Source organism: Saccostrea echinata, unplaced genomic scaffold (assembly GCF_033153115.1).
Source record: "Saccostrea echinata isolate AGI-Se365-2 ecotype Australia unplaced genomic scaffold, CSIRO_AGI_Sech_v1 ptg000016l, whole genome shotgun sequence".
NCBI lineage: Eukaryota > Metazoa > Mollusca > Bivalvia > Ostreida > Ostreidae > Saccostrea > Saccostrea echinata.
Window position 1 is genome coordinate 21,203,645 of NW_026889765.1, and position 144,179 is coordinate 21,347,823.

General features: G+C 33.0%; 2 protein-coding genes and 1 long non-coding RNA gene across 3 annotated transcripts; 1 reads left to right on the plus strand and 2 right to left on the minus strand.

Annotated features, from left to right (window-relative positions):
• Positions 1 to 5,878: 5,878 nt before the first annotated feature.
• Positions 5,879 to 6,718, minus strand: LOC133188215 (tripartite motif-containing protein 2-like). Its single transcript, XM_061323591.1, has one exon. The coding sequence runs from the start codon at positions 6,716 to 6,718 to the stop codon at positions 5,879 to 5,881; it is 840 nt and encodes a 279-aa protein (XP_061179575.1).
• A 6,694-nt stretch (positions 6,719 to 13,412) lies between these two features.
• Positions 13,413 to 60,245, plus strand: LOC133188548 (potassium voltage-gated channel subfamily H member 6-like). The gene is made up of 18 exons (XM_061324018.1): positions 13,413 to 13,702; positions 29,220 to 29,450; positions 33,111 to 33,254; positions 39,627 to 39,914; positions 42,662 to 42,879; positions 50,325 to 50,417; positions 50,614 to 50,952; positions 51,265 to 51,661; positions 52,084 to 52,283; positions 52,698 to 52,785; positions 53,455 to 53,619; positions 54,017 to 54,210; positions 55,272 to 55,374; positions 55,845 to 56,102; positions 56,317 to 56,426; positions 56,982 to 57,178; positions 57,662 to 57,875; positions 58,285 to 60,245. Exons 1-18 carry the CDS (start codon positions 13,627 to 13,629, stop codon positions 58,822 to 58,824), a joined length of 3,855 nt encoding a protein of 1,284 aa, XP_061180002.1. The 5' UTR covers positions 13,413 to 13,626; the 3' UTR covers positions 58,825 to 60,245.
• A 6,434-nt stretch (positions 60,246 to 66,679) lies between these two features.
• On the minus strand, positions 66,680 to 67,619 carry LOC133189003 (uncharacterized). The gene is made up of 3 exons (XR_009721377.1): positions 67,570 to 67,619; positions 67,195 to 67,268; positions 66,680 to 66,782 (listed from the first exon to the last, which is right to left on the minus strand). It is a non-coding gene; the product is annotated as an uncharacterized LOC133189003 (long non-coding RNA).
• Between the last annotated feature and the right edge of the window lie 76,560 nt (positions 67,620 to 144,179).

The window sequence follows — 144,179 nt, forward strand, 5'->3', positions numbered from 1 at the left end:
TTTGAAAAATCTTCTTTATTCATGTCAATCTAGCAATCGAACTTTTTGCCTGATTAAATGGATGCTTAACCCCCTCATATAAAAGGAATTTATGTGATCTGCCAGGGGGACATAACTCAGAATAAGACGGTATTCGTTATAGTATTTTGAGAAAATTCTTGTGCTTTTGAAATTCTTATTTAAACATGGAAAGGCAAGCTGTATGCATAATGACAATAAGCTGAGTCTTTATCCAAAAGTGTTTTCTTATAAGATCTTATAACGCCTTTCTACTTCGCATTTTTGGTTTTTTTCTTTAAAAAGGCATTATTACGTCATTTCAAAAGACATTGTTACACCTTTTTTGCGCGTTATATATATAAAACACCTTTCATTTTATCTTTCAAAATGAATAATCATTAATTACTAGCCATTTGTCATAATGCAGGCTTTAATTTTAATCAACTACTTTACAACTTTTATATTCTTATGATCGCATCAACTTTGAAAATAAACTAAATGATATATAATTTATATATTCTTGACAATCCATAAATGTATATATTATTTAAGAAATTATAATATATTAACGCATATATTGCAGAACAAAATACCAACATTTTTTTTAAAAATTCGTTTAGATATATATAACACTCTTTCTTGCATTGTCATGGCCGTAGGAACCGGGGAGGGGGGGGGGGGGGAGGCCGTGCCCCCCCCCCCCCAATAATTTTGACGACATATAGAACATTATAGAAAACATAACTACTATATGCTTGTGCCCCCTCAATTATAACGTCTGATGACTTTTTTTTTGCTTGACAAGGAATTTTGGTAGTTGATAGTGCCCCCTCCCACTGAAAATGTATGGTTGTGTCCCCTCAAAGTGAAATTGCTTCCTACGGACCTGATTGTTATCTAATCAAATGACCTCTTCGTTATAAATATATTCAACGATTTCTTGATAATAAAGACTTAGCAAAGGGGAGTAATTGAATCTTAAACCACCTTTTGGTTGGTTAGTCTAATTTAGATTTTGAATCTAATCTCGTATTTTGAATTTCGAACGAGCCTTTTTGGCTTTCGTACTAATGAGTATTCTTTAAATGACATCACAGTCAGCTGACGTTACTTATTTTTCCTTCAATAAAAAAATATACCCCTTACTTTTGTAATCAACCCTTGTTGATTATATAGGTAGGGGTATATTTTTTTATTACAGCGGATTTTTTTTTTTTTTACAGCGGATTACATCTCTGACTATTCATACAAATACTATGCGTTACTTTTTAAGGAATGTTGATATGATGCTGTGTGTGAACTACAAACTTGGGCACGATAATTCTCAAGTACCTACTAGTGTAACCTAGTGTAACTACGGAAATCTTCATATAAAGATTTATGTACATTTAACTCAATAAATACAAACTTTATAAAACCTTACAGGTAGAGTCGGCAAAATACCATCACCTCACAAAAAGTTACCAAGAGGGTCTCTGAGCCTCTGTACCCCCCCCCCCCGTTTTTTTTTTAACTTTATACATTGCAATTGGCATAATTTTTGCGATTTTAAGACAGACATCGTTCCTCTAGATCTAAGATGAGACTGCAAGTAGATTAAAAATAATCATGTACCAAATCATGGATATTTTTTCAATAAGCCGTATCTGAGCTAAAAAAAAAATTATGATATGAGATTGAGTGTAGATATACATGTACATGTACACGATATAATGTTATTTACGTACAAATTTAAAATTTCACCGATTTTGAACTCAAAAACCTCACGATTCTATAATCAAATTGACCTGAAATGTGTCATTTAAATTTAAATGTGAAGTCGGTAAATAAATCGTTTATTGTTTTAATTTTGAGACATCTTTGAAACGCGGTTGATTTAAATTGTGTAATTGACAGAAAAGTCCTATCTATACATAAAGTAATAGATAAAAAAGAAAGATATTTTTAATTTTGGTAATTTGAACTTAGTCAAAGATACGCCATATATGACTTTAAATAAACTTTAATGACCCTAGCTTACCATAATGTTTAAAATAGAAGTAGATGAACAGTTACTTGATAGAGAGGAGGTAACCCTTCAGAAAAAAAAATCTTCTTGCACACCATTCGACATTTTCACCAAAAAGAACATTTTGTACATCAATAGGGAGACAATTAGAGAGACCAGAGGTCACATATAGTTTATACAATTGCCAAGACCAGAGGTCCTCTTATATAAAACATAATTAGGCAGACAATGTAGAGGTCACGTAAAGTTGTGAATGAATACGGAGACCAGAGGTCTCCATATATTGTACATTACAGTGTTATAGGGTGACCAAATATCACAAAAAGTTTATATGGATGCAGAGATCAGGCTTCTACGATACTAGACTCTGTTTAACTAAAAGACAACGCAAAAACAAAATAAAGGCAATAATTATGGAAATAAGCTTCTGAACATTTAACCATATGAAGAAAAATTACTTCTTTTTACTCCATAATTTCTCATATCTTACATAAACAAAGATTGCAACAGTTCTTTTATATCATAACAAAAATAAAGATTATGAAATATGTGGAGATAACGAACAGTATTCGAGCTCAAAAATACATTAAACATTACAAAATAGGAGCGGAGCAAATATGGACCTCCTAAATATCAGAGGTGGGATCAGGTGCCATGGAGGAGTGAGTATCCCATGCCGACCGGTCACACCCGCCGTGTGCTCCTTATCATGTTCGGGAAAAAACGGGAAAATCCGTGGACAACTCAGTGTGTGAATAATGGGCTAACATTCAGTTTGAAAAAAAAGTCAGTCAGCATTTGACTTAATTGCCAACAAGGTCATTGTATCGACCATAGAACTTACGAAATGATAACTTTAAACGAGACTACTGATATTCTTGCTTCATCAACTTCTTTGTCAATAACTTACCTCGTTTTAAAAATTGTTCAGAACATGCTCTTCGGTATTGCATCAACTGAGAGATATCATTAAGGAGACCAGAGATCAACTTAAAAAGTACATTAATAGGGAAACAAGATGTTCAATATAAAGTAATCTCTGGTCGCCCTATTCATGTACAATATACAATATTAGGTGATCTCTGGTCTCCCTAATTATGTACAAAATAAGGTGTCCACTGGTCTCCCTATTGATGTACAATATAAGGTGACCTCTGGTCTCCCTTATTATGTACAATATACAGTGTCCTCTGGTCTACCTATTGATGTACAATATAAGGTGACCTCTGGTCCCCCTAACTATGTACAACATAAGGTGACCTCTGGTCTCCCTATTGATGTACAAAATAAGTTACCTCTGGTCTCCATAATTATGTACAATATACAGTGTCCTCTGGTCTCCTTATTAATGTACAATATAAGGTGACCTCTGGTCCCCCTAATTATGTACAATATAAGGTGACCTCTGGTCTCCCTATCGATGTACAAAATAAGTTACTGCTGGTCTCCCTAAATCTTAACAATATAAGGTATCCTCTGGTCTCCGTATTTATGTACAATATAAGGTGACCTCTAGTCTCCCTATTGATGTACAATATAAGGTGAACTCTAGTCTCCCTATTGATGTATATAATAAGGTGACCTCTTGTCTCCCTCTTGATGTACAATATACAATATAAGGTGACCTCTTGTCTCCCTATTGATGTACAATATAAGGTGACCTCTGGTCACTCTTATTATTTCCAATATAGGGTGTCCTCTGGTCTCCCTTATTATGTACAATATACGGTGACCTCTGGTCTTCCAATTGATGAACAATATAAGTAACCTTTGGTCTCCCTATTAATTACAATATAAGGTGTCCTATGGTCTCTATATTGATGTACAAAATAAGTGACCTGTGGTCACCCTCTTGATATACAATATAAGGTGACCTCTGGTCTCCCTATTGATGTACAATATAAGGTGACCTCTGGTCTCCCTATTGATATACAATATAAGGTGGTCTGTGGTCTCCCAAATTATGTAAAATATAAGGTGACCACTGGTCTCCCTATTGATGTTCAAAATGAGTTACCTCTGGTTTCCCTATTGATGTATAAAATAAGTGACCTCTGGTCTCCCTAATTCTGTACAATATAAGGTGTCCTCTGGTCTCCCTATTGATGTACATAATAAGTGACCTCTGGTCTCCCCTTTCATGTATAATATAAGGTGACCTCTGGTCTCCATATTGATGTACCATATACAACATAAGGTGATCTTTGGTCTCCCTAATTATGTACAATATAAGATGACCCCTGGTCTCCCTATTGATATACAATAAATGGTGATCTCTGGTCTCCCTAATAATGTAAACTATAAGTCGAATACTGGTCTCCCTATTGATGTACAATATAAGGAGTCCTTTGATCTCCGTATTGATGTACATTATAAGGTAACCTCTGGTCTCCCTAATTATGTACAATATAAGGTGTCTTATTGTTTCCGTATTGATGTACAATATAAGATGGCCTCTGGTCTCCGTTTTGATGTTCAATAGAAGGTGACCTCTGGTCTCCCTAATTATGTATAATATAAGGTTACCACTGGTCTCCCTATTGATGTACTATAAAAGGTGACCTCTGGTCTCTCTATTGATGTACAATATAAGGTGGCCTCTGGTCTCCGTTTTGATGTGCAATAGAAGGTGACCTCTGGTCTCTCTATTGATGTACAATATAAGGTGGCCTCTGGTCTCCGTTTTGATGTGCAATAGAAGGTGACCTCTGGTCTCCCTATTGATGTACAATATAAGGTGACCTCTAGTCTCCATTTTGATATGAAACATTAGTTTACCACTGGTCTCCACATTGGTGGTATCTGGTGACTGTTTTGCACACTCTTGTCTCCTTATTGACATACAATACCTGATGACCTCCGGTCTCCGCATTGACATGACACATTATTTTATCATTCCATATGCAAGATATTGCTCAAAGCAAGCTTGTGACAATAAATTTGATGTGACCAGGGATGGTCCCTCCCATGCATCTGATCCTATCTCAGGAATTTAGGAATCTGTGTTTTATACTTTGTTTTCAAATTCCTTTGTTAATAGGATTTTTTAGATCAATCTCTGTTTGGTATCTCAACCTTTTTATTTGAATTTGTAGTTGAAAATCAGTTAATTTGAAAACAAATTCAGGATATTAAAACTAAATTTGGACTTAATTTTATTCTCATTTAAAGTTCTTAAAGTCTGTGGATTTTCCTTTTTCTATTGGAACAGATGTAAAATAGGATAAATTATAGAGTGAAAGAAATATTTTCATTCTTTTTGCCTTTATTTTTTTTTCGTTGTCTTTTAGTTAAGCAGAGTTAAGTATCGTAGATGACTGATGATAATACTGAACCATTGACCTAAATTGAACACTTTAGGTCTATGACTGAACGAATGAAGAAAAAGTCTCAATTTCCCTATGTGCAATTTTTAACACGGTAACAAAGACATTGGTTCTCAAACTGCTGATAATAACACATGTATTGTTTGATAAAGTTAACCAGTGAAACATTTGTGAAGGGGGGGGGGGGGGTCCGACACCGAGCCTTAATTATGACATCAACTTGTTGTCATGTTTTAATGTTTAAAACAATACCTTCAGGTCTCTGTTAATCTATTAGAAAGATCTATATAAAGTTATTAATATAATTGTATTGGAGTAAGACAGAGAAAACTGTTTTTTTAAATAATTAATCAAAATATAGGGTGACCTAGGGTCACCATATTGATACAGATGAATTTACTTTTGTGCCTTTAATGCCTGAAGAGTTCATATAATGTTTTATTACTACGCAAAATGACGAACTATTTGCGGGTGACCCGATGTCCTAGTTGAGCGTACGTTTTATCCTCCTGCGAAAGATTCTAATGTTTGAAGATAGGTAACACTACTTCTGTAAATGTTTATAAACGGATAAATTATTTCCGGATTGTGATCCAATAATCAACAAGTTGTTTTCGGTGTCATACGCAAGTCCGTATGGAATCAAATTCAAGCCGGTTTCTGCCGGCTCTAACAACAGTGCAAGGAATTTCCCGTCTTTGTCGATGATTTGTACTGACCCAGTTGTAGCACAATTAACGATGATGTTAGAAAGAGCATCCGTGCAGACTGCCCTTGCAAGCAAACGTCTGTAACGGAAAGGTGGTCCTCTGTAAGAAAATCTAAAATCTCCGTCACGTGTCATTGCAACTATGGCCGTCTTAATGTCAGAAATGATGACATCACCGTTCTTATTTTCTGTGATATAATGAGGGATACCAAATAGGGGTTTGTTTTTGGAGTCTTGCTGTTTAAAGACAGTGAGTTCTTTTCCAGCACTGTTGAATCGCGAGACCTTCGAATTCAGAGTACCCGCTGTCTTCATCCCTACCAACAGATCGCCATTGGATGGAGAGTTGTAGATACACCATGGAGTTAACGGCTCTTTAATACTAAACAGTACCGTCTTACTTTTGCCATCGCTTGACAGACGGCATATGTTGTTTCCAATGTCTAGATAAAGAAGGTCTCCGGATGATGTCACGGTGTGGATCCCGTGGCCTTTGTTGCTGACGTCAGAGATTGTGTGAAGCAAGGTACCTGATTGGTCAGCCAAAACAAGCTTTGAAAAATCATCGCTGACCCAGAGCCGATCTGATGAGAGAATCGTGATGTGGGACGAGTACTTGATTCCAGGCACTGGAATAGACTTTTCCAACACGACTTCCGGTAATAGTTTCAACATTGCGTTTCTTGGACAAAGGTATACAAGATTCTTTTTGACCAGGGAAATCACCTTGCAACAGAGTGTTCATATGCGTGCCAGTATATTAAAGTTGCCTAGAACCAAAATCTACAAAAACCAAAATTAGAAAGTGATCATTGTCACTGGTCATTTTGTTAAAAAAAAACATTCTGATTCTGTACACAAATTCTCTAGGTTGATATCAAAAAGTTGCTTGAGTTTCTCATTGTCAATATCAATATAGTTTTTGGAGACCAGATCTTCCATCAATCTGTTGGAATTTCTATGGGTCTAATTGTGAGCCGTTATAAGCACACCTATATTTGGTATTCACATGAAGCAGAATTTATACAGACACATTTACATGTAAAGAAGGTCTCATGCTGTGGCCTTCAATTCGACATTGAGATGACGTTTTAACATTTAACAGTATTCTTTTTCATTCCTGCGACCATGACCAGGGACACAAGGTGGGTGTGACCGGTCGAGAGGGGATGCTTACTCCTTTATGGCACTTAATCCAACCTCTGTTTTCAGAGGTCCGTGTTTGCCCTGCTCACAATATGTATTACACTTCTGTGAATGATTATTCGTTATCTTCACATGTCAATGTGTTTGACATGACACATGTATTTAAAATCTGGTTAATGCTACTTTCATATTTTTCGGTTTTAAATTTTCTAAGACTTAGTTCTCCAATTTTCAAGAATTTGTCTAGTGCAAATGTAAGTTATGCCAATAATTTTGTGTTAAGAGTAATGACTCTGAAGTGCTAGTATTGCTGCCTTAACAAGTTTCCTCACAAAAAAAAAAAAAAAAAAAAAAAAAAAAATTAATGTACCTTACCAGACATTTGTGCAAGATACCAAGGAATGTTATTTCCTTAATATAAACCCATTGGAAATCACTAGTATTTCCAATATCATAATTTTTTGGTGTCTTTATCTACTTAGACATTTTGAAAACAGTTTAAAAATTACAAAATAATGATAATTATGATTAATTTGTTGTATACTGTGAAGAGATACAAAACAGATATTCGAGCACCGTGTCGTCAGACCCAAGTTCATAATAATTTAAAGTTACACGGAATGAAAGCAATGCACTTCAATGTAAGTGTGAATTCGTTATAAGAGTCTTCACTGTTATCATGCTTTACTGTGTGTTTAGATTTTCTAATTCCTCACCTCCAAGTTTTCCCCATGTTCTAATATATACATGTACATGTAGGAACATTTATTTTTTGTTTTTGTTTTTGTTTTTTTATTTATTTTTTATCTACTAGAATCTATGCAATTCCTGTTCTCCTCAATTTCCATTTCTAGTTCAATTGCTACTTAGACTATTTTTAGATTTATTTACACGACATGTCATTACTAATGTCTAATATAGGACATATTGTAATTTTTTTGAGGTTTGTATTCTATATACATGTATAAATTTTGCAACGGGTTCGTAAGACTGAAAATTCAACTGGAAAAAAATTAATCATATGCAAAAGTTAATTTGCATGTAGATTGGATGGATGTAAATTTTGCATTAGGAGTAAATACATCTATCTTGCCCCCCCCCCCCCCCCCCCATTCGCGTTTACAAAACATGCACTTAGGTGCAAATTTGTGTAAAAGTACGTAAAATTTCCTTACCATGTGTAAATGGGCGATTGTGAACAGGGCTTTTAATTCAATTTATTTATTGATTCACCAAACATGTTGGCATACAAACATGTTACATACAAAATGAAAAAATACAGTGTGTTTTCAGATTACTAAAGTACATACTAAAGTACATTAATAACATATTCAAAAAGTATACCAACGCCATTCCATGAAATTAAAACCGATGGAACTGTACATGTAGTACTTGTGTATCCTGATGTTAAAACAATTTTTGGTAGAATTAAACAGAAAATATTCTGTTCATAAAAATCAAAACTTTTATAGTCCCTACCAAGCTTACTTCACCTCACTTAAATCAGACCTCTAAGAATGGATTACGTGGCATTTGTTTAAGAGTTGCATTCTAAAAGTATAACTGACAGACAGATAGACAGGCAAATGAAATGTTCCAAATACGGAAGTTCTATTTCCTTGACCAGAAGAGTTAACAAAATACATTTTGAAACAACTTTATGTGGACTTATTTAAAATATTATATTTAAAAGACTCCGAGCTTACTGTCTTAAATTCTTGTTATATTTAGTCTGTCGCGTCAAATGGAAATAGTTATTGATTTTGCTGACAAAGGCTACCACGGTATTAGATTACAGTTTGATTGTTTCCGTTTATGATATATATATATATCTATGAGCTGAGAGGGAGAGAGACAGAGAGAGTATCGCATTAACTCAAATGTTTATGACAAATAATTAGGTATCCATTGTACAAGCATACATTGTATTAATATCAGTCAAAATGCGTTACTCTTTCTAATCCTCCGGCAAATTTCAGGAGTGTGGGCGACGCCCCCTCCCCCGTCAACAAACCTTGATGAGTGAAGTGAAGTATCCTTCATTGAATCTTCTTGCTGTCTCGTTTCAGGAAACAGATTATGTTCGTCAGTAACTAACAAACACATTTTAGCAAGAGTTATCCCGCTTGCACCTTGTACATTTATATAAATAAACTCGTGTAGGTCGATTAAAGTGACAGATCTAGACCATCTAGTTTTAAAATTCATAGGCGTCGGAACCAGGGGGTGAGGTGGAGGGGGGGGGGGGCTTAGCCCCCCTCCCCACTTTTTTTGCAAAGATAGCCATAATATAGGCATTGAAAATTGGGGCTTACCTTTTTTGTTGGGTTAGCCCCCCCCCCCCCGACTTTCAATTTGCTTCCGACGCCTATGAAATTCAAGTACATGTACAATGGATAAGGTGGGTATGCAGTTAATATTGCAAGATCCAAATGTTTCATTATATATTATTCAATTTGATGTGGGCAATGCAGTAGGGAAATGATTATGCATGTTTAACAACTATTAATTTCTTGCTTTATAGATCTTTTTTTTTTTTTAAATCTTGTTTAATAGTATAATACATTGCCACAAGCGATGCTAATATTTAATCGATAAGCATTTGTTTTATCCGGGGAAGGGATACAGTGATAAGCAAAAAATTCTCCGGTTAATTTGATTAAATAATTTCTGCATGAAAGATTTCATATCAAAAATATTTTCGATGTTAGTTATGAATCAGCTTCCTCTGTTAATTATTCTGTACGAAAGGTCATGTCTAATTTGTGTGTGTGTGTGTATATATATATATATATATATATATATATATATATATATATATATATATATATATATATATATATATATATATATATATATATATATATATATATATATATATATATATGCTTTTTTCCAGAGTTTTGTACTTTTCGATGTTAGATATACAATCATGTAAAGTGTAAATTTGCCCTTCTGCGCGTGTATTATAGAAATGGGTGTTTTAAATTGTATGGCGCATTGGTCATTTTTCCATTGTAGTTAATTACCCATGTTTGAAAATTATGTGACATTTACAGGCATTCAAGTTACTAGATTGTATAGTCTTCATTTAATTTAGATATATCAACGACGTATTATTAATTAACAATAGTTATTTCCATTCATAAGTCGACACAATATATCCCAGTGAGCTTGAAATAAAAGATACCACGTCGCACAGAGTCTGGCACATCTGTTTCATACATGTATATGGATATTTTACCAGAAATAGACGTTAATGGGAATCTAACAACCAAGCTTTATGATAAACGCAATAACTTTAACTTTGCGATCGTCAACTTCCCTTACATGTACTTATGCTGAGTTATGTAGCAATATATACCCTTGTCACCTGCACATGTGGTGTACATCGATACGCAAGAGCATGCTCTACGTATGAACAATTTCTAAAACGAGGTACACTGTAAGTTATTGACAAACAAATTGATGAAACAAGAATATCAGCAGTCTTTAAGTCATCATTTCGTAAGTTCTATGGTCGATACAATGACCTTGTAAGCAAATACAATCTATCATTATAAGTTAGTGATGGGAAATTGGAATTTTTTTTCATAATCGATATCGGAATAATCGGATGCACTATAATCGATCAATAATCGATCGAATTCTAATAAAAAAAAATTGTTCATTTTTGAATGAAAAATAATTGGGTAAAAATTCTGAGTGATTTTTAGAATACATTTTTGATATATTTTGTATCATTGGATTCATTTATTAGATAATTATTTAGGATTTAGTTAAATTCAAAGAAGAATGAATCAAAAATCAAATAATTTGCTTTTAACTAATATTTCAAGTAATCGATTATCAAAATTATAATCGATTATCTATAATCGAGGACCATTTCGATTAGATAATCGATTTAATCGATTAATCGGTACATCACTATTATAAGTCAAATGCTGACTATGTTTTTCATACTGATTGTTAGGCCATTATTTACACATTGAATTGTCGACGGATTTTTCCGTAATTTCCCGATCATGACAAGGAGCACACGGCGGGTGTGACTGGTTGGCAGGGGATGCTCACTCCTGCGTGGCACCTGTTCCCACCTTTATGTATTTGAAGGTCTGTGTTTGCTCTGCTCCCGATTTGTATTGTTTTAATGGATTTTGAGCTTGAATACTGTTCGTTATCTCCATATTTCACATAGTGAAATACTCTTAAATATCCAAATACTCTGGAATATCCAAAGTCAGTTTCAGAAAATAAAGTTGCTTTCGCGACCCCTTGAACATTGGATAGAAGAATTTTAAAGAAATGTATTGATTTTTTTAATTTCATTTTTTAGGATATTATATCGGATATACATTACACTCAGGCCATTAAAAAATCAAACATTTACATCTTGTTAGAGGGGATACTTTCCCAAAAATAGATTCAAGCACCTTTGATTTACCCTCAGAATATGATCTACTTAACGGATTTGATTATTTACTGGGGGGGGGGGGGTAGGCACACTTCTCTTAACTAATTGCCTTCCTTATAAATGTACATGCATGAATATTCCTCTCCGCATAATTTGATCCGTATACGCATGATGTTTCTGGGGTATTTACATTAAGTTTTTTTTTGGTTGTTGCTGCTTTACAATGGAAATTTTGATAACTCTAAAAAATTTCAAGGGGGTTTGTGACGTAATCAGGTTTTTTTTTTTTTTTTTTTTTTTTTTTTTTTTTTTTTGGTGCGTGGTTAAGTACGTGTATCAGACGTGCATTCTATCAACAGCTGTATATACATGTGCGTACCAAGTACGCAATTACATGTACTTTTACGTTGTAAAAAAAGTCTATTAAAAAAAAGACTTATAGATGTCGTGGCAATATATACATCTCATTCTTATAATTTACATACAGTAATGTGGTGATTAATTGTTAAAACATGTAATACATGTACATACGATATCTACAACTTAGCGATGATTATCAGTTAATACAGTATTTAAAAAAAAAAAAAAAAGATGTGAGATTCCAAACATGAGAATACGTGCATAACACACTAAAATGAATTTAGAAAATATACAAGCGGAACTTTAGCTTACGACTATTTTTTATAACATTTTACATATATTGTGACAATATTGTATATATAGGATATATATAAAGCACAAAACTCGATCGTTGGATGAAAAAATAATCAACACATCAGAAAAAACGCTTTTATACTGAATTATTAATTATTCAAGTTGAAAATTCACCAGCTTGCAGGGTTTAAACCCACCACTTTCTTCCCACCAGGAATCCCAACAGGGCTTCGTCATAGACTCACACTGAGAGCCTCATTGCAACCCACCAAATAATGAAAAAAAAAAAAACATTGTCTTATTTACTTTCACATCGAACACCCCCTATATAGCTCCGCCCTGTTGCATATGGGATTTATTTCACGACACAGGAGTCAAATGACAGATTTTTTTTCGCGAGTGTGGAGAACGAATGAAAATAAAAGAAAACCCTGTTTTACTGGTGAAATAAATTCACCAAAAAAAAAAAAAAAAAAAAAAAAAAGACATTGAATTTCATTCTATGAAATAGATGTCTTCTTGTTGAAATTCAAAACAAATTAATATATGTCCGTAAACTGACGCAAAAGATAAAGAACTAATGACTCTGCATGAATAATTATACATCTTTCATTAACTCTGAAACGTAAAATTCTTAATTTCACAATATAATACATGTAACTCTGAAAAAAAAAAATAGTGGGGGTTCCGGACACCCCGACTGCCCTTGTCTGTAAAAATATCAATTTTATACAATATATATATTTAGATCACTGAAAATGTAATTATGTACATGTGCACTTACGGGGCGCTCTGACATTATTGAAAAGTGTAAATTCTAAAATAAGTTGAAGATTGTGTTACATGTACCATGTTTTGACACAGAAACTAACAGTGGCATAATAGAGAGAGAGAGAGAGAGAGAGAGAGAGAGAGAGGAGCCGCATGCTGTACACAGAAGAGCTGGTGTTCGTTCATCGATCGGAAGTCGCTCTATGGAGATCGATATCTCCCTTTACAAAACAAACTTATTCTGCTACAGAGTCTGGTGTAGAAACACGATAGTTCACCATAGTTAGGGGGGAAATAACCTCACAGGCCGCGTGCAACCCAGGCTTCTGATTCCCTCCAAAGGATCTATATACACAGGCGCAACCCACCCCCGCCCGGGAAGTGTGTAATGTGAAATCCTCTCGTGGAGAATTTTTTAGTGCATTTTTATTGGTCGATTTACATTTAGTAAACACATCAACTCGTGAACAGAAACTATCAGCACCTTCTGTTTGTAACACATTTCTGAGTCATTGAGAATGGGATAAAAACGCGATTTTTTTTCTCTTTGTTTTTTGTGGTGACGATTGTGGTGTGTGGTTTCAAGGACAATTAGAAAATGCCTGTGCGGAGAGGTCATGTGGCCCCACCGAACATCTTCATTGACACGATAATCCGGAAATTTGATGGTCAAAGTAAGTTACGGTTTAGTAGTTTAGACTTACCATTCACGTTTCAGGCGGGAAGAAGTGTCACTTGTATTGTCACGAGTGACGAGGGCACATGTGACGTTTGGAAACCACCAGAATTGTGTGTGGTATGAGCATCGCTTTTTACGTTGTATACATTCCGGTATTTATTCATTACTTACGTTCAAAATGCAGGTACGGTACATTTTAAAATTTTATAGGAGTGGATCTTTGAGTATTTAAAATACAACGTCGGCGATATATAACATAATAAATAACATTTAAATATTCTATTTATTTGTCTGTTTAGATGAGTATAGAAATTGAAAGTTGACAATCTGTTATTACGTAATATATCAGACTCTAGACATAATTAATGTCGCCGTATCGGATCCAATGTTATCAAGAAAGGTTTTTTTTTCTTTCCCCGATTTTTTTTTAATAACCTTTTTTGATATCACAATTTATAATGGGCTGGCAGATTTTAGAAGTTATCATTCTGGCCTTGATAATAACATTAGATAATGAAAAAGTCCTTAATTGGGAAGAAAAAAATGACAATGCTAATGTTGGACAAAGACATAAAAATGTTGCTGATATATTGTCCTCAACTGGGAACAAAATAATCTGTCCTTATCTACCCCCCCCCCTCCCCTACACATACACACACAGAACTCAGTGGCGGATTTAAGGGGGGGGGGCGCACCCGGCGCGCCCCCCCCCCCCCAAAACTGTCAAAGTTAGCGTAAATCATAGTTTCACCAAGAAAATGTAAAAATGTGTACTTGGTAGACCTCATTTTTACCCTACAAAATGTCTAGAATCCAGGAGCTTCCGGGGGCTTCGCCCCCTGGGCCCCCACCAGGGCTTCACCCTGGACCCACTGGGGGCCTCAAGACGGCCCCCAGACCCCCTGCCTACTTTCTGCGCCCCCCCTAACTTCAATTCCTGGATCCGCGCCTGGAACTTCTGGACTTGGGCATTTTTTTCTTTTAGCTTGAAGAAGAAAATGAATAATCTGTCCCTCATAATATTGGAATTACATAGTCTGTCCTAAAATGGCATGAAAATAAAATATCTGACACCCCAAAAATTATAGGCAGGCCCCCCCCCCAAAAAAAAAATTGTCATCCCCTTAGAGAGTAAGACTGGGATATTTCTTAAATGGACTGAAAACGTTCCAATAAGAATTTGAAAGATTGAAGAAACATCTGCTCCATTAGAAACAAATATATGATATATATACTGTACATGTATATTCACCAAATGCTAGCAATGAAAAATTGTTCATGTAATTCCTCCATACATAATAAATACAATGTATGAAAATATATATGGAAATTTAATTTTAATTTTTAAAAAAATGTATCATTGAACAGTGAATACATACTCTGATTAAACTCTATATATAAAATACATTTGTACAGCATGATATTTTTTTGCCAAGGAGAAGAAATTTATGTACAAGTATAAAAGTCAATAGGCTATATATAATAAGATGAAACACATCTTAGAGAGAAAGTTTGGGAGTTGATCCCTTTTGACATTTCCTCTCGGAGATAAGAGGCTAATTAAATCTTTGCAATGTATATTTATCCTATATATATGTTCAGATATCAGCCTTATTATTTCTGGTTTTTCATCTCATTGTATTTTCTCATGTTATAGATAATTCCCCTACATCGCTTCATTAAATCGCAAGTGCCTTGGGGTATGGTAGTAAATTGGTATTTATAATGATACAGGGTTATTTGGGTGGCTGATGTATTGTTTGGCTGTATGAAGGTCAGAGAAGGGGAAATATTTAAGGTTCTTCGATACTCTGATAAGAGAGGTAACTCTTAATGACATCAATGTCCATTTATTCCTTTATGAATTTTTCAAGTTGAAGTCTGTCTTTTTTGTCCAATTTTGCCCTGCAAACAAATATACTATTGTTTGTGTTTTACTTAAATATATACATTTCTATTGGAAAATATCATAAGAATTGAAGAAACATTTTATATGAGTAAAAAAGAGAGTTTATGAACCTTAAATATTTATTGTATATCTGTTGAAAATTGAGATAAATAGTCATGTGCACATTTTCTGTTTTTGGGGTGCAAAGATGAAATAGTTGTGTCTATGAAGTTGATGTGAAATTTGATTCAGTTAAGGTGAGATAATCAGGTGCATATGAGAAGTCTATCGAAAGTAAGTGAATATAGTCATGTGCAGATGTTGTCTATTGGAAGTAGAAGTGAAATTTATATCTATATTTGTAAGTAAAGGGGAACTATAGTCATGTTGTGGAAGTAGAAATGAAATAGTCATTTTATATCTATATTTGAAAGTTAAAGTGAAATAGTCATGCACACATGTTGTCTATTGGAAGTAGAGGTGAAATAGTCATTTTTTGTCTATGAAAAATAAGGGGAAATAAGTCAACGTGTACGTTTTGTCTATTGAAAGTAGAAAATTGAAATAAACTCATTCCTTGACATTTCACATGTTTAAATATAGAATCTTAATTGAACAAGGAACACTGCATAACCGTACAAAAGGTTTTGGGGCTGGGGGGGGGGGGGGGGGGGGAATGGATGGAACCGGGTAGGAGACTGAACCAGATGGGACCATGCAGGGTCCATAGGGTGTTTGAAGAAAGAAGATATGTTTCAAACAGAAATTTTACACAATGGTGTTTTTTTCTGGTCAGACAAAGTAAAGATCACTGCATACAACATGTACAATTTACCCATTGCTCTCAGTGGGTGATTATAGTTAATATAGAGGTCAAGAAGAGGAACCTATATTGTATATTTCTTGTCTGCTGAAAGATTTCCCATATTTTCCCTCTGAATCAGAATATATCTTAACTTTATCACGGAAGTATGTTGCTTTGATTTTTTTGGGGGGGGGGGGGGGGGGCATTTTAACCTTGCAAATACTTGGGCTCATAGTGTCCTATATGGTAAACTTCCTCACAATTTATTAGTTATTGATATGTCATTTCCAAGCCTATGTATTGGACTAAATACTAAGTAAATTCAGATTTTTGATCTGAAAAGTAGGTTTTTTTTTAATTTTTCAAGGTTTTTGATAAAAGTTTGTATGTATCATCTGTCCTTGATTGCAGAAAAATATGATGCTATTTCACAAATTTTGTAATTGTAACATGATACATGTATATGACTTTTCCAAAACAATTTATATGTCAAGTTTTTCAAGGTCTTTTTTGATTAAAAAGTAACCATCAAAGTCAAACATTACTGGAGCTTTGTGTACCAAACAAAAATGTTATTGGCTTATAAAGGAGAAAATTCTGATTTTGAACTAAATTATCAGCTAAAGATCAGTAATGAAGTGAAAATATATGATATAAATGTAACTATTATGTAGTCTTTAAATGTATTTTTTGATGCAGGTAGATCAATTTGAGAAAGTATATGGAATAGAACCAATTGTTGTTCATCTAGAGCATTAAACTATAGTTATATGTCAATGAGTGCTAGAGGGATTAATTCAAAAGTCTGGTAATTTGTTTATAATGCCTCATTTTAAGGACATTACAGCACAAGTAAAAATTGATTGGAGACATTATTTCCATTATTATGAAACGAAAAGGAGGGAAAAAAATCCAAATTTGATTTGTGCTCTTCATTTTAGTAATTTAAAGACATTTATTAACACTGTAGAACCACATCATAAGTGTTTAAATATTGAATCCTTCTACCGTTGTTATTAGCAAGGAAAAATTTGAAAATGATATTTTCACAATTATTATGGATAATTTTTTTTTTCAAGTTAGGAAATCTTGGAAAGGCCCAGATTAATTGATAATATTAATCAAGGGTGATATATGTATATCTGTCGCGCCTTATATTTTAATTGGTTCTAAGAAGAAATAAGTATAATTTATAAGAAAGAGATTGATTCATTGTCGTAGTTTTACTTCCGTTACAAGATTATATCACTCTTATGAGATGGCACTGCTTGCCTGTGAATTCCGGCTTTGAATTTTAAGACCTTTACTCAGAAGTCAGGGCCATATGTTCGATTTAAATTTTTCATAATTTCTGTTGTAATAATTTAATACTACAAGGTTGGAGCTAAATTTTTTCCAGGTTGACTAGACTTAAGTTCCCCAGACATTTCATCCAGAAGGTGATTCGCATGCAGATTATTAGTGTCCAATTGCTTACCAAGACTCTACAGTACTGCATACAAATTGGCCCACTAGAAACTTGATTCAAGGTCACAGCAATGAAGATTTACCAAGGGGACATCTTTGGCTACTGAATTAGTTTAAGTCAAGGGAAGAGAAGATACACTTGGGACAAAGATTTCACATAAGGATCTGTTTTGAACTTGGGCAAAAATCACCTATTACATATGTAATTATCCAAATTAAGGCACACTATGGGTGAATCTTATAAAACCAGATTCAGGTCAAAGCTAAGTGATGATATATAACCTCTGATCAAGGATATTACAGAAAGATTTGATTTGTATTTGACTTTTTAAATATTTCCCTTGTTCCTCCAAGCAATTTAGTGTTTGTTCTTGTTTTAGGGTACATTACTGAACATTGTGGTTTTACCTAAAGCCACTGTGAGGGCCAGAGGGAGAGAGGGTATAATTCCATTAAATCCATTTAACTAAAATCAGATTATATGGGGTGGGGTTGGGGGGTAATTAAGTACATGGAAGTACTCTGTGGGTGAAGTTTGAACCAGATTGGGCCAGAGGGAGAAATTAAGGGATTAAAGGTGTAATCCATTCAGGTTATTGAATACCAGATTATCCAGGGAAAAGGGGGGGGGGGGGGTTATACTTGAAGAGGGAGTGAAATCTACAGGACACAGGTCTGTAGAGAAGAGCCAAATGAATTTATTGTTTATATTGAATGGCTTTGTTTGATTGGTGTATGTGGTTTGATGAAAGTTAAGGGTGATTTGTGACTGATATATATGTATGTATTAAGTAGAGAATGAAACTGGTATATAATGTGTTGAACATTAAGGCGACTTAGGGTGTTGTAGGGATGTGTATATCTGTACATGTAGTTTATATTAAATCTGTTTCTTGAATAAATTAGACTTATTTTAGCATGTATATAACATCTAGGGGAGCTGTGGGTTGTACAGGTATAACAAATCTTATGACAGTTGTCTAGAATCTATCCTTTACCTATATATAGTCACACAATACTTACTCTTTATAGGATAGTTTCTTTTTGCTAACCAATCTGGGAAAGAAATAGATGCAAAGAACCCCTAAACGTTGAAAAATGTGTCATATATTGTTTCCTCAGCCAAGTGCTTGCAGTTGTAAATTTTATAATATTTTATAATATTACAAAACCAAAAAAAAAAACTCCTAAATATACACTGGTTTCATGCATTTGTCAGCAACATGAGAAACCCCAATGTAACAGCTGGAAACTGTGTGTGATCTATCTTGGTAATTCTATAATGATGCCATGTCTCTTTATGGACATGTTATTTCGAAGAATCAACCAGAATTAACATTTATTCTTTTAGTGAATTCCTGGTAACAATCAGTTGAGCTCTATGCCGATCTATGTTTTAGAGTAGTCTCCACTCTCCACAAAGCAAGTGTGACTAAACTTTATCAGATCTGGGTGTGATTGTAATATCAGAATATGAAGCATATGACCTTACAAAACTTCTTGAAGGTGGGGTCCAATTGAGAGAGAGAGAGAAAGAGAAGGAAGGAGAGATAACAGCTAGATCAGGAGGATGGAGAATCGGTGTGCATTTAAAAGCTGAATTTGTTGGGCCAACTTTAAAAGGATTTTGTTTCCCTTTTTTGACTTAGGATGAAAATTGGGTTGGTAGGTTGGTGAGAATTTTTTTTCTTTCAGAAAGTTTCAATTTTGATGCTGAAATTTCAAAATATTTTTTTCCAGAAACTGAATGCATAAAAAAAATAATTGCTTCCTAGAAGATAAAGAAAAGTTTTGAGTTGGGCTATTTTTATCCTGTCGGTCAGGAGTCTCAGAGCAACCAAACAATTTTTTAAAGACGGCCTTGTCAAATCATTTAAGGGGAACTGATCATAAATTCATATAGGTACATGTATAAGATTTTATGTAGGATATGAGTCAGGTCAAGAATTACAGAGAACTATTAAGAGTGTTGTAATCATTCTTTCAATAGCAAATATAAAAGAAATTTAAAAATATCAAATAAAGTCATGTAAGATATATCTTGAAGTTTTTACTTTGCCCCATCAAGTCGATGATATCAAGGTTTGACTGTATGTGTGCCAATTGGCTAAATAATGAAAAAGACTTGTGCTTTTAGGTCACAGGATCATGATTAATTGTTTGGAGTAAATTCATAAGTATTTGTGCCCCTGAACATCAAGAAGAGGCATTCGTTTCCAACATATTATAACTACAGTCAAACCTCATTATCTGAAACTCTGTGAGACCGAGAAAAAACCTTGAGATATCCGCGCGAGGGTCTGAGAAATCATGGGTTAAATACTTCATATACAAATAGGTGGTTAGGACTTCTCAATCACTTCGACATATCCATGGTATTTAAGATATATATATCTGTGTTCGAGATAACTGAAGTTCAACTGTAATTTGTGTTGGTTTGAGACTTATTTTTTTGAAAAACATTGACTGATAAAGACTAGTGGTCAGAGATGCAGCATATATCATTGCAATATAGAATAGCTCATCTTTTAATACGAAACTTAATCACAGTAGGTATATACCATGATAAATGTTTAGTGTATCATTTCAAATTCTATTTGTTATTTCTTGTGTGGATTTCTATCATTCTATCAATCATTCAGAAATGAAAGAAGGTGTAGTGTGTGGGAAAGATGAATGAATTTGTTTATGCAGGGGTTTTTCAATTATTGTCCGTAACTGCCATAAACTTTAGTCAGATAATTTGGGTCCAACGACCTGCAGACTGGTGTAATGATCAAAACATGGTATGAAAAATTGGCAATCGGTTTCCATTGACAGAGGTTTTTCATGATTATCTATATAATGTGTACAGTCAGGTTGTTAACTGGGATTATGACAAATTGGAAGGAAAGTCCTCTTATCTACAAAATAAACAAAAGAGATATCGGGATAAACGTATATATGCAGAGATTAAATTGTGTAAATGCTAGTTTGTATTCAGAAATGTTTGATTGATTGCTGGCCATAATGCCAGTATCATTGACAGGACCAGGGCCTGATTGTCATTAAAGGACCTGCACTTTAACTCCAAAGTGCGAAGTGCTTGACACATGCACAACCTATTTTATATCTACTTAGTTTTGTCGCAGGCGGGTCTTAAACCAACGACCTTCTGATTACAAAGTGATCTACTGTGCTGTATCGAGTGAGTTAATTACTGTAATCATGGTAATATTTGAAACTTAAGATTTAACTTGGATTGAAAATTTGTTGCTTTGATCTCTCTGGTTCAAGCTGGCAACATTGAATTAAAGGTACAAATCTTTCTGCTAGGGTACGACTAGATCATGTAAATCTTTTGGGTTACTGGTACAACTGTGTAAAATGCCCTTTGTCATTTTGATCATTGCAGTCCAATTTTATGAAGTGTAGAAATATAATTCCTGTATCTTCCACTCAATCCAGTACTGTAAACATGTAAAAAGAGGAATGAGAAATATTACCTTAATTTAAATTTTGAAGGTTTAAAATGTTTCAGATTATACAAATTTGACTCCCCTTTGGAGCAATGTACATTGACAGGTAATATTATACATTACAGTGTACTTTTCTCATTTTTCCAATTTTAAGATATTCTTAATTTAAAATCATATAGTACACGTACCATCAGATGTTCTTAGACATATTTAAATCAGCATTCATTACCAGGAGTGTCTTAAATAGATATCGACATGATCAAATGATGAAAATCCTTGTGTTTGTTTTAAGGAAAATTTAACAAATTCATACTTTTAGTTGGCATTTCCTAGATAATTGATCAGCTACTGAGGAAGTGTGTAGCATAACAAAACATAATAAAATCTCACAAAAAGTGCATGCGTCAATTACTGGAACTGTTAGAATAAGAAAATATTAATTTAAAAGTTTAAAAAAAAATTGGTTGCGTATGTCCGTTATTAATAAGCGATAATTTTCATCATTAACTATAGTAACAACTATGAAGAAAAAAAATAAGAGTTCCTGCAGTTATAATATATTCTATTCACTGGTTAATTTATTGATTTTTTTAACAGCCAATTAAAAAAAAAAACCAAACCCAAAACACCATAAAATTCATTGAGTCTCAAGCAGTTATAATATATTCTACCTATTGGTTAATCATGTTAATTGATTATTAAATAATTGTCTTGTTTTTTTTTTTTTTAATAAATCTTGGTTAATAAATTTGCCGTCATCAGTTATTCAGTAATAACTGTATTTTTAGATAAAAAAAATGTTTACCAGCTGTTAACAAGCAGGTAGTTTGTACGTGGCCTTTGACATTTAAATTAATTTTGAGCAATTTGATGAGTACACAAACTCTTTGCAAAACAATTGGTATGTTTTAAGAAAATTCTTAGCCCAATGTTTGTCGACGGTTGAGTTGTGTGTAATATTTATGGATGATTCAGTGCTTATAGTTTTCAGTACATAAATTCCAGAGCAAGGTCTTTGTGTCCATGTACATACAATACAGCCACTCAATAACGAACTAAACAAAGACAGAGTTACTTTTTCACATCATAAATAAATAGACTTTTCCACTTCGAATTAATTTACTTAACACAAAGGAAAATAAATGTCTGCACATAAGTTTATTAGTTGTGTAAATAGTTAGGGCAATAATTTTCTTGTGTATACGCCACTGTCGTTGGGTAAATTAACAGCTGGTGAAACATAAAGTCATTACCAAGGATCTAGATCTTTTTTTCTTTCTTTATTTTTGAGACCGTCAATTATAAAATTTTCTTATTTCATATTAGTTTTCTTATGGAGTCGTTTTGAATGAACCAGTAAAATTATTTATCAATTAATGTTCAACCATAGACATTGTTTAAACTTTTCTCTATTATGCACTATCAGAATTTTAAACAGTGGAGTTTGTTCGATATTGAATTTGCTTTTTCAATTATTTTTAGTTTTTTTTTTAACTATTGTAATTTCTTATGAATGTTTATATACATGTATATATTACTTTATATGCAACTTATAACAAAGAAAGTTACAGGAATTTTTTATTTTTAATTTTTATAATAAATTGTATTATTATACTTCTGGTAAAATGTTTTCTATATAAAGTTAAAAAGGTAAAATTATTAGGATATCTTTTATAGTCTGAAAATTTCCACGCATAGCAAAGCCCGGGTAACAGTTTTTGCTACCCACACCCTCGGAAAATTTTCGTGCAATTTTTGCAGCCAATTTTGATTTCCTGTAATCAATCTATCTATAGACTTATGATGTCATTCTGACTTCAGTAGCATTGTGACGTCATCAGGATTTCAGCTCATTTTAGCAGTGGTATCTTATTCCAAATAATTGTTCAAAACTTTTATAATTATTTTTCTTTCATGTTTTCCTATGGAACTGTTGTATCAGGTAAATCCAACCCTCAGAAATATTATGATACACATCAGTATAATAAAACGCTTATCCACTGGCTGTGAGTAGGAATTAAAGCTGAGACTTTCATCAAACCCTTGACAGGAACTATTCCCCTTGGGCAAGCCCTCGGAAAATAGTTTCCTGTCGCGGGTTTGATAAAAGAGCTATCCCACTCACAGCCAGTGGATATGTGTATACTATATATTATATTTTTTCATGTATGGTTTTGATAGTTCAGGTTCTTTAATTCAGAATAATTCCATAATATTCCCAAAACTGAATTGTGTTACTTTTAGTTTTTCTTCTGATGTCGCTTAGTAAAAATTATTTTGCACAAGAATATTTCTAAATAATTAGATAAATCTTACGCAAAAGGAAATTATCCAGGTCAAATTGAAATTCCAACTTTTATAAGAATTGAAAAAGTTTTTTTCTCTCTCACATTTTCAATGTCTTTGTCCTCCTTTCAATTATAAGAAATTTCCTCTTTAAGTATATTGTACCAGTATATATACAGTGATTTCCCTTTATTTCAAAGTAAAGGGTTAGAGATTAATTTTAACAGGCTTTTGGTAATCTCTGTGGACCTTACAACAATTAAATTTAGATTTATTAGTAATTTCAAAGTGGCATTTTTTATCAATTGAAGCGGTCAATTTGGCCGGTAGCCGGTTCTTAGGGAAAACAGTGATATATAAATGTTTGGTTGCTGGCACAAGTCTAGCAGTGACGATAGTGCGAGCAGTGATCATGGTGATCGAGGCTATTAACATGAAAAATCTAAACTTTGTTAACATTAGGATCCTAAAGCATTGAAGCCTGAATTGCTCTACACAGGCTGTTAACAAAAATAGCTAGCGAAATTGGCTTTTATTAATATCCTACTGGAATTTGGAGTGGTTTCCATGGAAACTGATTGAATTTGGTGTGATTAATTATTGTTTGAATGCTCGAGTCCCCTGCATACAAACGACCCTAAATTAATTTGCAGAGGCTGAAGGGTTGCAGTTTCTGCCTCGCGGTATCCCCTTTAGAGTTTTGCAAAGTGAATTTAACAATCAGCCAAACAGTTTATTAGCTCTAAATATTGTTGAAAATAAGTTTTTCGTGCTGAATGGCTTATAATTATAAGGTGGGTTGGGGGAGTTTAATTGACTGTAAAGAAACAAACATACAGTGCATGATGAACGCTGCTTATAATGAATTCACAATTTTCATTTTCTGAAATTATATATCATGAAATTAATGGATATAACAAATTTTAATGTTGAAATATTAGTCCCTAGCAGTTTGCTATGATAAGTTTATTTTACTATAGTATTAGTGGGCTTTAAAACAAATATACACATGCACAAATTATACCAAAACCAATGAAAAACAAAAACTGCTACAAGCAAACGAGAGGTATTTGTGAAAAGACTGATGCCACTGGTTGGCAGCTAAATCATGGACAAAATTAAAGTTTTTAAAATCTTGCCATAGCATTGTAACTTTTTAGAAGTTATAGTCAAGTTAAAAATTTTCAAAGTAAGTCAAACTCCAAGGTCTTAATTGAGGTCAAAAAATATATATGTTGATACCCAAAGAAAGGTCTTGTCAAAAGGAATATACATGTGAAATGTGAAAGCTATCAGATGGTGCCTGCAGCTGGCTTCAACTTTTCAAAAATTTTGGCCAAGGTTAATTTTTTTGAAAAGTAGGTCAAATGTCAAGGTCGAGAGATAAAAAAAAATCTTGGTATCCAAAGAAAGGTCTTGTTACAAATGAAATATGAAAACCCAGGCCTGGCTTCAACTGTTTGAAAGTATGGCCAAGCTTGATTTTTCAAAAGTTAAGATCAAACTCAAAGGTCAAGAGGTAAAAAAGAAATGTTAGTACATGTACTTAAGAACGGTCCTTGTTGTCACATAGAATTATAAACATGTGAAATACAGAAGTCCTAGCACTATCCATTCAGAAGTTATGGCCAAGGTTAGAGTTCTTCAAATCTCATGATGTCAAAAATGTTGGTACCCAAAGAAAGGTATTTTCACAATTAGGATTACACAAAATGTTATGTGAAATTATGAAAACCATTACACCAACTGTACAAAAGTTACGGTTAAAGTTAAAATTTGGTTGAAGTTTTTAAAAGGTAGGTCATACTCCAAGATCAAGAGGTCAAATATGTTGGTACCCAAAGAAAGGTGTTGTCACAAGGAATACATCTAAGCATGCACTAAAAAGTTATGGCCAAAGTTAAAGTTTAATTAGCAGACAAACAGATAGATAGATGGACAGATCAAAAACTTATGCCTTTGGATCTTTGAATAAAGGGGGGGGGGATAATAATATTTCTAAGAAGTATTAAGGTTAAGGAATATCTAAATATTCCAAATTAAATATTACCCATTAATTAGTTGAAATATTTGATGAAATTGCATGATCATGTTGCAGTCTGCCATCTGGATTTAATTGTAACTTATAATTCTTTCAACATGTTCAAGAAAAATTGATTTTTCTAGAATGCATACAAGTCGTAAATTAAAAGTGGGAGTTTTTTTTAAGTCTTACGTAGTTGGAAGGATTTAATTGTTTTGTAGATAAGCCCCCATATATTCTGACCTGCTAAAAGACATTTAATTTCCTAAGTAATGTAAGATTCCTTTAGAGTAAGCAAATCTCATAAGGAAAAAACATGCTAAAATCATGAAAATAATAAAACTAATTTTTATTATACATGATGGAATAGTTCTGGAGAATAGTGTCTTTGATGTTTGCAATAAATGTAGTAGAATGCTTATAACAGTAGAACTTATTGGTATATTGATCTGGGTAAATGTACTGGGAATGAGTTGTAATCCAATCCACCTTTTCGTTATATGTATTTTTACCTCAATAATTATATAGAATCCTTGAATATACCAGCTAGCCCATCAAGTTCAAGATAACAAGGTTAGACTGTATATCAATTAGATATTAATGGACCACAACTGTTTGATCTGACACTAATTTGTCTGAACTCCTGTCTGTCCATAATGAGTATATGTCAGAACTTTATCATTTTATCTGTCTGTCATGAGCTTTTAACTCTCAGATTATCTCTAACTGGGTGGTTGTCAGTTCTTATAATTATTTCCATAGGACAGTCACTTACATGTAGGGGCCCCTAAAACAAATAGTCACGTCAAGCTCCATGTAGCCAGGCCATTTTCTTTCAATTCCTATAATACTGAGGAGTGACAAACTTTAAGCTGATCACTATAGTTATACTATATATCTAAAGTTATACAGTTAAACTCCATTATAAAGAACTCACTTAAAAGGAAATGGTTATAATGATCGAACTATTCACAAATCTGGCATAAAATTTTTCACTATACGAGTCTTTATAATACACAGATCGATTTATAAACTAAGAATCTTAGAAGGAATTAAGCCAAATCTGAGGTTATACCAATGACTTCTTTATAACCAAGTTATACTGTACTTAGTATTAAATAATCTATTTTAATTAAAGGCAGTATTTTTTCCCTTGATGATTCATTGAACATGAATTTGCACCACAATGTTTAAAATTATTCCTTAATTTTGTTTTAATATGGAAATGTCTAAAAATGTAAAACTTTAAATACATTTTCTCTCTTTGTGCCTTATTATATTGAGATTAGAATAAGACTTTGGGTGACAGTTCTGGACTCTGTAAATGGAAAACAGCATTGTGTTTAATTAACATGTACATGTAGTTTAATGAAGAAAATTTGAGTCATGCAATTCATGATGCACCCAAATGTTACATGCAAGTTTTTTTTTCAGTTAAATTGAGAATCTTGAATCTGATATTAATAAACTACAGTAAAAGAAATATCAATATGCTGCATCTTATGAGCTCCAATTTTGTTTAATGCAGAGATTTTTTTTAACAAATAATTTTGTACTGATCGATCAATACAGAAAAATATTTCATCTGTGCATGTCTAATTGACATAATGTTTGAGCAGACTGGGGAGAAAATGAAACATTTCTGTGTACTTAGATGAAGCATTTCCATGGAAATCATTTATTATATCACAATAAATCTGCATGTTTCTGGCCATGAATTGGACAGTATAAAGGAACTTCAGTCCATCAATGCCTATCAATCAAAGTTAGTCTGTTTCATATCTGCCAGGGTCTAAGAGAGTGTTTGTCTCAAGAGGGCTAAAGTTACTGTTTTTTGACAGCATTCAAACACTTGAATGAGACAGATTTATGGCAAATTGCTTCTGATGATTATCTTGTAGTTTGAATATATTGATTAAATGTAATGTTATATCATTTTGGAACACATCATCAGTTCTGCTAAAAGCTACACATCTAAAGATTTTGTTAAGGATCAATGCCATTTTCTAAATTCCAGATCAACTATTTACTTAACTTTTTTTTATAATAACAGAAAAAAAATAATAATTGTAAGCTAGGGCACATGGTCAACAAGGGTTTTCCTCAATTAGTGTAAAGATTAAATGCAATTACAGATGTAAAGAATTTTAAGTACATAAAAGTTTTAACCACATTCTACAATATTCAATTATATGAAAACAAAATCCATGTACTGTACTATGTGCTCCAGTAAGTATCAAGCTATATGGCACTGTGAAAATTGAAAAGGAGCTAGGGGAAATTGTTATTTGTTCCATGACTTGCATAAATTAAGTTTATATATCTTAAAGCTGCATGCACACATTAATTCATGAAAAGGAAGAGAGTTATCTTTATCCTCCATATATCTCTCCTCTAGATTGTACTTCTCCAGCCCCCGTATAAGCTTTATTGGGATGATGAATTTTATTTAATATCTATACAAATGTATATAAGGGAGTGCATTTGTTTGGGAATGTTTGTTATGGTGTGTAAATTAAAACTATAGGCAAAAGAATCTACAAATTTATGTGAATTTCCAACAGCATTAGAATAAAAGTAAATGTTCTAATTATAGTTTTAGTTAAAATAATGTAATGGGCCAAATTCAAACAAACTTGCCACAAAGCATCTTTGGATGAAAGGAATTCAAGTTTGTTCAAATGAAGGGCCACATCCTCTTTCCATGGGAGATGATTTAGAATAAGTGAAAATTTTATGGCATATGCAGCACAATGAACATCAAAGTTTTACATACTAGGAATATATTGGAAAAATTAATCTTTAAAAATCTTTTCAAGAACAACAAAGTCATAATTAATCTTATTTATATGGAAGCAACCTCAAGTAGTGTAGATTCATGTTCAAATCCTGACTCCCAGGGGTACTCAGGGTAGTGCAATAAATGTTCATTGTGTTACATAGAATTAATATATATAGAAAAAGATTTTAATTACATGTATTATATCTTTTTCATGCCTCTCTGTGGGCCCTTTATTGGAAATAAACTGTCTGGTTTTTTATTTTCTACTTTTAAACGTCCATCTGTTGTAGAGATGTACTCTGTTTTTGTTTCAAATGATTCACCTTGTGTCTGCATGTAGTATTTTCCAACTTAAATTTAATCTCTTGAAAACAAATTATACCTTTTGAGGCATTTCAGTTTTCTTTCAGGCCAAAATATTTCCGCAGTGAGCTAGGATATAAGGTTTGTTTGAAAATATATATCAGAGTTATGACTACTGGTGTTCGCCACTTTTCCTGTTGTAAATAGTAAAGAGAACAAAAAACCAAAAGTCTAATGATTGTTTTTTTAATTCCAGAAAAAATGTAAATATGAACCAAATCGTAATTTAAAGCTGTTGAATTGAAAATTGAATAGATTGTTGTGCATCATGGTTCAGGTGCACTGCAATTAATCATTACAGCTCTATATACTGGGGTAATTAAAATAAGACATCTACAGTATATAAAATAGTAACACAAAATGGAGTTCTTCATTCTTTAATAATATTCCCTGGCTCTAAGTACGAGTTAATTTTAATAAGATTGACTTTTATTTTCCAGACAGGAAGTTTGTGATTGCCAATGCCCAGATTGAGACTTATCCCATCATCTTCTGTAATGATGGATTCTGTGAACTCACGGGTTATTCCCGAGCAGAGGTCATGCAGAAATCTTGCTTGTGCGAGTTTCTACATGGACCCACAACAAGCACATACTCGATACTACAGATGAAGGATGCCCTACGTGGGACAGAAGAAAAGCAGGTGGAAGTTATGTACACCCGCAAGGATGGTAAGAGTATTCTACCTTAAAATGAAGCTCATATATATTTCCTCAGGTGTAAACTTGCAGTGTATTAATTTTTATGTCGAGGATATTTAAGATGGGATATTGAGATATTTGATCTTTGACACTTCATCTGTCATCCTCTCCTTAGTGAGCATGTGCATCACTGTAACCTAAAAATAAGTCATTACTATTCAAAACATACATATAATTGGATAAAGTCATATAATATATAAAAGTTAAAAGCAAGGATCATTGTACAAAGGATGAGGTACAAAAAATGTCAAATTTGGCCCCTCATCTGTTGTAAAAGTGAAAGACTCTGAATAGATAGTTTCTAATTATGAACCTGAAATATGACACCGAGATGAAAACCAGCATTGCTTTAGATAACTATAGCATTATGAAGAGCCAGTCTCAAGAAGGTGTACAATTTTCCAAATTGTCCAAATTAAAACCCTCATTTCTGATAAATTTTCCTAAAAATGTAAATATAGTTTTCTTAACTCTAAAATGAGCATCTTAACTATTATTAAAAATTTGCAACTGAGTGCTGAACTAAATACTGCATTTAGTAACTATACTCAGACATGCACACTTTTCTCAGTGTACAGATTGATTAGATCATAGAAGGTCTATGATTAGATATTGGAATTTACACCAACTCCATAGTTCCTGGACGTAAGAAATCCAAGACATGTTTCTTTGTCATGAAAATCATTGATTGTTTCTTTGAACTTAAATATTTTCCTGTCCCGTCACTAAGGAGATAATCATATAATGGACTGCTTGACACATCTGGACATCACTTGACATATAGAGATATTCACTGTACACGGTCCCAGGAGTAAATTGAATATTGTGTTAAGTATTACGTGTCTGAATTCTTATGGTCATTTTCACCTCTCTCTGTCGCATTCAATAGAGCAGACTGACTGTGCAGCTCCAAGATAGAAAACTATTTCCAATATTTAGTCAACAGAGTTTTGGCTACAAATAAATTCAATAACATAGAATTCATCTTCTTCACAATGTCAATAGTTTTGTCAGTGTGATTTCACTGTATCAAGAATATGTGATTATATACCTCCACATATGAGTGGAGATATGCCGTTCCTCCACATCAATTCCTCCACAATAGTGGAAGTGTGCAGTACTGCCACATACAGTGTAAGAGTGGAATTAAATAAGTCAACCACAAAACCTTGACATTCCTGAGATGAAAAATTCTCTGTATGTGTCTGCAGAAACTTTAATCTTGGTCATAATTCTTAAACGGTTGGGATTACATTTTACATGTGTATTCCTTTTGACAAGACCTAGTTTTGCGGTACCAACATTTTCTCATGACCTTGGAGTTTGACCTACCTTTGAAAGACTTTAACCTTGCATGGATATAATTTCTGAATGACTGGAAAGGGCTTTTACTTTTCACATGCATGTGTTTTCCTTTTGACAAGACCTTTATATGGGTAGTGACACATTTGACATTTTGACCTTGGAATTTGGCCTACTTTAGAAAAAATTTAACCTTGGCCATGTGCTGTCATAGTGGGGGCATAGGTGTTTCACAAATACATCTTGTTCATTTATATGTAGTTCTCTTGGACGAGACTCAATATTAAAGTTGAACTCGTCAGACAGTACATCAGACAAGCTGTCACCCATTACCAGTACCAAGATTCCAAACACATAGATTTCCAATGTCAGTCAGACAAAAGATCAACTTCAGTTGAATTGAAGACCGTCTGACATTTAATGCTTTCTTTATCATCTTTCTGACAGGGAATTCTCTGGCTTAGTGTCATAAAGCAGTGTATAAATACCCTAGTGACATGACATTTATGTAGAGATGTTCACAGTTTTTGGAGAAAAAGGTGGATTAGTTCATAAGATACAGAGGCAGTTAAGAGGGACTGGGGAACTAGTTCTTTATAGTTGTTTGTTTGATTTAAAATAGAAGATAGAAATCAAGATAGTGTGATCAAAGAAGAAAAGGGCAATATTGAGTTATAGAAAAGTCAAAAGTCAAGGTCTCATTAACTGGACTTGTACATACAGATGTAATTAAAATACATCTGCTAGATTGAGACATATTATTGATGAAAAGTGTTTGATAATTAAGATTAAAATTAAGTTCTGGTTTAAGATTAATTACATGTTCCTTAGAAAAAAATTGCACTGTTGGTTTATTTAAACAATAATAACAATTGAAAACAAAAATCGCTATGTAATCTGCTTAGATCAAATCTTTGATATATACATAAAACAGTGCAATTACATGTTGTATATATGTCCGGCACTCCATGACAAAATGATCTTTCTTCTGAAGTCTTTTATAGGCATTGGGAAAAAAGCAGTAGTATAAATTATGAATTTTAGTAATATTGTGTCAATTCTAGGGATCGAGATTTGCTGTCTGCTATCAAAAAGAAAGATGCTATAATATACGTGATTGAATTTATGAGAATAATTATGATCATGCATATAGCTATAAATGCCATTATGAATGACAATATCTACAGCCTTTGGATGAGGAAAAATAAGGTTCAAATTGACAACTTAAGAAATAATTTTTTTTTATTTCAAAAAATAAAATTTTATGACAAAATGTTTAGCTGATCCTCAGAAAATGAATCATTGCCATCAATCAGTTGATGGTGATAAGAAATGAAGCTAGCAATCAATTTCTTAGTACCGTTTATGAGGAAAACCGTAAATTTCCCGCTGATCAGCTGATAGTTTCCCCGAGATTGACAATTTAGTTGAGGAGATAGTTTAATCTGTGTACATCAAAAAGTTGTTGCACTTTTAATTTGCTGGCTCTATCAATCAATATGGCATTAAAATCGGAGCTGATAATGCATCTGATTTTTTCGTTGTCTTAATGTTTCAGCTGATCTGATGAACATAATGTTTTTGCTGTCAATCACTCAGAATTTAGGTGTTGGCTTTGTGGGATCAATATTATACATTTTTTATGATGTCTTAAGAATAAGCTTTTATTTCGTAACTTTTTTATGCCCTGGGCCACCATGAATGTGGCTGGGGCAGTAATGTTTGTCAAGTCCGTCTACTGTCCTTCCATCCTTTGTCCTTCTGTCACATTTTGTTCAAACTTCCGCGGGTTTAAATCCCACTGTGGGACGTAGAGATTGGTCCTTCGGATGAGACCGTATAAACCGAGGTCCCGTGTCGCAGTAGGTGCTGGCATGAAAAAGATTCCACACTGCTCAATGGCCGTAAGTGTCGAGTATAGGACAAAATTTGCAGCTCTCCACTGGCAAGTGGTGGCGTCTCCATATGAGTGAAAAATTCTCGAGAGGGACATTAAACAACATACAAACAAAAAAAAAAAAAAAATTACCGTCCGGATAAACAAGTCATTTTTTTTATGAACTATTATGTTTTGTAGTTGAAATCGACAGTCCAGATGCGGAACGCAAATTTCCGGATTAATGAGACAAAATATCGTGGAAAACATAGGTTCCCCAAAAATATTGTCCGGATGGTGAAGCGTCCGGATAAATGGCGTCAGGACTATAAACATGGCGCCACTGTATATTAAAATACCTACATATATACAAACACTTGTATGAAGAGTTGATATTTCATACTTTAGTTAATACTGTTTAATGCTTTAATCACTTTTCTTCTTTTCTGTAGGTAGCCTGTTCCTATGCAGTGTTCTCATCGCCCCTGTCAAAAACGAGCAGGGAGAAATCATTATGTTCATCATTAACTACGAAGACATAACAGATGCTCCCCTGAAGAATGAAATCGCCAAAAATTTCAAAAACAGCAACATGAGTAAGTAAGACATGGAATGACATAGGAATAACATTTAATCAACCTTTGCATTCATGAACACATTCTCTTATTCTATTAAAACCTGATCGAGTTGGGAGAAACATGAAGTCATAGACATTTTTGGACGAATCTATGGGACTCATTACAAATAAGAGTTGTCGAAAATGTATGCTTTGAAAATGATGAACATGATTGATGATCAATTGTTTATTGTCATAACATCTGGGGAGGGGATCAATTCTTCAGAAAGTTATTTTCAGCTCACCTGAGCTCACCTGAGACAATATTAAATATAGCTCAGAGAGAACACAGAATTTCTTTGCCACAAGTTGGAAAGCACACAGTGTGGTGTTTGATATGCCATGTGTACAGTGTAACATATTTGAAATATTGAAATACACAACGGGGCAAACTGTGTTGCACTTGCAGCATCCACTGTCACTGTGGCCCTTTTCACAGAAAGTTTGACAACTAATTAAGATAAAGATTTACCCATTCTCCAACAGGTATGTAAGATGTAGTAGGTCACAAAAAATCATATTTTTCTAACTTCCAGATTTCGATGGGGGGCCTGCTCCCCCCCCCCCCCCCCCCCCCCCCCCCCCATTTTGTGACCAAAATTATACATAAGATTAATAAATCAATTTTTTGGCATGGGACATTGCATTAATTACATGTAAAATATAGATAAAATAAGTCAAAAAACTGTTTTAAAAAACTCTTAAAACCTGAGAGCTTCTGGCCTGAGGCTTTAATTGCATGACCTACATTAGAAAAACATTGTTTGGTTTTAGTTAAATACTGTAAATTACTTTTTAATCATGAGAACTTTATTTTCCCAAAATTACATGAGACTGTCTGTCTGCAGAGACATGTATATCATTTTCGCATGTATTTATTGAAGATTATATAATTACAGACCTGTTTACTCTAACGATTTTGCTGTATTTTGTCCGGATTTTGAGTTCAAAATATGTCTCACGTTTTGGCATTATGAAAATACGGAAATCGGAAATCCGTTCGTTTGGATTTTAGCAGTTAGTTTTCGTTATGATCTGTCTCAGTTTGACGCTTATCGCTAAAAAAGAGAAATATTTCAAACACTTCAGTGATGTCGGGTTGCCAAAACACAGTGGTTTAAAAGAAATGACAGAAATGATAATCAGAAAATGTAGTCGTTCTCTAGTAATGTATGTAAATTTGGTGGAAAGTGAAATCTTACTGGCAAATGCCAAATCTCACGGACAAATCTAATAAAAAATACTGAGAGACAACAATATGGGTAAACAGGTCTGTAATTATATATCATAATTTATTAAAACCAATTTGAAATTATAACTATCTCGTCAGTCAGTCAAATTTTGTAATCTAGTGTAAGATTTTAAAGGAAAAATTAAATAACTAGCATGTTTAATCTGTATGATTGTTAGCCATTTATGTATATAGGCAATCTACTTTAAATATTTTAATATCATAATTTTGTAGTGAAGAGGAAATATGGATCGATTGGTATTAAAACTATCTAGGAATGCTCAAAGAATTTTTATTTGAACCCTGATTTTAGATTAAAATTTGTCAGTATTTAAATATATAGACAATGTAGCACTTAAGAAATTTCTAACACTCTGGTTTGGAACAGATCATAACCCAATCAGTCTGCTATGGTGTGTTACAGTTAGCACATCCTTTAATAATTAGTATAATAATAGACTTGTGAGGTGAGAAAGTGGAAATATTTGACTTTTTGACACATGTGAGTGTTATAGCCTATGGGCCTCCTATGATCTGGAAATCATCCATGTCTTCTTTGTAAAAGTTAATTTAAAAAAAGTAATAGGATGATCGAGTCCTGTTGTTATGTACTTGGCAGAGCACAGTGCACTTCACAAGAATTTTCATGCATATCCTGCTGTTCTTTTCAACATTAAAATTTGTTCAAACCATTGTGACTTTCTGTAAGACAAACCTGAGGTTACAGTTTTTATGCATTTAACATGTTTATCGCAGTCTACCAGTCTCCTATGTTGATAATAGCTCTAAGGAAGTCTGTTATGATTTGAAAATATTTTTTGTTGTTGTTTGATTAATTAATTGAATATATATTTTGAAAATTATGGAGTTACTGATTAAAGATTATAGGATTTTATGGTAGTTCCTATAGGTGAATGTCAGTAACATAGATTCTGCAGTTACTTTAACCTTCACAAAATATATATGTTAGCTGTTAAGGTCTGCTCAGAGCCTGGGTAATCGTGGCAGAGCTTAGCATTTCTTTGTGTTTATAAAGAACTACAGCTGTTTTTAAACACATCCTGATTCTATGTCGGAGAAAAAAAAAATCTACACAGAAAGCTGTGAATATTAAACGGAATCCCCTGCATGATTACACACTCCGCATGTTTATATATATATTGACGGCAGCCAGGAAGTATACCCTAACACAATAAATGAAGTGTGAATATTTCAGCGGGAGTCGTAGAACAGGTGCTTTATTATACTGTCTGAGGAAGCGCTGGTACTAAATCTCCTGGTCTGGCGATGTGTCAAACTTTGGACAGATACTAATGTTATGTTTGAGATTTCATTTTGTTTTTTCACTCCCTCCCACAGACAAGGTTGCATTGAGTTTTCTTCTGTCCCTCTGTTAAAATTCCATGCATTTCAAAAAAATGGAAAGTTTTGTCACTGTGAACTTCAGAAATTAAATGCTTTTATTCAGTGTAGATAATATGCAGAAAAGCATAATGATACATTATAATTTTGCTTGCTAGTTGATGGAAGACAACTGCAGGACTCGCTGAGTCTCCCAGCAATGGGGAGTTGACTTAATTTATAATGTTTTAATGCTGCATTTTCTTTTGCAAACAACTTTATTTATCTATCGCTTCAATACCCAGTGTTTATAGGTATGTTATAACCATCAACTGGATTGATTTATGACATTGGTTAAAGGTCATTTCATCAAGGTCATGTACAGTCATGAGATAATATATTGAATCATCACATATGTTGTGTTGAAGTTTAAATATTGCTTTATCCCTTACTGAAGTTGAAATCTAATTTGCTAAATCTATTGTTCCTATATAATGACCTAAAAAAGGGCATGTCTTGATCCAGACTCCTTGCATTGTCTTTTAAAAACTCGATCTTTGGGAGAGGGGGGAAGGGTGCAATTTTGGAAACATCCCAGCACAAATGCATTTCTTTATGTATTGTGAGGATTAAACCTCAAATTTTGGTTCCCTTGAATTAAGTTTCAATTTTGTATCAGGGTGATTGAAAATAAAGAATGTGTTTGAAGAGTTTTCAATCCCCATGCCCCCTTTATAGCCTAGAAAACATATCTAGTTTACAAATCTCAGAATGATTACTATTTCAAGCAACAAAATGATACAGTTGAACTTCCGTATCTCGAAAACAAATATCTCAAATACCATGGATATGTCAAAGTGATTGTCCTTACCACATTTTACCCTCGATATCTCGAACCATTGAGATATATCGAAGTTTTTTCTCAGTCCCATTGAGTTCGAGATAACAAGGTTTGACTGTATAAACATTTTTAGACAAATTGAACTTTAATTCCTTGCATAAAAAAACCTCAATGTTAATACAAGTTCCATTGCTGTTCACAATGAATTGAGACTTAGATCAGCTTGTTTTATATCGGCTTTAATATCTCCAAATTAACTCCTTTATATTGAAATATGTCCCAATACTTGATATCGCGATTACTTAACTTAATGGAACTCTTTCACGGTGAAGGTAGGAAACGTCTTTTAGCTGGGAGCAATGTGCTGTTGCATACAACACGAGATCAAGCATTGTGGATTTTTAAAGGACAGATGAGAAAGAAGTCCTGGTGAAATATCTTGCAGAACATTCGCTGAACCACGCTAATAAATTTCATGAGAACCTAGTCCAAATGTGCTTCATTTTTATTTTTCACTAAGCCGACTTTTCTAATTAAATCATCCATTTCTTTCTGATTAATAGTTACTTTTGGAAGCTGATAAAATAAAACTCTAAACATTCCAATTAGACAACCTACTATTTGAAGTTCAACCCTTTGCAGTACATTGTACTTTCGGCATACTAATGGTTCGAATCATTCTATTGTCACTAGCGTAAGTACTTCATGCCCCAAAAATCTCGTGAGATTTAGAGTTTCCTCGACTTCGCCGCAAAAGAGTGGCATTAAGTTAGATAACTGTGAGGTAATTGCAATACTAAGTATTGGTTTATATCAGAGATACCAAAAGTGTGACTACATGTACTCCCCACCCCTTCCCATTTAATATATGTCTAGATTTTAGATGATGCCTGAGTCTGCCCATTCAATATTGCCTCTGGCATTTATGATACATCAGGAAACATAATCATGTATATTAGACACACTAATGATATTTTATTATCATCATCACTCTGTCATAAAAAAAGCGTTATTACTACTTGATGTCAAGCTCGTTTTCTTTGCCTCAAAATTCAGAAGATTTTATAGGAAATTAATAAAGTCTGTATTATGATTAATATCACGAATACAGGAAATATATTTTTTTTTATATATGGGCTTCGCAGTGTTTTGTTCAGCCTGGGTGCTCGTGTAGCAATTAAGTGATCAGTCTGTCCGACTGTGCTTGTCCATAGATGGCGTTTCATTTTTCTTTCTTTCGATTGACTGACAATCCACTGTAGGGACATTAATGGATTTTTTTTTTTATTAATTACTGGGAGAACCTGTAATTAACTTTTATTAATTGAGATGTCATAATATACAGTTATTGACTGGGTATGAGGGCAGCATATGATTTGTTGGACCTGAAGGTGAAAATGTTGCCCGAGGCCGCAGGCCAAGGGCAACATTTTCACCTTCAGATCCAACAAATCATATGTTGCCCAAATCCCAGTCTATAACTGTTTTGTTATACCCTTCACTTAGATAGAACACTAAAATTAAAACCTTTAAATAGATTTACTCATATGTTTAACAAATTCTTGGTAAGTTATATTTTGGCTTTTTAAATAAAAATGACAACAAAGAATGAAAAAAAAAAATCATTAAATTATTTTAACACAGAAATTATTTATCAGAAAGCATTATTTTTCCCATGACGCCAACTTTCAAATATCTTGAAACTTCGGCTATTTCCGTGTTGCCGATATTGAACGACGACTAATTACTTGTGACGTAGCAGTGACGTTGCAGTCTAACAATTCTTATGTTGGACTGACAGACCGGTCAACAATGACATTGTTAGACCGATGAAAAAACATTTACTTTTTTTGGACTTTTTATTTGTAATAAATATAAAGAAAGATATTTATAAGGGTATAACAATGTTATTTATAGTTTGATAGGCGCTTTAAGATTGAGACTAAATTCTTCACCTGAAATTGTTATGGAAAAATAGTGATTTAGCCGCGAGTCAGGTTTAAGTAAACTAAAAAAATGTTTTAGGTCGATTGATCTTAAAATATTTTTTTAAATGTTTAGACAAAATATTCAATTTAACATATTTGCAGAAGTGATAAATGATATATCATACAAATTGAAGTCAATTAATAAATAAAATTCTAAATCAGAGATTAGATATCATTTATATACATGTATTCCCCATAAATCTGTAGGGTTCTTTGACTTGTAAATTTGGGATTTAAAATAATCAAATATCATCTTTTCATATAATAAGATAGATTATAGAGGAGTCAGAAATCAGAAAAAAAGACAGCTACATTTCCAATATTTCACAAAGATCTGTGTTTGTTTCAGGAACGATAATGATATGGGCATTAACACACGGAGAGCTGAAATCATGAAAGAATTAAGAAATCAATTGTATAGTTGGCAAAAGTACAAATTGTTTAACCCTTTGTGGATCACAGTGATGAGAAAGAGGCAAGGTGTTTGATATAATAGGCTGTTTATACTAATTAAACTCAACCTTGCCTTGCTTAAAGTGTCAATTCAATTAAAAGCTCATGATACCAAGAATTTCTGCCTTAAATATATTTTATGTTCCTTTCAGAGATCAATGACTTGGGGCAGGCAATGTGTTTGTTCTGTTTGTTTATCTGCTGTACATGTATGTCTCTTTGTTTTAGAATTAACTCTTAGATAATACCTTAAGTTTATGAAATATTAATCCAAAATCATATATTGTAAAGTTGATGCTCAAGGTCATTTTCAGCATCCTGTCAGGTCAAAGTGATAAGGTCAAAGTCAAAAATCAAAAAAGGACATTTTCACCATCAAAGATCACGATAAAATATTTCACATAAACTCATCTTGTTACGATAATAACTCTAATTCCAATTTTGAGTTTTATTTTACTATGTTTTAATGTACATGTTTTGTGATTCTTTCATTGACAGGTCGACATCGAAGTTTTAAGCTCCGCCTCCCCTCAATTCGCCGGGACATCAATTGTAAAACTAAGTGCATCAGTCTACGGTCCCAGGACCCGGAGGATCCAGACCGTGATGATTCACCCACCCAACTCCCTGTTCCCCGGGGCTCTCTTCCTCCAAACTCCCCTCCCGCACATATCCGGAATGTTGAGAGGGAGATCCAGGATAAGACTGGGATCCCCAGGCGGGCGTCGTCAATGGAGACACTAGATAAACAAGGAGTTCCCAAGGCAGACTCCCACAATTCAATGGGTAGGTTTCCCAGGATTCCTTGTAATAATTTCAGTGATATAAACATTTTAGGTTTGTCATTATTTCATCGGAAAGATATATATCACACTGTCTCGCATTTGATGTCATCAAGAACAGTCTGCACATTGTATATATATGTTTTTCAAAAAACATCTAAAAATATTTTTCTGTGCAAGGGAGAGTGTCCCTTGATTAAGCTGTCCTGTTGTACATATACAGATATTAGGTTCTTGTATTGTACAGATCCCATTTAGATGTATGGTAAAACATATTGTGAAGATCAGTAACATTTTAGTTATTTTTGTAGACGTCAGTATGCAAGATGCCTTGATTTTTATTTTGTATATGTAGATGTCCAGCTGAGAACATGCAGCACGGTAGTGGGAGTTGATGTGTATATATAGTGCTCCAGTTATTGAATGTTGTAGCCTGTGGTAGAAAAAATGTGTAACAGTGGCTGTTGTTTCAAAATATTCAAGATTTTAATTTTTTTTTCTCACATATACATGTACATACTTTTGGGGTGATGTGGGAGGGGGTGGGGGTGGGGAGTTAATAGATCATACGTTTTATCCCACTAGCATCACAACACTTTTGGGATGATGTGGGAGGGGGTGGGGGTGGGGAGTTAATAGATCATATGTTTTATCCCACTAGCATCACAACACTTTTGGGGTGATGTGGGAGGGGATGGGGGTGGGGAGTTAATAGATCATATGTTTTATCCCACTAGCATCGCAACACTTTTGGGGTGATGTGGGAGGGGGTAGGGGTGGGAAGTTAATAGATCATATTTTTTATCCCACTTGCATCGAAACATGCACAAAGTGAAATCAAATTTGAAATTAATTCAGAAGAATTGAAATGGTTTCAGTTTTTAACTAAAAACTGCCTGGGGCTGTAATTATAGACTGAGCATTTATGTACTTGATTATGGTATATAGTGTTAATGATCTCTGAGTCAACAACTGTTTTACTTAGAAACAACAACTACGCATGGGATTCTGCTTGTTTGAAATTTTCTATTTTTTCTTTCGCAGCTAATTTTAAACATTTGTGTAGGCTGCTTTGGTGGAATAAAAATTAGCTGACATTTTAAAACTAACAAATGCTTCAATCCTTTCTTCAAGTGTAAAAGAGTCTTCAGGTTTTTTTTTCTTCCCCTTTTCATGCTAGAAGAAAAAGCAATGTTCATGCAGACAAAAAAAGAAATTCATCCTGGAGGCATATATGATGGAAATTATAAAAACTAAGGATTCCTATTCTTCAAGATTTGACAACAAAATCATTTATAGCAGCATTTGTGTATAGGGATCAATTAGTTCTCTTGTCAATTTAGAAAAAATTTTCTTGCAGATGGGTTACGGAGAAAACATCGCCGCCAACGGGCAAATACAATAGGGTCATGTGAGTAAGGAAGGCCCGTCTGTCCCCCCGTTTGGCTTTTATTTCTATACAACCCCTCCCAATGCAGTATAACTGGAGAATTGCAGAGAAATTCATTTTATTAGGCCTCAGCATTTCCAGCATTTACATGTACAATCAATCTTCAAAGGTTACAATTTGAAAACCTACTTCTTAGTCTATTTTATCTATTGATGTTTAATGTGAACTCTTATAATAAAATAGAATTGATTAGAGTTGGCATGAATTTGATTAAAGAGAGATAACTCATGATCAACTCATGCCAAAGCTTGATGTAAACACAAGTTACCTTCCTTCTCACACTTGAAGATCAATGCATATTTTAGTAATTCTTTCAAATAATTTTCTCTCTTATATGTTATCAAGCATTAATATGCTACATAATGAAGCCTTCAATTCAAATTATACAAATATGATAGTAATAAATGACACTAATGTGACAGACATCAAAAAAAGTCTTAAAATTAAGTTATTTTTCACCAATTTTGAAATGATATTCTCTGTAATTCTCCCATCTTTATCTCTACCCCCACATACTAATACAATACATATAACCAATAGACTTAAAACCAGCTAGCTTTAAGTTACTTACATCTCCTTAACAATGTACTTACTAAAAGTCACCACTGAAGACTAAAAGTTTGTAGGTCTTTCAGCTCAGTTGAATGTTATGCAGCATTTGAATAACCTTCAAGGAATGAATTGATTGATTACTAAATAGGGTTAATTTTACACCTGATACAGTTCAAACTTGGATGTTCTTGTAAAAAAAAAAAAAAAAAAAAAACTTAACAAAAAGTATTTTTTTTAAAAAGTCTTAAATTGTTATCAGAACATTAAAATACCTCATTGAACATATTTTATTGTTGCTAGGTTTGAGTGTATACATATAACCTTTAATTATGAATAGAGGGTCAGATTTTCTTTGCTTTTTGTGTACATTTTTAATTTGAAACTGAAAAGTACAAACATGAGAAAATCGATACAGGTATAGTATCACTGTTAAACATTTATAGCCTCAAATTGCATGAAAAAAAAGAAGGGATAAAAAAAAATCCCCGTCCAGGTCGTTCAAAAGCAATTGTTTTATTCATTAAAAAAAAATCATAAGGTAAAACAATCTTTGAAAAAATTCTAAATTAGTTTTAAAAAAATGGATTATTTAAGATTATTATTTTCTGTATAGCTCTAAAATCATTGAATACATGAAGTGACTGATGACTGCGTGGCAGATGTTTTTATAGAATCCCAGAGTTATGGGGACTGCATGAAGAGAATAATTTGTTTCAATCCTAAAATTCATACTGGAGTTTCTTTTTCAGGGGGGATGGGGAATCTGTTCAGAGCCAATGTGATCAACCAAGCATCCAGCGATTCGCAGCTCGCCAAACATCGCACAAAGTTCACAGACAGCATGAACGACCTGGACGGGGATTTACACACAGACAAGGAGGGGGGACCAACCAAAGACAATCGGGGACCAATCTTCCTGTCTAATGTTGCCAACATGAAGCATAACGTGTCTGAGAAAGTAGCACAGGTCAGTGTTTTGGAGATATACTAAGAGATACATGTACACCAGGGCAGATGTAGAGATCGATGTTTACTATTACAGAACAGAGCTTTAGAATCATATTGTTGATGAAATTGTGTGCTTTTATATTCGTGGTTCCCTTTTTACATCCTCTTGAGAATATCTAATCAAACGTCACAACTGAAGAACTTGCGTTAGCAGTGCATGGTTTGTGAGTGTCTAGGAATTCTCTTGGTCAATCTTTTGGTTTGTCACCCTTCTCCAGGTCTCCTCTTTGGGACAATTTCAGTAACATTTATTATGTAAGAATATTTAACATTGAATTATTTCAAGTTTTTATTATACATCACATGCAGTCTTACTACAATTTTCACACCTGGAACAATAGACATTATCTTATTGACAGGGTTCGAGGGCAACATGCGTTTTGTCAGATCCAAGAACCAAACTGTAATTGCCTGAGGCTTTTAGGCCGAAGGCAAACAGTTTGGTTTGAGGGGATAACAAAATGCATTTTGCCAAAGAACAAAGAGTTTACTTAATAGCTGATCCCACCCACAGTGTGACATAAGCAGTCCAATATCTCATTGACAGGTCCAATATCTCACTTTGTGGTCAAACATCGATTTTTTTATGACCGCTTATTAAAACATTAGAAATGTTAGACTTTTTTTAGTAAAGATTTATATAGAAACCAAATTTTTAAAGGTATAACAAAGGTTTTTTACTGACACCAAATAACTTAATACACTTCAAGACCAAGCTTCGTGGTTGGGTTACTGTATGTCATTATGTGCATAGTTATTAAAACTATCATTGTCAGTGATTAATCATGGACACAATGTCAAGCTGGGTGCATTACCGCTACATTTTCAAAATAGTCACCATACTGCTAAATACTCATTATCCCTACAAAATATTATACGTTACTGGTACATTTATAATTTATATCTTACCATGTGTTACTGTAACAATGCTTTTTCCATTAGCCAGTGCCAGGTACAGCTGTATGCATGTAAAAGTTGAAAGTCTTATTTTTTGGAAATTTGTAACCATGCATCAATTATTAAGCCTGCATCAGTGCGATTTGTAACAAATTTCTTGTTGGAAACTAGTCATTCAACTGACTCTATATAAATTATAATATAATTGTACTTTGGGCGTCTAAAGGCTGATTGAAGTAATATATAGAATATTAATTGTAATCTATATGCTTCGACTACATGGTGAGTGAAGTACATTTGAACTTTGGTATCTTGAACACTGATATCTTGAATACCATGGATATGTTGAAGTGATTTGGAAGTCCCAACCACATAATCCTTTAGTATTTTCCCCTAGACATCTCGAATCCTTGGATATCAGAGTTTTTCTCAGTCCCATAGAGTTTGAGATATCAAGGTTTGACTGTATATTGAATAGAAATCATGTTCTGTGGAATGCTTATAGTTAAAGGTTTGTCATGTAGCTGTGACGAGTTGTAAAGTCAATCTTCCTATTGATAAAATGAAGCTGTAATGCACACCTGAAATTGAGGTGAAAAGTAGCAATTATAATGAGTTGTAATTTTTTGCATTGTACCGTTAATTTGTTCCAGATCCATCAAACTCATTAAACAATGAAGACGTTGCACCTGAGGTGCCAAACAGTCATTAAAATTGTCATATAATGCTCAGGCCAACTTTAAAATAATCTTTGCCCTCTCCCGACTCGGGATGAAAAAATTGGGTCGGAAGGTAGGTGGGAAGTTTTTTTTCCAGAAAATTTCAATGTCAGTGCTCAGTTTTTGGAATCTTTTATTGCCAAACAGTCATTAAAATGTACAGAATTAGGGAAAAAAAGGAACTCTCTACTTTCCATCTGGTTGACTTGTTAATCTACTTTGGCAAAATCAAAATCAAACTCCACAGAGTTTTAATTGATTGATGATTTAGGATTTTACCTGTTGTCATTGATACTTCAGCTAGAATGATATTCTACCCAATAATACAACAAATAAAATTTTATTGATCACAATTTAATCCTTGTCTTTGATCTGAGTACTAGTACATCTAATTATAAAAGGAAACAACCAGAAATCTTAATTTACTAATGTTTCATTACAAAATTCAAATACACAGGGAAGTCATATAATGCTCAGGCCAACTTTAAAATAATCTTTGCCCTCTCCCGACTCGGGATGAAAAAATTGGGTCGGAAGGTAGGTGGGAAGTTTTTTTTCCAGAAAATTTCAATGTCAGTGCTCAGTTTTTGGAATCTTTTATTCCTGAATGAATAAAAAAGAATTATTGTTCCTGGAGGTTAAAAAAAGTTTTGAGTTAGGCCATTTTTAGGCAGTCGGTTGGGAGAGGGCAAACAAACAATTTTTAAAGATGGCCTCAGGTAGTGTGTTTTCTGTGGAATTCTTTGCTTTTTTTGAGCACTATCTGGAAACTGCTTTTCTTGAGCATGCAGTTTGAGAAATATCAGGAAACTGTTGACTGAATATTTATCTACTTCTAAAAACAAATCATCCCTAATGTCCAAAAGACTTTTTGTTTGTGACTTATACTCATGAGAAAAGATGACTCACAGTCTTCATAGATGAAGAGTTTTTGATTATGGAAAAATGAACTTAACATTAAGGGCACCCCAAAGCAGAGCATCCCCTCACAAGAGCACATTGAACCCAATATAAATTATTACTTCTGTTACACACAGATTCACTCACCCACACGCTCACCCACACACAAGCGCTTTACTATATCCCCTCCTTCGTCATTGCAAGGGAAAACAGTACTCATCATTTATTATGATTGGAAACTACTCAGTCACCTGACTTGCTGCAGACAGGTTAATATACATCTGGATGGTATTAATAAACTATCATAGGCGTTTACAAAATTGGACCAGTCAAGATTAAATATTTATAATTATTTGATTAAAATAAAAAAATACACATACACTGGAGTTGTTATGAAATTGATAGAAACAGAAAGAGTTTAATATCTCATTTGAAACATGTACTAACTTAAGTATGTTGTTAAACTCCCTCCTTCACCATTTGATTTGTTCTTTAGCTTGGCTCAGCTCCATGCAATTTATCTCTCGGTACTCATGAAAAGTTTACCGGCATATACTTGGTCAATGCAAGAGTGAGCTTTAAGAATTACAAATTTTATTTTATGAACCCTGCAGCTTCAGTCAAATTTACCATCAGCAGTTTGTGCAAGAGGGTCTGAAAATCAACTGATGTCCCATAATTTTGCAAACTGAAACATGAAATAATTGGCTTATTTGTGTCAGCTACTTTTTTTCCCCCAAATAAATCGTTAGTTATATATTTATACGATAATGATCGAAGCTCTAAAAAGGCAAATTATAGAGCCAGCCTGATATTTCTGATTAGAAAAAAATTCTCTAGAAAAATTTCAAACTCAGTATTGGCACAACCAATTAAATACTAGCTGTCACATTCCATCTTCTATGGTTAACACGAATTTAATTTTTATTTAAGTGTTTTAAAATTATCAGGTATTAACTTACAAATATTTCAGAACAGGTGCACATGCACTTTAAAAATCCTGTTTATTTTTTTCTTTTTCTTTAAAATAAGACAGCAGCACTGCATGTTTATTTTCTCTCAGTAAGAAATTTTTTTTATTTGATTTTAACAAGCAGGTGATGAGGGGTATAAAGTTTTTAAGATAATGCTCTTTTTGTGTTCGCTGCTATGTTACATGATGTGTTACGACCAAGTGCCGAGAAGTTCTTCTGAACTTCATGCTAAATGACTGCTCCAGGGATTCTTATAAGTCTGAAATTGCTTCAGAATATATATTTCAAAGTTAATTGTTTTTTCAAGAATATCTTCTCTTTTTTTTTTTCCTTTTCTTCTTTTGAGATTTGCTTGAATTCTGCATTGGGATAAATTTTCTGTGGCATGTTCTTGCGGAAATTATCAATGTTTTTTGGAAAAATGGAGAAGACAAGGATAAGTTTGATTTTATCTGACATTTTCACTGTGGATATATGTTCAATCGAGATTTCAACAGAATTCATGTCATAAGAATTTAATCAAAACTTCATTACATCATGGATATATAAATTAAGAGAGAATCAGCAATTTCCTTCATGCTATAGGATCTTGAACTTCAGTTTATCAAATGTGCATTATCGAAGTGTTAGTATTGGGAGATTAAATATCATCTTTTAAATTAAACTCTAATAGATAGAAACCCTGATGGAATTGTTTTGACAGCTTTCGCTCAGATCACAGACAGTATGTGCTAAGGATATATGGAAAAAAGGATCTGAGTATATAGTTTGAACTACAATCAGTTCATTAGAAGTCTTATTTAAATTATTTCTAGTGAATGAATGACTTAAGGAGCAGTTGCTGAATCATATTTTCTCGCTTTTTTTCTGTGAAATGTACGTTTTTAAAGATGATTTTAACCTACCTAGTCTACTTAATCACTGTGACTTACCAATGGATGATGAATCAGCTAACAAAAGTAGGAAATTTTATTTTATTGATATAATTATATGTAATACCAAATTGCTTTGATTTCTTTGTTCTTGAGTGAAATAGGATATATATTTCAAGATAAAAAGATCTCTACACGTAAATCTCCAAGGAATCTGAATATCAAAACTGGGGGATTTGATTTGGAAGTGATGTAATTTAATTATTTGATTCTTATCTGTGCATATTTGTCTATTTTCTATTCAAAAATTATTTGAGAGCTAGGGTATTTAATGGTTTAATCCCCAGAAGATTTTGGAGTTAGTTGGAATATCCATAATGATTGAGGTTTATATATATATATATATATATATATATATATATATATATATATATATATATATATATATATATATATATATATATATATATATATATATATATATATATTTTTTTTTTTTTTTTTTTTTTTTTTTTTTCTCAGAGTGAAAGACATGCATGAAAGCTTAAAATAGAACTTTGTTAAGATTATTTGATTTATGAAAGATGTAATTAATGCAAAGTTAATTGAAAGACCAATGATATCTGTGTACTGCACAAGAAAAAAAAATCTTTTTTCTTTATATCGAAAGAACTGTTGGACAATATTTGGGTGCACATGTTTAAAAGAAAAAAAAAATCAAGTAAAATGTGTTTTGCAAGTGAATTAAAGGTCAATTAAGTTCCAAATATGCATGTCAATTTCTTGAGTTTTTTGTCTATTAAGACAGACAGCCATTGACGGGACTATATATGGAAATTAACATGGAATACTTTGTGTCTTTCTGCTCTCTAATTTACATTTACATTTTTAATTCACAAATAATTATAAAAATAAGGAATCATTGTGTAGTTTGTTGGGTATGCCTTGGGCATTAATGACAGTTGAAACATATGGAATAATTTACGCATAAGGAGCTTTAATTGTTGTTATGCAAGTAATCCTCCATTTCCAACTATCAATAATATTATCCTGGCACATTCAACAAACTAGAAAGTCAGATTCCTTAGATAACCATGCCAGTAGAATCCTAGGTTATACCTTCATAACCATATGACATCACATATGACCTCTGAACTTTTTCTTTGTATCCTTATGCAGTTGCCATTACAATGGAGGGTGTACTGGCTTATGCAATTTGTTAGGAAGATAGATGGAGGCCAGAGTGGGGGGAAAGATGATAGAAAAAAATTTGTTTGATCATAATTTCTATGAAATATATATGCTTATTTTCTGCACATGATAAGTTGATTGACCTATAGGTAATTACATGATTGTATAACCTTTCATTTACCCTTTAGACGATTCTAGTCACTTATCGGTCATGACGGATACATTGTATATCACAGAAAAATCAATAACTATAACCATATGATCCTTGACAAAAGGATTTTTTGTAAATAATGCAAAAGGTATTGAACATGTTCAATGCAGAGGGTTCATAAAAAAAATTTTACAGCCGGTGCTGCTACCCTAAATTTTAGAACAATTAATATTTATCTATCAAAATTTCACATGGTCATATCTTAGCTGTCAACTACATGTAATAGTGTGCGAACAATACATGTACCTTTATCTGTAGTTTTAATCAAAAAAAGTGTATGTATAAGTAGTGATTTTATTTTTTTTGTGAGTGTATTAAAATGATATACATGTTGGAGTATGCAATCATACTCGTTTGCTCATACAATTTATCACAATCTCCTAAATATTGGTAATTCCCCTCATACTACACCAAAAATTGTTTCTAATCTTATGGATACACCTGGCCATTAAATTTTATTAAAACTTATAAAGAAAATTGCAAGAGTAATAATAGTATGTATGTGGTACATAATGACTTCAGTTGATGGAATCTATGAAAACTATCGATGCACAAAGAAAAATAAATTTGATAACACCTCTTTTGCTGTATATCTTTTAATCATACCAGGAGCTCGATACCAAAAATCAAAATCAACTGCAGCAATCAAACGAGAGTGCACTTAGTCTAGTCCGTAAGTTAAGTGACAACCCTGTCAAAAGAATGAGTGAAGCAGTGACCTATCTCAGGGGACGAAAACCAGCGGTATACACCACCATGTGTGATTGTAGATCAGTTGAAGTGGCTCTATATCTTTGGACACCACATTTTTCTTCTAGCAGTGCTAGACTATATATATATAATTATCTTATATCTTCAGAATTGGTTGCCTTAAAACTTAGGAGATTGATCTCAATTTTTTTTATGAAGATATAATCAGCATTTCAATTGCTTTCTAGTTTACTCTTCTTATATTTTTGGTATTTTATCTTGAAATATATTTTTTAAGTTAAGTTTTTTGGAGAATATGTCAACATCTTTCATCACTATGATGAGCAGCATATCACTTGCTTTGTATCTATATATAGCTCAACCTTCTTACTGTCTTGTGATTTGCTAAATTCAGACTATTTAATGAAATAACATAATTAACTTTAAATTATGTCTAAGGTAGAAATGCCATATTCATACATAATATAATTAGTTCATCTCAGTAAATGTCTTTATACTCTTAGTTGATCCTTAGTTAATCATGTTTAAAAAAAAAAAATGCAGGTTTGAAGTTTTGTTAATTGCACGTTTGTGCCAGTTCTAGATTTTCTGATTCTACTGAAAGAGTGCCTGGTATTTTTTCCCCCTAAAATCTAATGGGAATATTAAAAAAGATTAATTGTACTAGAGAATTGGTTAACATCTAGTAAATAATTATTTCTTTTTTATCATTATTAAACCATTTCAGATTCCAGTCTAAATTAACTTTTTATTTCTAAATACTTTGTTTTGTCCCCTCAATTTCTTTGTGATGCATCAATCACTGCAATTTCTAGCAGGTTAAATTTTTATAGGTATACATATACGTATTAATCAGGTAAATCAAAATTGTGATTGGTCCATCTGTGTTCTCTAATTAGTTTACATATCTGTCAATGATATTTTACCAGGTTCTCTCCCTTGGAGCGGATGTGTTACCCGAATACAAGCTTCAGTCACCTAAAATACACAAATTCACCATCCTACACTATTCCCCATTCAAGGTAAGTGAATAAAATCTATACAATTCTACTTTTCAATTAAATTAAAGACCTCAATAATTTATATGGAAATGTATTCCTTAAAATTTTCACCACTTATATTCTCTAGAGACTGTTTTTTGATTGGAGAATTCTATTTGACAAAGTATAATTCTGTTTTTGATTTGATGTGATTGAATAACCATGTTCTTTTTGTTAGGCTGTATGGGATTGGATAATCCTTCTCCTTGTCATCTACACTGCAATATTTACCCCCTATGCTGCTGCATTTGTCCTCAGTGAGGAGAAAAAGAAACCCTCGAATCAAAGCATTCAGAGCCGATACAGTGACCCCCTGACCATCATAGACCTTATAGTGGACATCATGTTCATTGTGGACATTCTGATCAACTTCCGCACAACATACGTCAACAAAAATGACGAGGTGGTCAGCGACCCAGGAAAAATCATGGTGCACTACTTCAAAGGGTGGTTTCTCATCGATGTGGTGGCAGCCATCCCATTTGATCTCCTGTTGTTTGGGTCCGAGACTGATGAGGCAAGCCTTTTATTGAAAAAAAATGGCATTTTACACATTTTCCCCTAAGATAATAGCTAGAACATTCGTATTCCTTAATTTTCCGAGCATCTTTGTAAAACCTCATAGACCCCCCCCCCTTTCAGCCTTTGAATATAAGGTCTCTTTCATGTTATTTTACCACATGAAAAATTTCACAGTAATGATATTTCTTAGTGATGCCAAGTTTCTATTTCCCATTGACTAATCAAAAAATATTATTAATTATTTTGAACTTTCTTTAGACCTAATTATAAGTCTGATATAATCAAGGTAAAATTTCTCTCATTTCAGACTACAACACTGATAGGACTCCTAAAAACAGCTCGTTTATTACGACTGGTCAGGGTGGCCCGGAAGCTTGATCGCTACTCGGAATACGGTGCTGCCGTATTGATGCTCCTCATGCTGGTCTTTGCGTTGATTGCTCATTGGTTAGCATGCATATGGTACGCGATTGGTAACATGGAGCGCCCAATGTTAGGGGACCTGAAGATTGGCTGGCTAGATGAACTTGCCCGTCAGACTCACCAGAAGTACGTAAACGGTACCGGAGGGCCCACCATCAAGTCTAAGTACGTGACGGCACTGTACTTTACGTTCAGTAGTCTGACTAGTGTGGGATTTGGGAATGTGTCACCGAACACAAACTCCGAGAAAATATTCTCCATCCTCATCATGTTGATCGGGTGTAAGTGCAGGAGTTGTATTCAAATATTAATTTTGGAATTTTTCTTATATTTACAAAGCATGAAGTATCTTTCAAAGAAGTACGATCCTTAATTAATGTAACTTGGATAAATCATTACAGAAAAACCTGTCTAATTTATTGGGTATGACAAGATTCCCCAGACATTGTGTCTGTTAAAATAATGTAATTGTGGAAACTGATGATGGGAAAACATTCACGAAATCTTTTCAAAGAGCAATTAATGTTAATACTAGTACAAAGTTTCAACTCACCATATATTTCTAAAATACTAAAAAAAAAGTTATAATGTTAAGGGAACAGATTAATGAATAAAAGGTTGCTGGTTTGGGATTTTAATTGACCTTATTTTGAAGCTCTAATGTATGCCACTATATTTGGTAATGTTTTGCCTTATTTTGCAGCTCTAATGTATGCTAGTATATTTGGTAATGTTTCCGCCATCATCCAAAGATTGTACTCCGGAACATCCAGATACCATGTCCATATGTTACGGATCAAGGAATTTATCCGGTTCCATCAGGTTCCGAATCCGCTCCGACAGAGACTGGAAGAGTATTTCCAGCATTCCTGGTCCTATACGAATGGGATAGACATGAATATGGTAATAAGACGTGAATGTGATAATTAGACATGAATATGGTAATTAGACATGAATATGGTAATTATTGTGCTAGTAAGTAACACTTTATCAGGCAGTTGTGTTTGTTTATGGAAGCCATGAAAGGCAATTTAATTTATTAAATATTTGAATGTTTTAAAAACATAGACATTTTTAAATGAGGTAGCATAAACAAATCATGAGAAGAAATTTTGTCGTAAATGTTCCCATATGTCGTAGCAGTTATGATGCACTATGTATTTAAACAGTGAAACTTTTGGATTTTGCATTAATAAACTATGAAACTTGCTAACTTCATAGACTTGTCCTACTAAAACTTAGTGAATGTGTACATGACAAATATATGCTTTTTGAGCCATATTTAAAGTTCTGAAAACATATGATCTTACTTTCCAGGTATTGAAGAGTTTTCCCGAGTGTCTTCAGGCAGATATCTGTTTACATCTAAATAAAAACCTTATCAATAACTGTCCAGCATTCAAAGGTAAGAAAAACTGGTGCAGACATTGGAACTGAATCAATACTTAAGAAATTAATGAACCAGGTCAGTTTCAAATATGAGCAAATAAAATTTAATGTGTTATACAACGTAAGTGGAGATAACTCAGTTTTCTTCATCTGATTCAGTTAAATCTGTTGAGTCTGTAATGTAATCAAGTTTGCAAAATATACAGTAAAACACCCTTATAGCGAACATGCTTATAATGAATTGAAATTTGCAGCAAAGTGAATTTCATTCTATGTGCCTTAAAAATAATATTGTGAACTTAAGGATAATATAAAAATTAAATTACGTTATAACAAAGCAAAATTGTCCATCCCTGGAACTTTGTTTTAAGTGTGTTTTACTGTATGTCTGTTTTAATACATTCATTCGGAAAATATTTAATTAGCAAAGCCTTACTGTCATTGGAACAGACGTGTTAATAGAAGCTTTCATTTCAATGTGCCAACAACATAGTGTAACATCTCGTATGAACACCCTCTAAATTCATGTGGAAAAGTTTTCCTAATTTGTGGTTATTTTACAGGGGCCAATCCAGGCCGCCTGAGAGCCTTGTCTATGAAGTTCTGTCTGTCATTTTACAGTGGCTAGTCCCGGCTGCCTGAGAGCCTTGTCTATGAAGTTTTGTCTGTTACATGTATTTTACAGGGGCCAGCCCTGGCTGCTTGAGAGCCTTGTCTATGAAGTTTAAGACGACACATGTCCCCCCAGGTGATACCCTAGTTCACCGCGGTGATGTGCTGACAGCTCTCTATTTTGTGTCCAGGGGCTCCATCGAGATCCTCAGGGACGACATTGTTGTTGCTATTTTAGGTAACACTCTTAAAAACAATCAGCTTCAGTTGATTAAATTAATTTATATTTTCATACTTGCTTTGTAACTTGGATGTTGCAGGACATGAGCATATTTAGAGAATTCAAAATTGATTGGAAATGTAATTCATGCCTGTATTATATTTTATTCAATCATGAATTATCTTCAGAAGTTTTTGAATTTATAAGTAAAACACCAATAAACAATTATAATATTTTGTTAGTGGTCAAGAATAAGCTATTGTGTACAAACCAACAAATTAGTGCATGAAAAGTGCCAAAAATAATACAAATTTAAACACTATTTTAGTAATTCATTTGCATTCAACTTGATAGTATGTTTTTAATCTGAGTTGATCAGAATATTATCTCGGTGATGAAAACCCTGTTGTTTTAGGTAAAGATGACATTTTTGGTGAGAACCTCTGTCGTTATGAGACAGTGGGTAAGTCCAGCTGTAATGTCCGAGCTCTGACCTACTGTGACCTCCACAAGATTCACCGTGACGACCTCCTAGAAATTCTGGACATGTATCCAGAGTTCACCGAACACTTTGTCAGAAATCTAGAAGTCACCTTTGACCTCCGTGATGTAAGTTTACCATTGGATTTTATTTTAATTTGTTGCCCCCTTGCAGCTGATGTAGAAATAGGCTTGTGAGTATGTACATGCAACCATGCTTGCATGTGTTGCCCCCATGACACTTAGGGGTCAAGATGTAGAGAGTACTCTTTGACCTTTCTGTTTTGTATTTATGACATAGACATTGTGACCTTGAAACTAAGCCTATTGATTGCAGGGTCAAAAAGTCAAAGGTCAAGGTCAGAGACAGTAAAAGGTGTAAACTTGACTTAGAACATAATTTGATGAGTACCACATTATATTTCAGTCTCATAGTTGTTGTAAAGATAGGTGGTGATGCCAGGGTTAAAAAGGCAACTACTTGTGTACAGGTGTAAACTAAATTATGGCTTTCATTGAAATTATACTTTTTGACCTTAATCTCATACTTGTTTTAGAAATGTAAAGTGGTAGGATGAAGAAGCCTTTTGGACACGATTTATTACAAAAGAGTATGTCACAATGTTTCAGTACATGTATCATACTTGCAGTATAATGTTAACACATGGGACTTGAGGAAGAAGCTTTATATTATTTCTAAAGTCAAAAAGGCAATTAATTTTAACACCAGATCAGTTTGATATATTAGATAATGTGCTCTTTGAATTTTGTGCAACCTGTGATGCTCTTTTTATGAATAATCTTTTTTTGAAATATCGGCACCATAAATGTGAAAAACAAATATACCTGTATATATACGGATTCAGAATTTCCACTCAGAAACCTTTTATATACATTGTTAATTTTGGACAAAACAGTTAAACCATGGTGCAGTATGTCTTCTATGGCAGGACTTGCTCAAACACTTCAAGGTTATCAAAGGTTGAAGATTTTTATACTGAGATCCAAATATCAAAGAACATGTTCAGAACTTCTGACTGGCTTCTACATATAGATATCCTCTGCATTCAACTTATCAAATTTTAAAATATTGAGGGCTTATTATGACCTCCTATTCTGTTGCAAGACTTCTATGAATTTTGTCAGTATATAAATGTGATTGCTTGTATATAAATAATCTTTTCTGGAAGGTTGAGTTGGATCAGTGGCGAGAAGAGACAGACATGGGGAGGGGGAATGCCCTGAGGAGGAGGAAAAATATACGATCCTACCACTCTGATACGGGGAGTGCAGGTGAAGAATACAACAGCTTTGATTTGATGAGAAAATCTAAATAAGTGTAAATGATTAGATGAGTTCATATAAAACATTCAGGGATGTATAAATACAGCAAGCATGCTTGTCTAGCTGTCAATCTTTCACTATCTATAGCTTTGATATGATAAGCAGTCCTATTTATGTTTGACCAAAAAAAAAAAAAAAGACTGATTTAGCCAATGGACTGCCTTTGATCATGTCAAACTCTGAACCCCTGAGAGCTATATCCAGGTGTGTGTGGAAAATTTTAAGAAGATAAGGAAACAATGAAACTTATATGATAGGTTTGATGTTCATTCAATTTTCCATTATTCTGTCACTAAGTCTTCCCATGAAACAGACTATGTGAAATTAAATCAAATATCATGCAATAGTTTGTAAGGTGGTGACTTAAAATATAACATTGTATAAGTATTCAAATATAACAAGTTTAATTTTCCTAACAGGTCAGGATGACATTTCACATGAATACAAATTCCAACCATCAAGAACAAGGCGTCTTCGTCGTGACAAACTTAGTGAAGATGGTCCAACAGTGTCCATGTCATTCGAAGATTCTTCTGATGAAGAGATCCGAGAAAGTGGGGCAGGGATCCTGGAGTTTTCTCCAGCTAAGGCGGGTATGGATGTGACACCTGCAACATTTTCTGAATTTAATAGAAAAGAGGACAAGAAGCAGACGTCGGGGTTCTCCTCCATCGCAGGTCAGTGTTTCTGTAAATCTACCTTTACAAGATTTGTGTTTTTAACTTTTGTACAGGTTTGCATATACATTTATGAAAAGATCTGAACAGGTTTGCACAAGAGACTTTTCTTCATTTTGGAAATATGGATTTGTATGCTTAAGTGAATGTGACTGGTACTTTCAATTATATCACAAAATATGCAAGCATTACCATTTACATATTATTTTCATAGGAGCGTTTGCCAATGTCAATAACCTTGTCAGTGCAGTGACAGGTCGCTGTGATGGTGGGAAGTCAAGTGACCCTGACATGACCCCTTTACTTGAGGAACATAAAGCTCAGGTAAGCAACTAATTGTAGAAATGTGACCCAGCCTGACATGACCCCTCTAGCAGAGGTTAAGTAACAGATTGTAGAAAGGTGGTCTTGACATGACCCCTCTAGTGGAGGAACATAAAGCTCAGGTGAGTAACTGATTGTGGAAAGATGAGCCTGACATGACCCCTCTAGTGGAGGAGCATAAAGCTCATGTGAGTAACTGATTGTGGAAAGATGACCCTGACATGATCTCTCTAGTGGAGGCACACAAGACTCAGGTGAGTAACTGATTGTGGAAACATAAAACTAAGATGAGTAACTGATTGTGGAAAGATGACCTTGATATGACCCCTCTAGTTAAGGAACATAAAACTCAGGTGAGTATCTGTTTGTGGAAAGGTAACCTATCTAGTTGCAGAACAAAAATAAAATTTTTTTTTTCAACAGCAATTTTAGAGAGAAATATTATTTTAAGAACATTTTCCCTGGAAAGAATATTATTCTTCATATTATGTAGAAAAAATACTTGCTAATAGCCACATTTATACAATGAAATAAAACAAATCTAATTTTTTTCAGCCAAAAAGACTATCGAGTTCCAGTGTGCCAAAGTCTACGTCATCCATGACAATTCCCGTATCGAGTCCCTCCCCCGTGTCTGATGACCTCCATCAGTCGGGGGATAATGGGACACTCATTCCACAACCGTCTTTCAGTCACTACCAGCAATCCCAGCACTCCCAGGAAATGGAGAGAAGAATGGAGGATCTTGCTAGGTAAGACTCGGGTGGGGTGGGGGGGGGGGGAGCGGGGACAGTTTGCTGAAAAGGGGACAAAACATCTAGGTGAGACAGGAAATGATCAATTAACATTTATTTTAAGGAAAATTGAAAGAAAACAAAGTAAGCAAGAGGCCCATGGGCCACATTGCTCACCTGAACATTATTTGGAAGAGAAAAAACCCCCCAGAAATCAGTTCAATATTAAAAAGTATATAAAAAAACTTTAAATATATATTAAGTGGTCTAGCTCCCCCCCCCCTTTTTTTTTTAATCAGAAAAGCTTACTTGAGCCTTCAGCTCAGGTGAGCTTAAAAGGGGGAGTTCAGAGAGAAACAGAATGTTTGAATATTAATCTTCTGTGTGTACTGAATGAAACTGACCTCTATCTAATTCTTTTATCTCTGGTATTCATTTTAATATACTCTACTGTGTCGACAACATCAATTTAAGTGACTTCAATTTTGCTTAATTTAACAGACAGCTGACGAGGTTGGAGAACAAAATGAACTCGGACATCTCCATGATTCTTCAAATTCTACAGTCCCACAATGGGGATCATGGTTACCATGGTGATGGGACCACCACCCCGCTGTCTGACAACCCACCCCCAAACTACAGTCACGTTAACAGTCCGTCAGAGTCCGAGGAAAAATTTACGCACGGTGCCATGTTCCAAAGACAAGAAAGAGTGGTAGGCTTTTCAGACTTTTATATATTGTTGGAATATAGTATTTTTTAACCATGCTTACATTAAAATTTCATTAAACTTGGTTAAAAAGAAAGTTTTTGTAAACTTTGTTCACAGTGCCATGTTCCCATGATGAGAGAGTGGTCTTTTTTTTTCCCTTCATTTCCATATTGTAGGAGTATAGTTATTTCATAGACCTGCATTTCATTGATTTTTATTTTTATTAAAAGAGAAAATTACTATAAGAAAACTTATTTATTTAAAAATCATTCCAGTACTACTTTACCTGAATTCAAATAAGCAGCATTTTAAATAACTTTAATTTTATTAGACTAAAATACTATTTTAAGATAGGTCTTAATTGATCACAATATTTTATTTTACATTGCTATTTTAATTTTGGTCAATATAGACAGAAACAGAGGAGGAATCACCATGGGAACGACGCTTGGAGGAAGTGTCCCCAGGGTCAGGTCACGAGGCTTCCATAACAACATCAGTGGAACCCCCAGAAGGAGTCACCTCCAATCAGAAAAGAGGACGCAAACAGAATCTTCCCACAGCTGAAAAATACCAAAAGGTCTACCCTCCTAGCGAGGGGAGAGCACCATTAGTGGAGGAGGAGGTTTCTCTTTTAGGACCAGAGTTATCTGCCCCTGTAGTGGAGGAAGAGTTATCTTCCCTGGCCCAGGAGAGAGCTGAACGTGACAGACTCAGTATTGTTCTTAGTGATAGTTGTGAGGATGACGTAGCAGTGTCAAGTGTTAAAGAGTCAGAGGAACAACATTTAGTCCCAGGAAAGAATCTGGGAAGTGACACTCAAGAGGGGGAGTCCATCGGCAGAAGGCCGAACACGTCTGGTGGCGATTACCTGTATTCTGACTTCTCACCTCAAACCAGAAGGAGGCTGGGGATTCCCCTTGATATAGACCCCAAGCAAACTTTTGTATAAACATTAATTCCTTCAACATTTAGTGGCCAAAAGAATACCAAGTACTTAGTCTTTTTTTTTTTTTTGTAAAGTATGTGAGAAAGATTCAGTGTAAATGGATGAACATTGGTGAATCTGCATGATGGAAAATTTGATTTCATAAACTGTTGACCATTTAGACTGTGATTGAGATGTTATTGGGAGGATGCAAATCTTGTGATAACTATGTGAGTGAGAATAAAACTTGTGTGTAGAAGTTCAATAGATTTCAATTAACATACAGTTCAAAACACAGGAATGAACAGTCACAGCCATGATAGAATCTATATACATTACCTAGATTGGTAGTTGTATCACACTGAAATTCTGTGTTTATAATTAAACATTGAGAAATTCCATTGAGCTTGAGGATGCCTTTGAGTAGAACAAAAGTAGAAATGCACAGTGTCATCAGTTTTAATTTCACTTGAGATAGAGACTTAAGTAAGTCTCAATTGTCTGAACAAAGTGCAGGATACATTGTATGTATGTATTTATATAATGGCTTTAACTTTTAATTTTTTTCTCCCAATTTTACACAGAAATGCACAAAATAATGTATTCTTACTACTTTACATCACATCTTTGATTAAAAAAAATCAGGTATCTTTGTGTTACCACAGGAGTTATAAGGGTGGGGTCACAATAGGGGTTCATAATTTGGCTTATGGTTTATGAAAAAAAATCTAAAAAATTAAAGCTACAGAACTGTAAGGTTATGCTTGTATCTTAAATGTATTGCAGATAAGTTCATAGGGCCACAAAAATTAAAATGCTTTGTACAGAAAAATCACAGAATTTGTCAAAGTGATGCCAGTTCACAATCTGTAAATGTTAGGGGTGATTAAGAAATGTGTAAGTATTACTGAAATAGCAGTGTAACTCAGGTGAGCATTGTAATTCATAGGTTTCTCGATCATACACCAGTAGGTGGAAGGGTAAACACAGTTATTTTGCTGATTTAATATAAATTGCCAAAAAAATACCACATATAGAAATGTTTAAGCTGAAAGTGTAAAGTTCTGTATGCTTATGGGAGTACATGTATCAAGTACATGTACTGAATGAAAAGTGGTTGATTTACTTTAGTGTGTGTCAATATATTGTTGAAATAAACTCATATTTAGGCTGTGATGACATAACTGCAATCATTCTACATGTAGTTGTTCAGTAACATTTTAATTTGATTTCTTTTTTTACAAAACCATTATTATAATTTCAAAGTAGTGCACATAAGTCTGGAGAGAATTGGTGACAATTTTGATGTTCCTCTCAGAAATCCGGACCCCAAGTCATTCCCCAAGAAAAAATTGTATATGATGTACTTAATATCATGTTAATTATATATATATATCTATAGTGATCATTTAGAACTTATTATTAAAAAAAGTGTTATACTGCAATCTTGTTGTGTTCTATATTTTATATTCATCATCAGTTATGATAATGCCCGGCCACTCTACATATTTATCTTGGCACTGACTGTCAACACTGTTATTTCAAAGGAATTGGATGAAATTTAGATGTGATTTATTGTAACAGTAGCTTAAATCAGTTTAACTGTATGAAACTATTCTTAATTTTGGAGGCTTTTATGATGTAACAGGAAGGGGGAATACAGTGGACCAGACCAGTATTCAAACCTGGGTCACCTAAGCTTTAGACAGATCTTCAAGCTGAGCTGTCTGGCCACCGGCAGTCAAGCCTGCCTGACTGCCATATTTCTCCCTTAAATGTCAGAGCTCTGTCACCAATGATGCCAATTAACCCAGATTCTTTTGTCCCTGGCAGAACTTTCATCTGCAAATCCATGGTTGATGTACGCCTGTCCCCTTTGAAAGTTGATTTTAATATCCAACATGTACATGTAAAGGCAAAGAGCAGTGCGTTGTCTTGTGCTGATAAAAGAATAAATTACTTGGACACTTACATGTACTTAAAGTGATGTAAATACATTCCAGTAAATACATGTATATCTCTTGTTACAGCATATATATGACTAATATAAAAATACTAGCCTATAGATGTTACACATGTAAAGCTGAACACGATTGGTAAAAGGCAGAAATCTATGTTTGTCCGCCATATTACTCTGCTTTTTCCATTAGCTGTACAGCCCCTATAAAAGCCATTCACTTGGTCTTGGTTCAGTGTAATCAGTTTTCAGCAATGTGGATGGACGTATTCTACATAGCTATTGTAAAACTCTCGGTAGCGACAAAAGCAACTGCTTCTACGACAAAAGAAAAAGTTTCCAAAGAAACATCAGTTGCACAAGTCGGTGCAGTACAAACAAACATAAATATATGTAAACTGCAATAAAATGTAAACAATTTAAAGGTAATGTAAGATAACCAACACGAACACGTGTCCATTCAGGTACCCGTGACAAGAAAGTAGTCAGGTGTAACAAATGCGAAGAATATACTCCAGTGGTGTTGATATCGAAGATAAGAAACTAATATGGCGTATGCCTTTTTACGAGTCGTGTTCAGCTTTAAATAAGACCTATGATTTTTTTTTTTAAAAATTGTTATCCACTTCAGTCAAAACCAATGCAACACGCCACGATGATATCGAACTTTGCTCTTACTCACGGCTGGACGTATTTTAAAATTTAACTTCAAATGTGATAGATGTACATGTACGAAACATCATTTTCAACACTTAAAAAAGTAAATTAATAAAATGATAAAATGATTGACCATATTGTAACACGCCGACACATTTTAATGGCACTTGACGCACGCACATTTATGATGTGAGACACTCGCTGTGCTTACATTTCAACACAAGGACTTTCATCTCTTTTTCCAGTCCTTTCAAGCTGATGGAGACGTTAATTTTGCATAGAGAAATAGTGTACGTTTTGCTAATTTGCATAGAGGCCATTTTGTTTTCAATATCGTATATTTCTTTCAATGCATTATATACCAAAAAAAAAAAAAAAAAAAAAAAAAACATAGATTAAAAAAATATGAATTCGGAATAATTTCTTCCTCTTTTGTTTCTATCTTTAAATGTCTATGCCTCGGAATGCATTTTTTTTTTTATGGAAAATGATGGAAAGTTGATGGTTTGTGGCAACGCACTTTGAATAAAAAACGCCTTTTGATTTTTTTAGGTCACCTGAGTCACTCAGATGACCTATTGCTATCCGTTTTTGTCTGTCGTCGTGCGTTAACTTTTGAACATATTCAACTTCTTCTCTAGAACCGCTCAACCAATTTCAACCAATTTTGGCATATAGCATCTTTGGGTGAAGAGGAACAAAAATTTTGAATTTCATGGTCCCTGTCCCCCTGGGGTCCCAGGGGTGGGGCTAAAACCACCAAAATTGATGCAATCTTTAAAAAATCTTCTTTACTCCTGCACATCAAGCAGTCAAACTGTTGGCATGATGATTGTAATAAGCGTTGGGCCCTCTTCCTAAATTGTGAAATTCATGGCCCCATGGTCAGGGGTTCTGGTGCTAGGGCGGGGCTATATAGATCATATAGTGAAAATGCATTACTAAGTATTTCTTTGAAAATCCTCTCCTCTTCTCCTGGGTATCATTTAAACAAAGTGCATGGTTATGACAAGCAATGATACCTTTTCCAAAATTGTGAAACACATGGCCCCTAGGTCAGGGGTCTGGTGTTAGGATGGGGTTCTATTGATTATATAGTGAAAATTGAAAATCTTCTTCTATGCTCCTGGGTATTATTTAAACAAACTAAGTGCATGGTGTTGGTGCACAAGGATGCATTTTCCAAAAATGTTAAATTCGTGGCCTCTGGGTCGGGGGTTCTGGTGTTAGGGCGGGGCTCTATTGATTATATAGTGAAAAAGCATTAATTCTTTGAAAGTTTTCTTTTCTGCTCCTGGATATTATATAAACAAACTAAGTGTATGTTTATGATAAGCATTGATGCCTTATCCAAAATTGTGAATTTCATGGCCCCTGGGTCTGGGGTTCTGGTGTTAGGGCGGGGCTCTATTGATTATATAGTGAAAATGCATTATTTCTTTGAAAATCTTCTCCTCTTCTCCTGGGTATTATTTAAACAAACTAAGTGCATGGTTATGACAAGCAATGATGCCTTTTCCAAAATTGTGAAATTCATGGCCCCTGAGTCAGGGGTCTGGTGTTAGGGTGGGGCTCTATTGATTATATAGTGAAAATTGAAAATCTTCTAGCTTCTCTGCTCCTGGGTATTATTTAAACTAACTAAGTGCATGGTAATGGTGCACAAGGATGCTTTTTCCAAAAATGTGAAATTCATGACCTCTGGGTCGGGGGTTCTGGTGTTAGAGCGGGGCTTTATTGATTATATAGTGAAAAAGCATTAATTCTTTGAAAATCTTCTTCTCTGCTCCTGGGTATTATTTAAACAAACTAAGTGCATGGTTATGACAAGCAATGATACCTTTTCCAAAATTGTGAAATTCATGGCCCCTGGGTCAGGGGTCTGGTGTTAGGATGGGGCTCTATTGATTATATAGTGAAAATTGAAAATCTTCTTCTATGCTCCTGGGTATTATTTAAACAAACTAAGTGCATGGTGTTGGTGCACAAGGATGCTTTTTCCAAAAATGTTAAATTCGTGGCCTCAGGGTCGGGGGTTCTGGTGTTAGGGCGGGGCTATATTGATTATACAGGGAAAAAGCATTAATTCTTTGAAAATCTTCTTCTCTGCTCCTAGATATTATATAAACAAACTAAGTGCATGATAATGATGCACAATGATGCTTTTTTCCAAAAATGTGAAATTCATGGCCTCTGGGTCTGGGGTTCTGGTGTTAGGGCGGGGCTCTATTGATTATATTGTGAAAATGCATTAATTCTTTGAAAATCTTCTTCTCTGCTCCTGGTTATAAAGTAAACTGTGTTGTTATGATGAACACAAGTGCTTCTTCATGAATCATGGCCTCTAAGTCAGATGTTCTAGTGTAAGGGTGGGATTCTATTGATAATACATGTATAGTGAAAATGCATTAATTCTGTTAAATAATGCTATCTGCTCCTTAGTGTTGAGCAGAAAAACAAAGTGCATAGTTATGATGAACAATTGTGCTTCTTCCACAATTTCTAAAACTTGTGGTCTCCAGGTTTTGGTGTTTCTCGGGGGGGGGGGGGGGGGAGGTATATTTATTAATAAATTGAAAATGTGTTAATTCTTTGAAAATCTTCAACTAAGTGCATAGTTATGATGATGAGGGTACCTTTACCAAATTTATGAATTTCATGACCCTGGGACATGGGGTTTAGTGTAGGGTAGGGGTGTGTTGAATCTGTAGTGAAAATGCATTATTTCTTTGAAAATCTTCTCTGCTCCTTGGCATATCGAAGGCAAACAGAATTAAAGTTTTAATAAGCAAAGATATTTTTGCCAGATTTTTGAACATCAGGACCATTTGGTCAAGTGTTCTGGTCCTAGTCAGGGCTCTATTAATTTGTATTCAACTGAGAGAAGTTATTTCCCTTTGCCATCAGCTTTTGATAATTAATCACTGTAAATAATGTATTTGAAAGTTAATAGAATAAGAGAATTATGCAAAAAATTTTATTGAGTAATACAAAAAGTACTTTCATAGTTTTAATGATCAGGTAGACTTGTAAATAATAAATAAATAAAAATGAGACAAAAATAACTTATTAAATGTTCTTCAAAGACCGAGAGAGGCCAATATGAGAGGTCACAATGTGGGGTTAAAAGTAGTACAGAGGAACTAATAGTTTGTTAATAGTCTGTTTGGTGATAGTGCTAAATGGGGGATAAATTAGAATTTAATGTATGAGTTGTTACTGAATACTAGACTAATTATTTTATTGATTCTGATCATCCTGTTTCTTTTGCTTTTGGGCAACAAAGCTTCATCTATCAGTTTATTTTATACTCTATGGATCCTCTAAATTGTTGCATTATACTCAGGTGATCGTTAAGAACCTCGGGCCTTTTGTTTTTTCAAAGGATGTTAAAATTGGGACAAAATCAACACACTTTGAACAAAATTTTCAAAGTGCGTTAAATTTTGGATAAAATCAACGTACTTTTTTTTCAAAATGCATTAAGAGTGTACATCAATATTTTTTTTTACTATGGAGACACTTAATGCACTTTGAAAAAATATGTATGAAACAAAAATTTTCTACTTAGATTTAAGTAAAAAACAGTATTATTTCATTAAATTTTCAAAAAACTGATGAATTGATCTACCATCGAGATCGAGTAGAAGACAGGTAGAAAGTCCCTCAACCCAACTCTTTCTCTTTCCTACCCAAATATATGTATTTACATAACTTGTATGATATTGATATACTTTCTCTCAATAAATCTGAGTTAACGTAAAATAGATGAAAATAATAGAGATAAGCTTTAATGAAAAAACAAACAAACACACACAAAAAACGTACACTACCATGTTAGCTAAATGCCCCTTTGGTTGTCTATTTAATATTCCTCCGAGCTGCACAACCTTTCTTCATAATGAATCCACAATGATTCCCCAGATAAATAGCATTTACAGGGTAATTAAAACATTCACGTTGACACGTCTTGTCTTTTCATGAAAGCAAATTACAGATTTAGAAGTAATCTGACTGCATAACTTTTGTTAATAAGATTTTTTTTTGAGAAAAAGTTATGTGACCGAGGTAAAAAATTCAGTAGAGTGAGTAATGTGGCCAAGATTTATTTTTCTTACTATCAAATGAATGAGTCAACCATTGTTTCATATATGTTAACAATAGATGAATATGATAGATTGATAGATGAGAGAGAGAGAGAGAGAGAGAGAGAGAGAGAGAGAGAGAGAGAGAGAGTTTGTTTTCAAGGTATGGAAAAATTATAATTGCTCCCTTTTCCCTATCATGACAAGGAACACACGGTGGGTGACCGGTCTGCAGGAGATGCTCACTCCTCCATGGCACCTGATCCCACCTCTAAATTCTGAGGTCCGTGTTTGCTCTGCTCTAAATTTGTATCGTTTCATTGGACTTTCGAGATTGAATACTGTTCGTTATCTTCATATTTCATTTGGACTTTGCACTGCTTTATACCTATGCATACAGATTCTCTTGCCTCGTTATACAGAAAAAGTAAAACATCTCTAATGTCAATTTTATTCTTTTATGACAACCCCACTTTCAAATTTGAGACAAGTTATGATAATCATGAATATTGTAGAAATTGATATTTTTAAAATTTGCCTGGTTTTCTAATAGAACCACTGTTAAATATATGTAAGTTTTAAAGAGGAAATGAGCTAACTTTGTGACGTTTTGGAAGAAAGCTACATGTAGCTATCACGGCAAATACATGTAGACCTAGTAAGTTCTATGCTCAAGAGAGCGAAATATATCCCAGGATTCCAGAAACTGAACTCTATTAGCAGTGTTAGAAATAATCAATTGATTATGATATGCAATATTTCCAAAGATGCAGAAGATATTGAGTTTTTAGCCTGATTGAAAAGGGAAATATCTCTTTTGTTCTTCATATTCTTTACTTATATGTTGTACAGCATAGTATTTTGTATGTTTAGAATTCTTAAAAAGGTAAATTTATAAGATTGTCTATATGAGTGTCGCCAGATATATAATTGCTGGTTCTAGGCACCTGATCCAACCTTTGGAAGTTTTATGCCCTGTTCACAGATTTGTATTGTTTGTAGATTTTTTTTTTAGATCGATCACCGTTCGTTATCTTTCAAGTATTAAGTGAAATTGGATTGAATAGTTACAGCATATACACTTTCATTGGCATTGTAGTCATAAATTTATTTTAAAAAATCAGGAATAGCAAAGACAAAGTCACACGTAACTTGTGTCTTTTCGTTTTTTGGCATCTAGTAAGCCAAGCAATCGACATGGGTTTTGTCTCCTTATACACTCCAAAATAGGTATCCATCCTGTCTTCCTTCTTTGGACAACATCAGGCTTCCATAAAGGTTTTCTGACAGTGAAAAAATGCTTTCAGTTTATTCTCAGCCTAGCATATACGTGAAGGGATGCGATTTACCTCAAAATAGAACATTTTTGTCCCATTGAATCAAATGCTAGTAAGAGTATTTGAAAATAAATTTGTGGCCCATATCTGGAACAAGGGAATTTAATATTATTATAGAGCAACAGTACTCATTTGCGATAAAAAATTCAGACTAATATGTTCATGGCAATGGGCAAGAATTTGATCGATATCCTTGACTATTTTCTTTTATATATCATCAGGAACTTATATATATATATATATATATATATATATATATATATATATATATATATATATATATATATATATATATATATATATATATATGACAATATAAAAATGATTGAAGGATAAAAATTTACTGTGAATTCCTTACTTCCGTCTGCATTTGCGAAAAGGAGCGCCTTGCGAATGGTAATGTAAGGTACTCTATTAACGGAGCATTTTTTTCTACAAACATAAAAATAAACAAAACTCAAAAAGACTTAACTATGAAAAACTTAAGACATTCCTGAATAAAGAAGAAGTAATATCAAGGATTTTAAATTAGTCATTTTTTCCTCATTAAATGAGCTTAATGAAAAAAAAAATCAAAGTTCAATCTTAAATGTTTGATCCAAATTTTATTTAATTTACTAAAACAAACACACACACATATACACCTCTCACACACGCAGAGAGAGAGAGAGAGAGAGAGAGAGAGAGAGAGAGAGAGAGAGAGAGAGAGAGCATGGACGATTTTAATATCTACCTGACGGATATGAACCTTCTGCCACATTTATTTGTCCTTGTGTCAGTTGAAGTAGCATACAGACCTTACATGGAAACCAAATACATAAGGTAAAGTAAAAATGTCATGAACAGGTGTTACATGTACATGTAGCAGTTGTGATTTATTTCCTATGAGTTACACACCAAGAATTAGTCATTACTAATTCAAATTAAGTATTCATTTTTTTCTTTAAAGAAAAGATATTGATCAATTTTCACTCGGTTGTGACATATGGTTTTTAATCCCTGTTATAATGCAATGTATACAATAAACTCAATTTTGGATTGGTGATTTTAAAAAAAAAGCGAAAACACAAGTTTATGTGAAGGAAAGGAGAATTTCATAGCGCATTTGTAGAAACACATATTTAATTAAATTAATGCGAAGGCGTTTATTGAAGAAATAATATTGTGATTATTCTGAATCTGAAATTTTTTTTTATACTAGGTCTTTGTGAAAGTAGTTTGAGGGAGCGAAAAAAAATGAGCAAACAAACATGGAATAAAGCGAAATGGAAATACCAACGAATGAACGACAGAGAAGGGAAACTTGAGGATTAGCAAATAATAAAATGTACAGCAAACTGTTTGAAAACAGGTAAGAACGCTATTAAAGTATGTAATAGGACAGTATATTATAAGAGTACAATCAATATGCAAATGGCGAGCAAGTACACAACATTATGAAAATAGTACTTAGTTAAAGTAAAGATTATTTTTTAATTCTGAAAATCAGAAAAGTCTCATATATTTTAATCATCCCTTTTATCTATGAAATGAGAAACGTGTATCTTGAATTTTTGCGGTGGTTACATGTAATCGTTATTAATACTTTGGCAAGCTTATAAAGGAATAAATCTTTTTTAACATTTCCGTTGACTTTTTTCTCGATGAATATCTTGGAATAAAAAAAATGATGTTTTTTAATGCTGTATATCTATTAAGAAAGACTCTGCTTTTCAAAAAAAAGAATATGCCCACCGGAGGTCGCCACAGAAAAAAAAAAAAGAAAAAAAAAAGAGTTCAAAACCGGACTTGAAACGTAATTTTTTAACCTCCGAAATAGGAGGGGTGATCAAAAAGTTCGCGAACTAATTGAATTACTTCCATACAGGAAATAAAATGAGGTTTCAGTGTTCATCCTCTCCGATTTTAATGCACATCTGCCATTGTTCTGCCCATGCGCGAATCACGTGATACAGGCGGTCACGTGACATGCTCCGCAGCGTTCTGTTCACTGAAGCTAAAAGATTTTTCCGAGTCTTATATTTCTTACCATGCAGAATATTTTCATTAACAAGAACAGTCCATATGTGAGAAATTGCCAATTCTCAGCAATAGGATGGGTGGATAAGGATATCCCTTCCCAGAAAGAGCATTGTGACCATCACAACCCAACTCCTATGTCTCCGGAGTGTCTTTAATCAAATGTGGTTAAAATATGGCCGCCTTCTTATTTTCATATCTCATATGTTTAAAGTCTAAAGTAAACGATATATATTTTAGGGATTTGATAATTATATTATTGTTAAGATATTTAACTATATTTCAAATTGTAACTTGGCGATCTTTCGTTATAAATTGCTCAGTTAAGGACACATCTTTTCCCCGGCTTGCTTTCGCTTGGTATCAGAACAAACATCATTTTTAACCATCTCCCTGCCTTCACTAAAACAATCAATCCAATAAATGATTGAACTTCTGGAAACTAAGTCGTTTGTCTTCATAAACCCTGTACAAATCATCATATTCTACTGCAAAGGAACTTCCAAGATATACGTTAAACTTTACAGCCGTTCGTTGCTCGAGTACGACTGGGTCAACCATTTTTTGTCACAAGTCACCTATATATTGACGTCATTTTCACATTGTGACGTCACAAACACGGAGCAAAACATTATATAAAATCTGCTATTTATAGAATATGGGTATGACTATATGTGTGCCAAATTTCATTCTGATCTCAATTGTGGTTTATTAAATATAGAGATAGTTCGCGAACTTTCTGATCACCCCTCGTATGGCTGAAATATTGCTGATTCTGCGCTAAACAATAACAATCAATCAACCAATCTTCTTTTAAAATCCTAATATTACATCCAAGACATAAGCATCTATCTTTTTTTCATTTATCCTGGAAGTCGGGTTGAAATAAATATTTCATAGTAAAATTATTTTTTTCCCAATTTGCATTTTGCTGATATTATGAAAGGTATCATTGTTATACGATCAATTTTAAGCACACAAGTTATTTTAAAATAGATTTTAAAGTTATATCGCGTAGTATTTTTATAACAGAAAAATAAACAGTTACGTGTAAGATGAAGGAAAAAGTAGATGATAAAAGTTACTTACACTTAAAAAAATGTATAGGTATCGCATCGTGTCCCCTTGTCTTGAAAACAGTTCATGAAACGCCACGTGTTCGATTACTCACTACATACCACATGCTCTAAAATAGAAATAGGATACCATTACATAATGTTTGCAAAATTTATAAAATAGAATGATTGTAAATAAAATGGATGACGTTAGATGTTTATAAAAAGAATGCACGCTGTCAGTAAGTGATGTGATGTTTCCAATTATATAACTCCTGTTTTTTGATATTGCTCAGTATATTTCTAAAATAGCATTTTATAATAAAATAGTCCTTAGAACACATTCAACATATGGGCAATTTGTCCAGTTTGAAGTACACAAGAATAGAGGTAGTTTTTTTAAGTGGACATTTGAAACTGTTTTACCGTATAGTTTAATTTATACATAGTACATGTACTTGTCCTACAATTGACTAGAATCTGATTCTACACACAAGTATTCTGAAGTTGATATTAAAAGGATGCTGGAGTTTCTCATTGACAGCATTTATGTAGTCTATGGAGACCAGGTCTTTCAACAAACTGTTGGAATTCCGATGGGCACTAACTGTACTTATTTATTAGATGACCTGTTCTTATATTCTTTTGAAGAATTCATTAAAAAACTACTACATGAGAAAAAGAAAACACTTACTGTGGCCTTAAACACGACATTTAGATATATCGACGATGTATTATTAATTAACAAGAGTTACTTCAATTCATATGTCCATTCGATATATCCCAGTGAACTTGAAATAAAACGCACCACATAGTCTGCCACATCTGTTTCATAATTTGAATGATTTACTGACTATAGACGATAAGGACCGACTAACAACTAAATTGTATGACAAACGAATTCAGCTTTTCCATCGTCAACTTTCCTTATTTATGTAGAAATGTCCCGCTATCACCTGCATATGGTGTTTATATCTCCCAACTCGATACTCAAGATCATGCCCCGCTTACGATCAATTTTGAAACCGAAGCAGGCTACTGACAGAAAAGTTGATATTACAGGGATTTCAACAGCCTAGTTTAAAGTCAGCATTTCTTAAAATCTAGAGTCGTTATAAATATCTTGTTAGCAAATATATCCTATCATTTGGTCGTATTTTGGCTGACTTGTTTCATGCCAATTGTTAGGCCTTTGTTTTAATGCTAAATTTGACTAGTGTTCTGAGAATGTTCGTCTACCTTATAAATACATAGGGCTCACGGTGGATGTGACCAGTTAGGAGATGCTTATTCAGTCATGGCACCTGATCCCACCTCTGGAATTTCCCCCCAGGGGTCCGCGTTTTATGCCCTCTTCACATATTTGTATTGTTTGAGGATTTTTTGAGATCGATCACTGTTCCTTACCTTCACCATTTTCATAAATAAAAGTAGATCTTAACTACACATAAACATTCATTGTTTATACTATAGGTGTACAAATGTTTTGATTTACATCGAGATGCAAATTCTGTTTGGTCGATGCGCTGATTGGTCAACGTATAATCTTAATTATAACAGCTCTATTAGGTAAAGTGAACCACTGCGTTCGGTTTCTGGGTGGGCTTCTTAAATTGCGCTTCGCTATCGGTGTTCTCTCTGGGTCGTCCAGGGTTGCATGACTGTAAAAACCAAATTATGGTGTCAGTTTATTTCAAATATTTCATTTTTCCACTTTTAAACAATTTCAAAAGTATAACTTGCGAGTTTTTAAATTCAGTCCATCTTAACTAAAGTTAACTTAAGCCTTCGAAGACAAAGATAGCAAATACTGGATGTGCCTTATAAATAATCCGCTGACAAAGGCAGTACAAAGATATAAAAATTAATAAGGCAGGGTGACTTTTAACTGATTTGCACTGAAAAAAAATACAGTAATAGAGTACCAATACATTCAAAATATGTCAATATGGAAATATATTTAATGAGTGATGTCTTCGTATAAGCGTTTTTAATTGTAAGACAGGTACATGTACTATGTATAAATTCAACTATACGGTAAAAAAAGTTTCAAATGTCCACTTAAAAAAACTACCTCTATTCTTGTCTACTTCAAACTGGACAAAATGTCCATATGTTGTACGTGTTCCAAGGACTATTTTGTCATAAAATGGTAGTTTAGAAATATGCTAAGCAATATCAAAAAATGAAGTTAACATTTGGAACATCACACCACTTTCTGACAACGTGCATTGTTTTAATAAACATCTAACGTCGTCCGTTTTATTTACACTCATTCTCTTTTATACACTTTGCAAACACTGTGTAATAATATCCTATTTCTATGTTAGAGCATGTGGTATATAGAGAGTCATCGTACACGTGGCTTTTCATGAACTGTTTTCAAGCCTAGAGGACACGATGCGATGCGATACCTATACATTTTTTTTTTTTTTACATATCTTACACGTAACTGTTTATTTTCCTGTTATGAAAATGCTATAAGATATAACTTTAAAATCAATTTTAAATTTTTTTTGTGTGCCTTAAAACTGATTGTCTAACAATAATACCTTTCATAATATTAGCAAAATGCAAATTGGAAAAAAAAATCATTTTACTATAAAATATTATTCATTTCAACCAGACTTCCAGAATAATTGAAAAAAAAAAGATATGTCTTGCATGTAGTATTATCATTTGAATAGTAGATTGATTGATTGTTATAGTTTAACGCAGAGTCAGCAGTATTTCAGCCGTATAATTCAGCGGTAAAAAATTACTTTTCGTGTCCGGTTTTGAACTTTTTTGAACTTTTTTTTGTTTCTGTGGTGGCCTCCAGTGAGCCCATTCTTTTTTCGAAAACCAGAGACCTTCTTAATAGTTATAGAGAATTCAAAAACACATTATTTTATTCGAAAATGTTAAAAGAGAGAAAAGAAAAGAAATCAACAAAAATGTAAAAAAAGATTTATTCCTATACAAGTTTCTCAAAGTACTAATAAAAACGTTCTCACAATCAACCACCACACAAATTCAAGATACACGTTTCTCATTTCATAGATATAAAAGATGATTAAAATATATGAGACTTTTCTGATTTTCAGAATTAAAAAAATAATCTTTACTTTAACTCAGTACTATTTTCAAAATGCTGTGTACTTTCTCGCCATTTGCATAATATTTACATTTGCTGTATTTTTCTACTAAGCCAACTGTGAAATTGATTTGAAAGCCATTTTTTGTGTATACTCACGCGTAGAAATATACACGGAGAAACTCGCGCTAAAGTGACGTCACAATGAGGCTACAGAGACGTTAATAAATATACTTATATATGCTAGGCAGAGAATAAAGTGAAAATATTTTTTCACTGTCAGAAAATCTTTATGGAAGCCTGATTTTGCCCAAGGAAGGAATAATGGATGGACATCTAATTTTGAGTGTATGAGGGGAGGAAAACCATGTCGAGTGCATGGCGTACTGATTCCCCATGAGGAAGAGTTGTTAACTTTGTCTTTGCTATATTACTACAATGTCATTGAATTTGTGTATGCTGTAACTATTTAATCAAATTTGTACTTGAAAGATAACGAACGGTGAGCAATCTAAAATAATCTACAAACAATACAATTCTGTTAAAATTGAGTTTTAGACTTCCAGAGGTGGGATCAAGTGCCTAGAACCAGCAATTATGATTATATCTAACGACACATATAGACAATCCTATAAATTTAACTTTTTATGACTTCTAGGCATACAAAATATTATGCGTTACAATATATAAGCAATGAATATGAAGAACAAAAGACAAATATATTTCTGTCTTCAATCAAGCTAAAAACTTACTACATTGTACCTTCTGCATCTTTGGAAATATTGGCTATTATAATCAGTTGATTATTTCTAACATACGAAAATAGAAATTCAGTTTCTGGTATACTGGGATATATTTCGCTCTCTTGAGCATAGAACTTACTAGGTCTACATGTATTTGTCGTGAAAGCTACATGTAGCTTTCTTCCAGAACGTCACAAAGTTATATTTAACAGTGGTTCTATGAGAAAAACAGGCATATTCTAAAAATATCAATTTCTGCTGTATTCATATTTGTTATAATTTGTCTCAAATTTGAAAGTGGGGTTGTCATAAAAGAATAAAATTGATATTAGAGATGTTTTACTTTGTCTGTGTTCCGAGGACAGGGTATCTTTCTGCATATTAGACATAAGGCAGTTTGAAGTCCAAAGGACGTGGCCCGATTTCTTTCAGTAAAAACGGAGTTCACTGATGTATTATACAGTTATAGTTCATGCATTGCTTTACTTCGTAATTTATCCTAACCCTGAAGTTTTTATTCTGAGATGAGATGTTGTCATGGCAACCAATCAAATACGGCATGTATATGGTCTGGGGAAAGTTTTTTTCAATGCAAAAGCAAATTTCAATTATGATAGGGATTGGACACTTAATTTTAATTTTTAAAAATAGTTCAAAAATGCGGACTTTTGAAGACTACATGACCGGAATGTCAACTTTGGGTTTGAGCTAAAACAATACTAACAGTCATTCTACAAAAACATACGCGGTATCCAATTAAAAAAAGATTATGTAACAGAGTTAAAAGTGGCTATGTGTTGTAAATAGTGAGGCCACGCTCCTACTAGCACTAGCTAGTGGGTTAACCCTTTAGCTCAGTCGCTAGATCGTTGGATTTTAAATGAGGGTTGTAGATTCGAGCCACAGTGTGGACAATCCTAGCTAATCGGTCATAATTAAGTCGCTTTCAAATTCACCGTTGTAATATCTTAACTATAAATTTAAAGATCGATTTCAGCTCTAAGACTTTATATAAACACATGTTTTTTTTTTAAATATTTACCGATATATATGCATATATATGCAGTTCAAGTTTTGATATAAACACAATGTAATATTGAAAAACGTATTCCACTGCAAATCTTAATGTCGATTCATTCATTACAAATTTCAAGATTAAATTTTCAGCCGTATAAGCGTTCCGAATATATTGCAATGAATATTATAAAAAAAGGGGTTTTTTTCTACATAAAAAGAAACAAAACCACTTCTCGCAAAGAAATTTATGGATCTTCTTTCATACAAAATCATAATATGTCGCTGAAAATCAATTAACTTCCGTAACGATTTTGTTTTAAATTTCACGCACATAATGCAGATTTCAAAAAGAACTGAAGCTTATCTAAAAGTAACCATGGAACCTAATACCATTGATTCTAGTTGCGATTTTAGACCATTACATTTTTGACACAATAAAATGAATACGACAAAACAGTTGTCTCTCTTAAAAATTTAACTTCTGAACGGTAATTTAGGAAAATTGTTGCATTAAAGGTCTAAAAAAAATTACAATTTTGGGAGCGAAATGCTTCATACTTTCGTTTAATGTCATAAAACAAACGTTAATTTTAACTTTTGCAACTGGATTTTGAGCTTGTACACACATGTACCTAGTATATTTACTATTTTGAAAATCGCATAGAACTGGTTGTTTGCTGTTGCTTTATTTCGTAATTCGAAATTATTTCAATGCGCACTTCATCTTTTTCGAAAGTAAAAAGAGAGAAAGATAAATTTTAATTAACAAAGTTCCCTAGCATGATAATCTTGCTCCTAGTACTTTGATTGGTAAGGAATTTGTCTCAAAGAAAAAGAAATCAATTTCAGATCAAAAAGACATGTATGCGTTTTTCGTTGAACTTCTAAGAACTTTGTAGACGCATGTATTTTTCTAATTTTAACCTGTTACGTGGCAAACAGCTGATGTAAGTGACGTCGCTTTGGCCCATCCTAGCAGTAAACGTATATATACAAATACAAACAGCGGAAATTCCAAAGCTGTCAAAAACTGTAAAACGTGATATTGAGATTATTAGGTCTTCGTTTTCTAGATATCTTATTGGACAGAGCTTTTAAGAGGGCCAACATTTAAGGAACCCCGATCTTTCAACTGGTGTCAAAATTTCATAAACATTATGAATTCTGTGGAAGCTAGATTACGCCAAGCGATTATTTGGCTAGACATGAAAAAGAAGACCTTGACTCTTTGTCAGAATGGATAAATGTATCAGATGTATGTTAAAATGTCGCATTAAGCGATTAAGGGGCAACATGAAAACCGACTATCCTTCTGTGTTCAGTAAAGAGAATTAGAAAGACGACACGATCAATTTTCTGGTCCCGGCTGATAAAGCAGGTAACAACATTGTCTTCGTTTTCAATTGTTTTTAATTGTATTTTAGAGGAACTGGAATTTAATTCAACTTATATCCATAGCTCCCTTTCTAAGAAGGAAAATCTTCAAAATCATACGTCAGTTTTGAAATTTTTTAATATTCCCAACAACCAAAATTAATTTGAATTTCCATATTTATGTTGGATTCCGAAACTTCATCAGAAAAAAAAAGAAAAAAAATGAGTAGGTCTTATAATTATTATGGGAAATATTAATTTTAGTACACATTATACCATTGACTTTGTAATTTTGGAATTGAGTTAGTGTTAGTATACGAATACTAAAAAGGAAAGCAATTCAAGTGTCTGAGTGCAAACAGTGATTATATTACGTCCAAAATATCATCGAACGCGATATGGAGCGCCTCTCATTACTGCAAGGTATGGAAAATTTCCGTTACTGAAAAAAAGAAAAGAAAACCTATTAAATTCTCTCATTTGACGTTTACAGGTACATTCAAGATTAATTATTAAATAAACCAATAAAAATGTTTTTCCTTTAGCATGGGCCTTTCTTTTTTACTTGATTGGTTACATAGGTGATTCTGCCATTGAATTATGTAGGTCAGAGAAATTTTATCGCCATAACATATATGAATTGACATTGCGGCCCTCATAAATAACTTTTTTTTCAGATTTAAAGACATTCACTTCAATGGATAATATATATATATATATATATATATATATATATATATATATATATATATATATATATATATATATATATATATATATATATATATATATATATATCATTGCACTGTGTAAGAAAGGAATTGTTTGTTCAAAAATCCAGTGTTGTAACATATAAAGTATTTTTTTTTTATAATAAAAAACATTCAGAAGCTTCTTTTCAGAATTTCCATTGTGTATTCACATTTCTTTAAAATTTAATAACATAAATTTTATTAAATCACATGGAATGAAAGTTCACACTTAAACAAAATAAGTATTTTTACATATGATAATGTGCTCATTTTAAATTTCTTGAAGATAGTATAACGAAGATTGGCTTAGTGCACGAACTTTCCGAATAACCCTGGTATATTTCTCAAATATTTTTTATAATGCTGAGATGACGAAATAGTCCTTAAGACATTAGGATAACTACTTTCATCTAATACATGGTCATCATAACGAAACTTTGTTTGTAACTATTGGTTATCTGTAATTGTTTTATACTTTAGTACACAAGATAAAAAAAAAAAACCTTCCTTTAAGTTTGGCTCAAAGATAGCTCATGGATTCTAAAAGGAAGCTTAAAGATAGCTTTGAATAATTTTAAGCAACCTTAAATTGTTAGTGTTTGCCGAAAATTATCTATCTGAAGCTGACTTTGCAACACTAGGGTTGCCTGTACTACCAACTTTAAGAGGATCTGCTGAAAAAAAAAATCGACGACAAAGGATTTCTTCCTATAAATTCATTTTATGTGAGTTAGTTAATGTTTTAATTTTGAAAAACTTCACTCAGAAATTAATCCGATTATGCCTTTCCCTAAATTGAATCGGCATTATATACTAGTTATCCATGACATTACGTTCCCACCTATACAAGCAATATTTTTGTCCCCCGCTTTCACTGAAAGTGGGGGATATTAATTTGGGTTTGTCTGTCCGTCCGTCCATCTGTCCGTCCGTCTGTATTTCTGTCTGTCTGTAACGCTTTCGTTTCCGCGCGATATCTCGAGAATCCTTTGAGCTTTTGCAATGAAATTTTACATAACAACTACCTGTGGCCTATGGAAGACCTTTTTTGATTTTGAGGTCAAAAGGTCAGAGTTCAGTTCAAGGTCGTAAATTTATACATTCCGTCTGTGTGTAACACTTTTGTTTCCGGGCGATATCTCAACAAGCTTTTGAGCTTTAGCAATGAAATTTTATACCATAACTCCCTAGGGCCTCTCTCACTCCTCTCAAAGTGTCCCGCCCCGTTTTTTAAATTATTATTTACATGTATTGTATTAAAAGTCGCATGGCACTATTTTTAGCACAGGGGCTTGTGGAGAGTTATTACGTATAATACAGGTTGTCGGCGGACTTTATATTCTTATTACATTTATTAGTACTATTTAGTAAAGGCAAAACTAGACACCATGTATTGATTAAAATTTTGACAATATCAAACGTCAATATAAACATTATATGTGAGTTAATATTTGCATTTTATTTGCTCTATATTCAAGTGCCTCCGTGGTATAGTGGTATGTTGTTCGCTAAGCAAGCGAGAGGCCCGAGTTCAATTCCCGGACGATTTTTTTTTAAATTTCTTTTTTTTTTTGTTTGATTTACTAAATGATACTATTCAACATGTGAAATGAAAAAATTATGATGTCTGGCGTGTACAAACTCATAAAATCATTATTACAGTGTGATAAATATTCTGTACATTAAAAATAATCTTCTACATGTATATTAAAAAATAAGCGATGAAATCTTTATATCCATATTGGCATTTTTTTTAAAATTTGCTTCAATATACATGTATACATTTAATAATTCTACAAATACAAGGGGCAGTGTGACCTCCCTCCCTCCCCCCCCCCCCCCCCGAACTGCGCGTGCTCTTTTTTTTCCCTAAGCGGGGGACACAAAATCTCTGAATTAGCTTGTTATTTCCCATTTCTTTACAACTGTATGTCTATGTTTCTTCTCCCAGAATAACAGTGCAGTATTCTTTTGAAAGGCGACAGACAGGTCCCTCTGACCGCCGTCTTAACAAATTTTATAATCTCCGAGTGCACAATATGACACAGACTACTTGTTTTTTAATCTATAGCAACAATTATATATGATCTGTTCTTTATAGCTAGTCTTTGATATGATGGCCGAAGCAATGTCTAGATTTATATTGAAATTAGTATTTTTCGTATACCTTACTACAATATTAATATCATATCAATTCAATTTTAATGTACCTATTTACTTTTCATATAAATTTTTAGAAGTTAGTTATGCAAAAGATTGAATGAGAACTGTGAATTCCTTACTTCCATTTATACCTTTGAAAATAGGATCGCCTTGTAAGTGGTACTGGAAGATACCCTTGCAACTGGTTACTTCTTTCTATAAACATACAAATAAACGAATGAGGTTTCCAAAACTCAAAAAGACTTACATCCACACACACACACACAAAGACACCCTATACACCCATTCAGAGAGAGAGAGAGAGAGAGAGAGAGAGAGAGAGAGAGAGTTTATGAGTGATTTATATAATTATTTACTTGACGGAACTGCACTTTCTTCAACATCTCTTTGCCTCCCGTGTATCAGTTGCAGTAGCATGAAAACCTTACGAGGAAACCAAATACAAAGTAAAGTTAAAATGTTTTGAGCAGGCGCAACCAATTGCGATTGGATCGAAAACATTATAGCAAACAATAGTTTACTCCAGTTAAATTATGCAGTATAGTTTAAGTACGTTTTTATTTATACATTGACATGCTTATCAAGAAATAGATCCTTTTCAATTTTGTGTTTTTTCCTCCAAGAACATTTTGGAATAAAATGTGAAGAGAGCTTTTTGATGTTGCATCTAATAATAATAAGATCTCTGGCTTTTTTTTTTTAAATAAGTGGGCTCTCTGGGATCCAGAGAAACCCAAAAACTGTTAAAATCAGATATGGAACGTACCGCCGAAATATAGCTGAAATATTTCCAAATCGATGTTATACAAAAAAATCAATCAATCAATCTTATAATAAGATAGAAATACTAAAGACAATGCATAAACATGTATCTCTTTTTCATTTATCCTGGAAGTCGGGTTGAAATGAATAACACCTTTATAGTAAAATGAATAATTTCTAATTTGCGTTTTGCTGACAAAATAAAACCTATCAATTTTATTCAATTAATTTTAAGGCACAAATATTTTAAAATGAGATTTTAAAGTTATCAAGTATGTATTTATATATCAGAAAAATAAACCGTAACATGAAGGGAAAAGTAGACAAGACAGGTTACTTACACAGAAAAAGATGTATCGGTATTGCATCGTGTCCCTTGGGCTTGAAAACAATTGATGAAAAGCCCACGCGTACGATAGCTACCTATATACAATATGCTCTAAAATAGAAATAGGATTTTATTACACAGTGTTTGCAAAATTTATAAAATAGAATGACTGTAAATAGATGGATGACTTAAAGTGTTTATTAAAAAAAAAAGTGCACGTTGTCAATAAGTAGTCTGATCTTTCCAAATGTAAAACATCTCTTTTTTGATATTGCTCAACATATTTCAAAAATAGCATTTCATGACAAAATAGTCCTTCGAACATTGACAACATATGGACACTTTATCGAATTTGAAATACACAAGAATAGAGTAGGTTTTAAGTAGACATTTGAAACTCTTTTTACTGTATAATTGAATTTATACACAGTACGTATTACATGTATCTTTCTTACAATTGAAATAGCTCAATAAAAATCTGTTAAATCTACCCTGCCCTGTTTATTTTATTATTTTCAACACTCTTTGACAGCGAATTATTTATTTACATATATACTTCCCAGTGTTTTTCATTGAATTCTCCAGGAACTGTTTCTACAAAAGATTTTGCTAGAATTATATTTTTTAGCATTATCTTTGGGTGTGAAGACTTGTGCGTTTGTACTTGCATTTGTAGGGACAGGATTTAGCTGATTTGTTTACAAAATACTTTGTTGGCATCATATTTTATGTGTCTATTAAGTAACTAAGCTGAGAGCTCAGCAGAAAGAATATTAACACACTCTCTTTTCTCATGCATGGACTTTGATTAATGTAATTACTCATTATTAGTCCCCTACCGGTGAAACCGGAGGGGACTATAGGTTTCCTCTGAGTCTGTCCGTCCGTCTGTCTGTCCGTCTGTCTGTCTGTCTGTCTGTCCCTCTGTCTGTCTGTCTGTCTGTCAGTCTGTCCCACTTGGTTTTCCGCACTTTTTTCCTAAACGCTTGCAGATATTGAGCTGATTTTTGGTATGTGAGTGCATCTTGATGAGTTACAGATCAAGTTTGCATTTCGTTCCGCTTCATTGATTTTTGACGGAATTACGGCCTTTTCAATTTTTACGGGTTTTCCGCAATTTTCTTCTAAATGCTTGTAGATATTGAGCTGATTTTTGGTATGTGGCTCTACCTTGATTAGTTATAGAACAAGTTTGCATTTCGTCCCGCTTCATTGATTTTTGACGGAATTATGGCATTTTCAATTCTTAACGGGAACAGAACCAGATTACACTTGCCGGTAGGGGACTAGTATTGCTCATGCAATACTCTCAGAATGCTTGTTGATACATCCTTTGTTTTTTCTCTCTCTATTCTCCCACATTTTTTTGTTCATATCCAGAGTATTAATGTTGGGGCACTCTGGCATTACACTTTTATATTGCATATATTATAATTAGGGCAGGGTATCGGTTGAAAATTTCGCATTGCGATATACTGTGATATTTGAAACTGTATTGCGATATGTATTGCAATATTTTTTAATAATAGTTAAAATGCTCTTTTCTTATTTTAATAACTTCCATTCATAAGCAGGGTGTATAAAACGTATATAAATACGTTGTAACAAAAAAGTTCTAGTTGATTTCACTACAGTTTGGCAACGAAATGCAACCATTCAACAGAAACCTTTACTGTTTGGTACTGTTAGGCACGACTGAAAACGTTTCTGACATCTTAAATTTCATATTTTACTTCATTTATCTAAAGCCCAATCATTTTGCAGGTATATCGGTACTGGAAAAACGTATCGCAATACGATATGTTTTGTTAAAGAATTGCAATATACCCGAATATCGATATTATTGCGCAGCCCTAATTTTAATTCACAGTCAAAGAACAAGTACACTAAAACATATATGGGTATGTGTACATGTATTGACCTTTTTTGATATATGAGTCAACACTAAGACATTGGTTTATTTACTTTTGAGTACATTGCTTACTTGCTAAATACTGTAGAGGTTCTTAGATGTATAGATACATGAACATATGTATACATGTAAGTATAATATGTAAACTTTTTCAAACAATTTTTGACAGCTGAATATAAGTACACTGTAAATTTAAAAAAAAAGAATGAGAGTGAACAGGATAAGAACAGTCCCCCGCTCTGAGATAAGATATTTCTTAATTCAAAAAGTTCATGGAAAAGTTATCTCTTTTTGAAAATTGTGTCAATATCATCTTTTACACATTTTTTCTCTTTATTTTATTGAATAACTTATTGCTAAAAATAATTTATTTTAAGGTATGTGAAAAGATAAAAAAAAAAAATATCTCCTCACAAGTGAATCGAGCAAAGCTCACAGAAAGGCGTAATTTTAACACATTAACCACAGCGCTACCAAGTACTATCACTGAAGAGTGTCGGAGTGGTTAAACAAACGAGTTTTTATAAGCATATCGATCATCTACAGAAATGTTCCATTTTCATAATGAATGGGTTCAGACTCCTTGTTTTTGAAACATAAAGTATAAGTTTTACATTTATTCTTCCGATATTTAAATTTAAATGTATAATGGAGACCTAACGCATTCATATTCAAAAATCATTTACATATTATTTTTTTTAGCTACAATAAATCCATTTTTCACTAAATATGTTAAACTGTCACCTTAAAAAAACCAAATCATCAATCAATACATGTATGTTATTCAATAACATTAATGAGACAAATGCATTGAAGATGACATTACTGACATCATATCATTTGAAAATATATGTATAACTTTTCCATGAACTTTGAAAATTGAAAAATAAATTGTCTTAGAGAGGGGGGTTATCCTCGCTTCGTACATCCCCATTCTTTACATGATTCTCTGGATTTAAATCCATTAACCGGTCACATTAGCCACAAGCCCTTAGTCTTAATCGAAAAAGTTATGTTGTGGTTGATCACATCATCAATACAGAAGTGTATGACAGGACAATAAAAATCCCTGCTGTTACATGTACGAGTCCAGTTTGATTGCCCAGGTCTGACACTTGGATTAAATAAAATACATTAAGTCTGTGTATCACTTTTAATCAATTGGAATTTCTAAACAAGACAGGAAACATGGGGAAGATTTAGTAAAACATCCTTAGCTTCTCAAATGTGTTCTTGTGTAGCTGCTTTTTCGGGTTCACCTTGAACATGTTACTTTGAAAATAAATCATGTAAATATTTTAAGATGCAGTAGCTTAACTATGATCATTCAAACTAAACGTAAAATACTTATCTAATAAAGAAATAACATGATAAAACTGAGAAATCTGACATTCAGATAGAAAGCCAATTAAGTGTATTAGCCAACGCTTCTAAACAAAACTTATGATTGATCTACAGACATGCAGACAAACGGATATGGTTCCCTGAAACCTTTCTTCCTCACATTTTTTTCAGTTTGAATATAAGATTTTATCTTTAAAATGATGTCTGGTATTTCATTGCGATATTTGCACAATATTTACATTTTATTACATTTCATGGATCATTAAAGCTGAAGAAACTTACAGTACTTTCAGTTTCGTTTTGTACCTAGACATTCATTTTATACAAAACTTTTCTTGAGGATTATATAATGATTAACAATCCAAAGATTATCGAAATCCACATATCCTTTCGAATGATGAATCCTAATATTATTTGGACTAAAAGTTAAACAATGTTTTATAAAATGATTTGTTTTCATTTGTTAATGTCTGTGATGTTTTTTTAATCATATACATGTATGTATATCTGACAGATTAGTAAACAATCAACTGAAATTGCAATTTCATCATGTGTAACGTCTACAATTAATGCAAAGGATTTTTAGAATTGAATACATGTAATTGATTAAAACAACACGCAAATGACTTCTTTGAATATAACCGTTTAATGGTAATCGTTCAAACAAAAACCCCGAAAGTTCGGATCAGCGCGAGAGATACATATCAAAGCCCTTTGGAGTTCTTGTAAGTTAATTTTGATTGTCTATTTAGAATTAGCACAACAAATCATCATAAATACAATCTATCGAATAACCCTAACACCGTAACTATTTTTTAAACCGCCATAAAGAGGGGGGGGGGGGGTTGTTGCAAAAAAAAAAAAAATAAATCCCCCAAACTATCGAATAGGAATGACAAAATTATCGAATAGGAATCACATGTTTTCGAATATGAATGCCATGTTATCGAATAGGAAACACATGTTTTCGAATATGAATGTGATGTTTTGGAATGTGAGTCATATTTCTTCCAATAAGAATAGCAATTTTTCGAATAGAAATGAAATATTATTGAATAGGAATCACATTTATTTCGAAAAGGAATGATAGGTTTTAAGATATGAATAATAAATTCTTTGAATAAGAATGACCAAAAAGTATAATGATGCAACATCTTACATACCATAGTCTGTATAACTACTCTCTAATATCGGATTGCCAAAGATAAATTTCTAGATTGCAAGAACGAAGAGTCTTTGGACTAGATACAGAGTTAATCTTATATAAAGCTGTTTTCTAATATCGGATTTTTAGACAACAAGAACAAAGGTTTTTTGGAGTAGATACGGTGTTAGCTTTATATGAGACTGCTTTCTATTATCGGATTGCCAAAGATAAATTTTTCGACTTCAAGAACAAAGGAATGACATTACAGTGATGTTTTAATTTAATGGCTGAGTATCAATAAACACCGCAGTAAGATATTTTTCAGAAATAGCGCGTCCTACTTTTTTGACACACTCTCTCTGTATTATATCCTGGTGAATTATTAACCAATGGGTAGAGTAAAATATTCCATACAGTAGCCAAACAATACGAAAAAAAGTTTTCCTTTTAAAATGTGATATGATGTAAAATTGAAGTAATCGAATTGTAACAAGACATATATTATGCATGAAACCTACAGATTTATTTTCAATGTCGAATACAAATGTTTTCCATATCATTGACAAATTTCAGACGGCAATCATATCCGATTATTAAGTTTTGTACAATAATGTAGCTATATATTAAAATAAAGATTGACAGGAAGTTAAAACAACCGCAAATGAGGAATATGTTTCAGGTGTTTATGAAATCGTAATGCTGTTTATTGTGATCAAAGGCTATTGCTCCAGATATTCGTCATTGCATTTACCGAAAACAACAGACATAGAAATTCCTAATAATGGATTTTTTTCTCCAAGGAGAATGATACAAAGAATAGACAAATAAATAAGTTATGCACAATAAATTTTTTTTTGAACATGAATATATTTGCAGGATGTCCATTGTTTTGGCTACAAAACTGATTGTGAAAACAAACATTTATAATACTTCTAAGCATTTACATAATATGAAAAAGTACCATCTTATTTTTTAGTATTTTTTTTTAAATACTCACAAGCTTAGAAGATCGACATGATTGACATTTTGAGAAGAAGGACCTTGAACTGAGAAAAATCTATTCTTTAAATTTTCTTCATTTTTGTATATTAATGATTTAGTAAATCATTCATATTTTAGAGTTTTTTTTCGTCAGCCTTCTAACCTTATTTATGAGATGTCAGAAGCCAAATGTTGCTTCCCTGAAGTCCATTAAGTTTGATTCTTCAAGTTTATTGGCCCATTGTCCCCAACGGAAATTTTTAAGCATAAATAAAAAGTACTAATTAAATGGACATGTTTCTTTTTTAAATTGTAAAAGTATGCATTTAGATAAAAAAAAGGTTTTTTTTCTTATTTCAGACCGCACATAGATAGAATTAAGCACGTACTATAGGGAAAAAGAATTAACCAATAATAATAATAATAATAACTAGTAGACTAATTGTTCTCGAACAATTAGAGGTCTTTCCACCTTCTTTAGATTTCGTATATATTTCTTTTTTTACTCTCTGGAGTTAATTTTTATACAAAAAGAATCCATAAATGGCTTGAAAGATAGAAAAAATGAAAAATTTAAAAATTTTGAAATGACCTTGACCTTTGACCTTGAACAAATATTCAAGGTCAAAGGTCACATTCCACTTGACCCCATGACTTTTAGTTTTAAAGTTATAAGGTTTAATAGTCAGCGCAAAGATGTTAAAGGGCGATAACGCATATAAGGGGTCATCGGATACTTTCGCACTGAATAGATTGAAGTTGTGTCTAAAGACCCTGAAGACATTAGTGAAGGTTTTGTGTCTCTATGGTTTACGGTTTTGGAGGAGTAGCGATAACAAGGTTTTCAGTAAAAGGGGCAATAATTCTTTAAGGAGTAAATCTTAGGGGACAAGTATGAAGTATTTGAAATAGTTTTAAGAGGACATATTAAATGATGCAAAGATACTAAGTATACATTGAAAGACAAAAGAGATATAAAAAGAGCTTAATTTCTCATATTTTGAATGACCTTGACCTTTGACCTTGACATAAATTTCAAGGTCTGAGGTCAAAGAATCTTATCCAGTTGGTTTCATGTCTCTACGACTTATCGTTTTGAAAAAAAAAAATATTATTTGTAAACTTCAAAAACTTTCAGGGGCAATAACTCAGTAATGGGGTCGACGAATACTTTCTCAGTGAATAGAATGGAGAGAGTACTCAGTTAGTTGAAGACATTGGTGAAGTTTTCCTACCTCTACGGTTTACGGTTTCGGAGGAGTAGCGATAACAAGGTTTCTAGCGAAAGGGGCAATAACTGTGAAAGGGGTCATAGGTTATATGCGTTGGGTCAAATTTGTTCATAACTTTTTATGACTTTTACGATGAACAAAAAATCTTTTCGATAAACCTTGAAACAAAAAATCAGCGGAAGAAAAATAATAATAACTAGTAGACTAATTGTTCACAGAACAATTAGAGGTCTTTCCACCTTTTTAAGTGTTTCCATGTAATTTGGGCTGTAAAAAAAGAAGAAAACTGAAGGGGAAAAAAAAAAAAAATTGTTCTTCCAGCAGGGATCGAACTCGGAACCCTTAGCTTGAAAGGCAGGCGCGCTAACCACTACGCCACCAATTCCGATGAAGATTTATGCAGTAAACTACCTATTCAAGAATAAAAAATTGTTGTACAACGTAGTTATCGGAATTGAATAGTTTTGAGAAACATGTTTCCATATCATTTGGCTTACAAAAGAACAGAAGAAAGAAAGAAAGAAGAAGAAGAAGAAAAAAGCAACAAAATAAATAAAAAATCAAAAATTCGTATTTTGCTATAGATTTATTGTCGGGCTCGTTTCTCTATAGAGTTCAAAAGGTCTTTGCGCATCTCCAAAAAAAGATGTTTTTTTTTTTTTTTTTTTTTTTTTTTTTTTTGCGATTTAGGGGCCAATTTTTCTCTCTTTCCCCTTCTCTCTTCCTTTCTCTTCTCTCTCTCTCTCTCTCTCTCTCCTTTTTTCTTTTTGCTTCCGTGTTGATGGCATTTGTTTACATATAGTTACCATGGAAGTACAATGCATGCATGACATGTGTTTTACTGTGCATATCGTAATTCTATTTTTGTGCACTGTGCATTCGAAGGTTTAATTTGAGGTGTTAAATGTTCTGATTTAGTTAGACTACTTAGAAAAGTGCCGATGAAATAAATCGGACTCGAGGCCAATGGTATGTAGGTCGTCATATAGGAAAACATGGATTGGACTCAAAGCGACCTGACTGCGGATCCTAAGATTGTTGCAGGCTCAGTAAGAAGATTCCTGAATGAAACAAGCTTCCATGTGGGTTATATTAAATGCAGCTATGATAAATAAAATGTTCTACATGCATTTTAAGAAGAAAACAAGATAATTAAAGCGTGGAATAGTTTATTTCATACATTTATATTGGTTTAACCCCCCCTTTTCATATATTCCGTATTTCTCGTATTTTGGATGACCTTGACCTTTGACCTTGACCTAAATTTCAAGGTCAAAGTTTCTAAAGTAGTCGAAGACACTGTTGAAGGTTTCGCATCTCTACGCTCAATGGTTGTGGAGGAGTAGCGATAACAAGGCTTTTGGCACAAGGGGCAAGAAATTTTTAATGCGTCAGGCTAAGGGGTTGAAAAGTGAAATCTGAAAATAGTTTTAAAAGGACATATGATGTATTTAATGTTATGTAATATATGTTGTCAGACAAAAGAGATTTTAAAAGAGCTAAATTTCTCATATTTAGAGTGACCTTGACCTTTGACCTTGAACAAATTTTGAAGTCAAACGACGAAAAATCCAATGCAGTTAGTTTCGTGTCTCTACGACGAATCGTTTTAATTTTTTTCATCATACGTAAAGAAGAAAAACTTTCAGGGGGCAATAACTCATCAAAGTGCTGGATCTATCATTTCGCAATGCAAGATCGAAAAGTCTTCTCAAGTAGTCGAAGACATCGGTGAAGGTTTCGTAACTCTAGGGTTTACGGTTTCGGAGGAGTAGCGATAACAAGGTTTTATTGCGAAAGGGGTTATAACTCCTCGAGGGTTCAAAGTTCATATACGCAGGGTCAACTGCAAAAATCTTTTACGAAGTACATTCTTATGGACCATGAATCTTTTCGATAAATCTTGAAACTCAAAAACACGTGGCGGAAAAATAATAATAATAATAAACAGAACAATTTCAATAGGACTTTCCACAGAAAGGTGGAAAGCCCTAACTAGGAGACTAATTGTTCAGAGAACAATTAGAGGCCTTTCCACCTTTTAAAGTGTTTCCGTGTCATTTGGGTTGAAAAAAAAAGAAGAAAAGAAGAAAAATGAAAAAAAAAATTGCTCCTCCAGCTGTGATCGAACTCAAAACCCTTGGTATGAATGGCAGGTGCGCTAACCACTGCGCTACGCATTCCGATAAAATTGGTATGTTAATTGTTTAAGACTATAGAGGAAATGCAAGCGTATTTTTAGAATCGGTAGGGGAAGAAAGAAGTTCCGTAAAAGGAAATAGTTCCTGAACTTACAAGCAGTATATAAAATAACAAGGGACGGTCTGCGTGAGAAAACGTTAACACTGTTCCCTAATGAAAATGTATTAATGGACTGTAAACCCGATTCATCGATATTGTGAGCATGCTGAATTTTTTGTAAATAGCTTCGTTGTAAGCTTAAAAGATCGGGTTCGGATTTTAACATTTCTGACTGAATATCCTGAAATAAATATGAAACATTTAAATAAGCATTTCTTTGGGTTAAATTAAATATGTGTATCACAAATTAAACTCCCAACATGCATTTTTAGAAGGGAAAGAAGACAATGAAAGCGAGAATTGTTTTTAATATACCGAAAATCGCTATTTCTGGAAACTGATTAATTCTAAATAAAAATCAAATAAATTCCAAATGTAAAAGAAAGAGAGAATGCTTGGTATTAAAATGTCGTATCATATCAGGAGAATCGAATGCTGCTAACGACATCTGAAGAAATAGCCGATAAAAGGTTTAGATCATTTCTTCGTTCACCTGCATTTTAATTACAAACACAACAGAACTTGTAGTTTTTGCCGTGAAATTTCAAGACTTCTATAAACTTATAGGACTCACCGTAAAACTCTCCAGAAAGTTTCTCTGAGGTCTATACTACATTTGCACCAAATCTGGTGTCGATCCGAGGTCTGGTTTGAATTCTAGAGTAATATTCTACGTTGTTGTTGATGTGATTTTTTTTTTTAAGAAGGGGGGGATGAATTATTTATTTTATGCCTCTTTTAAACTAAGAATTGTAACTACTTCCACATCCTTAAGCCTGATTGTGACCTTTGGGTCAAGGGTCAAAGGTCAAGGTCATTATCAAAAAAACAAAAAAACAAGAAATCTTTACTTTCTATGTTTTTCCTGATACTGGAGCTGGATGCATGTCCTTACTTTTCCATTTGACCCAAGGTCAAGGTCAAAGGTCAAGGTCAAAGTTCAAGGTCATTTGGTGAATTGCTATATTGTACACATATATGAGGAATTTCTTATGTTTTTAAATGACCTTGACCTTTGACCTTGACCTATATTTCAAGGTCAAAGGTCAAATATGCCGATGTAGTTGGTCCCATGTCTCTAGGATACACCGTTTTAAAAAAAAAATTCATTAAACGTAAGCAGCAAAAACTTTCAGGGACAGTTACTCATAGAAGGGGCCGAAGAACCCTTTCGCACTGTATAGATTGAAGAGTGTACTAAATGAGTCGAAGACACTGATGAAGGTTTGGAATGTCTATAACAAGGTTTTATTGCGAAAGGGATGACAACTTTTGAATGGGTCAAGCTTGGGGGACAAGAATGAAATTTTTATAATACTTTTAGAAGGACATATTAAATATGCAAAGATATGTAGTATATGTTGAAAGACAAAAGAGCTATAAAAAGAGCTAATTTTCTTATATTTTGAATGACCTTGACCTTTGACCTTGACCTTAAGTTCAAGGTCTAAGGTCAAAGAATCTTATGCAGTTGGTCCCATGTCTTTACGACTTGTCGTTTAGAAAAGTTTTTCATTATTCGTAAACATGAGAAACGTCCAGGGGCAATAACTCATAAAAGGGGTTGACGAATTCTTTCGCAGTGAAACCTTGAAGCGAGTACTCAGTTAGTCGAAGACATTGGTTAAGGTTTCGTACCTCTGCGGTTTATGATTTCGAAGGAGTAGCGATAACAAGGTTTTTCGTTTAAAGGGCAAGAACTCCGAAAGGGGTCATAGGTCATACTCGTTGGGTAGTTTTTCGAAATAACTTTTGATGTCGAGTATCATGAACTATAAAGTTCTTCGAAAAGTCTTTCGGTTCAAAAGGCGGTAACGGAAAAATAATAATAATAATAATAAACATAAGCATTTCAATAGGTCTTTCCACAGAAAGGTGGAAAGACCTAATAATAATAATAATAAATAGAACAATTTCAATAGGTCTTTCCACAGAAAGGTGGAAAGACCTAATAATATAAAAAAAAATAAAATAAAATAAAGTAGAATAAATAAATAAATAAAATAAAATGAAATAAAAAGAGAAATAAATCATTATCGGAAAAAAGTTATTTAATATTTAAAACTTTACAAAGAAAGAGGTATTTCATGCCATCAACTAACCGTACGAGGGCTGTTCGGAAATTATTGAGAAATTTACTCCATGAAGGCCAGAGATAAATTCATGAAACTTCGTCAACATTTTGTATATAAAGAAGAAAAGAAATGTGCAAAATTTCTAATTTATGGGATAATTAGACAAGTTCCGGTGAAATTATAAACATGCATATGTCTATCGACCTGGAGCGGCATCGCTACGTCATTTTAACGTCAATCAGCCAAAGATGTTTTTGCAAGTGAAACGATCGGGAAGCGTTTACTCTTCTTTCTCTGTTATCACCTATAACATTCCAAAAATCAAACTGTTTCTTTTCTTAAACAATTCTTTAAAAGATAAAATTAAAAAGATGTGTGCTGTTGGTACCTCAGTGTAAAAAATTCACGAAGTGTCATATACAGGTTGAATTAACATCACGCAGTACCAATTTTTGCACAGCGGGTCAACGTTATTTACTCCGTACATGTAATAATTGATCGTCGTCTGGAGCTCTTGTTTTTACTCTTGTTGAATATTTTGTAAGAATAAAATATATACCAATGAAAAAATAATACCCTTAGACACATTTTGCATTGTTATTGTTTTAGCAGGTCGTTTAGTCTGGAAAAGAGTTCTCCATAGCGCTACACAAAATTAAAGGTATGCTCCCTGCGCCGCCTTGACGTCAAGTTCCATTTTGTCGTCGTTCAAAGATTTCTAAGCCGCGCTTAAATTCATTTATAATCTCCGTATTTCTGATCGAAATTCTAACAAACTTGCACAAAATGAAGTCAAACTTAAATTGAAAAATTGTATATATATAAATTATCTTACTATGAGTCCACTGGGAGTTTGAACGTTGGTGTAACATATTTTCAACATCTGATTTCGTGACTGCGCCGGGTACCTCTACCATTGACACATACATATACATGTACCACTGAGAAGAAGAAATAAAATATTTGTAAAATATTTTTTGCTTTTATTAATTTTTATTACTTGTCAAACGTATATGCAAATTTTCACCGAAAGACGTTCATTAGGAAAAAGAATATACACATTGTCACAATAATTTCCGAACATCCCTCGTAACTGAAGATAAACTTGAAATTCAAAAGAACATCACTAAAAAAGTCATGACCATGATAAAACACTTTCTGTTCATATTTCTTCTACTAACCCCACACTTATATGTTCACTTGGTCGTCAATAATTTAAGTTGTTACCAAGCTGTCAACTAGTTGAAAACTGAATATATGTACTTGGTTACTGTAACCGCTAGAATTTGACTACTTTTCTGCCATACACAAACGTCTACTTGACTGTGAATAAGTTGTCAGTAAGCAGTGATCTAGTTAACAACTGCATACATGTACAATGTACACGTATTTGGTAACAGTGACTACTAGGATTTGACTACTTTTCTGAATAGCTGTCTACTGTTTTTCAGAAAATAATGAATAGATTGTTCTTAACTGATTTTATTGAGATTTATTTTTTTTTATTGAATACTACGTGTACATGTAATATTATGGGGGAAAAAAGGGGAAAAAAAAACTCTTGAATAATAAAGCACTATAACTTATGTAATACTAGTAAAACCTTAATAGTACTAGTAAGTCTAGATTTGAATTAAAAAAAAACAAAAACAAAAACATATTCAAGCAGTCTTTATTTTGGAAGTGAATTATGACGAGAAACGAACAGATATTATTGTTTTTGGCGATTAAGCGTGTGCAATCGATCGATATTAAGTATAACATTCAACGATTTGATTATTTTAAAGACAAGAGGAAATTTGTTCCTTGATACAATTTGGTACAGTAAAGTCGTATACTTGAGCTTTTCCATCGACACTTTCCTTTTTAATGTAATAATATTCCACAATTACTAGCGCTTGGTTTTTATATCTCCCAATTGATTCGAGACTCAAGAGCATCTTCTGAGTACGATCAATTTTTGACAGAGACAGGCTACTGACAGATAAGTTGTTACTAAAGGGCATTCAACTATCTCGTTTAAAGTCAGCATTTTGCAAATTCTGATCGTTATAAAAACTTTGTTTTCAAATGCAACCTATCTGGGGCCTATTTTTACTGACATAATTTCCACCTATTGTAAGGCCATTGTATATCATTTTGACGGACATTTTGACCTAATCAATGCAGGGGGCTCACGGCGGGTGTGACCGGTCGAAAAGGAATGTTTACTCCTCCTTTGCATTTGCATTGGTTACTATGAATACATGTATGCATTAATAATTGCCTATATGTATTTTAGTACATGTTTGACGAATTATTCTTTTGAATTCAAATGCACGACACCATTACTTTATACCTCACCTAGTTGTAGAGGGGAAACATAAAATTATCAAAATATATTTATAATTATGATGACATGGTTAAAAAAAGTGTCTTGGTACTTTTCATCTCTTAAAAAAAGTGAAAAGACCAGTTTATCTTTTTTTAAATTGGTTTTTCTTCATTTTTCATTGAAAATGACAGTGAAAAACCTGAATGTGTTCATTGTTTTTACCTAAAATTATGCCCTGTAACAATTTATTTGACCAATCTTTAGTTATAAAGCATAATTAGAGAAATATATATATCTCAAATTTCACAAAAATGTAGACACCTTTCACTTGCTAAGTCTTTACTTTAAAGTTTGTTTTATAAAGACTGTTTAATTTTAGCTTTGAGAAGTTTATAGAAGATTTTACAATAAGGATCTTTAGGAAGACCATGATAAAATTTGGCCTAAAGAAACAGCTATTTATGTACGCTATTGGCCTGCTGAAATTGGACACTTTTACCGAACTTGTTGACGCCTCAGATATATATATATATATATATATATATATATATATATATATATATATATATATATATATATATATATATATATATATATATATATATATATATATATATATATATATATTGTTTTAGATATTGCAAAATTTGTAAAATTAACATGTTCTTACATGAATATTCGGAAGTCAGTGATAATCATGTGATTCGTCGCTCCAACTAGGTAAGGTAGAAAGAAATGGTGTGCATTTGAATTGGTTTTTATGAATAGGTGTATGCATTAATAATAACCCCTTTTTAGTGCATCTGTGAAGACCATTCTTTTAACGTGGATGTTAAGTGCTTTCATATAATTGCAAAGGGACCATTATTTTTATGAGCGAGCTCTTTGCGTACATTGCAAGTATCATAACTGGTGTGTGATTTTTCTGTTACATACTTTAAATTCGCCGTACTTGAAAGTAGACTAAATACGTCTACGAGGTATTATTGGAGAAAACAATGATTAAGTATATCGTTCTTGTATGTTTTCTCCTGAGTGTTTTCAGAGAATTCTGCAGTTCCATAAATCATAAAGGACAGTTGACAAGGAACTTTTTATTTGACAACCTTTTGCCATCACACACTTGGTATTATATAAAGTTTTTTGAAAATGTCCGTCGAACAGAATGTGCGTTACAATGTCTTCTGCTAAAATCAGGATGTGCCGGAATTTTGTACAACGACAAAGTATTTTCTTGTAAACTCCTAAAGTGTCATCTAAATGAAAGATCTGTTAACAGGACACGTGTTGAAGTTGGATGGGAATTTTGGTCCAAAAATACAAGTAAGTTACTAACTTGTCTCTTTATAATTTAATTTAAAAATATTTTACTCAAAGGAAGCAAACAACGAAAGTAGGATAGGAATATAGGTACAGAAATACAAGTAAGTTACTAACTTGTCTCTTTATTAATTTAATTTGAAAATTATTTACTCAAAGGAACGGAACTCAGCTTTTAAGGTCTCAAAGAACGCAATTTTCGCTTCAGTAATGGTGAGAGCTCTGAGAGGAAACAATTACTATTTTTATCCAATTAGATTTTTTCGCGACCGGGATTAAATCTAATGGCCTTCCAACAACGGAGCAAGCTCTCTACTGTCTGATCTATCGTGTCGATTACACAAATATTAATATCAGTCAGCGTTTAGGCAAAAACATTTTCATCCGAAGTGTTGCATGTAGCAGGGAAACTAAATTAAAAAAAAAAGAAATAAATGCAGACTAAACAGCTGAGTAAATGAGGGTTAAAGAACGTTTTCTGTCACTTGGGAGACCAGTTTAGAACTCATTTTCTTTTCAGTTTGCCCCATTGGCTGGGAACCTTTTGAAGGCCAATGTTATTTTCTGAGCAAGACTAAGAAAACCTGGAACGATTCCAAGGTAAAATATTTATAAACCTTTGAAAGAAATGAATTGATAGCTCTCCACGATTATCGGTATTCTCTCAGAGTCGAGGAGCTTTTCATTTCTTTCCCTATTGTATTTATTTTCTCTGTAGTTTCTTGTGATAAATAAGGCATATATCTTAAGATATATTTAAGACCTACAATGGGTCATTACTAAATAAAGGAAAAAAAATTCCAATTCCCAAAACTTAAAAAAAATCTTTTTCCAGTTTGTAGTGGCCCATTAAATTTGGGTGAAAAAAGAGAAATGAAATGCGAAAACTAAGATGTGCATTGTAAACAAATATACATATAGTTAGGTTTGTTATTCTTTATAATATCAAACGATGAGGTTTTATCCGTCTGTCGTCTGTCTATGTATCTATCATGTGTATGTTTATCTATTCGTCTTTCTTTCTGGACATCTGTCTTTCTATTTGTCTATCTATTCGTCTGTTTTTTAAGCTATCCATCTGTCTATCTAGCTATCCGTCCGTATGCCTAGCTATGTGTGTGTCTTTTTTGCTTTCTGTTCGTCTGTTTAGCTATCTGTTCGTCTGTCTAGCTCTCCGTCTCTTTGCCTAGCTATTCGTCTGTCTATTCATCTAACCCTGTCTTTCTATACGTTTAGATACCCGTCTGTATTTTATGCTATCCGTCTGTATATATGGCTATTTGTTTAAGTGTCTGTGAGATTTTTAAGAAGTGAAAGACGTATTTCAGTAATATTTGAGGAAGATGTGTATCTTGTGATTCGGATAATCTTTTGCATGTTGAGCGTGTTGTACGTAAGAATTAGGATTTCTTTTTTTTTTAATTTACCAAAAAGTATCATGCTCATAAGAAAGAAATTAAATGCTTCCTATACATTTTGAGAAAATAAGAAAAAAGAAAAAGAAAAAATAAATAAAATAACAATTAAAAAAAAAATAGTGAAATAAAATAAAAAAAAAAAAAAAAAATAAAACCATTAGGAATATGTATTGAAATACAGATGTAGATTTCTAAAAAAAATTTTATTTCTTCTATTATTTATTTATTAATTAATTTATCTATTTATTCACTTTAATGTTTTTGACTTGTGTTCCTTTCAAAAAGATCGAAAACTGTAGCCTTTGTACTTGGATTGCTGAGATTGTTAAGGATATGCACTGTCTCAATGCCATTAATTTGTAATTCTCTCTTGAAATAGTCATTTTATAACTACTTTCATTTCGAATGATTCTTCTCCTTGACAACAAAGTAATTTTACTAATCAAATATAAGAAACGATGTATTCATAATTATCATAGGAAGAATGCGAACAATATGGAGCTCATCTTGTTGAGATAGCCACACCAGCAGAAAATACATGGCTCATGGAAGCTTTTCTTCCTCCCTGGAGTGATGGTAAGATACTTTGAAGAAGTACAATAGGTTACAGTAGTTTAAATATTCATTTGAACTATTTTGTCAAATGTATACTTTTTTGGGATAACCTATGCATTTGAAATATGAACTTATCTGACAAAGATAATTATTAATATATCAATTATTATTGTATTGTTATCAAATATATCATACATTTTACATCAAATAATATTTTGAGGGAAACAATTGGGTCGTCAGTCTATACTTTCATTAAAAACAATTCTCTTTTCGTTCTATTGATGACAAACAAGTAATTTAGCCGCTATTTACTTCAGAGTTGAATGTGAATGTCACTTATAATATATTTCAAACCTTATGAGCTTTACTCATTCAATGATTAAACCTGTTCATCTTTATAGAACTATTTGCTATTTTTACCCGTTTTCGAATTTTTCTGGAGACCCAAGGGCCAATGACGTTCAAATTCTAATTTTGTTCACTCATTGTCAAAGTTGTTCCGAAGGTGCTTTATGTGATGTACAATTTTACTAAGAAATACTTAAATTCACATTTTTTTAAATGTTAGTTAAAAAACCCCTCAAGACTACATGTTCTTAAATGAACATTTAAGGAAATTGTGCATGCGTTTGTCCTAATGACAAAGTGCATGGAGTCGAATAAATATGTCTAAAACAACAAAACTGCATCCTAAGAATCTTCACTTATAGACAAGTCAGAATGGAAAAATATCGAAATTATATTCAAATATTACCATGAAGTGTGGGAACAAGTTATTTAAAAGCATAACAAGGAGAAGGTAATCAAATAACAATACTAGAATATTACTGTAAAATAGTTTTAAAAATATCCTTCTATAAAAGTTTAAAAAAATTTGTTTGGCATCTCCCGACCGACTGACTAGAACCGCTCCGACTCATTTTAATTTAATCTCCAGAAAATAATAATTTAAAAAAAAAAATTCGAAGTTTTTAAATCTCATTGATAACTACATGTATTATAACATTCGAAAGTGTTTCTTAATAAAAAAAAAATGCCCCCTACTTACCAACTCAATTTTTTTAAAAATATGGCTTGGGTTTAAATCGTTTTGATTTCCATGTATTTTAAATTGAAACGTTCACATATGGTTCCCTTGGCACCTTAGCATTGCCATGACACATGCTCTAATTTTTTTTTAATAGAACAGCAAGGCTTCAAATAGGTAAAGTAATCTATACTTTAATAGAATCTATATGATGTACTTACTACAGTTATGTATCTCTACCTTGATTATTGATGAAAGAATTTCGAATCGGTTGAGCGTTGTTGTCATGTCGTCACATGGTTTTTTAGTCGATTGTTCTCCATGGTACAGATGCTGTAAATGCTGGACTGGGGCAACAGACATGGATAGCGAAGGGAATTTTACTTGGAATCGCCATACAAACATCACGTTTTCAAACTGGCGCCCTTCCGAGCCAGATAACCATTGGGGTGATGAGCATTGTGTCTCGTTGTGTCAAAATGGACTCTGGAGTGACAGTAGATGTTCTACCTATCGTTTCTTTATTTGTGAAAAGAAATAAAAGTTTTATCATATTTTTAGAAGGATATTTTATCCTTTTTTATTTATCCTTATTTATTAATGTCCTTAGAGGCAAGTTATTATTGATACAACACCTTTACAACTTCATTGATGCACAGTGATAGCATTATTTGAGTTTGTAGCAAAATTCCTATTCATAATGCTGAAGTCAGATTAAATTTGCTGCAATGCTAGTTCTTGAGATATTGAATTCTGTAAGGTAGATCCTAAATATATATTGAATAAGGTAGATATGTAGATAATACTGTGGGTTCTTTATTTCACGCGAGTATTTTAAATCGCGAAATGGCCCTTAGACGTCAAATCGTGAGAACAATAATTGGCGAGTGCACTGTTGATCCAGAGATTTTGCATGGATTTCAGCACCATAAAAATAAAAGAAGTAATTTTATTTCGCGATTGGTCTTTTTGCGAAATAACGCAATCAATAATTCCTCGTGTATATTTAGGATCTACCTTACAGAATTCAATAATCTTCCATTGTAAATTGACCTAAAAATCATGTGTTTATTTTTTTATGTACTGCACATACTGGCTTTGAATTCATCACTCTATCTATTTGTTTTTGTGATACTTGTAAGTATTTGTAATATTTGTAAGAAAAAATCTTGTAATCATATTAAAAGAATACTGTTTTTGTATCATTTGCACATTAGGAGAATTACTTTCTAGGACATATATATATATATATGAAGGCTACTAGAATACTTTCATTTCCCTTTTTCAATTAAATCTAGACCCATCCAAAGCATTGGGTTCCAAACATTCATTTATATCCTGTAGTGATTTGAGTCGGATGATACCCATTGCGTACTGATTTTTTTTTTTACTTTTATTACTCTGTAATTGTAAGAAAAATAAAAGTGTGTTCCAAATTAACGATGCGCTTTTTCCAACGTTATTCATTCCCCACGATTAAAATCTCGTTGAAGATATTGTGTACACATTGTTATTTTTTCATCTCATAAAATGAAAGGTGAAGATAACAGACAATACCCAAGCTAAAAATCTAACTGAAAATTACAATTTGAAAGTAGGGCATACACGAATCCTTGAAAACACCACAGGTGGGGTCAGGTGCTATGGAAGACCCCTTGACCTCTCATCTTTATAGAAATACTTGCTCTTTTTACCCGTGTTCGACCCAATTTTTCTTTTTGTTACAAAAATTAATTACATACCTGCAAAAAATAACCTGACATAAAACAATAATTCTAAATTTGGAATTCCGAAAAACAAAACCCCGAAACCAAAAAAAAAAAAAAAAAAAAAAATATGGTTACCAGTAAACAAATTATTTAATAATAATGAACTGAGATAAAAAATGTAACATGTGATTAAACATAATACAGTTAAATACAAAATTCAACATTTTGAAATCCAACACAATGTTCATTATACATGTACACTAGAAGATAAGGAAATATTTTTAATTTTGTTTTCTCACGAAAATTACCTGCACTTAATCTTACAGGTTTCATATTTATGCCCCTGGATCGAAAGATCCCGGGAGTATATTGTTTTTGTCCGGTCTGTCTGTTTGTCTGTTTATCTGTTTGTCTGTTGTTAACTTTAACATTGCCCATAACTTTTGATTGGTTGGAGCTATGACTTTCATATTTCACATGTTTATTCCTTGTGACAAGACCTTTCTTTGGGTACCATCATATTTGACCTTTTGACCTTGACCTTGGAGTTTGACCCACTTTTGCAAAATTTTATGAGACTTTAACCTTGGCCATAACTTCTGAACAGTTGGTGCTTAGGGTTTCAAACTTCACATATGTATTCCTTGTGACAAGACCTTCCTCTGGATATCAAACATTTTGACCCTTTGACCTTGACCTAGGAGTTTGACCTACTTTTGAAAAACTTTAACCTTGGCCATAGCTTTTGTATTTTTGGAGCTAGGGCTTTCATACTTCACATATGTAATCCTTGCGACAAGACCTTCCTTTTGGATACCAACCACTACTTTGACCTTTTGACCTTGACCTAGGAGTTTGACCTACTTTTGAAAACTTTAACCTTGGCAATAACTTTTGAATGGTTGATGCTAGGGCTTTCATACTTCACATATGTAATCCTTGTGACAAGACCTTCCTTTGGATACCAACCACTTTGACCCTTTGACCTTGACCTAGGAGTTTGACCCACTTTTGAAAACTTTAACCTTGGCAATAACTTTTGAATGGTTGATGCTAGGGCTTTCATACTTCACATATGTAATCCTTGTGACAAGACCTTCCTTTGGATACCAACCACTTTGACCCTTTGACCTTGACCTAGGAGTTTGACCTACTTTTGAAAACTTTAACCTTGGCAATAACTTTTGAATGGTTGATGCTAGGGCTTTCATACTTCACATATGTAATCCTTGTGACAAGACCTTCCTTTGGATACCAACCACTTTGACCCTTTGACCTTGACCTAGGAGTTTGACCTACTTTTGAAAAACTTTAACCTTGGCCATAACTTTTGAATGGTTGGTGCTAGGGCTTTCATACTTCACATATGTAATCCTTGTGACAAGATCCTCCTTTGGATACCAACCACTTTGACCTTGACCTTGACGTTTGGCTTTTATTTAAAAAACATGAACCTTTGCCATAACTTTTGAACAATTGTATTTAGGTCTTTCAAATTTCACAGGTGTATTCCTCGAGAAAGACCTTTTTTGGGTATCAACATTTTTTATCTTTTGGCCTGGATTTTGACTTGCATTTGAAGAAACTTTAACCTTCGCCATAAGCTGCCATCCGGGATACAGTGTTTCACAAACACATCTTGTTTAACTATGAATCTGCTTAAATATTTTTTGGTATTTCACAAACGTAAAGAATCCTCAAAAAGTTGACGATAAATGCAACATTTATAAAAAAGTAATTCTCTTTTTCAAACAATTTTCTTTTGCATTACAATTCCTTCTTTTTCCTAACCTCTGTGACGGACATGTGCTAGTCAATGCTGATTACAAAAGGGCTTGTCTTTTAATACCACGATTGACAATACAAAGTATTCATGAAATACAAGGTGTTCAAAATTGAAGTACAATTTTTAAACTATCTTCTTGGGTTTATCATAATTTTTGAAACAAGAGAATTCAAACCATATAATCAGATAAATGGAAAAAAGTACTTTCCAGCAGTGCAAATATGTTCTGAAATATGAAAGATGTCTGGAATATTTATCAACATGGATATTTACTATTAAATTGAATTGACAGATCCACAGATTCCATGAATTAATCTTAAAGTTGTTAAGTTTTTCCTTCACCCAAAATAAGCTGAATTTTAATGTTCAATCACAAATAGCCTTGGCCACATAAATGTAAATATGGCATAATAATAACGACTTTACATTCTTTTGTCGAACATACATTATAAACAATACGTAAAAGGTTTGACCAGATACACATGTATATAATAAGTTTTATTCAAAATGAGATTGGTATCTTCCGCAAAATATGAAATACACGAGCACTAATACTTTGTGGCTACCATTCTTTCATGATTTGTAAAGATAACAAACAATGTTCCTGCTCAAGAGTCCTCTTAAGCAATACAAATTGTGTGCAGGTCAAACAGGAACCTATGAAAACAGAGATGGGTCAGGTGCAATGGAGGAGTAAGTATCCCCTGTCCATCGATCACACCTGCCGTTAGCCCGTTGATATGATCGGGGAGTGTATTTGAAGACAGGGTCATTGTATCGACCAAAGAATTGGCGAAATGCCGTCTTTAAACGACATTGTTGATATCCTTGTATCTCAACCTACTAGTAGTTGTCAATAGCCTGCCTCGTTTTAGAAAATGTTCAGACGTAGAATATGCTTTTGCGTATCGAATAAACTCGATAAGCATATGATAAAATTATATTGCTACAAGAATTATTTAAGAAATTTGATAAAATAAAAAAAAAAAGTGTTTCATCACCTTTATCATTAGGTTCAGTTACTTTGCCATCAATGTCTTTGTCCAGTAAAATATCCAAATATGACGCATATGTATCACACTCTGTGGTGTCCTTTCTTTTAGAAATACAAAATTTCACTAACGGCGTAAATCGCCCTGACTCCCCGTATGTCAGCAGGGCTAGTTATTGCAATATTAGAACTAATTTAAAGAATAAATAAATGATAATTTACCTTTTTTTAATTTTTCAATTCTCAAAGTCTTTGATGTTATTAAAAAGAGAAGGACAGACAACATTAATCTACAAATACATAACCCAGATTATGAATTATGTCAATATTTTTTTAACTATATGTAATATGCTGAAAAGTTACTATTACTTTGAAGAAAATAATCAGACCACGTACGCAGTAAATTCGGGAAAGGGCAAGGGGCTGTTCCTTGCCCATATTTTAAAAGGGTCTTACTTATTAGGGCTTTCCAAATTCTCGCAAAAACCAATATTGTTTTTGGTTTCGTTTTTAGGGCTTTACGACTTTTGATTGATTGATTGATTGATTGTTTGTTGTTTAACGTCCCTCTCAAGAAATTTTCACTCATATGGTGACGCCACCACTTGCCGATGGAGAGCTGCAAATTTTGTCCTATACTGGGCACTTACAGCCATTGAGCAGTGAGGGATCTTTTTCGTGTCAGCACCTGCTGCGACACGGGACCTCAGTTTATACGGTCTCATCCGAAGGACCGGTCTCCACGTCCCACAGTGGGATTCGAACCCGCGACGTAAGGATCAACTCCTTACGCCGCGACTCTAGAGCAGACGCTCTAACCACTGCGCCACGCAGGCGACTTACGACTTTTGATGAAAAGTCCTATTGTTTTCTTCTTGTTCTATTATTATTCTGCTATTTCGTATCGTTCTCTATGTCAAAGATTAAAAGAAAGCTTCAGGACATATGGATTACACCTTCCTCTTTCACTTTCAAACTAAAACATTAATGCAAGTATAACAAAATAACACATTTAAAAAAACTTTACTATATTTTGAAAGTAAACCTTTAGAACCAGTTCAAAATTACAAGAAGAAACAATTTCATGTAGTAATAGTTGAAATCACGGAACCTTTTCCCAGCTAGATCATGAAGCAGTCTTAGACTTAAACCAGAATTTGTACATTGTCTTTAAGCTATATAAATATTAGGTACATTTAAAATTTGAAAAGATAAATGAAATTTATTTTCCCTTTTTGTTGTCAATTTTAAATTTCAATTGTCAGTTCATAATTATCTGAAATTTCGACTTAAGAGCCAGTCCGGGAGAAAACCATGCAAAATCCAAAAAATCGTCCAAATGGAAGGGTGCATCATAGGATTTTTTAGTGGATCAAAATTTCCTACAGAAAAGTAAAGTCAGAATATCTACAAAATATTCTTGAACCTCGCATCTATTTTTAGTAATAGCTCATTTGCATATTTGTCGAAAATCACACTTAATTATACGGAAAAACCACACAAACTGATTAATTCAAAAAGTGACCTTCTGCCATCAGTTTATTTTCAAATTTTGTTTTCTTTTCAAAATCATGGTCTTATTTATACAATTAATGAAGAAAAACGTAATTCAAATGAATGTTTTATTTTTTAAAGGTCTATTTATAGATCCTAAATCAATGGGTATGATTTTTTTTAGCCATTTATAGATGCGATTTTCTCTCAAGACCAAGTAAAAAATTAAATTAAAATAAATGTAATCTTTAGAATGGTCTTAGGTCTACTACATATTAAAACATTGAGCTCGGGAAATAATATCTACATGTTGAAAATTAACTTTGAAATACCATACTTAGCTACAATTTCACATATTTTAAATAACAGTCTATTATCATATTTATAGACTATTTCTTATATATCTAAATGAAAAAAAGAAGATTCTGAATCTAATACATTTTTTAAGATAGGACTAACTGATTAAGATACTTCATATAAATTTCTATTGCTTATTTTAACCCCCTACAACCAATTTTCTGGAGTAAAATTGTTATCTCCCCTTGTTGGAACTCTTTAGTTGTGTTGGGTAAAAATGACAGGTATATCAACATGGAATAAAGAAGGTCATGTATGATCATTTTATATGAACCTAGGTAGTTATTGTGGAGCGTCATTGCACTATGAAAGTGGAAAAACTCATTCTTAGCTTTACTGGTCAGAGACCAGAAGAGCTTATGCGATAGTAAGTTGTTCGTCGTCCGTCTGTCTGTCTGTCTGTCTGTAAACAATTTTTCAAAATGCTACTCCTCCTACAGTTTTGGTCTGATTTCAGTATAACTTCGCACCCAAATAGACTACACTAAGATACATAATTCTGTGTGTCGGTTTTTGATTTCGATGAACAGTGTTGCCATGGTTACTAAAAATAGAAATTTCTGTGAAATACATTCAAAATGCTACAGTAACAGTCTACTTGTCCTGTTTCGTTAATCACCACAATTTCACTAGAGACATAGTATCATGGTCCTTTAGCTTGAAAACAGATCAAAATCATGTTCATAAAACATCCATATACACTTGTATCAAGTGTCTCTTTTATATAATTGGGATGTAATTACACAATACCTGCAGCATGTTTCAAACAGAAAAGTTGTAAATAGAATACTAAATGTAAAATGATTTTTAAAAACGATGCGTATTCTCAAAAGGTAGTCTAATGTGTTCATTGTAAAACATGTGTTAGTTATGTATATTTCTCAAATATTTTTTATAATGCTGAGATGACGAAATAGTCCTTAAGACACTAGGATAACTACTTTCATCTAATACATGGTCATCATAACGAGACTTTGTTTGTAACTATTGGTTATACTGCAGTACACAAGATAAAAAAAAAACTTCCTTTAGGTTTGGCTCTAAGATAGCTCATAGATTCTGAAAGGAAGCATAAAGATAGCTCTGAATAATTTTTAAGGAACCTTAAACTGTTAGTGTTTGCCGAAAATTATTTATCTGAAGCTGACTTTGCAACACTAGGGTTTTCTGTACAATGTACCACCAACTTTAAGTGGATCTGCTGAAAAAAATATACGACGACAAAGGAATTTTCCCATAAGTTTATTTTATGCGAGTTAGTTAATGTTTTGATACTGAAAAAAAAAAAAAAAAACTTCCCTCAGAAATTAATTCGAGTATGTCTTTCCCTTATTTTAATCTTCATTATGCACTACTTTTCCATGACACAACGTCCCCACCTACAAGCAATATTTTTGTTGCCCATTTCTTTTACATCTCTATGTCTATTTTTATTCTCATGGAATAATACTACAATATTCTTTTGAAATGTGACAAACAAGTAGCTCGGAGCGCCAACCCACGCGGGTATGTTAAGGCTGCACTCAGATATCCTACTTGCCCATACAGTATGACGTCATAGTAAGCTGTATGACGTGAACTTTAGAGATAATGATTTCTTAATATCTATATCTTAAGTTTAATTTCAGGTCAAAAAAGTAAATGGAATAATTCAAAAACATAATATAAACTAAATCTTATCGTTTTTGGGTGGTATTAAAAGCTTAGTATTTATCAGGGGGGGTAAAATACCAAACCCATGACGTCATAACTATTGGCCGAGTGAAAATTAAACGTGACGAGAATTTATGTCTCAACAAATATATGAAATGGGAGTTTTAAAGCACATACCGTGAATGTTATGTGTGATTCATAAGGAATTAAAGATTAAGAATCAAGTACGCTGATTTATACTTATTTTCTTATAATGAACACAGGCAGTGTTTTAAAATCCCGATCAGCCTTTCCTCTGTTGTTCTATAACAACAAAGATGCAAAAGTTCAACACTACGCCGCATACTTTGAAACATAAATTTTGTTTGTATCGAAAGCTTGTATTCTATAGTACTTGGAAAGTGCTGCTAGAATCGTGTGGTTAACATGAATTGATGACAATTCCTTGATCGTATGTTCTAATTGTGAAAATTTTGGTAAGGTTTCATGCGAAACTTTGGAATAATTTTTTCTGTGCCGGGAGAGTAATATTCTAGCAGCACTTTTCATGATCTGGTGATGTTTTTACATAATTATTTTCACAAAAAGAAGTAAATTATCCCCGGGGTAGTGTTGAACTTTTCACTTTTTCGTTAAGGCAATTTTTCTATTTATAAACGTCACGTGATGACGTCGAAGCGGAGTGCTTCTTTCAGCCTAAGACTCAATGACGTCTATACAATGGATAATGATAGCAAATGTTTTATCTATGGCTTTTCCAATTTATCGATATTACATTTTACGAAAAAAGTCTACATTTGCTGAAAAATGATCTGGGTACTGCCTTAATATATCTGCGCAAAAGTCTTATAATTTGTTAGAATTTTTCGTTTTAGTTAACTTACAATATCGATACTGTCTTGTGCAATTATATATTTTTGTTTATATTTGATAATAAAAAAAGGGAACACCCCCACCCCCGATTTGTGAGATTTTGGAAGCTACCTTACAAGACAGAGAGCCAAAGTAACATTCTATGCTCAAGAGAGCGAAAAGTATCCCAGTATTTTCAAAACACCTATATAAGCAATGTTAGAAGTAGTTAAATGATTTTTATATGCAATATTTCTATAGATGCAGAACTTATTGAATTTTTAGCCTGATTAAAGAAAAAAATACCCTCCTCAAGTCCTTAAGTATTCCAGTATTTTCAAAACACCTATATTAGCAATGTTAGAAATAATTAAATGATTTTTATATGCAATATTTCTATAGATGCAGAACTTATTGAATTTTTAGCCTGATTAAAGAAAAAAATACCTTCCTTAAGTTCTTTATATTTTATGCTTGTATGTTTAAAGTATTTTGTCTATCTGGTGTTATTGATAAGTTAGATTGACAAGATCTGTATTGCCAGATATATAATTTCTGGAACTAGGCATACGACCCAACCTCTGAAAATTTTATGCACTGTTCATAGGTTTGTATTGTTTGTAGATATTTTTAAATGTCGATCACTGTTCGTTATCTTCACCTTTTTCGAGTTATTAGATCGAATATAGTATCACAATACACTGTAAGAATACCCATGGGATAGAAGAGTCGACGATCAGACGATGTAGAAATAGTGGCGTTAAGTTTTCACTTGTGATCGAGGTGTGAAAAAGTTTATTCAACGATTATTGTACTTACATACAAATACATTAGCATTGTATTACTGAATTTATTTTTTAAAAAATGAGGAATAGAAATGACAAAGATAACATCTTTTCATTTTTTTTTGAGGGAGTCTCTATGGTCTTGAAAACATGGTCTTCAGGTAGCATTACCAATGTATTCATGACAGTGGGCAAGAATTTTGACCTGTGAGTAACCTTGACTATTGTCTCTTACATAATTTTTCTTTTTTTTTAGAAGCACATGAGGCATGACAATATATATCGGTTGTAGTCCAATCAATCCTCTGACCACCCTGCTTTTATATAGTCTCAAAAGTATAATCTGGTGGCCTATTCCTATCTTAAGTGTATTTGCAATATTCAAACATCTAGTAACTCCGAGTGCACAATATGACATAGACCGCTTGCTTTTTAATCCATAGCAAAAGTAATATATGATCTGTATTTATAGCTAGTCTTTGATATGATGACCGAAGCAATGTCTGGATTTAAATTGAAATCAGTATTTTTCGTATACCTTACTACAATATTATATCATATCAATTCATTTTTTTTTAAAAGTGCCTATTTACTTTTCGTATAAAGGTTTTAGAAGTAAGTTATGCAAATGATGGAATGAGAACTGTGAATTCTTTAATTCCATTTATACCTTTGAAAATAGGGTCGCCTTGTGTGTGCTACTGGAGGATTCCCTAGCAACTGGTTGTTTCTTTCTATAAACATAAAAATAAACGAATGAGGTTTCCAAAACTCAAAAAGACTTACATCCACACACACACACACACACACCCTCTCTCTCTCTCTCACACACACACACACACACACACCCTCTCACACACACACATACATACACACACACACACACACACCCTTGTTTGTAAATCCAGCCAACTGACTACATTTGAAATTTTACCTTCATCTCGCTTCACCGATTTAGAGGCTTGAAAAAGAGAAAGTAAGACCAGAATATACCGAGGTTAACCTTAGGATTTCTCTGTATCTATAGGAATTTTTGATATCTTTTACTTTAAGTATATTGAAATTCGACATGAATCTCACTACATTTTTACACTTATTGAATACACACGTGCAAATCAGTACAGCTAATTCAACCGTCAATTCACTACAAGGTTATAAACACACAGGAAAATCGCTACAGCTAGTGATCATGTTTAATTTTTTAATTGCACCGTTTATTTTATTTTATTTATTGGTATAAATGGTGTATGTATGTACAAGACAGTACACAAGATCAAAGGAAAAGATTGGATATACGCAAAAATGTATGTTATCAGAGCTGTTCCCATGTTGACATATACATGTATACAGCATGTACAGCGCCGGTCTAACATAAACTCTAATTAACATTAATCTCAGAGTCGATAATTGAAGATATCTTTTAATAATCAAGGACATCATCAATTCATTTTTTTTTATTATTAATAATGGAATGAACGATATTTTCTTTTAATGAAAGAACGGAAAAAATCTTTTTTAAGACAATCTCTAAATTGATTCTTTGCGAGTAAATTTTCCGCCACTGTATTGATAGGCCTATCTTCGATTCAATTGATAAGCGCATCAAATCAATTATTGCTCTCCTTTATTGAATAGTTGCGCGTATAAATCCAGCTGATGAGAGGAATAACTGATTTGATGCTCTCACTCATTCAGAAAATGTATATCATATAAACTGTTCAGAGGTACAATATCTATATATACAATGCAAAAACATGATAAAAAATGAATAATGATACTGATAAAAATACTTCGCCGTTCCATTTTTAACCATTTTCAAGAGAAAATTCTTAAAAGATTACATATAGTCATATACCCTAATGTATAGTTAAGAAGATGCGAAGACTCCCTGACCGCTTGGGAAAGTGTGTTTTAACACCCTACTGCTCAGATTGACCGGTGGGGGAGACTTTCAATGATTTGAAAATACGCTATCTAACAAGAAGCGCTATCTGTGGTTTAGCTAGAAAATGCTAAAATGCATTCTCTAAACGGACAGGGTGTCTCAAGCCGCCTCAATACCCTTGATAGATTCTGAGCAAAGCCCAGATGATGGCGCAGAGGACTAAAGTCCCTGAAAGCTCCGGAATTTTGACGATGCAAAGCCATTTTATTCACAGAAGTAGTTGGAGAATAGATATATTTTTGTTCTTATTCTAGTGAGGCATACTGGGCGACTGAAATTTCTCGGTACTACATTAATAGAGTATTTGAAAATTTTTTAAAGAAGATAAATCAATCATAAGTTAATGAAATACATTATAACGTGTACATAAACAGAAATTTAAAAGGGTGTTTTAGTGATAACATTTTTGTATCGTGTTCCTACAATGAATTTCAGTATAAATATGAAAGTAAAAATTAAGAGAAAATTCATATACGAAGATGGCTTTCTATGCAAACTTCGTGATAATTATAGTTTTGTCAATGATAAAATATGTACAACCTTTGATTTTGAGTATCCTATGCCCTGAAGGAGTATTAATTTTTTTTAATCAATTTACTTTGGGGGAGACTAAACGATGTGCATGCTTGAGCATATAAGGAAATATGGAAGCTCTGCCATACCAGCCAAATTAACATACTTTTTATGTTACTTGTGTTAAAGATATATTCAAATAAAGCATGTAAATTGAAATGATAAAAAAAAAAGGATGTGATAATTGGTTAGAAATTTAAATATTTCAGCAATATTAATAATGCCATCACATTGTTGGGGCTCGAGTTAAATTCCACTGATGAGAAGAATGACTGAATTTAATTGCTGCTAGCATCAAATCAATTACTGATCTCGTCAATTCAAATGATGCGCGCCTTAATTTTTCTAATGTTTGCCAGCATCAATAATTCGCATTAATTCAATTGATGAGAGCAATAATTGATTGGCACTTCAGTTCATATGAGAGCAATGATTGATTTAATGATATATTTCAAGTAATTTAAGATGACTTCACTATTTCGTGTTTAAGAAATACAAGAATACAAGAAAATAATGGATAAATGTATTAAAGAATATTCTTTATCTTTAACGTCAAAATTAGAAAATTTACAGAAACGTGATATTAAGGAATATTGGAGAATTTTAAATAGTTCGAAGGCTAGATGTAAAACTGAAGTTGATATCAAAGCAATGTATGATTTTTTGAAGAAAAAAAAAATAATGAATCTAAAGATGATGAAGGTGATGTAGATGATAATGATGTCAATTTCGATAATAACTCCCCTTTAAATTGTCAAATCTCTGCAGAAGAAATCTTGCAAGCAGTTAACAAACTGAAAAATAATAAAGCTCCAGGGTATGATCAAATCTGTAACGAATATATTAGTACAACAATATCATGTTTTTGCCACTATATGTTGACCTTTTCAATTTGATTTTTGATACTGGTTTTGTACCTGAGGAATGGCTTATTGGTATCGTTAAGCCAATGTATAAAAACAAGGGAGACCCACCTCTTCCTGAAAACTATAGACCAATAACACTATTAAGCTGTTTAGGAAAAGTGTTTACCAGTATTTTATGTGAGCGTTTGGATACTTTTTCTGATGAATTATAATTGATTACTGAAGCCCAAGCTGGCTTTAGAAAAGGATATGGTACAAAAGATAACATATTGATATTAGATTTTTTGTGTAAATTTGTTTCTTTTAGTAAGAAAAAACTTTATTGTGCATTTATTGACTTTAAACAAGCCTTTGATGCTGCTTGGCGATCTGGTTTGTGGTCCAAAGTGTTTAAAAGTGGTATAGATGGTAAATGTCTAAGATTTATCAAAAATATGTACAGTGGTATTAAATCGAAGATATATATTGATCAAAATATCTCTGAATTTTTCATGTGTAACCTTGGGGTAAGACAAGGGGAAAATTTATCCCAATTTCTTTTTACTTTATATATTAACAATTTAGAAAACTATTTATTGCAGAATAATATTGAAGGGCTTACGAGATTTGATGAAAAATTAGAAATTGAAATGCAGATAATGTTTAAACTTTTTAGACTTTTTTATGCTGATGACACAGTTTTATTATCTGATAATCCAGAGGATTTACAAAGATCTTTGAATATTTTCTCTGATTATTGTGACCATTGTAAGCTTCAAGTAAATACAGACAAGACTAAAATAGTAATTTTTCTAGAGGAAGAATGCCAAAGAAAATATTTTTGTATAGAGGTGCACCAATTGAAATTGTGAACGAATTTAAATATTTACAATGTAGGTGTTATCATGTCTCGTAGTGGTTTCTTCAGAAGTGCCAAAACACATTTAACTAAACAAGCATCAAAAGCCATATATGGAGTACTTAGAAAAATAAGGTATTTTAATTTACGGTTTACACTTAAAATTTCTGAAATTTGTTTTACATGTTAAATCCAGCACTCCAAATTGTATGGTATATATATGGGGAAACTCGGCGATACCCTTTAATAATACGTATAAAGGCACGAATGATTACTTATTGGGCTAAACTTTTGATGTCACATGAACGTAAGTTTACATATATAATATATTGCTTTCTCCATAAATGCTTTTCTGAAGGTTTATTTATGCATCACACATATGAACTAGTATTAATTGTAACGGGGACCGTTACAGATGTTCCCCAAACGCTCCCCAACTCCCTTTTGGTGTCTTATTTCCTGTAAGCTTCATTAAATAAGGCAATCAAGTATATTGGTCATTTAACGCATTTCACACGCGCGCACGTGCATGCATGTGCAGGTTGACCATGTCATTCCGTCTATACTATAAATGCATCCTTATATTCTCAGTATCAAAACATTTCATAAAAAAATATATAAGTTCCGGCTATATCAAGTATATTGGTCATCTTAGCATTGCGCGCACGCTCACCTCTATGCATCTTCATAATGGCCATGCCATTTTGTCTACACTTATAATATGTCTGTTTATTCTTAGTATCAAAGCTTTTCATCAAAAAATATAAAAGTTACGGCTATATTAAGTATATTGGTCATTAAACACATTGCACGCGCGCGCATGTGCATGATGGCCACAGGATCTTGTCTACACTTTTAATATATCTGTATATTTTTAATATCAAAGCTTTCCATCAAAAAATATAAAAAATACGGCTATATTAAGTAAATTGGTCATTTAACACATTGCACGTGCATGCATATGCATGCATGTGCATGATGATCATGTCGTCTTGTCTACACTTTTAATAAATATGAATTTTTGAGTATCAAAGCATTTCATAAAAAAATTTCAAAGTTACGACTATATCAAGTAAATTGGTCATTTTACGCTTTGCGCGTGCGCGCACGTGCATGCATGTGCATGTTGACCATGTCATCTTGTTCACACTTTTAATATATCCTTATATTCTCAGTATCAAAGCATTTCATCAAAAAATATGAAAGTTACAGCTATATCAAGTATATTGGTCATTTTACGCATTGCACGCGCACGCACGTGCATGCGGGTGCGCGCAAAATGACCTTCGTTCCGCAAATCTACATAACATGCCTAGTAACCCTAAAAAGGTTTCACCTCAATCGGATGTGTAGTTTCGGAGATCACTCACGGACAAAAAAGTACCCAGGAAGAAAAATAATAATAATAATAATAATAATAATAAGAAACAGAGTAAAAACAATATGTTCCCAAACTTCGTTTGGGGAACATAATAAGGTCAACTACTAACACAAATGTCGAGTCACTATACTACTAACACACATGTCGAGTCACTACACTACTTACACACATATCGAGTCACTACACTTCTAATATATACCTTACAAATAACAATATTGAATCACATGATGAGCTATACCAGAAACACACATAAAATTATACATTCCCAACACATGAGTCACCATACTACATGTACAACTCACATAACAAACAACAAAATTACCACATATAATAAGCTACACTACTAACACACATGTGGAGTCACTACAGAACTAACACACATGTCAAGTAACTACAGAACTAACACACATGTCGAGTCACTACACTACTAACACACATGTCGAGTCACTACACTTCTAATATATATTACAACTAACAATAATAAATCACACACAATGAGTTATACCAGTTACACATATAAAATTATACGTTACCAACACATGAGTCAACATACAACATGTACAACTCACATAACAAACTAGAGGTACTGTGAGCACTGAACTCACTAAAGGATACCCCCGCCTCCGATATGATTATAAAGGCAAAGTCCATGTTTTGCTCTGAGAGACCCGAAATAAGTGACAGATCAAAAAGTAATATACGAGGTGCACAATGGCACTATGTAATAAAAGATCGGGGGGGGGGGGGGGGGGCTAGGGATAAAGTCTACTACATGTATATAAAATAAATAATTGTTTAGAGTGGTGAACGAGGTATAAATGTTTTCTAAAATACAAAATATTATATATATATTATCGAAAAATTTTAGTCATATCTAGCTGCAGATCTATACATGTAGCTCTCCACTGGTCTGAAAAAAATTGAATGGTTGTCATATTGACAAGATGAGAAAATCTGGGAATAAAAGGGGAAAATTAGCATTCCCTGGAGGTTAAAAAAGGTTTGAGTACAGCCATTTTGAAGCAGTCGGTCGGGAGAGGACAAACAATTTTTTAAAGATGACCTCATCATATTCTGTATGGCCTTGCCATACAGGTTTACGTATGAATTGATATTATTTAAATATCAGAAATGAGCGATATTCATAAATCATAGCATGTATATTAATTAAGTTTCTGACTGAAGCATACCTGGGAATACAGAGGGAATACCTTTCATATCAAATTGAGTTTTTAAGTTCACCTTTAGTTTTTACGCTATCCAATAAACCCTGTCCATAATTTTCACTTTTTAACAGAAAGATACACTGTATCTGAAATACAGAGGGTCGACCTTTTACATCGTGTATATTCCAACATACGGGGTGTATGCTACGTTGTGCACGGGGTATATGCTTTCGGGGCGATAAAAAAGGGGGTCAATGTATCTTTTTTGTACATTATCAATATTTCAATTTATGGATATATTTCGCCGGAAAGCATATGCATACGGAAGAAAGCATTATCTAAGAAGTATATGGATACCTATGAATCCACTGTACACTTTCTAGTTTTATCAAACACCTCAACACAATTCCGAGGATCAGAGCAAGATTGACGCTACATTGTGTTTATGATCATAGCTGGGTTTTTTTTCTTTTATTAAAACAGCCCCGTAGTAAGCAAATTCAGTTTGGGGGGCATAGCCATACATTTTCAGTTGACAGTTGAGAGGACACAAGAATTCCTGACAAGCAAAAAAAAAAAATAATAATAAAAAAGGGCATCAGACGTTTTCATTGAGGGGCACAAGCAAATAGTATCTATGTTTCCTATAATAATCTATATATCGGCAAAATTATTGGGGGGGGCACGCCCCCACCCCTGTGCCCCCCGGTTCCTACGGCCATATAAAAGTGTAGGTTATCTGTACATAACAAACAATATTATATGGGATAACTACTACATATCAGAACAAAGCTTCGCTTTATCACCACTTTCATATTACTGTTAAGTACACGTTATCTGTATAAATGTATGCATAAATTGTCTGTTTATAAAACAGTTCGTATTTAAAGATATTGATGAAAATTCAATGTTGTGCCCGGGGTGTATGCAGCATGTTGCACCCGGTTAATCCAGATACCCAAATCGTATTCTGCTGATGTCTGTATCTCAATGATAATGTTCAGAAACCCTACAGGTACAGATACAGGCTTACACATTGAACTAATTTTCAGTTAAAGACGGGGGGGGGGGGGGGGGGGGTTGCACATATTAGAAAGTCCTTGGTACGCAAAAAAAAGGATCAACTGATGTTATTTTCGATGGGCCCAACTGTAAATATGCTTTATTTTCTATTCTTGAGTAAATATTTGCAAACTAATAGCCCCTTCCCTCCTCCCCCATGCTTCAAAGAATTAAATCTATTCAACCATACTTTCATTCTGATGTATGTTTTCAACATTGAGTTACCTGTTTAAAGCTTAAGCATTAAATGTATTTATTTCAGTAGTAGATATACATAGAATACATCATTAGGTAAATGCATATTTTACCCTATCCAAAAGTAAATAATTAAAATGTAATTATAAACTGAAAACAAATGGCGATTGTTAAAACAAAATTGAAGAATAGTCATTCGTATATTTTTTTAATCGATTTTCGTATTGAAATCTACACTTGGGATAAGAAATTTCTTAAAATATTCTACTAAAAATAGACTATAATAATATAAATTACAATTTTAAAGTATGAATATCATAATAGTACTATAATTTGTTCCTTGGCATAAATTATTAAAATAAAGAATTCAGAGCAATTGATATAAGGCAAATACATGGCCATTACATTGCCATTGCTACCTACCTGCAGGTAGAGGTATGATTACTTCACCCCCCCCCCCGCCCCCCTTGTTTTATTACCTGAACACACAGGCAGATTTAACACCTTTAATCGAAGCAAACGCTGGTAAAAAAAAACAACAACAAACAATAGCACCATAAATGTGACACTTTTTACATTTTTTTTTGGGGGGGGGGCATAAGCAGCACAACTCAAAGCAGCTGAACAGGGAATAGCAAGTCTTGCCTTAGAGATCATATTGAACGACAAGGGTAAACAATTCTTTTTTCAAATGATATAAACCCATTCTCTGAAAATTTATGTGATTGTCAAGGTTTATGCAGGTAGCATTTTGCACTTCCTGGACCTTTAAATGTAAGCAGACCTTTTCTTATACGCGCTGGACCTTTTCTTTAAAAAGTTATCGTATTACACCCCCACCCCCCCGATCTTTAAACGAGGCGGAACAAATAATATGCAACACCGGTCAATCGGTAGGGGTTGCTTACTCCTCCATGGCACCTGATCTGTTTTCAGAGGTCTATTTTTGCTCTGCCCATAATCTGTTTTGATTAAATGAATTTTTCAGCATGATTACGGTTCAGGGGGTCGTGACATAAATGTACTTAAGTCCAAGGCCATGCTAAAGTAGGACTTAAGTACAGTCTTAAAACTTAAGATCATAACTAGAAGCGTGCTAAGATTTGACAATCTTAGCAAAACTTAGGCAGTCGGTAGAGGTGACTTAAGCATGTTTTAACTTCTTTAAACACATATTTAGAACTATTCAAAGGTTGACTTTAGACGTCAAAACATTCATCTAATCATAGTATACATTAAAGAAAATAATTTTCTCTATTTAATATTGGTATATATAAGAATTTTATTTTTTCGTCGGGGGAAGGGGGAGGGGGGTGATATTGATCACTGATTCCAATTTCACTCTCTAAATGACATTCATGTAAAGGCAAAATTTTATTTTTGGGATACGATTGAATGTTAGTGGGACCTAGGTTATAAACACTAAGCATTATAAGTTAATTGTACACAGTAATCATGGATTTTTATATTCAAAAATGAGATGATATAGATTTATATAAAAAAAAACACAGAAAAATTGTCGTTGAATTAAAGGGTGCTTACTAGAAAACTAATAAAGAGTGTCTGCTTAAATTGGATTAAACGTAGAATGCAACAAGCGTGGATTCAGACAGAGTTCACTAATATAAGAGAGAGAGAGAGAGAGAGAGAGAGAGAGAGAGATGTAGGAGGTATACGAAAAATTATCATCTTTTCCATCCTTGATTAGAATTGTAAATAAGTATATCATAAAACGTCTGCAGTCTTTGTCTGCTGATATGGGCTGATTCACCGGAGTAAAAAGAATTTAATATGTCCCTATTGTTTTATTAAGAGTTTCAATTTCAAGTACATAGACGTTCGGTTATCGTGCAATGTCTGCGAAAGTGACAATTTGAAAGCAAGTGAACCTTTGTCAAAACAAAAGAATAACACAAACATTGCAGTCTCTAGTGATAAACAATATTCATGCATTTACAGTGAACCACTATTTTGTGTCCGTGCAATATTTATTTTCAAATATTCAGACTAATTTTAAACAGAATATTTTTAATACGAAATCTAATCTAACCTAGCTAAAACCGATAGGTAAGGACGTCAACTTTAACCTATGTGTAATTAAAAACGCAACTAAATCATTTTTTAGACATACATGTATATATATAAATAAATATGAAAATTATGATGATTCATAAAATATTTTGAACGTAAGTTTGACTTAGCTAAGACCTAGCTAAGTTCATTTTATGTTACGGTTTAAGACAAATTTAAGTAGTACCTAGGCAGGTCTTAAGATTGCGCCTAAAACATACTTATGATCCTACTTAATAGTAAAAAAAAATCCGGAACCTTTCGGAGAGCCGTGGACAAATTTAATTGTAATCTCTTGTTTTATTCTTTACACTTTAATGCTCGTTTTATAAATAGCTTTTTATTTTCTCAATATCGAAACTTGCAGGACGGTCAGGGGTCTTTGAAGCCTTCCATCTTATTCAGAGTTAATAAAGAAACAAAATTATGAATTTCGATACACACCCCATTTCAGGAAACACGACCCCTTATAAGTAAGGACGTTATATACATATATGCATGTGAAGGAAAACTGCTTGTTGGTAAAAGTGTTTAATCTCACCCTTACTCCACCTTTAAGTCCCCCACGAAATATATTTATAATTACATGTACATTTAAATGAAAGTCCAACAAAGTGAAGAGAATTGACCCACTTTATTTTTACATGGTTCTATACGTAGTAGTATAGTCGGTGTTAGAAACATGCATTGCAATTGAATTAAGAAAATTGTAACAATTTTTCATTTAGTCTCAAACTGAACATAATCTGGTATAACTTATTAAGTTATTTAAAGTTATTTAAAAAGTCATACAAGAATTATATATGTGCTACATGTAGTTAAGGCATCGATCGGTGTGTATTATTTCAGAAGCCCTCCGTAAACTTATTTCCGTGATTTTTTTTTAAATCCAGTTCGACCAATTGGTAGAAAACTCGACTCAGCTCAGAGAGACAAGAAGGGCGTTCTAATGAAATTTAAGAAAAAACAACTACATGCATGGGAGCAATCTATTCAGCTACTCCTGTTTGTATCTAAATCTGTTGTGTAATTTTTATTTTATCTATGTACCAGTGATCCAGATAACATATTTGCGGAATCGTAATACATTTTCCCCCTTTTTTATGCGGAATCGTAATTAAAAAAAATATTCGAGAAATTGTGACTCATTTTTTGCGGAAAGATATTATCAATATGCGAAAACGTGGAACACCGCTTCAAAGTGAAGGATTGGTGATATCCAACAAGAAGACCAAGGACAAAAAGAAAAAAAATATATATATAATCTCGTTTTACTACCCATGTTCAAATGGTTGGGGTTTCTCTCTCTTTTTTGAGGCCCGAATGTAGAAAAGATTTTCGAGTTTAGACAATAGGTTTAGGTTTTTTTCCTGCTTGTCAAACTGTTTTGGAGTCCCCCCCCCCCTCCCGCGTTAAAATTGATTTTTAAGCAGCAAAAAGGAAGAAAAAATGACAACACGCCTTATATTAAAATTTCCTATGTACATTAACAACAGTTATTTTCTCGGGAGAATAAAAAAACACTAGGGGGCATCCCTGTACCCCTTCGATACTGCGTGCTTCAGATCGTAGTATTTCCCGGTTTAATATCAAGGCTAGACCGTGACTGTGACTTCCTGTTCTATTCCTTATTTGGGGGGAGAGGGTAATCTATGTTCAATTTGGAAGACCAATTATAGAATCTGTGCTGTGTGAGTCAATAACCTCTAAAGCATAATCCCCTTTCAATTATTAAATGGATACATTATATATGATATGTTTTAAAACCTATATTCGCTGTAAAGGTCCCTGATACAGAGCGAGGACAATCTCCCAGCCTGAAAAAACACGATTCTCAATTTTGAAAGTTCTTGAAAAGTTACATTTTTCAAAAAAAAATGTATTGTCAATATCATCTTTTACACATTAGCTTCCTTTATTTTACTGAATAACTTATTGATAAATAATTTATTTTTCGCCACGAAGTCTTCTTGTCATTGATGTGTTTCAGTGTGATTAAAATAAAAGAGGTTGTTGAAGCGTATTTTTTTCTATAATGTTCGATTTTCAAATGGAATGGGCTCAGACTCCATTTTTTAAAACTTTAAGTTAATTTTACATTTACTTTTCGGTCATTTAAAGGTTAATGTAGAAAGGGAACTTGTCCCATTCATTTTCAAAAATCATTTTGTGTGGCTCCAAAAAACCAGTTTTCCACTAAATATGCTTTACTTACAACTTTAAAACAAATCATCAACCAATGCCATTTAATAAAATAAATGAATCAAATATGTTGAAAATGCCATTCCTGAAAACTTTATTTTAGAAAAATATAACTTTTCCATGAACTTTAAAGATTGAGAAATTTATTATCTCAGAGCGGGTGATTGTCCCCGCCTTATACGCCCCGTTTCTTTTAAGATGTCTTTTAGGTTTCCCAGTAATGTGCATTATAAAACCACTATCGTTATTTTGATCTAACTTTACCATGATATTTTAGTAGGGATATTTCCTACAGCTGATTGATTGATTGTGTGTATTTCTGTCCCATTCGAGAATTTCCTACAGTTGAAGTCAAGCTTTTATCATTTAAAATTTACAGCATACCACCGACAAACATTTATCTGCTTTTATATACATTGTACATCAGTTTGCATTGGTCTATAATTCTTACCCAATTTGATCTTCCCCTTAAATCCTTCTCCCAAGCAGAATAACATGTTATATAGTTTTATCATATCTCTACTGATTTTTTCCCTATAGAACATTAGATCGTTAGATGTGACTAATTCCCTAGAAATCGTATTGAATGGATTAGTCCCTGTGCGTTAGTCAAGTGAGCTAATCCCTGCTTCGAAAGCTAATTCCCGGTTATCCGTAATCCTCTAGATTTTACTTTTACATTGGTATGATATGTGAATGGACTAATCCCCGTGTGTTAGTTAGTGAGCTAATCCCTGCTATGAAATCATGCTATCTGAATCCTCTAACTCTAAATTTTAAGTTTTTATCAGTATAATAAAACAGTTAAAAGTATATCATTGCGGGAGTTAGCAAGATTTCAGTTCCTCTCGACCAGGACTATTTCCCTCGGCTTCGCCTCGGGAAATAGTCTTGGCCTTGGGGAACTGGAATCTTGCTAACTCCCTCAGTGGTATATTTTAACTGTATAAGTATCCACCGTTCTGGTTATGAAAAGCATTTCTAGATATTTAATACTGCAAAAGTTATGTAGTTTTATTCTGCAATCTAACGAAAAAATAAACATATACAAAGAAAATTAAATTTCTGTTTATTTCAAAAATAAAAATCATCACAAATTGTGCTCATTCAAAATTCAGTCAAAATATGATCTATTCATGTAGCTTACATTACATTAGAAATTTAAACACATGCAAGTTTATCAATAGAGGTTGATATAATATTATATTTAGCAATGTTTTAATAATTATATACACATCATAAAAAAGTGTCTTTTTATATTATGCTCACACATAGCAAGAGGCTACTCTAACTTACACAGTAAGTCAACACTCTTCTAAACTAACTCAACATGAAAACACATAATGAGCTACACTACTTACACACATATTGAGTCACTACATGACTATTACAGATAAAAATAACAATATTAGCACACAAAATGAGCTACATGTACACTACCGCAGGTAAAATTCTACATTCCCAACACAAAATGAATCCCATGCTACATGTACAACAAACAAATCAAAATAACAATACAAAATATGTATTACAAATACATGTAACAATATTAAAACACACAATGAGCTATACCAGTAACACACATAAAATTATACATTCCCAACAAATGAGTCACCATACTACATGTACAACTCACATAACAAATAACAAAAGTACCACACATAATAAGCTACACTACTAACACACATGTCGAGTCACTACAGAACTAACACACATGTCAAGTAACTACACTACTTACACACATGTCAAGACACTACACTACTTACACACATGTAGAGTCACTACACTACTGATATATACCTTACAAATAACAATTTTAAATCACACGATGAGCAATACAAGTAACACATTTAAAATTATACAATCCTGACACACCAGTCACCATACTACATGTACAACTCACATAACAAATAACAAAATTACCACACATCATAAGCTACACTCATAAAACACATGCCGAGTCACTACACTACTTACACACATGTTGAGTCACTACATTACTTACACACATATCGAGTCACTACACTTCTAATATATACCTTACAAATAACAGTTGTAAATCGCGCAATGAGTTATACAAGTAACACATTTAATATTATACAATCCCGACACACCAGTCACCATATTACATGTACAACTCACATAACAAATAACAAAATTACCACACATCATAAGCTACACTCATAACACACATGTCGAGTCACTACACTACTTACACACATGTCGAGTCACTACACTACTTACACACATGTCGAGAAATTCGCTGGATTAGACGACATTCCGGATTAGACAACATTTAAAACAATTGAGTTTACTGCAGGTGACTTAAAGTTAACATTGTATAAGTCAAGTTTTTGGAGTACACAACATCCGAATAAGACAAGTTTCACTGTATATTACAAATAACAATATAAGAACACATGAGGAGCTTTACCAATAACACACATAAAATCACATATTCCCAACACGTAATGAGTCGACATACTACATGTACAACACACATAACAAATAACAAAATTACCACACATAAAAAGCTACACTACAAACACACATGTCGAGTCACTACACTACTAACACACATGTCGAGTCACTACACTTCTAATATATACATTACAAATAACAACATTAAATCACATGATGAGCTATAACAGTAACACACATAAAACAAGAAGTCTGTGAGCCAATGCTCACTGGTAATACCTCCGCTGTGATTTGAATATACACAATCATGTGTATATTCACAAGTTCAACTATGGACAGATGCATGAATAAACAGGAAGTTGACATCAGATTCATACAAAAATGAATCCCACCATATGACAATTATGCGTCAACAAAGAGTGTGCTAAAATTTCAAGCATCTGCAATGAGTTGTTGCTGAGAAAACTTTGACAAAAATTTGTTCCATATTATACAGACAGACGCACAGTTAAACAGGAAGTTGACATCAAATTCAGAAATGAATCCCATCATATGGCATGCCTAAACAAAGAGTGTGTAAACTTTCATGCATCTGCAATAAGTAGTTGATGAGAAACTGCAACAAATATTTGTTATATATGGTATAGACAGACACACAGATAAACAGGAAGTTGACATCAGACTTGTACAAAAATAAATCCCACGATATGGCATGCCAAAATAAAGAATGTGCTAAAATTTCAAGCATCTGCTCTGAGTAATTGCTGAAAAAACTGCGAAAAAAATTCGTTATGTATGGTACGGACAGATGCACAGATAAAAAGGAAATTGGCATCAAATTCATACAAAAATGAATCCCACCATATGACATGCCTCAGCAATGAGTGTGCTAAAATTTCAAGCAATAAGTAGTTGCTTAGAAAACTGTGACGAAAATGTGTTATGTGTGGTATGGACAGACACATGGATAAACAGGAAGTTGACATCAGATTTGTATGAAAATGATTCCCACCAAGCCTAAACAAAGAGTATGCTAAAATTTCAAGCATCTGCAATGAGTAGTTGCTGAGAAAACTGTGACCAAAAATTTGTTATGGACAGTCAGACAGACACACACACAGCTAGACAGACAAGGGTAAAACAGTATCTTTTGGAGCAAGAATATAATAATACATTCCCAACACATGAGTCACCATACTACATGTACAACACACATAACAAATAACAAAATTACCACACATAATAAGCTACACTACTAACACACATGTCGAGTCACTACACTACTAACACACATGTCGAGTCACTACACTAATAAAATATACATTACAAAAAAAATTATTAAAACACACAAGGAGCTATACCAGTAACACACATCAAATTAAAATATACTTTCCCAACACATGAGTTGCCATACTACATATACAACAACAATAACAAATAACAATAATACCACATATAATAAGCTACACTTCAAACACACATGTCGAGTCACTACACTACTAACACACATGTCATGTCACTACACACTAACATACTTGTGGAGTCACTACAATACTAATATATACACTACAAATAACTATATTAAAACACACACAATGAGTTATACAAGTAACACACATAAAATTATACATTCCCAACACACGAGTCACCATGCTACATGTACAACTCACATAACAAATAACAAAATTACCACACATAATAAGCTACACTACTAAAACACATGTCGAGTCACTACACTACTAACACACATGTCGAGACACTTTACTGCTAATATATACATTACAAATAACCATTTTAAATCACACGATGAGGCATATCAGTAACATACATAAAATTATACATTCCTAACACATGAGTCACCATACTACATACGTACACAAAATAACCAATCATCATAAGCTACACTCATAACACACATGTCGAGTCACTACACTACTTACACACATGTCGAGTCACTACACTACTAATATATATTACAAAAAACAATATTTACACACATTATGAGTTATACCAGTAACACACATAAAATTATACATTAATTCCCAACACATGAGTCACCATACTATATGTACTATCATACAATAACAAAATTACCACACATAACGAGCTATACTACTAACACACATTTCAAGTCACTACACTACCATTCATATAATGTTATTTATAAATGAGGTCATATAAGAAGTCAATACATTTACAATAGAGTCAACATGCTCCTAAAACACACTTATATTAGGTCGTTATAGCACTTGTCACATGTACTAGCACATGAATCACTATTATGACAAAAGAATTCTTTAGATGTACATGTAGTTGTTATTTAATCTTTGTCTAGCTGTTATGATATTTAACAGCAAATTTTATACTCTTTCCTGCAAATTCAAAGATTGTTCTGCTTTCTGGAGGGGCATTCAAACACTTTAATTGACCATGTTTAAGTCATACTGACTTATTCCACTCCACATTGGCACTCTATGGCTGTTTTTCTTTTGTCCACACATCTTACAAATGGAACTGAAATACATAATTATATAATAGAACCATTAAAGCTTTTACATAAAAATGAAATAAAAATATATCAGTGATCAAGTTTCCAATCTTAATTAAGACACAACAACACTTCTTTAAAAGCAAAAGGACAAGAATAAATTTTAAAATTAAAATTCCTAAAACAGCTAGTGAACATTTTGTGTATTTGATTTGTATTAAATGATTATCCTTTAGAACTTGTTAGCCTTTTGAATTACTGTAAATGTATAATATTTAGCGTGTACGATATTTGGCAGAAGTTGATTATTGAGCAAGTTAGCGGAGATTTGATTTAGAGCATTTGTTAATGTTCTTCTTTATGTGTATTTGTGCAAGACATTTAGCGTTGTACTTGAATTAGCGGACATTGCTTTCCGACAAAGGCACTAAAAAGAATACACAGCGAAAAGTATATTCACAACTTAACAAACACTTTCTGAAATTTTGGGTTATCCTTTTCTTTTGTCCTTGCCTTTGGTTTCCTATCAAGCTTTCCAGTTTAAAGTGCCAAACTTTAATCTCACCTTGTTCTATAATTTACATATCAAAAGGTTGGAATCTTTATAGTTAGGACTATATAGGTACTCACAACAGAATACATGCATCTAGACAAATAAGGATTTTTTCAAAATGAAAACATGTAACCAAGCAAGTCACTTATAAGAATATTATAAATGAAAACATTCAACAAGCTACACAAATTATATTCATTTAGCTTTTCCTGTATATTTATCTGTCTCTCATTAGTAACATATATTAATAAATGGAGTAAAATGAAAGATATAATTTTAATTACACTAAAAGTCTACCAAGTAACAGTAATATGTAATAATTAGTTTTACATGTTTCATAATGTGCATAAGGAGATGGGTGAACAAGGCATGCAAAAAGCCTATAGCTTCAAATGTATAAAAGTCATATTCAAATACTGAGTTTAGTATTTAGAGTAAAGTTCTTCTTATTGAAAGGTTTAACATTATAATACAAACAAAACTTTTCTGTAGAAAATTCTTAAAGCAAAAATCATTCTATGATAAAAAAAAAAAAGTGGTATTCTAGGGGTTGAAACCCAAGCAATGAAATTAAATCCTGAATATCAGTTTTTTTTCTAAGAGACTAACATGCTAACCACTAAACTACATACATGTAGCTCATGACAAAAATGGGCATTTACATATGTAAATCACGTTTAAAAATGTGGCTCTTGACTAAATGGATTTCAAATATATTTCTGAAAGATATGCAGGGTTTGACACTAAGGCACGTCCGACTGACCCAGTCTAGTAAATGCATGGTCCGTCATGTTAAATGTTCAATAACTTGCCCGACTGGTTGTGTGGATGAAATAAATGTTAACTCTCATTTCAGTCTTTCAAATAAATGCTCTGACTAAAAACTTTTTAAAGAAATTTTCTTAATTTTCAGATTGCAAACACAGCCATTGCTCTGAAAAAGAAAACTTTCCTGCATGACACAATTGCTATTTTTTTTAGACCGGCTGTAATAGACAAGTCACAATCGAAACCTCAGCTTTGTTCAGTATCATTTGGTATAAATATTCATTGAATATTATAGTTTTTAATTTATTTACATGTATATTTACGGTAATAATTTTATTTAAGTTCCTTGAATTAATGTTCTTTAAAGCTTATAACATTCGCATGTTCACTCATTGGGCTGCTACCTATGGGCTCAACAGTCTGTCAAAATGTATACATGAACACATGCGAGAGATACACTGTAGTATGGTTTCAAAACTTTTTTCCCATTATAATAGGAGGTTATAAATAGAAAATTTTCAAGTTTGGTCAGGGCTAGTGAATTTATGGTCAGAGCTAGTAAAAATTATGGGAAGTAGCACGACTGATCTAGTACTCATAAAAGTTAATGTCAAACCATGATATGAATGTTGTTGTGACTAGTGGCGTTCCAATCATCAATTATAATCGAAAATCAGTCGATTGCTGGCATAATCCAAGCACTCGATTACAAATTTTTGTGACATAAAAGTCTATTTTTAGAAGAGTTGGTCATTTCACCATGTTTTTGTCAAACGAAATAGGAAAAGTTTTAAATATGCTTCGAGTATAATCTTACCAAAATATGGAGTGAAGACCTACTCATATTTAAAAAGTATGATATAGGAGGAAAAAATGACCATTTTTGCCCTCTTTTGGTGTGTATCTGCTATTTCATAGATCAATAATATTAATCTTTATAAGATTGTAGCAAATTGCAAAGATTTTACATATAAGGTATACAATAATGTTACATGAAGTATCAAAGAAAATTTTGACATGATTAAGATTTAACTTTTTACATCTTTTTTTGTCACACAATAGGTATTTACTTGCCTTGTTTGCCCATTATCTTTATCAGTAGATAAGGTTTATGATTCAGACGGCATCTGATAATGCAGCAATAAAATGTAAAGTGATAGAAATAACTGCACTATGCTCACTTTTTTCCTCCCAGAGCTCTTCTTTTCATCTTCAATTTCTTCCTCTTCATTTCCTCAACTTTTTCTTCTATTGCAAGTTCTGTAAAAAAAAAAATCCAATTCGATAAACTACTAAACTGACAAAAACTCAATTTGTCAAGTTTCAGATTTTACCAGATTCATGAAAAATCTTGGCATACTGAACCTTTTTAGTGATTTATCTGAGAAAAGAGTGGTTAGTAACTTATTCGTTTTCATGTACCTGCTTGACTTCGACAGAAACGTTTTGGTACTAGAATGTGAAATACATACTTTTGTTATTGCCTAAAATATTTCCATGACCTCAAATTCACCTATATTTCTTGCTGCTATTAAAGCCTGGTCAAGAAAAAACGTTTCCCCTATAACAGGCATCAATTAACAAGGTTATGATTCAAAGTTTCAAAGTGTGCAGCTTGATTCACACAAAAGAAAAAAAAAACATGACTGAACAGATTTACAAGTACTTGCAAAGAAGACTAGAAATGTGTCTTGATCGACATTTTCAGCCTAAGGTAAAGTCAGGGCATAGTCATGTAACATGTAACATTTTTCATGATGAATTACCTATATACAGTCCAATCTCATTATCTTAAACTAGATGACACAAAGTAAAAAAAAATAAAGATGTTCCTGGGTTCCAGTAAAGAGTACTCAAATACCACTTAATCATACAGTGAAACCTGTGTAATCCGACATGCACTGGGAGACAAATTTTTTGTCGGAATAGATAGGGCGTCGTATTGATCAGTGTAAAAAAACATAGAAAAAAAGTAAAATGGGAATGAAATTTAACGTTGGAATTTACAGTGTGACGGATTGCACAGGTGTCAGATTAGACAGTTTTCACTGTACAATAATATAATTATGGAGATAACGAAGCTCAAGAGTCCATAGAAAAAATACAAATCAGGAGCAAACACGGACCACTAAAAACATCAGAGGTGGGATCAGGTGCAATATAGGAGTAAACATCCTCTGCCAATCATTCACATTTGATGTGTGCTCCTTGTCATGATCGGGAAAATGGAAAAGTCTGTAGACAATTCAATGTGTAAACAGACAATTCAATGTGTAAATAATGGCCAAACAATTAGTATTAAAAACATCAGTCCGCATTCGACTTACATGTAATGAAAGATTGTTTTTGCTGACAAGGTCATTGTATCGACCATAGCTAATTACACACATGCAAGTCACTACATCCAGTCAAAGTTGATGTTTTGATATTTTTTCTCAAAATATTTTTGAAAGAATAAGATAAGTACATGCTAATTTTGTTGACTTGAAGAAATACATTGATGGGGAAGGGGGGGGGGGGTATTGTGATAATAATTACCTAGTCCTTTTTCATTCTGCCTTTTTCTTTATTTCTTTCCCTTTCTCTTCCGTTCCACCCTCTGGCTCATTATCTTCCATCACTTCATCCCTCTCAGAAATGGTTTCCAGTACAGATAAAGTGGTTGATGAATGACTTACTCAAAATTATGGACCCATGATATAGATGTTGTAATAATGTTACATGACACACACTGCAAGTCACTGTGCCCTGTAAAAATTGTTACCTTCTTCATTTATATTTAAGGATCAAGAACTAAATAAGAATTCATTCTTAAGTTTTACAAAAAAAACTATATAAATCAGGATTTGAGAGGGCTTTGTAAAAATACTGTGAGATACATAATGTAATAACCTTGTCCTTTCTTCACCTTGTCCTCCTTGTTCTTCAGCTTTTTCTCCACTTCCTCATCTTCCTTCATTAAATCTTCCCTAGTAGCTGCTTCTAGTAGAAATAAATACCAATAAAATAAATTAAAAAAATCTTGACTCAAGAAACAGTAATGGTTACACATATTATAAAAAAAAGAACATTCTTAGAATATTTGTGAAGAACTAAATAAGTATTTTAGCTAATTAAAGTAAAAGACATTCCTATCAAATAGAAAACAAGAAGTCTGTGATCGAGCCAATGCTCACTAGTAATTATAATTCCCGCACTGATTTGAATTTGGTACGGACAAGCACAGGGGTAAACAGGAAGTTGACGTCAAATTCATACAAAAATGAATCCCACCATATGGCATGCCTAAACAATTTAAAAGTGTGCTAAACTTTCAAGCATCATCCTTAACAGTTGTTGAGAAAACTGTGATGGAAATTTAGTACGGACAGATGGAGGGATAAACAGGAAGTTAACATGGGATTCCTACAAAAATACATCCTACCATATGGCATGCCTAAACAGAGAGCGTGCTAAAATATTAAGCACCTTCGATGAGTAGTTGCTGAGAAAAGTGCAACAGAAATTTGGTAAGGACATGGATATAATAAATATGACTAATTTAAATCATGTTTCTGTCATTCCATGTAAACTTTGATCCTCTTCTGTGGCCCTACCCTACCCCTAGGGTCCATGAATTGAACAAACTTGAATCTACACTACTGGTATTTCAGGAAGCTTTCAAATACATGCAAGTTTCTCAATTAATGCAAAATTGGTTATTTTCACTGGTTTAAATTTTCATGATTTGAGGGGATTTAATTTGTGGTTGAAAAAAAAAACAAACATATGACACCATATCATAAAATTTCGATATTTGGTTTCACTACAATGTATACTAGTAGCTTAACACTGGAGGGTTTTTTTTTTAATTTTGCCTACCATGAAATGAGACCTTGATTTTTAAGGTTTCATTTAAAACACATGCATCTTTCACTTATAGAGTCACAGCTTAGTAATCGAACAATCTCATTACCTATTTCAAACATCTTGGATTGACAAGGTGCTAGGAACAAGAATTGAACAGGGACCTATTGATTATAATGCGAGTACCGACAACAACTACCGTCTAGGCTACTGTGATTTGTCAGTTTCAGGAATTAAGATAAGGGATATCAATAATGAACACTTAAGTAATTATTGCAAAATATAAAGTCTAAACATTTCGGAAAGACTATGAATTTTAAATTAATTCTACTGATTTAGTTAAAAGTTTTTGTTAGAGACTGATAAAGGAGACTTAAATTTTCAATTCAACTTTCCAGCATCATGTTTTATACAGTGTAAGCATGGCCTGACTAAATATATGCCTGAGATATTTTAATGTCAGGGTTCAACACTAATGTTAGTCTGTTAGTCTGATCAGACTAATACATTTTCATTTGGACTAATAAAATCTGTGGCTAGTAAGTCCCAACAGACCAATAAAAATTTCTGGAAAACAAAATGAATAAATTACGATTTTCAACAACATTTACTAGAAAACCCTGCATGTATTTTTAACTTTCTAGCATCTTAGCAGGTAGTAAGGTAATTCTGAGTCAAGTTGGCACTTAATTTTACGACTGACTGATGTGAAATTTAACATTTTAGTGATTATGATTTAGTCCTGTACAAACAATTAAGGTGGATTCCGCCCAGAATTTCGTTGGACACCAAGGGTATTCCACCGAATCCACAAATTCCAGGCTCTCAGAGATTCCGCCTAAATTTAACAGATTCCAGTCATCAAATTCTAGGCTGAATTTAGTTCAGTGGGAAAATAGCTGGAAATTATAAAAAGAAATATTTTGGACAGTTTAAATGGAATCTATATTCAGGCGGAATCCTGTTATTTCAATTCTAGGTGGAATTTCAATTTCCATGCAGGCAGAATGTCAATTTCCAGGCGGAACTAATTACATTTTCGCCTCAAATTTCCAGCTAGTCTCCGCTTGGTTAACGCTTGGTTTCTGCTTATATTGCTTTAACATTTATAGTAAGTTTTACGCCTGGAATTTTACTGAGAATTCTGTCTTGATTATGCCTTTTTCCAGGTGGAACATTTTGTACAGGGATAATGATACATAAAGATGTCAAACGTTTTAATGAACGAGATCAGGAATATGTTCATACTCCCTGCATGATCACGAGATTTTAAACAAGAGGCCCAGGGGCCACATCGCTCACCTGAGCACTATGGCTAGGAAAAAGCAGAATTCAGTTCAGTCTTGAAAGGTTGAAAAGTTTAAATAAAAAAAGTGGTTCGGGGGGGGGGGGGGGGGGGGGGGGTGTCATGAATTGAACAAACTTGAATCTACATTATCTGAGGATGCTTCCATTTAAATATGACCAAACATGACTTTGCTGTTCTTGAGTAGAAGATTTTTAAAGATTTAACCTATGTATTCCTATGTAAAACTTTGATCGCCCATTGTGGCCCCACCCGACCCCCGGGGGTCATGATTTGAACAAACTTGAATCTACACTATCTGAGGAGGCTACCATATAAATATGACCAATCATGGCTTTGCTGTTCTTGAGAAGAAGATTTTTAAAGATTATTCCTATATATTCCTATGTAAAACTTTGATCGCCCATTGTGATCCCATCCGACCCCCAGGGGTCATGATTTGAACAAACTTGAATCTACACTACCTGAGGATGCTTCCACATAAGTTTCATATTTTCAAGCACAGTGGTTCTTGAGAAGAAGATTTTTTAATGATGCCATTAATTTTTCACAAATTCTTAATTATCTCCCCTTGGAAGAAGGCGTGGCCCTTCATTTGAACAAACTTGAATCCCCTTTACCCAAGGATACTTTGTGCCAAGTTTGGTTGAAATTGGCCCAGTGGTTCTTGAGAAGAAGATGAAAATGTGAAAAGTTTACAACAACGACAACAACAACGACAGACAACGGACAAATTTTGATCAGAAAAGCTCACTTGAGCCTTTGGCTCAGGTGAGCTAAAAATCTTTGGAATAAAACACTTCATGTACTTTCAAAAAACTATAAAAAGTACATTGTAATCAGTCTTCGACAAATCCCTGGAGTACAAAGCCCGGGATCTGGTAAAATTGGAAGGGGGCATGTGGAAATTGCATACTTACAAGCCCAAAGGGCATGTGAATTCTGAGGCCTAAGCCTCCGTATTATCAAATTAAGTAATACCAATAACATTAAATGTACTTAAAAGTCTGATTTTTCATCTGAAGTGGAGCACCAAATAAAATTTTAACGATAGTTTATTCTACCACGATTTCCAGGGAATTCTGTTGCAAAAGAAACACAAAAAGTGTACAGGTTGAAAACAATATTAATGGCTAGACAATAGATCGATAGAAATGGATATCGGATCATTTCCTTGCCATGAAAAGGCAAATAAGAATAAAATTACTTGATAAAATTCTGGGCATGTGAATATTTGTTCGGGCTAGCGTAATAAGTGGTTAAACCTGCCCGAAGGGCACGTACTGAAAAAAAGATTTGGCAAAGACTGCATTGTAATGTTTATTTTTAGATAAATCGTTACAAAACACTGATCTTTCCTTTTTTGACGGACTCATGTGAAGTAGTAAAAGAAGGACATGTTTGTTGAAACACCCTGTATTAAAGGGATTTCAACGCTTATGTACATGATGTATTTGTTTAATCATTCATCCCACCCCAAAACAAAAAAAAGAAGCTTTTTAAAAAATTCTACTTACGCATTAGAAGTACTGCCATCTTTTTTCTCCTGGTGAAGATTCAAAATATAATTAAATGGGTTTGTGTTCACTGGCCAATAGTTTTAAACACCATCTGCAGGAACCTTGAAGTTTTCCTGTATCACCATGAACCTAAAAAAATCGATGTTATACTTCAGTATCACAAAACATCCATCATAAAACATTCACAGACAGACATTACACACATACAAACGTTCCACGTTCCATTTATGTTCATTATTTGAAAATAATCATAAATTATGAATTTGCTTCATCTTGCACTGATTTAAGTCCCAACATTGTTTAGTTAAATAAATAATACAGTTAAAAAGCATGTTTTACTGACCATGCTGACAAATAATACATTAGACAAAATTAATACATGTATCGATCATGCTATCAATAAAATATGAAAAATGTTAGTGTGCATGTTCACACACACTTGAATAAGTTGACTGACTGCTTCCAAAGAATGTACATGTCCTCATTCATGTAATCCTGTTCCATGAAAATAGTTTTCATTTATACCCCTTCATAAAATGACACATGCATGTCACTTACATACTGCAAGACCCTGCCGGCCTGTACATTGAGTACACTACTTTCACTTTGAACTTGAACTTGACTGAATACCGATTCCGACCTCGTTTGTGAATTTTTGTGTACATATTGAATCCTTATGTAAAAATATATTCAACTTAGCTTTGAATTAATAAATAATATAAATTGACACATTAATTGAATTTATTCGCTACATACATGTAACTGTAAACAACATGAGGTATGAGAATTAGCTGTATGTTCATAAGGGGGGGGGGGGAGGTTGGGTTACTCCCATTTGAAACTGTCTGGGTGGTTTAAACACAGGCACAAATTCAGCTTCCATAAACCTGTAACAGACTAGCATTTCTCCTCCTATATATGTAAAATATGTATAGAAAGCCATGCGAAAAAGTGGTCAAGGCAAGAACAGGCATGGGATAATGACTGAAATATAACATAACACAGTTTTACAAATAAACCCTTCACAGAAAGTTGTGCTAGGTTCCCTACATGAAGTCATGGATTCTGAAAAACCTGTACCAGAAACCTGTGCCATTTTCCATATCTGGAGACCCTGATTTGGGAAACCGACCATGTCAAAAAATAACCAAATATGGAGTCATGAGATCTGCATGTGCCTTAATTAATTCATCTAGATCTGGGTTAGGATCTTGGAGAATCCCCTGATGTTGCTGTAGATGCCAAACAGAGACTGAATACAAACTTTACAATGCTTTACATTATTAATTTGATTAGTTTTAGAATTTTTAAAGTTTGAAATAAATACATGTATGAGAGTGCCACATTCATTTTTATAGAACTTATCTACACTATCATTTTAACAATTTATAGTAGTTTCTTATTAAGAATCAAATGATTCAATGCACAATTCTATAGTAATTTAACTTAATTAGGCCAAATGAAAAAAATTATGTGTTTCTGGTGACATATGCTAAAAAAAAATTAGGCTAGGTAAGTAGGGAATAACTTTTTTTTTACTCTACTGTTAATTTTGTTTACTTGTTTGTTTGTTGTTTAATTACCTTTCGAGAAATTTTCACTCATATGGAGATGCCACTACTTGTCGGTGGAGGGCTGCAAATTAATAGACCTATACTCCGCTCTCAGTGAGGGATCTTTTTCATGCCAGCACCTACTGCGACATAGGACCTCTGTTTATATGGTCTCATCCGAAGGACCGGTCTTCATGTCCCACAGTGGGATTCGAACCTGCAATCTAAGGATCAACTCCTTACTTCGAGACTCTAGAGCAAACACTCTAACCACTGCGTCACACAAGCAACACTTTTTATTTTGAAAGCATCAATTAATTATTCTGTACATTGTTTTTCTATCATATACATGTACATAAACATACATGTATATGAATAAACAAACAAACAAATAAACATATATATATATATATATATATATATATATATATATATATATATATATATATATATATATATATAAATATATATAAATATATATATATATATATATATATATATATATATATATATATATATATATATATATATATAAAGTAGGAGTACTCTTTAAGACTCTTGGATAAACAGGTTTTTACAGTGTACGAGACATGCATTTCATGGACTGCACTATGAGAAAACTTTACTATGAACAAAAGTATGATTCAAAATCTCGATTTGGAATAAAAAGTAGTAGAGTCGGTGGGTAAAATTAGGTCAGCTGGGTTATGGGAAATACATGTTGTTGTTTTTTTCAGCCTAAGTTTGTTCAATTTGAATTTAATAAAATCATAACTTTCTTTATCATGTGATGACACAAAATGAAATGAGATTGTTAACTTAGGTTAAATCATCATTGATCAACAAAGACTATTTCAATGTCTGTCAGCTTGCATTGAAACATCCAAGGATAAAGATTTCAAATGGCTTCTATATTAGACTTACTTACTTAGACTTTTAGTTCAAAAGTGACAAAATCATTCAAGTTGACCTAAGTACAATTCCAAGTGATATACATGTATATTAGTTATGTATCTTTTATAAAGTAAGAAAGACACAAGCTATATTAGCTCAGGATCATGAATCCTTCTAATCTGATTTGCACAAAGGAAGTTATGATCATGCTACGTAAAAAGCCGTGAGATTAAAAATACATGTATATAGTTTGAACCAAATCTGCCTCATTCAAATTTTGTAAGTTAGAAATTGTCTTCTTGGGACAAGTATTCCTTGCCTACACATTGGTTTCTGTGCACAAGAACACCTTGCTTTCAACCTCAGATTCTGTGTCCATATCTTGGGTCTGTGGAGCCCGTACATCTTTTCTAAATTTCATATATGGGTTCCGTGCCTTAACTGTGTCTATATACACTATGTCTATTTCACCTCAAAATTTTGGAAGGACACTATATTGCGACTCGATTTGTTTTAAAATATGCACATTAAGCAAAATAAAAGTTGTGTATTTCATAGATTTCAACAATTGGAAATGATAATATTATTAAATTACAAACTTCCACTCAGCCTGAAAGTACAATTTTTTTAACAAATAGAATTTCTCTTAGCATGCTTACCAATAGACGTACTCAATATATATGGGGTATACAGTCCACCAATATATTTCCCATTGGCGACAATGTTAACCTTTTCTCACACTGTTTTAAATCCTTGCTTTACATTTAAGGATTGAACAACTCTCAAATAACATCTCAAGGTGGAATGTCAGATTGTTTTCCGGCCAAATGCACACATTCCCAAAAAATAAACATCTGAAAATGAAAGTAATTAAAACAATAAAAGTAGAGCATTAACATTTCCAAAATCTAGGGTGTGCACATATCAAACTATACAATTCCTTTCCTTTAAAGTCGCCCGCGTGGCGCAGTGGTTAGAGCGTCTGCTCTAGAGTCGCGGAGTAAGGAGTTGATTCTTATGTCGCGGGTTCGAATCCCACTGTGGGACGTGGAGACCGGTCCTTCGGATGAGACCGTATAAACCGAGGTCCCATGTCGCAGTAGGTGCTGGCACAAAAAAGATCCCTCACTGCTCAATGGCCATAAATGCCGAGTATAGGACAAAATTTGCAGCTCTCCACCGGCAAGTGGTGGCGTCTCCATATGAGTGAAAAATTCTCGAGAGGGACGTTAAACAACATACAAACAAAACAAACCTTTCCTTTAAAAGATATAATGTCAAAATCTTTCCAATGAACAGAGCCAAGGGAAAATTGAATGCACACTTTGGTGCTAATATGGTTGATTTAATGACCATTTTAAATTTTTTTTACTTCAGTGCAATTTTCATGATTATGGTGCATGGCACAAGCCTTCAGCATATGCCAGCGAGTATGTTAATCTTTCTGTACGTCGATGCAAGATTTTTAAGCTTTGTACATGCTGCAGTATGGCAAAGCCTTAATTTGAAGAGGTGTGGAGCAACCTTTACATCTTTTGTGTGTGTATGTGAATTTACAAGAGTCTCACTTAGCCTATCTTCTTTTAAGTGTTGGTATCACAGCTGTATCACATATCACGCTCACAAACACCACAGTGAAAGGTTTAAAATATATGCACAACCAAACCTTTGTGAAATATCTGCACTTGACTGATATCACATGCATGACTTAATAATTTTATACGTGACTCGAATGACCTCTGATTTGTTTATCATGTAAATATTTTGAACTTGTCATTTACACCTTTATATAACGTTTCTTACTCTATACTTACCATGAGGGGTATTTACATACTAAAATAAATCACAGAATGACATCGAAGGTATAATCCAATAAGTATTTCTATGTTATTAGGTTCACAATCAAGCATCACGCCACAACAGTTACGATTAAGTAGTAATTCGTTCCGGTGATGACTCGGAATGAAATTTTACAGAGAAAAAAAAAAAGTTTATTACTTGAGTAAATTTGAGTAGAATAGGTTAATCAGACATTTTTTTTTTTACTAGAAATAAACATGGTAAATGGAGAAGGGGGGGCGGGGGAGGGGGGAGGCATTAACAATGTTCAAATAGATATTTCTATATATTGTCCCTGATTAGACTAAGTGCAAAATTTATGCAGTTCTTTATATATACGATGGACAATGTTTAGCAATTCATGCACCGATCCAGTCCAGTCCACTCATATTTTTTTATTTTTTATTTATTTATTTATTTATTTATTTATTTTTTTTTTTTTTTTTGAGTTTTCAAATTGTAGTTTTTCTCGGGGGGGGGGGGGGGGGATGGACAAGTTTGCGTTTTTTAAAATTTATCTATTTATTTTTAAGTTTTGGGTAAATTTCTCAGTTGGATTTTTTTTGGGGGGGGGGGGGGGGGCATGGACCTCCCCTCCCCCCGGAAGAATTCCTGGATCATCTCCTTCTGAGGAAACAATAGTGAACATGAATCACTAACTCTAATGAATAAATAAGGTAAAGTCTTGGAAACCACATTTTACAATTACCGTAATCACACCTCATCAAGTCTAGAGACTGTAATTATTTCTCTTACACGGACAGGTAAGCAACTAATGATTAAAGTTTCCAATCTGAATACATGTACAAAAACTTGCAGATTTTCATATTTTGATTAGTTTACCAGCTTTAAGGACACATACAAGAAGAACTGAGCATACTTTATTTTTTGATGAAAGAGAACTCTGATCTTGTCTACATTAGCCGTAGTATTTTAAAAATGCATTTCCCCTTCCGATCAAAACAGTTTATCATACACGTACCTCCATTATAAAGATATCTAATCTCTCTAAATTCTTTTTATACAATACATGTGCAGGTGTTCCATTGTGACATACATCAGGGACATTGTATTAGAAAATATTTAAATGAAGTTGTTCATTTGAAATTCTGTAAAATCAGTTGAGAAACATTTAAAATCGAAAAGTGTGATTCTTATATGGTGAGAACGTACTGTTAAATACTTTTGTAATCATACATATTTGAAGCAGTTTTTTTTAAATAAAGAATAAATTACAAATGAAGTGCATGTCTTGGACAAAGATAAATAAGATAAATAATTTCTAACTTCATAAAATAATTTATTTAACTTCTGAACTGAAGATGTGTTGATGGCAATATGTGTGACTATAAAGGATAGAGATAATTCCAGTTCAGTTCATAAGTAGAACAAAGAACCAGATACGTTTGATATATTACATGAAGTATAATTTTTTATATAAGTTGAACATAATTAATTGATACGAGTGCATGAAATAGAAACATGTCAACATTATGAATAATTCGAGAAAATTCGAACTTAGACTCGATGACGACTGCAAATTATGCTTAACAAATGGATTGGGCCATGTAGTGGATTTAAAGTTATATGGAAATATATTTAAATAATTCTTTAACCTTAAAGTTTTATTTTGTGGATTATAACTAAGGGATTTGAACATAAATTTTTCAAGGGCATATAAACAACGAAATCTAAATACTCTATGTTTATCGAGTGATTGATTAATATCTTTGTATATGGAAACGATGTGATGTTTTGTAATTAACGCTTTAATTCACGGTAAAATCAACAGAAAATTAACTTACCTGATGAAATCATTTGTTGCTTTGTAGAAAAATCGAGATCATTACACACCGGAAGTCGGCCATAGTATTAGTCTGCATTGCGCATGCGCTAGAATCAAAACCGAGTAAAGTGTGTAAGGGCCATTTTTTGATCATAAGTCGGTGTGTGAAAATACGGGTGTAAACCGTCAAATGACACCAACTTTTTTTCTCGATTTTTTGGGCATAAATAATCGAGAACTACCCATTTTTCGTAAAACGGCAACTCACTACAGTGATTACTGTAGTGACTTGAAAAACTGTAGTGAGTTGATTGATGTGTCAATAAGTACCTGAGCTGAGTTGAAGGTGTTTACAAACGCACACACACACACACACACACACACACACACACACAGAGAGAGAGAGAGAGAGAGAGAGAGAGAGAGAGAGAGAGAGAGAGTTTGTTTTTATGAGTGATTTATATAATTATTTACTTGACGGAACTGCACTTTCTTCAACATCTCTTTGCCTCCTGTGTGTCAGTTGCAGTAGCATGAAAACCTTACGAGGAAACCAAAGACAAGTAAAATTTAAAATGTTATGAGCAGGCGTAACCAATTGCGATTGGATGGAAAACATTATAGCAATCAATAGTTTGCTACATTTAAACTATAAAGTATAGATCAAGTACGGTTTTGTTTATACATTGACATACTTATCAAGAAATAATTCCTTTTCAATTTTGTGATTTTTTTTTTTGAACATTTTGGAATAAAATGTGAAGAGAGCTTTTTTGATGCTGCAACTAATAATAAGATATCTGTTTTTTTGTTTTTTTGTTTTTTTTTTTTTTTTGAATAAGTGGCCTCGGCTCTCTGGGAACCAGAGAAACTCAAAAACTGTCAAAATCAGATATGAAACGTACCGCCGAAATATAACTGAAATATTTCCGAATCGACGTTATACAAAAACATTCAATCAATCAGTCTTATAATAAGATATAAATACTAAAGAAAATGCATAAATATGTATCTCTTTTTCATTTATCCTGGAAGTCGGGTAGAAATGAAGAACATCTTTGTAGTAAAATGAATAATTTCTAATTTGCGTTTTGCTATAACAAAGTGAAACGTATCAATTTTAGTCAATCAATTTTAAAGCACAAATATTTTAAAATGGGATTTTAAAGTTATCAAGTATGTATTTATAGATCAGAAAAATAAACCGTAGCATGAAGGAAAAAGTAGACAAGACAGGTTACTTAATTACACAGAAAAGATGTATCGGTATTGCATCTTGTCCCTTGGGCTTGAAAACAGTTGATGATATTAAAGCCACGCGTACGATAGCTACCTATATACAATATGCTCTAAAATAGAAATAGGATATTAATGCACAGTGTTTGCAAAATTTATAAAATAGAATGACTGTGAAATAATTGATGACTCAAAGTGTTTATTAAAAAAACAAAACAAAACAAAACAATGCACGTTGTCAATAAGTGGTCTGATGTTTCTAAATGTAAAACATCTCTTTTTTAATATTGCTCTACATATTTCAAAAATAGCATTTCATTACAAAATAGTCCTTCGAACACTTACAACATATGGACACTTTATCGAGTTTGAATTACACAAGAATAAAGCAGGTTTTAAGTAGACATTTGAAACTCGTTTTACTGTATAATTGAATTTATACACAATACATATTACTTGTACTTTTCTTACAATTGAAATGGCTCAATAAAAATCGGTTAAATTTACCCTGCCCTGTTTATTCTATTATTTTCAACACTCTTTGTCAGCGATTTATTTATTTATATATATATACTTTCCAGTGTTTTTCATTGAATTCTCCAGAAACTGTTTCTACAAGAGATTTTGCTAGAATTATATTTTTTTTAGCATTATCTTTGGGTATGAAGACTGTGGAGACTTGTGCGTTTGTACTTGCATTTCTAGGGACATGATTTAACTGATTTGTTTACAAAATACTTTGTTGTCATTATATTTTATGTTTCTATTAAGTAACTAAGCTGAGAGCTCAGCAGAAAGAATATTAATACACTCTCTTTTCTCGTGCATGGACTTTGATTAATGTAGGTACTCGTTATTGATACATCCTTTGTTTTTTCTCTCTCTATTCTCCCACAATTTTTTTGTTCATATCCAGAGTATTAATGTTGGGACACTCTGGCATTGCACTATTATATTGCATATATTATAATCAGGCCTGGGTATTGGTTGAAAATTTCGTATTGCGATATATTGTGATATTTGAAACTGTATTGCAATATGTACTGCAATATTTTTAATAATAGTTAAAATGCTCTTTTCTTATTTTATTAACCTCCGTTCATAAGCAGAGTGTATAAAACTTCTATAAATATGTTATAACAAAAATGTTCTAGTTGATTTCACTACTGTTTGGCAGCGAAATGCAACAATTCAACAGAAACCTTTACTGTTTGGTGGACGTGTAAAACACGATTGAAAACGTTTCTGACATCTTAAATTTCATATCTAAAGCCCAATCATTTTGCAGGTATATCGGTACTGAAAAAAAAAAAACGTATCGCAATACGATATGTTTTGTTAACGAATCGTAATATACCGGAATATCTATATTATTGCGCAGCCCTAATTATAATTCACAGTCAAAGAACAAGTACACTAAAACATATATGTGTATGTGTACATGTATTGACCTTTTTTGATATATGAATTAACACTGAGACATTGCTTTATTTACTTTTGACTACATTGCTTACTTGCTAAATACTGTAGAGGTTCTCAGACGTATTGATACATGAAGATATGTATACATGTAAGTATAATATGTAAACTTTTTCAAACAGTTTTTGACATTTGAATATAAGTACACTGTAAATTACAAAAAAAGAATGAGGGTGAACAAGGTAAGAACAGTCCCCCGCTCTTAGATAAGATATCATGAAATTTCTTTTTGAAAATTGTGTCAATATAATATTTTACACTTTTTTTCGCTTATTTTATTGAATAACTTATTGCTAAAAATAATTTATTTTAAGGTATGTGAAAAGATAAAAAAAAAAGATATCTCCTCACAAACGAATCGAGCAAAGCTCACAGAAAGGCGTAATTTTAACACATTAACCACAACGCTACCAAGTACTATCACTGAAGACTGTCGGAGTGGTTAAACAAACGAGTTTTTATAAGCATATCATCTACAGAAATGTTCCATTTTCATAATGAATGGGTTCAGACTCCGTGTTTTTGAAACATAAAGTAAATTTTACATTTATTCTTCCGATATTTAAACTAAAATGTATAATGGAGACCTAGCGCATTCATAATCAAAAATCATTTACATATTTTTTTTTAGCTACAATAAATCCGTTTTTCACTAAGTATGTTAAACTATGTTAGCTAAACTGTCACCTTAAAAAAACCAAATCATCAATCAATACATGAATGTTATTCAATAAAATTAATGAGGCAAATGCATTGAAGATGACATTACTGACATCATATCTTTTGAAAATATATGTATAACTTTTCCATGAACTTTTGAAAATAGAAAAATAAATTGTCTTAGAGAGGGGAGTTATCCTCGCTTCGTACATCCCCATTCGTTACATGATTCTCTGGATTTAAATCCATTAACCGGTCACATTAGCTACAAACCCTTAGACTTGATCGAAAAAGTTATGTTGTGGTTGATCACATGATCAATACAGAAGTATATGACAGGACAACAAAAATCCCTACTGTTACATGTACGAGTCCAGTTTGATTGGGGTCTGACACTTGGATTAAATAAAATACATTAAGTCTGTGTATCACTTTTCATCACTTGGAATTTCTAAACAAGACAGGAAACATGGAGAAGATTTAGTAAAACATCCTTAGCTTCTCAAATGTGTTCTTGTGTAGCTGCTTTTTCGGGTTCACCTGTGAACATGTTACTTTGAAAATAAATCATGTAAATATTTTAAGATGCAGTAGTTTAACTATGATCATTCAAAACTAAACGTAAAATACTTATCTAATAAAGAAATAAGTGATAAAACTGAGAAATCTGACATTCAGAATGAAAAGCCAATTAAGTGTATTAACAATAGCTTCTAAACAAAACTGATGATTGATCTACAGACATGCAGACAAACGGATATGGATCTCTGAAACCTTTCTTTCTCACATTTTTTCAGCTTGAATATACGATTTTATCTTTAAAATGATGTCTGGTATTTTATTGCGATATTTGCACAATATTAACATTTTATTATATTTCATGGATCATTAAAGCCGAAGAAACTTACAGTACTTTCAGTTTTGTTTTGTACCCAGGCATTCATTTTATACAAAACTTGACTTTTCTTGAGGATTATATAATGATTAACAATCCAAAGATTAACGAAATCTACATATCCTTTCGAATGATGAATCCAAATATTATTTGGACTAAAAGTTAAACAATCTTTTATAAAATGATTTGTTTTCATTTTTTAATGTCTGTGATGTTTTTTTGAATCATATACATGTATGTTTATCTGACAGATTAGTAAGCAATCAACTGAAATTACATTTTCATCATGTGTAACGTCTACAATTAATGCAAAGAATTTTTAGAATTGAATACATGTAATTGATTAAAACAACACGCAAATGACTTCTTTGAATACAACCGTTTAATGGTAATCGTTCAAACAAAAACCCCAAAAGTTCGGATTAGCGCGAGAGATACATATCAATCAAAGTTCCTTTGGACTTCTTGTGAGTTAATTTTGATTGTCTATTTAGAATTAGCACCACAAATCATCATAGATACAATCTTTTGAATAACTCTAACACCCTAACTATTTTTAAACCGTCATAAATGGGGAGGGGTGTTGCAAAAAATCCCCCAAAATTATCGAATAGGAATGACAAAATTATCGAATTCACATGTTTTCGAATATGAATAACATGTTATCGAATAGGAAACACATGTTTTCGAATATGAATGTTATGTTTTGGAATGTGAGTCATATTTCTTCCAATAAGAATAGCAATTTTTCGAATGAAATGAAATATTATTGAATAGGAATCACATTTATTTCGAATAGGAATGATATGTTTTAAGATATGAATAATAAATTCTTTGTATAAGAATGACCAGAAAGTATAATTATGCAACATCTTACATGCCATAATCTGATATTCAACTAAATGTATAACTACTCTCTAATATCGGATTGCCAAAGATGAATTTCTAGACTGCAAGAGCGAAGAGTCTTTGGACTAGATACAGAGTTAACCTAATATAAAACTGTTTTCTAATATCGGATTTTTAGACAGCAAGAACAAAGGCTCTTTGGACTAGATACGATGTTAACTTAATATGAGACTGCTTTCTATTATCGGATTGCCAAAGATCAATTTTTTGACTTCAAGAACAAAGGAATGACATTACAGTGATGTTTTAATTTAATGGCTGAGTATCAATAAACACCGCAGTCAGATATTTTTCAGAAATAGCGCGTCCTACTTTTTTGACACACTCTCTTTGTATTATAACCTGGTGAA

Excerpts from the sequence above, each read along its gene's own strand:
- LOC133188548 (XM_061324018.1), top strand. The coding sequence starts at position 13,627 with ATGCCTGTGCGGAGAGGTCATGTGGCCCCACCGAACATCTTCATTGAC. Across the intron at positions 50,953-51,264 it reads TTGGGTCCGAGACTGATGAG|ACTACAACACTGATAGGACT; the intron begins GCAAGCCTTTTA and ends CTCTCATTTCAG. Across the intron at positions 52,284-52,697 it reads ATGGGATAGACATGAATATG|GTATTGAAGAGTTTTCCCGA; the intron begins GTAATAAGACGT and ends CTTACTTTCCAG.
- LOC133188215 (XM_061323591.1), bottom strand. The coding sequence starts at position 6,718 with ATGTTGAAACTATTACCGGAAGTCGTGTTGGAAAAGTCTATTCCAGTG.